The 119439-nt window shown below is 38.1% G+C and overlaps 2 protein-coding genes and 1 long non-coding RNA gene across 4 annotated transcripts; 1 reads left to right on the top strand and 2 right to left on the bottom strand.

Annotated features, from left to right (window-relative positions):
* Nucleotides 1-22856: 22856 nt before the first annotated feature.
* LOC120535755 lies at nt 22857-24272 on the bottom strand. 2 transcript variants are annotated; one of them, XR_005634967.1, is made up of 3 exons: nt 23983-24272; nt 23730-23814; nt 22857-23405 (listed from the first exon to the last, which is right to left on the bottom strand). It is a non-coding gene; the product is annotated as an uncharacterized LOC120535755 (long non-coding RNA). The 2 variants fall into 2 exon arrangements; XR_005634968.1 differs by lacking the exon at nt 22857-23405 and adding an exon at nt 23439-23635.
* Nucleotides 24273-24289: 17 nt separating this feature from the next.
* On the top strand, nt 24290-82221 carry cops7a (COP9 constitutive photomorphogenic homolog subunit 7A). The gene is made up of 8 exons (XM_039763797.1): nt 24290-24436; nt 24881-25069; nt 25152-25227; nt 26408-26496; nt 26614-26816; nt 27515-27620; nt 52501-52673; nt 81903-82221. The coding sequence occupies exons 2-8, from the start codon at nt 24905-24907 to the stop codon at nt 81940-81942; spliced, it is 852 nt and encodes a 283-aa protein (XP_039619731.1). The 5' UTR covers nt 24290-24436; nt 24881-24904; the 3' UTR covers nt 81943-82221.
* Nucleotides 82222-93034: 10813 nt separating this feature from the next.
* Nucleotides 93035-107252, bottom strand: tpi1b (triosephosphate isomerase 1b). Its single transcript, XM_039763795.1, has 7 exons — nt 107058-107252; nt 105198-105321; nt 94816-94900; nt 94568-94700; nt 94201-94286; nt 93539-93626; nt 93035-93434 (listed from the first exon to the last, which is right to left on the bottom strand). Exons 1-7 carry the CDS (start codon nt 107170-107172, stop codon nt 93316-93318), a joined length of 750 nt encoding a protein of 249 aa, XP_039619729.1. The 5' UTR covers nt 107173-107252; the 3' UTR covers nt 93035-93315.
* Nucleotides 107253-119439: the final 12187 nt, after the last annotated feature.

Raw genomic sequence — 119439 nt, 5'->3', positions numbered from 1 at the left:
CCAAAGACATGCTGGTAACTTAAAATTGACTTGATATTGTGTACTTTGTAATGACCTAGTGATTTATTGCAGATTGCCTTCTGCTTTTTGTCTACTGTTTTCACATTCTACAACCTAGTACTGACAAAGAGATTTCAGATAATAGATGAATGGGCATTAGTAACGCTCAGACTACAGTTTTAATTTATCATTCACAAACCATCCTAGTCTAACTTCCTGTCCTGAGGGCCAGAGGTTATCCCAACAGCATGGAGCACAAGGCTGAAGACAAAACTATTGGCAGGACACCAGTCCATCACAAGGATTGCTTGCAAACAAAACAACATTTGCACGGCATCAGTCAAAACTTGACAGCTAACCTGCCTTGCGTGCCTTGGGGACGAGGTAACCTCAGATATGGAGAAAATGTGCAAACTCCAATAAGACAACAACTAAATGCAGGATTTGAACTCAGAATGCTGGGTCTGTGATGCAGCACTGATAAACACTGAACCATCATGCTGCCCACTACAGATTTACTTTGCTGTTTTTTCAATTTCTAATTGCTCATTCAAAGCCTGTTTTCAGCACTATATTTAGAGTAACTGGTGGAGTGTTATCAGTGCTATTCAAGATTTTAAGTGATTCAGTCATATTCTTCCTCGCATATCTTTATAGTATACTCAGGAGATTTCATTCTTTTAGTCTGCCACTGTAACTCTTATCTTTTAGCCCCAGGGTAAGCTTAGTTGTTTCACTCTTTACTTTCTGTTGCTCGGAAATATCCATTTTTTAGATAAAAACGGACACAGTTTTTTTAATTGAGCTCTAGCATAAGGTTTATGAAAGGAATCAATTGTTTCTCTGTTTGTATTCATCTCTGTTTCTGCTCTAATCCACGCATTGGTTGATCTACTGTTTACTTTGTCTCTCTAAACAGAATATTTTTCATTACAGAACCATGGTTATCTTCAAAGCTGTGTTCATACTCTCCTCCTTCTTCTGCTGGTTTAACTTCCATTTTCCGAGGTTTGCTGAGTTAGCAGATTGCTCACCAAGTTTTTTTTTTTTCCCACTCTTGGCACTCCTTTGGGGTGAAACTGACAACCATTTCTTTCATATTATGTGATCCCACCTTCAGGAACATCTTTTTAGGCCTCCCTCTAGGTTTCAGTCCCTTCACTTCCATGTTTGTGTACTTCTCTTTCTTTCACTCTACATGTCCAAACTATCTCAGTCTGTTTCACCCCTGCACATTTTTTTACCTCTGTGCTAACTTTTCTTAAGTCGTCATTCATTTTTTCATGGCCTTGTTTTATGTTCCACCTTCATTGGCCACATCTCACTGCCTTAGAGCATAATATTTTTCACTTGCATTTTTCATTAACATTTCCTTTTAATGCCAGAGAGGCTCCTGTGACCTGGAGTTAGAGTAAGGTCACCGTCCCTTTTGCATTTCATAAAAGGTGACTCAAAGAAGGTCATTGAGCCTTAAAAATTCTGCTTCAATATCCTTATGTTGATGCACAAAGATCATACTGGAATGAATAAGCATTAGTAGTGCTCAGACAAGAGTCTGACTATAATCAAATTTAATAGGTTCATAGTGTCAATATAGTTATATGTAAAGAGCACAGTGAAATTCTTCTTATCTGCATGTGCTAATCAACGTAATCACATTATTAAATTTCTTTCACGCCACATTTAACAATTTTCTTTTATGTGGATGATATTTAATAGTTTGAGGTTGTTTTCAGAAAAATTAATTTATGAAGAGTCTGCATTAACAGGCAGTGTACTCTTAGAAGTATTTACATTTCTCAAACTTTCTCTGAGTTGGGCATCATTTGCACATTTTGCAGATGAATATTTGCCAGTCACTAATGCCACTCAAAACTCTGAAAGGTGCGTGTAACTAATTCCCTGGAAATTTAGAACCTACTTATTATTATTATGTAACGTAACATTTGCAAACCCACTTAATCCAATTCAGGGTCGCAGGAGCATGGAACTTATCCAAGCATCATTGTGCTGAAAATCTAGTCTCGGCGGGGGTGCCAGTCTAGTGCAGAGTCTAATTGCTTCTGAGCCCCTCTTTCACACTTGCACAAAGCCAGTTTCAGCTACCCAGCTAGCCTGACATCTTGTCTTTGGGATGTGGGAGGAAAACCCACACAGACACAAGGAGATCATTTTAATTTTCACATGGAGAATGACCATAGTGTGTAATTCTATCCCAAAACTCTGGATCAATGAGGCAGCAAAGCTAACCACTATACTACCATGTTCACAGATTATTATTAGTATTAGTTAAAACCTACATAATATTTTTATTTTAATAGAGTCAATAAAAGATTAATAGACTTTTATAGATTTAATGCTTATTTTTATCATGGCACTGTAGAGTGATGATATGCTGCATGTTGGTGGACATCTGTACTCTGTACACATGAAAATACTATGACTACACTGAACTTTTTTAATTGTCCTTTAAAATAATGTAATAACAGACAGAGAGGAACAATTACATTATTAAAGGGTCTTAGAGTTTTCTTTTAATTACTCCCCTTATTCAGTGCTTGAAAACTAGCTTTAACATATGAAAATACCTTTTAATATTTTGTTTTATATGGGCAGTGTACAGTTTCATAATTCCACCACAAACCCAATCGGCTTCTTAACAACATTTAGTTTGTTTGATTTGAGCAGATTCTATTCACTATATTGGTAGCAACAGCCTTAACTGGTATACCAGTCCATTACATAAACCCTCGGGCACACACTTACAATAGGGCAATTTAAAACTGGCTGTCAGCCTAACAGGATTATCCTTGGACTAAAAGGAATTAGGGATCCCAGAGGAAACCCATGTGAACAGAGGAACAAAATACTGACAGCACTCCGGCCTGGAATCAAACCAGGGAACAACAGCTATACAACCGTGATAAAGCCATCCATTTACTGGAGCTGCTTAATCCAATTTTAGGGTAGCAGAGAGCCAAAATGTATCCTGTAGCATAAGGAAAAGAGCACCAGACACATGTTCCAGGTAATAACAACACACCTTAACACTCATTCATATGGGCTCAATCTAAATACCAACCTATTCTGCACAACTTCACGACTGGGGAAGAATTCAAGTACTGTACTAGGAAAAAAGACAATACAGACTGGGAAAATTATGATCAATCTAAAAACTGAACACTGTCTTCTAGAGCTGCGACAGAGCCATGTTAACTACAGCGTCACTAAGTATTCAGGTTAATAGTACACAGACAAAAAAATTAAAAGTGGATTTTAACAAAATTCCACATACAAACTGTCCGTAATTGGACAAACATAAATCTCTGCAGTTTTGTAGGTCTAATGATCATAAAGTGTATCTTTCTGATTCACATTTTATACATTTTACAAATGAAGGCTGTATATTTCAAAGGAAATAGTCTGAATTTAACAACATGCTTTAGGAAATCGTAACTTACATCAATTTAAAGGTTATTGACATCCAGCACCGTTAAAACTGGGCTTTGTTTCATTTTTTTTTTTTTTCTTGTTTTGCTCTTAAGCCAAACTGGAACCACCCACATGATTTGCTATGTATAGAAGATAATTGGATCCTGTAAAACAATTTTATATAGAGGTCCTCACAAAAAAGGTTTCTGGAAATGCAAATGGAAACACCCACTCACAGTGTCTGTTTAGGTGAGAACAAAAAAAAAAGTTCAGCCCTGTAAAGCCTTCTGACTCTCACGAGTATGTCACTACAGCATATTATTTAGAATAGACATGCTGTTAATTTAGTCCTTATCTTTTTTTTTTTAAAATGTCATTTTACATTTTCTGCTACCTATTGCTTTTCCTCTGTGAAGTGTTTAGTCAGCTTAAAATTCATATGGTGCTTGTAAGTAAAGCTGATTGCTCTAAAAGATCAACTAATTTTCATTCTTCCTGAGAGTCAAATAAAGGATGTGGAAGAAGAAAGAAAAATCTCCTTCTGCTGAAGAATTATGTTATACACACACCTTTTTTCCTGTATGTGTGTTTCCACAAGATAATTCATTTATGAATGCAAGCATACCCAGTATATTAAGTAATGTGCAAAAGATAATAAGCTGAATCACAAAATAGCAACATATGGGAATGAGATACTTGGCTGCGTGTAAAGAATAGATTGTCAAAACGAACAGCATTGTAGGTAAAGCAAATGAAACGTGAACAATTTCTATTTTACTATACATTTTAGGCTTCTCATCATTTTTTTAAATATTTGATGGCCCAAATTTCCTTTAGACTAAGTAATGCTGGCCTAATTTTCATTCCACATGTACAACATAGAAGAACAGGGCATTCTGCATTCAGGTTTATGTTCCCCATAGTTTTAAAAGCAGATTCTCCAAAACCTAATTTTATCAGAAGGTTTTGGGTTTTTAGTGTATTTAACTTACATTTATGCATTTCTAATTGTGCATTTTTATCTCTATTTTATGTATCTGCATCTCCCTACATGTCCCATTCTATTTGATCTATAATAGTTTATTTTTTGTTAAACCTCCACTTATATCCACCATGCACTATTTTATTATTTGTGCCAAAGTTATTGTTACATCGACTACATAAGTATACCTTGGGCAGAAAAACTGCAACGTTATACATCCACACCTCTTTATTTATATGTATTCCACCTGTTCATGTGCATTTTCTCTGAGACTTTGATTTCCTTCCATTGATCAAACAGGTATAATTGTATTAATCTGATTTAGCCTAGTATTAAAATAAAAATGTGAGAGACTGGGGAATTTAATTTTCTCAAAGCGCTGATTGGAGCAAGTAGGCTCACATGATGAATGAAGTGATGAATAGCCATTAAAATGAACTCATACTTCCCTTCAGGACTGCAGAGTAACAAGACTAGCTTAGCATTCCTAATATTCAAGATAAAATATATCAGTAGTTTTAATAAACATTTCTTTACAATTTATAGCTCTGCATTATAGTAAAGATTGGAAACAAGATATACTTTTTTTTCTCCACATATCTCATGGATCAGCATGCCCAGCAGAAATGAGTATTGAGTTCACTTAATGATTAATAAAAGCAGTGACATTGTGCCTCTTTAGTTCAGCAGATGACTCCCGCATGGCAGACCAAACTAGTAATTAGAGATATCTCAAATTCCATTTCAGATCTTTTAAAATACAGTTCCGTTTTTTGGATATCTAAAACTCATTTCAATATTTGTCAAAATACATTCTCCTATTCTTTAGGATATCCCTGATGCATTTTGAGATATGCATAATGCATCTAAAGATATCTCAAGTACCTTTTCAGATATTTCAGAATGGCTTGCTGTTCATTTAAAGATACCTGAGAGAAAGTTGACATATCTCTGATTGATCACCTATATATTTTAAGATATCAGAAATTGATTTTAAGGCATCTCCAAGTCACTTCCTGCAAATTTCCTTACTTTTTTTCCCCCAACATGACTTCCCATTTATTTTAAGATATCTCAAAATAACTGCATTTACATTTTAAGATATCCTTGTTTTTTGATATTTCAAAATGAAATATGGATATCGGGCGGCACGGTGGCGCAGTGGGTAGTGCTGCTGCCTCGCAGTTAGGAGACCCAGTTTCGCTTCCTGGGTTCTCCCTGTGTCTGCGTGGGTTTCCTCCAGGTAATCTGGTTTCCTCCCACAGTCCAAAAACATGCAGGTTAGGGGCATTGGCGATTCTAATTTGTCCCTAGTGTGTGCTTGGTGTGTGGGGGTGTGTGTGCACCCTGCGGTGGGCTGGCGCTCTGCCTGGGAGGGTTTGTTTCCTGCCTTGCACCCTGTATTGGCTACAACAGACCCCCGTGACCCTGTAGTTTGGATATAGCGGGTTGGATAATGGATGGATATATGGATATCTTAAAATATATTTAAAGATATTTTAAAAAATACATTTATTTCAAATATCTTGGACTTAAATTTGAGATAAATTTGAAAAGGAGAAGAAACACATTTTAAGATATCAGAAATGAACTGGAGATATCTCAAACTGCAGTCAATAGGTAGAAATCTCAAATGCATTTTAAGATATCATGATTACATTTTAAAAACCTTGAAATAACAGCTCAAACATACTGAAATGCGGCCGGTTAAAAGCATCCCGAAACATCTTCAAATGTCATGAATGGCACAGGAAGTTCTTAAGTGTGTTTCAAGATGCACTTGACAACCTCCTGTGCCATTCATGATATGTGAAGATGTTTCAGGATGCATTTGAGTTATCTTAGTGTGGTTGAGTTGTTATTTCAAAACATCTCAAAATAATTTGCTGTAAAAGTTCCTATCACTTTAAGAGAAGTTATTTTAAGGTATTCTTGAATTTTACATTTACATGATATCTTGAAATGTATTTGAGGTATCTCGTAAATGCATTTCTGATATCTGAAAATGGACAGGATGTCATTTTAAATATTTTGAAATGCATTTAAGATGTCTGCATGTTCATATAAGACATATCGGAACAGTATAGATGTATTGTCAGATACCAATAATTAATTTTAACATATTTAAAATGCATTAAAGATGTGTCTAAATGATAATTCAACTTGTCATAAGCCTAGTCAGTGCCCTGAAAGCTCAGGCTCTTCATATTTTCACAAGCTTTGTCAGGTCCATGTTCTGGTATGGATTTAATTGCAAGCTAACACTCTGTTAGAGTTGCTCTAAAAGGCGGCAGACCCGCAGCTGTAAGCTCTAGTCTTATTATAGCATACAGATGGTGAGTCCTCTTTTCAGCTCTTCACAGAATGTGACAGACCACAATTTAGTTTTTCTTGGTAAGAGAAGCTTGCCAGAAATAAAGCTAAATAATGTTAAAACCAAAGCATTCTTCGCTGTTTAGAGTTAAGTGCAATAACTGCAGAGACAACTGAATGACAGGAATATGAAACAACTCCAATATACATTTTCAGGAGCACTAAACATTAGACTGGCTCATCAGAACTTGTGATATTTGGAAAGGTACTGATCTGATGCAGCCCAGAAAAAAAAATTCAAACACGTTTGAAAAAAAAACAATCTGCTTTTGAAAAAATGATTTCCTCCAGTTTGGTAATGTTTTACAAAGTGACACATTTTTAACCCGCTAAATTGACAGCTCAGCTGAAAAAGAAATCACTGGACAGTTGCAATTGTAGTCAGATTTAAGAAAATAAATACATTTTGAAACCCATTACAGGAAAGTAGTCAGGCCCAAATTCACACACACATAGATTTCCAACACTTGTTAATTTTATAATTAAATATGAAATATAACTGTATTGTATGTGCTGTAGCAGTGCGAGGAAATAATCCCAGGTTGAGAGGGAGGTTGCAGTGCCAGCCAGCATCAAAATGTCTTTAATTTTCACAAATTATGGCAGAAGAAATTATGAAAATCGTCACTTTCTTTGCTGCTCAAAAGGAAACAAAAGTCCTCTTCCCACAATGTAGGAGAACAAAACAGGCTTCAGTGTACTTCAGCCGAGTCCATATCAGAATATGCAGACCATCTCTGAGGTCACTCTGCTCTTGTATGCTGCGGATCGGAAGGGCCGGGGCTGCCTTCAGGCTGGATGCTCCTCAAGGAGTGGCTCCTCCAGGCTGTGAGGGGAAAAAGGAGACAAGTCTTTAAATGGCAGCACCCCCTCTTGTTCCGGGGGGTGGTATTACTTTAGGTGAGCCTGGAAGATGACCTTCTGGTGCACTTATGCGACAGTTTATAGACTTGAGTAATGAATAGTAATAAACACCCATACTGAGTTGTTGGCATACTGAGTCGTAGGTTTACCAAACATGGATGCTTTTCACATTAAACGTGCAATCCAAAGTCTATGGCGCAAACCATGCAGAGGCAGGAGAATGTGTAAATTGTACATGAAGAATGACTGGAGCAGAAGGTGAACCATGCTCCATGGATGTGCTAGGTAATATTTCTAACAACTGTGCTACCACGCCTCCAACTTTACTAAAATTCAATTAATGCATTGGTTCCCGTCATCATTTTAAGGTCACAAAAATCTAAGGTCTATTTGGCAACACCACATGCAAGTCAAAAATGGTACATTCAAGCACACACTCACACTAACTAACGTCAGGCATATTTAAAGCTGAAAATGAACATGCATATATTAGGAGAATGTGAGGAATCTGGAGTAACGCCATCAAGATATATTATGACTGGATGTATCCATTTAAAAGCACCTGGAATGTTAGGTTGAGTTAGATAGTATCTTAAACTGTATGATTTCCATATGTAGTTTAAGACAGGTTAACGTGATCTAGTATGTGGCCATCTTCACATAAGTATGCCAAAGGAGGAAATATAACAAGTTCAGCAATATGAATCATTTGTGGAAGGTTATTTAAATAAAACAACTGAACAGCAACATGCAGTGTTTAATGCTAAACATCATCGTTATCACCTCATGTTTAATAGCCATTTTCCAGGTTTACCCAGGTAAACCATTAGCCCTCCCAAATCTTTTCCTCCACAGTCCTGGGAATGCGTTGGGGGTGAGAGTTACTTTTCTCATTTCATAAACCTACACCTCCATCCACATCTTTTTTTGGCTTTATCCTGTACACAACTCCATCTTGGTGGAAATCTTCACCCAATCATCCATTGTCGTTAGGTCCACATGTTACAATCATATTAGTCGGTGTCTCCTCTGCACCACGTCTATGGTCTCAACATCAAGTCTTTCTGTCAACTCAGCATTTGCTTTTCTGTCACTCTGTGACACACCATACATCCACCTGATCACTCTCATATTTCTTTTCAACACTGCTACATGTTGCTTTTTCACTGGCCACATTTCACACAGCTTTCATGAACTTTACCCTCTAATGCCAGATAAGGACTCCTTAAGAAGTCAGAATTGGAAACAGGCCCTAGAATTGCCAGCATGTATCTCTCACCCAGGCTAGCACTCTGCTTACTGGTAAAAATAAAAAAGTAAAACAGTTTCTAACTCTTTTTATATTACAAATTATATGTGCAATTCTGTAGTAGCATAACATTTAAAAAGAGAAAGATACTATTGCAGTATCAGCAGTACATCCAGTAACGCAGATGACAGTGGAGAATACTGTTAACTCTAAAAAACAACACAATGAATGTTAGGCACAACTTACCTGAACAGAAGGTACTGTAGTCTTACAAACAGGAGTGCTTATATAAATGAATTACTTAATAATCTCACTTTCTTTCTGTTAACAAAATAACCAAAAATATTCAATAGTGTAAAACAAGCATAATTAACCACAGGACTTGCAAATAGTCTTATACAAGTCACTCAATATGCCATTTGCCTTCTTTAAGTGCTTTCAAAAGTATAAGAATAGATGTTCCCTTTTTCGTAAAAAAGTTGACAAGTTATTCCTTTATACAGTGGATTCAGAAAGTATTCAGACTCCTTCACTGTTTTCACATTTTGCTGTGTTACAGCCTTGTGCCAAATATATTTAAATTCATTTTCTCTTCCTCAAGCACCACTCACTACCCCAGAATGACAAAGTGAAGACAGGAGTTTAGTCATTTTTGCAAATTAATTAAAAATGAAAAATTGCAATATCACTTTGACACAAATATTCAAACTCTTATACTCAGTACTTATTTGAAGCACCTTTTGGCAGCAATTAGAGCCTAAAGTAATTTTGGGTCTGACATGACATACTTTGCATAACTAGATTTGTGGATTTCTGCCATAACTCTCAAACTCTGTCAGGTTGGATGGTGGAGACCATGACAGGACAGTTATTTTCTGGTCTCTCCATAAATGTTCATTTGGGTTCAAGTCCAGGCTTTGGCTGGACAACTCAAGGACACTCCCGGAGTTGTCTCTATGCCACTCCTTTGTTCTCTTTGCACTGTGCCCAGCGTCCTTTGCCCTATTGTAAACCTTTGTCGTAGTCAGAATTTCAGAGCGCCCTGGAGCAGATTTTTATTAAGGATTTCACTGTACTTTGGTCTGTTCAGCTTTTTTTTTCTCAAACAGGTTTACTCTGCTGATGAAAAACAACAACAACAAAGCATGATTCTCTCACTATCATGCTTTACCACTGCCATGGTATTGCATAGATAATAAGTGGTGCCTGATTTCCTCCAGACGTGATGCTAAACTGACTTTCATCACACCAGAGAATCTTCTTAATCACAGTCTGAGAATCCTTTCAGTGACTTTTTGCAAACTCCATGTGGGTTTCCTTGTGTCTTTTACTGAGGAGAAGCTTCTGTTTGGCCACTCACAGATTGGTGGAATGTTGTAGTGTTTTCCTTCTGGAAGTTTCTCCCATCTCCACAAAGGTTCTCTGGATCTCAGCCAGATAGACCAACAGTTTCTTGGTCGTCTCTCTTACCATGATCCTTCCTCCAACAATTGCTAAGTTTGGCCAGGTCACCAGCTTCAGGAAGAGATGTGGTTGTTCCAGACTTTTTCAGAATTTAAGAATTATGGAGAACCTACAGTGCTACAATAATATTTTGTTGCCTTCTCCAGACATATGCTTCAACACAATCCTGTCACTAAGTTCTGCAGGTGACTCCTTTTACATCATGGCTTGATTTTTGCTCTGACACACATTGTCATTTACAGGGACCTACAGGTGTGTGTCTTTCCTAATCATGTCAAATCAACTGAATTAACCACAGATGGTCTCCAAACAAGGTGTAGAGACATCTCACTGGTGATCAACAGAATGGGATGCACCTAAGCCAATCTTCAAGTGTCACAAAGAGTCTGAATGGTTATATCAATGTAACATTTCAGTTTTTTTTGTTTGTTTTTTTAAATAAATTTGCGAAAATTTAAAAAACCCTGCTTTTGTTTTGACATTCTGGGTTATTGAGTGTTGCCGCATATCAGGAAAAAAATCATTTAAATGATTTTAGGTGCAACATAGCAAACTTTGAAAAAAGTGAATACTTTCTGAATCCACTGTATGTGAACACAAAACACATTAAAATGTGTGCACCAGAATAAGTTCTTTTATTCCCTTTATCTGTAGACTAAGTCTTTTCCATGATAACAGACTTGGCAGATTGAATTGCATCAACTAAAACCAATGTCATATTAGCTGACTTTTGCAGAGATTTTCAGTCAGAGCCATAATTTATAATATTTTGGCCAGTTGAAGGCCTTTGGCAGCACACTCACATTAAGACAATAGCCTAATGTGACATGCCCAATAACTGAGACCAACTGGTCTATGACTGGCTATGATAAAATCAAACAGGTTTGATTTTCTCATTGGCCACATGGGCGGGCTTGGCTCCTTAAGTGCAGTGTATAGATTGAGGAATAAGGAACACAAATGTTTTAAACCTCAAAAACAGAAGATTAGCTCTTCTATCTGATGTCTTATGTTTTGTGTACTAAACAGAATAGAAAAAAGAATAAAGGGCCAAGACTGAGACTGAATGCACCAGAGCTGTTAACCCTTCGTACAGCACTGGTATGGTACAGAACCTGCTCCGTCAGGTATAGGGCAGTGAGCTTCACGAACAGAAAAGAAGCTCATCCATCTGATATCTCACATTTTACATAACAAAACAGAATTGAAAAGAGAAATAAATAGTAGAAATTGCTGCTGAACTCGCTGTAGCTGTTAACCCTTTGAATAGAGCCGACTCCATCAGGCAACTTGCTATTGGCTTTCAGCAAAAGGGGTGACCACAGCTGCACTGAAAGATTGGCGCTTAAACAGTAAATGTGACATGAGCTGTGATTTTCAGTCATGTATTTTGACGTGGTGCAGCAACGAGACCAGCTACTGTGTTTGGCAAATCTGACACACCCCACAATGAAAAGTCTCGTAATGTGACATCAGCTTAACACAAATGACTGTAAAAGTGTTTTGGTTTAAGTAACTAACTGTAAGCTCTGTAAAAAGTGTAGAAAGAAATATTGCCTTACAAGTGCCATCACACATTGCAAGGGTGTCTCCTACAACTGTATTTGTTGATTTCCAGTTATAAGGGATAAACATCCTCCTTCATTTCCTATCAAAATAATCAAGGGTCATCCTTGTGTGTCACCAACAGAAAAATTCCCAAGTGAGTTGTTACTAAAATGACTCTTCTCTTCCTAAGTGTTGAAACTTAAAGGTCATTTTCACAGAATACATTATGTCATTGGCCTTGTTGGCTTTGTTTATGGTCAGTACGGTGAGATGTACTATATGCTAAACTGCAGGCATCAAACATGACATCAGGTATACTTTTCTGGCAACCAAAAATCTGAGCTATTTTTGATTTTAATTGTTCCAGTTCAATTGAACTAAGGGAGCCATCCTTCTGTATGACTCATGAAGGTTCCATGAAAATAGATTGAAAATTCTCTATGTAGCGTTTTTGCTGTATTCATACTGCTCACAAAAAATGACAAAATCCAGTCACACATAGCAGAAGTGATTGTGCTCTTTAAGCAAAACCTAAAAGGTAGATCTGAGGTAACAAACAACTACCAGTATGAGGTCATCTACATAGCATGTAAGTATTCCACTCAAAGTAAGTCTTCATCCAACCAGTAATAAACTTGATCTCCTTTATTATGTTATACCAGTAGCCTGATGCATCTGTAAGACCCTCACTCATTTCCAGAATCTAGAAGCTTTCCTTCACTTTTTGCCTCAGTAGTTGGACAAATGCAAATATTATATGACATTGTTGTAATCTTTAGAAATGCATATTTAATTCTGATGAAAAGAAATTTCCATTGTCTGACAGAATCACAGCCAGAAGAAGGTGAAGCGAATCTAATTCACATGTTGGAGAATCATTTTGGAAGCCCATTTCTGTACAGCTTCTCAAATTCTGTTCAGGTCCACTGTAGCAATGTAGATATATTATTAACATTTTGTTTTTTGAATGGGCTCTACCATTTTGGAGTATGTTGCTAGGAAGCAACACTTTAGAAGTTAATTCTACATGTTTTACAGAAAATCTCTTTGCTAAAAAATCTATTTGTGTTAATCTCTTGGTACGATAACATTTGCTTTCAAACTTGGACAATAGTTTTGGGATTCATTTTCTGTTTGCGATGAAAGTATAACAGAACTCCAAGTTATGAATTCGGCTAGTTTTTTGGTTACACACTTATCTTCTGGTCCTCTTATGCACCCTAGTGGCTTGCCACTGTCATTTTAACTGGTATAACACTTGCATCCAGGCATGATCCTTCAAAGTACATGCCCACTTTGTGGAAACACATTCTATCCAGTATTTTTAAACTCCTCAAAAGCATCATTACTTCTCCAGTTGTTTATTTTTTCTTGCTTTGCTAACTCACATGACTCATCCGCGATTTGAAGCACAGTATTTTCTAAAAAAAATTAGCTTCTGTTTCAACGTACAGACGATCTACATGTAAAATGTCAACAGATATTTTCGTATCTGCAATATTGCCAGGCTTCAGGATCTCCCAAGTAGTACTAATTCATGTTTTCTCCTAATGCTTTGCCAGCCCATCCTACTTTATCTGTATGTTGGATCTCCTACTACTGTCTTTCCAAATATCTCACAGTGTGACCTTTTTGTAGGTTGACACAGTGACTCATGAGGATGCTCAGTTTCAACATCCACCTTGTCTGTAGAGTCTCCCTTTTATTTTCATTGTTTTCATTATTTGGGAGTGTGTCTCATGAATGTATCTTCTTAGCTATATCATACCTGAACGCATGCCGATTCTCAGCTTTGGTGTTGACTTTATGCAGTCTAGAATGGTGCACCCCCACCCACTTCCATCACTGCTCCATCCTGCCCAATGACAGCTCCAGCTCATTTCCATTCTGAACACTCAACTCTTTTGTAGTACACTTAATCTACTGTCTCAGATTTCTTGCCTACTGTTGCCTCCTGAGTACTCTCTGTATTCTGTCTGAATGAGTATGCAGTTTCAAGAAGTGCTGTAAAAGGTTCTCCCATTGATGCAGTCCTAGTGTTGCTTTCTAGTGCAGGTGGCCTGTCTACGAGAACAAAAGGAAGATTTGGATTTTTGCTCAATAAAATCACATATGGCCCATAGCCATAAATGTTTTATATTATATTTTTTGCCATTAACATCCAATCCAATACCATTTCTCAGTCACATCTATTACTTTTAACTTTCAGCATTACTTTATTACTGTGAACATCTGAATGAGTCTTATAAATAGCTAATTGCTAAAGAGATTGTACATACCACTGTCCTTTTTTTCAGTGTTAAAATCCTGGTTGCTGTATAGGCCCTGATCTGCTCCATTTTTGTGAATCAATGGACTGTTTTCACAATTTCTGGTGGATTTCTTTGTGTTTACAATTCTTCCAGAACTGAAATGAGTGAATGCCTTGCCTAGCACAAGTTCATGTAAGTCCAAAGTCACAGCTTCATTGTTTTTGGAGGCAAGCAACTAGAAAATAGCTGGTCTGTATTTCATTTGGTTGTTTTTTTTTTCATGTCTCACAAGTGTCAAGAATCTACTGAAGGCTGGGAACACACACTCTTCCTTCTTGCTTCCAGAGTGATGGAGGAGTTTCTGTAAGATGCCCACTGAAGCATGTCCAAATTACAACTGAGGTGTCTAAATGACCTTCTCTCCTGTAATCATGTGTTCTGAAACTACCTGCATCACTTTTTCACAGTGCCACTCAATTTTGTCTAAAATGTTCACATAGTAGTGACCACATCAGGTTAAATCAATAGTCATGGGCTAGTTAAGCATCACCGGTTTAACACGTTTAATGTCCAGAACTATTCCTACTCTTTTTAGAGATACTTAACTTAAAGGTAATGGAATGTCATCTAGAACAACATCTTTTTCAATGCTACATTGAGTCTGTCCAGTCTTTGAAGGAATTTTTTCTTTCTCCAGTTTTTGCTTGATGTGTTTGTGTTCAGCATTTTTTTTTACTTCATTATAGTTCATTTCACTGCTGTAGTTTTTTAACCATTTCTCTCTTGACTGTGCATTCCACTAAAAAAGTCCCTGTTTGAATGTGATTCCTTTGGAAACAATGTACTGTAATGTTGTATTCTTCAAGGCCACACAGCTTAGTATTATCTTTGGGTATTTAAACCTGTCCATTTTTATATGGTCAATACATGGCACGGTGATAGGTTCTCTGACAAATAAAGCATTTTGATCTCCTAACATATGTGTCTACTAGATTTGTTCCTGGCAAAAGCGACCTCTTCTGGCTGTTTTGCAAATGCAACATACTACATTTTTTGTATTCTGTGAAATACGTTGTTTTTGACTGACATTACTGCCCATTGTTATCTCAGCTGTTTTTTCTCCAAAAATTCTATTTAATACAGATTTTATCAAGGTAGAGGTAAGTTCAACGTCAGTCGTCTTTCATTTGAATCTAAACACGCAATATCCAACAGCCTAAAAACCAGCATTGCATCTGGGACAGCCATGTTGTATTTACACATTTGGGTGTATTGTATCAGTGCTTAAATTAATTATATTGCCACCGAAACTGGGCAGCACAGTGGTGCAGTGATAGCGCTGCTGCCTCACAGTAAAGAGCCCAGCTCCCAAAACCTCTACTGTGATTACCTTCCCTCTCCCTATAAGTGACACTCCAACTGCCACTGCATGATTTTTGTTCTCAAGCTCCATAACCCAAACCCACTTTAAAACTGCATTTTCCCAGCTCTTTTATTGCTTAATCCTATTAAATGAAGACATGATTCTACAATTGGAAATTATCTTCTGCTACCAATATTAACTCTAAAAAAGACACAATGACTGTTAGTTACTTGCGTTTAATTGTGTGATTGTGCCTTGTGATGGACATCCACCTGCCTTGGTCTCAGCTACCTGCATTTCTGTTTTAGACTAGGTGGGGATTTGAAAATGAACAGAAGGATATTACAATGCCCCTCGCTTGTGCACTATTTAATTTGTCCAGTGAAATTGTAGGGTCACATTATGTTGGTCAGTTTAGTCAATTTTCAGAAAATTCTCCATATCAAGTTATAAATATATGTTTACCTTAAACAGGACTATTGTGTGCACCTTAAATGCAAAGCCACCGCTTTAGCAACTTTAAAAACAAATCAAAGTATCCAATCTAAACAAAATAGCAAAAATAGTTTGCTAAAGGAAAATCTATCTATCCTTATAGATTTAGATTTTTTTAAGATTTTAGCAGAGGAAACTAAGGAATGTTTCTTTAACAACAAGTTAAGAAAAAGTCTAAGAATAGTCATATACATGAACCAGAAATCTTGGCCTTAATTCAAGAAGCAAATGGATGGGACACAGTGATTAAGTTACTCTTAGAAAACATATATAGGGCAAGGTGGCATTACCTGCTTTTCTACAGAATGGCATGTGAGACTTTACACTTGCAGCTGTCTCCTCATTGACTCTTAACAACAAAAGTCAGTTCAGTTAAAAAGCATGTTTTGCAGCTGCTGCTCTGGACCTCTCTTTACAATACACTTTCTGACTAAAATTTAGATTCTGTTTATGTGGTTTATTTGTGATTTAGACATTTGAGTTTAATTTTATTCCTGTCCTGGTTTTCTTGTTTATGTGCCACTGCCAGGGCATGTAATGCAACCACATTAGTTGTGCTTGTGACATCACAGAAATAACATTATACATTTGTGACAGATTTACTATGCTCTCTCTCTCAGTGAACACCCCTTGTATTGACTCTCTTTAGTGTAGCTAGCTTTTTACTCAAGTAGGCTCTAGCACTGTTTTCTGATTTCTGACTTCATTATATTTTTGACTTCGCTTTGATTCTTGGTTGTCTGTTCAGTTTTGATCTCCTGATTTTGACTTTGTCTAATCAAGTATCTCTTGGTCTTGCTGATTCTCACACTGATCTATAGACACTCCATGTGTCTCTTCACAATGAGCACCCAAAAATAAAACAACACCAAAATGTCCATGCTGTGCACTAGTTTAACTGCTACCTGCCCGGCTTTACCTTGTGCTCTATATGAGGACCCCTGCTGCCTAGAGTGTGGCCATAACAGAAGCTGGAAAAATCCTTCTACTCCCAAGGGTAAGCAAATGCCATGCCATAAAAGAATAGATGTCCATCCATAACGGAGCTTGATACAGCTGCTGTGCAGAGTCCAGCCTCACTAAAGGATAGTGAGGTACACAAGTAAGTAAGAACATACATAAAAACAACAATCACATGTCCAAGGGAAAAAAGCTGACTGATCACTGACTCAACAGCAGGGATAAACTTTATATGAGGAGAAGTGAAACACTGCATTCAAAACCTCATAAGCCTGTAAGTGCATTATATATAACCAGCAACCACCAAGAAAGGAGAAAATTATCTGGACTAAGATATACAAAGTACGCTGAACATCCTTCCATGTATGCCACAGAATAGCTAACCACGAATAAATTAGGACAAAGCAGAGACTACAGGAATCAAACAGACAAGCACACTTTATTATTTGATTTTGAGACTGTTATTTATACTGTAACTTCATAGTTAGGGCAAAGCTAGAAACTTAACAGAAAGCATATGAAAGAAAAGTTTTATCTTTTATAATTTTCTGGTTGTAAACTCCTTAGGAAAGCTAAACTAACCTTCCCTTAACTCACAGCAGCATCAGTCACACAGCTGTTTTAAACAGTGTGTGGCACAAACACATGCAAATCCTTGCTGAAAACCTCGATGTGGCACCATGTGCAGATGAGCTATTAAGGAAATCAATGCCACGATAAACAAGACTTTATAACAGGGCAAAAACTGATCCATCCTACCATCTAAAAGACTAGAATGCTGACAAGAACATTTACAGTAAAAGCTGGTTCTGAATGAATAAGGTTATTTGGATAAATATTAAGGAAACAGAACTTATGGACTTTGTTCCTTTTTTTATAGGAGAGAAAAAGATCAAGCAAACTGCATTAGATTTATGTTTTGTGGTGTTCAGTACTGTTCTTTGTCTGGATATACTTGCATATGTCAGTCTTCGATTATCCTTATCTTATGAAAAAATTGTATTATTTTATTTATTCCAACAAGCATGCCTGGGTTATTTGTTGAAAAATAGTCTATAACTTCCATAAGAGCCATGAATTATTTCTAACCCTGTTTATGTTAGTTTTTCACAAAAGGCACTATATAAGTCTTTTAGGTTCTTTTTGTAATTGCTGGACAGGTAGTGTCCCTAAACAATACCTTAGCCTATTAACCTTGAGTTACATGCACATCCTGCAGTACTTGCCTCTGGCAACCTCAACAGTGATATGGTGGATATGTCTGGGACTACGGCTTTGAATCAATCATTCACCTTTCCTTTGGCTTTCACCACTACAAAGGCTGCACAAAGGCATCTCTCTGCATTCCTGCAGGACCTGGATGAACTAGGAAAGTGACCCTTAATCCCTAAGTGACTGCTAATATCAGTGAACATGAAGTTCTTAGTGAGGTTAACACAAACTTCATTTCACCTTAACCTGTATGTGTTTATTTTGCATATCTAACAATCATACAATCCAATTGATTTAAAGTCCACATAGCAAATTTCATGTTAGGTGGTTTGCTCTGAGCAGTCATTGTTGCTCCTCGTTGAGATGCTGTTGTAAATGGCAAACTTAACATCAGTGTCAAAAAAATGTAGTCAAACTGTTCATGTTTTAGAATGCCTCGAAGAGATCATTCAGTTATAAAAGAACTGGTGAAACAGGATCTGCGGTGGGTTGGCACCCTGCCCAGGATTGGTTCCTGCCTTGTGCCCTGTGTTGGCTGGGATTGGCTCCAGCAGACCCCCGTGACCCTGTATTCGGATTCAGCGGGTTGGAAAATGGTTGGTTGGTTGGTTGAAACAGGATGGCACAACTAGTCACATAGTTTAAGCAAAAATTGCATCATGCTAAAATGGGAGAACTAATGACTTGATAATGGTGTTGCTACTCATTAATGAGACTACTCCTATGATTACCTCATAGCCATGAAGGTTATAGTCCGATTAACCAGAAAAGGTCCCACTTATTTTATATCTTTTTTGATCACACAATAGTTATTTCATCTGAGCATAAAACTCACACATTCCATAATCATGGCACTATAAAAACATTTGCTTTTTCATCTGCATAAATCCCATCAGCCCTCAGGCTGCTCCTTATTTGTAATATGCACACTACTAACATCCTACATACTGGCGATTCTAAATTGGCCCTAGTGTGTGCGTGTGTGGGTGTGTTTGTGTGTGTCCTGCGGTGGGTTGGCACCCTGCCCAGGATTGGTTCCTGCCTTGTGCCCTGTGTTGGCTGGGATTGGCTCCAGCAGACCCCCGTGACCTTGTATTTGGATTCAGCGGGTTAGAAAATGGTTGGTTGGTTGGTTGGTTAACATCCTACATAAAAAACTTACCCAACCCAGTCATGTCAAACTCCTGCCAAATGCAACATCAGTCACAATGTTACTCTTTCCATTATGAGCACTACTTTATTTTCATACTTTATTCAATTAAAAACGGCATCTCATCTAAATAATCTGCAATTCCTATATTAAAACACCATGCAAATTTACATTATTTTCCCACATAACTTAAAAATCATTATTTTAACCTCTTTACAACAATGTCTGATCCACAATTTGAAAAAATGAAGAAAGATTTGCATAGATATTCACCAATTTATAAACACTGATCATATCTTTGTTCAGAAATTGAAGCAAATGTCTTCATAATTCTGGCATACTGACTGTAGCATGAAACAGAGATATCGTACACATCCGTCCATTATCAAACCTATTTAATCTAATTTAGGGTTGTGGGAGCCAGGATATATTTAGCCCCCCACACAACCATGAATCCCCCCGTTTGGGTTTTGCTACTTAATCAATGCGTCAGAAAATGTAGATAATGCATTTCACAAAATCAAATGAAAAAAGTAAATAGAAAATTCAATGAAATTAGAATTTACTGTACATATTGGAGTATTTTAGCAGAACGATTTACTGTATATTCTGTCCTAGGAGAATGCATGTTGAAAGGCGTATGACACATAAATATATCCCTACTGTAAATTATATTCAATTAAAAACAGAACAGGGATATGAAGGGAGAGCAACTTTAAGCCTCACCCTGAAAGCGGTACTCAACATTGTTGATTTTGTAAATGGCCAAATATTAGTTCCTGATTTCTAAAATATGTGAATTCCAAGTTCCTAGCGTTTCCGGTTCACAGTGTGTGTTTCTTTTCGTACAACCAAGTCAACTCAATTCCATATTTTAATGGTCCATAACAGTTTGTCTGATGCGTACGGAATTAATTTTATAACATTACCCAATGTAGTAGGTTCTTTAAACGTGCTCACTAGGTGGTCTACGTTAGTACGCAACTTTGATCCCCTTCTCCGACTCCAAGTAGCACACTGCACCTATACTTACTGTAGTCTTAGCCTTGACCCATGACTACAGCACTGCACCCCTCTGGTTACCGTAAATACGTACTATGAACAACACTGGAACATCTTCCACTAATACCATCCTGTAACTGACGCAGCATTATTATTTACTTTTTAAAACTGGGTTGCACGGTGACGCAATGGTGGCGCTGCTACCTCGCAGCAAGAAAACCAGAGATTTGCGTCCCGTTTCCTCCCTGCCTAAAGTTTGCATGTACTTCCTGTGTCTGTGTGGCTTTACTCCGGTTTCCTCCCATTGTCCAAAGACATGCTGGTTAGGTGAACTGGCGACACTAATTTTTCCCCTTGTCTGTGGTTGGTGTGTGTGGGTTTTCACCCTGCGATGAACTGGCACCCTGCTGTCCTGCTGTTCGGGATTTCTTTTCCTGCCTTGCGCACTGTGCTAACTAGGATAGACTTAAGCCGCACCTGCGAACCTGGTCTGGGTTAAGCGAGTTACTGAATTACATTACTTTTTAAAACTAGTATTCTGTTTATAAAGTGAACCTGCCATTAGGCTATTAAACGATTTATTATTGTGTTATATGTGTAGATTATTATAGTTGTGTTTACACATTTTGTAAATAAAATACTCACTTTTAAAATGCCAAGTCAAATGTATATTGATTAAAATATCTATAGTAAACTGGTAGTTTTCTTTTTTCAGTTACTAAGAACTGTAAACATTCCTTAAAACATATGTATCAATAGTCTACATAAACATATCTATTCATTCGCCCATCTTCCAAACCCGACCATGGTCGCGGGGCAGCTGGTGATAAACCAGAAAGCATCGGGAGCAAGCCTGGAACAACCTCTGGACAAGGCACCGGAACATTACAGAGTCAATGCACACACTTCCATGCACACATGAATGTGAATATGTAAACCATTTAAAGTACCAGATTACAAACAAACTGTTATTTATCAAAGGGTAAAATAGCAGTAACCCCACATATACAGTGCATCTGGAAAGTATTCACAGCACATCACTTTTTCCACATTTTGTTATGTTACAGCCTTATTCCAAAATGGATTAAATTCATTTTTTTCCTCAGAATTCTAGAAAAGAAAAGAAAGCACATGTACATAAGTATTCACAGCCTTTGCCATGAAGCTCAAAATTGAGCTCAGGTGCATCCTGTTTCCCCTGATCATCCTTGAGATGTTTCTTCAGCTTAACTGGACTCCTCCTGTGGTAAATTCAGTTGATTGGACATGATTTGGAAAGGCACACACCTGTCTATATAAGGTCCCACAGTTGACAGTTCATGTCAGAGCACAAATCAAGCATGAAGTCAAAGGAATTGTCTTTAGACCTCCGAGACAGGATTGTCTCCAGGCACAAATCTGGGGAAGGTTACAGAAAAATTTCTTCTGCTTTGAAGGTCCCAATGAGCACAGTGGCCTCCATCAACCGTACATGGAAGAAGTTTGAAACCACCAGGACTCTTCCTAGAGCTGGCCGGCCATCTAACCTGAGCGATCAGGGTGGTGACCAAGAACCTGATGGTCACTCTGTCAGAGCTCCAAAGGTCCTCTGTGGAGAGAGGAGAACCTTCCAGGACAACCATCTCTGCAGCAATCCACCAATCAGGCCTGTATGGTAGAGTGGCCAGACGGAAGCCGCTCCTTAGTAAAAGGCACATGGCAGCCACCTGGAGTTTGCCAAAAGGCACCTGAAGGACTCTCAGACCATGAGAAACAAAATTCTCTGGTCTGATGAGACAAAGATTGAACTCTTTGGTGTGAATGCCAGGCATCACATTTGGAGGAAACCAGGCACCGATCATCACCAGGCCAATACCATCCCTACAGTGAAGCATGGTGGTGGCAGCATCATGCTGTGGGGATCTTTTTCAGTGGCAGGAACTGGGAGACTAGTCAGGATGAAGGGAGAGATGACTGCAGCAATGTACAGAGACATCCTGGATGAAAACCTGCTCCAGAGCGCTCTTGACCTCACACTGGGGCGACGGTTCATCTTTCAGCAGGACAACGACCCTAAGCACACAGCCAAGATATCAAAGGAGTGACTTCAGGACAACTCTGTGAATGTCCTTGAGTGGCCCAGTCAGAGCCCAGACTTGAATCCGATTGAACATCTCTGGACAGATCTTAAAATGGCTGTGCAACGACGCTTCCCATCCAACCTGATGGAGCTTGAGAGGTGCTGCAAAGAGAAATGGGCGAAACTGGCCAAGGATAGGTGTGCCAAGCTTGTGGCATCAAATTCAAAAAGACTTGAGGCTGTAATTGCTGCCAAAGGTGCATCAACAAAGTATTGCGCAAAGGCTGTGAATACTTATGTACATGTGATTTCTCAGTTTTTTTATTTTAATAAATTTGCAAAAACCTGAAGTAAACTTTTTTCACGTTGTCATTATGGGGTGTTGTGTGTAGAATTCTGAGGGAAAAAAATGAACTTAATCCATTTTGGAATAAGGCTGTAACATAACAAAATGTGGAAAAAGTGATGTGCTGTGAATACTTTCCAGATGCACTGCATGAAACTCGTGTAAAAGAAAGAGGCATATTAAGTGGCAAAGTGTCTTCACAGGGATTATGTTGAAAAAAAAAAGTGTGATTTTACCGGGGTTTCTATTAAAAGGTTCAAACCTTTCTGATCACCACTCATACTTCTAGAATTTGCTGTCTGACCCCAGCAAGAACAGGTATCCGCATTCAAAGTCAAGGAAACGGATCATATTTGTATCTAATCAGGTCAGCCTTGTGACCTGAAAATCAGTTTTGCTTATTGTTTATACTGCATGCATGCATATGCATGTACTTGCTCAGTGTGATGCTTCTCAAGTTTATACAGAGAGATGATTCTGTTGACAGTGCAGTGATCCATGCTTCTGCCGAGAACATTCTGCTCCTGCTGGACTGTGGTGTTAATGAAGCTATACAACACCTTCCTCAGCTCGCTGCACTCACTTTCTCTCCTTTTGCCCTTCACCCATTAATTATAAACTCTTGAGTTATGAGATGACTTCAGAATCCAACCCCTGAAAAAAACAGGACAGTTACATGTTATATTTGCATCACAGGATTCTCAGACTGGTATGTTTGCTTTTTGTTTCTGTTGTTCTCCCTTCGACTCTGAAACATTTGTGCCTGGATGATGTATTTTCATCACAAACAGGTGTCTTTTCCAGAAATATATTTATTCTCAATCTTTACTCCTCCTCGTTTTCCTGTGTTCCATTTCTTTTTAAATGTGCCTCCTACTTCACAGCTGCAATTAAACAGATGGAATTTTGCTTTTGTTTCGTGCTGTTTGTGGGCGTCTAATGAAATGGGGGAAGAATGAAAGGAAAGGAAAATCTCACCGGTTCCTTTACACACGCAAACTCTGCAACGCGCCTTCTTAACGCTGCTGCTTACAATCAATCACACGTTCTCTGGCTCACCCCTCTGCAATAGCGGAACACAGAGCACCAATTAATACCCTCAAGCATGATATGACGGCGCCCCTTCCATCGAATACTGTTACTGCACTTTACTAATAAAGGGCAATAAATTAACATTTTTCTTAACATCTTCCACTCCAATCAGAAATGAAAAAATAACGGCGTTAATTACCACGTCATATCCAATGGCTGGAAAGAAAGTAACAAAAACACAATCCACATGTTACCCTTAAGCCGTTGTGATTTGCCTGGCTGTTAAAATTCTACTGTTTCATTGATGTCAAGGCCAACAAATAGACCACCCATCGAATCAGAGACGAGAATGTACCCTAAACCCCACCCCATTGATTGTCCATCAGGAGTCCTTCGCCAATCCTAAGCAAACTTCCCCAACTTCTGCGCAGCTTCTTCTTGTTCAATGCGAGAGTATCACCATCAATCAACCCGTTTCATACGCCCTCTAAACATTTTTGACCAATCACGAATTGAAGAAGCTCCCTCCTCCACCCGTCCCCAGATTCTGTCTGCCAATCAGGAAAGAAGCTGCGCAACACGGCTCTGACGCGAATGACTGTGGGGCTTCTGCAGAGAAAAGTGAAAATAAATCGTCCAGATCTCGGGGACAGGTAGGCATTTTGACAAGAAAAGAAGATGTACCCGTTTGTGCCGGGAGAGGCTAGTCTGTTTGGAGTACTTTTTGGTGGCTGTCTTATGCTTGTGCGCCTCCTTGGCCTGTGGTCCCTTGGGAACCGCGGTCTTGACTGTCAAGACGCGGTGTTTCAGTAGCTGGCATTCGTTCACTTACTACCGTAGTAACAGAATTGAGAATGCGAGTTAAAAGCATGCGAGGAAGTGGTGTAGTACGCTAGTCTCTTTCGCCTTTAACAGTGTTTATTAAAACTATATTAAACGTGTTTGTTTTTTTTATCTCTAAGCTTAAAGTCGAGCGTTGTGGTGACATATCCAAGCACCTAAGTTAATAAACATTACATGGAAAGTAAAACGAGCCACTTCCCGTAAATGATCCAGTAGCGGAGTCACGTGGTTTCATGTTGTTTCTGTGTTGGTAGGTTGCGTGTCTCCTGTCGGTGACAATGTCCGCTGCCGAGGTCAAGGCGGGCTCACAGAATCTGGAGCAGTTCCTGCTGTTGGCCAAGTCTACGCGTGGTGCCGCCCTGGTAGCACTCATTCATCAGCTGCTGGAGTGCCCAGGGGTGTATTTGTTTGGGGAGGTGTTGGACATGCCCAATGTCCGGGAGGTGAGCAGCAAACCGTGCATGGGTGATTTGTCAGAGAAGGGTCCCCTTGAAAGCAGCTTTAATATTTGTTGTGATTTTTCAGCTGGAGTCTGGACCACATGCCCCTGTCTACCAACTTCTTAACTTGTTTGCCTATGGCACATACTGTGACTACCGTGGTAAGTGTATTTCAGTCTTTTTGCATTGCTGTTGAAGTTACTTGCCCAATGTTTGTATAATGCATTTCATGGAGAACTGGGCTGAAAAGTTATTCGCAGCACATGAAAGTGCAAATTTAATAAAGTACATGGTTGGTCAGCTGCAGCAACAAAATCAAGAAGAAGATGGATGGTTAAAATACTGTTTGAACCCAGTAAAGAAAAACTTTAACGTTTTAAAAGACAGTTTTAAAGTCAAAATTTAAATGCCAGGCCAGAAAGAGCTTCACAAACAGATACCAAGAGAAAGTTCCATGAAGTTCCAACAGTAGGGTACTATGTAAATTCAGAAATGTAATCTGGAGAATCCTTGCTACAAAGAAGATGTTTGCATAGTAGTAACATGTTGTTGACACTTGTAGGATTTATGTATTTCAGGAGAATTAGATGAAGCTCACAGTCCTCTGGTAGGACTATTATTCTTTTTTACATTTATTTGCTTAGCCGACACTTCTATCCAAATTAACTTACAAGAGATATCAACATAATTTGGTAAACATAAGTGGTTGGAGGGTAGTTGGTAGGTTGGGTTTATGTGGGAACAAGTGTTAAGGGGCTGGGTTACAAAATTGATTATTTCAAGTGAAGAACTTGGAACAAAATACAAGCTAGTTACAATTTCTAGATTATAAGAACTTTTAAGTTAGACGAACATTCACCAAGCAAGTGAGGATTTTGAATGGAGATGGGCAGCTTGTTCCACCAGCTAGGAGCTACACATGAAAAGAATCTGGATTGAGACTTGATGCCATGCTGAGGTGGTATCAGCAGACCTGAGTGGTCAAAAAAGAGCATAGGACCTCACCAGTGTCTTCATATATATACGTACTGATTTTTGATTACTCTGTAGGAAAGCTTTAAGAATTTGAACCTAATACATGCCGCAGAAGGAAGCCAATGTAATGATCAGAAAAGAAGAGTGACATGTGTCCGCCTTGGCTGGTTGAACACCAGCCATACTGCTGCATTTTGAATCATCTGCAGTGGCATGATGACATTTGGCGATACTCCTGCCAGCAGAGAGTTTCCGTAGTCCAGATGTGACATGACCAAAGGCCTGAACCTACTAGAGTAAGTCTTTTAGAGTGGGCAGCAGTAAACCCTTTTTACACCCATTGTATTATTTCTTTCTACTCAATAGAGAATGCTTCCTCACTTCCGGAACTTAGTGAAGCTCAGAAGAACAAACTTCGCCATTTATCTATTGTCAGCCTGGCTGCCAACTTGAAGGTAAGGCTATTGAAATATCTGAGAAGACATGCTTCTACATTTTGGTGGGTTTAGATCAGGTGTCGATAAAGGCTTGACAACTTCATGAAGGGAAACTTTTTCTTTCTTTTTCCTTAGTGCCTCCCTTATTCACTGCTTCTTAAGGAGCTGGAAATGAAGAATGTACGACAACTAGAAGACCTCCTCATTGAGGCTGTCTATGCAGACATAATACAAGGCAAGCTGGACCAACGCAACCAGCAGGTGGAGGTTGACTGTAGCATGGGAAGGGATTTGCGAAGAAGTGAACTAGCTGGCATCTCTCAAACTCTGCAAGAGTGGTATGTTTACTGTGAAAGAGTATCTCATTGGTGAATTTTTTTTTTTTGGGTTTTGTTTTCGTGAGGCTTTTTAGGCTCCCTTATGTGGCTGGACAAACAAAATACCTTTATTAGCAAGCACCGTGCCAAACATTACAAGTTCAGATATGCAGCCTAGCTATTCACAAACATTTTTTCATAGCTGGGCAGAGGCAGGTGAAGTGACTTGGTCAGTTGTGTAGGTAACAAATGGACTGTGTTAACCTTGTAGTTTTGGAATATAATTTCTTAACCACTACACTACACTTTGGCTTTCCTAGTAAATACATAATATTTTCTGAAGCAATTCCAATTTTGTGTTTCACAAAAATGTGTTTGAGACTGTAACGCTTTTTGTTTATGAACTGACAGACTTTTTTTGGCTATGTAACGATTAATCAATTTTTCTAAACATTTTGATCAGCATGACAAATACACCTAGTTAGGTGCATCTCCTACATTAATCCCAGGCACTTCTGCTTGCTGAAAAAGCTCTTGTCTGTCTTCATACAGTGTCTTATATATTTACTGAGTGGCTTACTGCGCCTCAGTTTTTTACTTAAACCAACCAGTTTGCAAGCCTGGCTTTCTAATGCGTTTACCATTATGTTTTTCAGGCTGGTATTATACAAGACACCTAGCTGGAAAAAAATAATTTAGATTAATTTTGCATATTCCAGGTGCTCAGGGTGTGAAGCAGTGCTTGCAGGGATTGAGGAACAAGTTACAAGAGCAAACCAATACAGAGAGCAACAGCTGAAAGTGAAACAGCAGGTTGAAACAGAGGTAAATCATTTTAAAGTAAATAACATAGTCTACTTTGTTCACTATTGTTTTAATCCTTTGTAATATATGCCATCACACTGTGAAGATATTTTGAAAGTTTTAGTAATTTACATTTGAAGTCTGTGCAGGTTCTATTGGTATTTTACAGTATGGCACAAATTGCAGCTTCATCTTCACAATACATAGAGTGAGCATGGGTTGATATACATTAAAGGTAAGTCTGATTCACCTCAACTAATTATTGAGTTTAGGTGTTTCAACCTGCCTGTTTTTAGCCAGTGCATAAAATCAAACCTACAGCCATGCAATCCCCACTGATGAACATTGTCAGTCTAATGAGTAGAATAACCTGGTGACTTTTAAATGTGGCACTGTCATTAGATGTGATCTTTGTCATAAGTCACTATGTGACATTTCTGCTCTGCTAAGTCTGTCCTGGTCAACTGTAAATGCTATTAATGTGCAGCTGAAACATCTATAAGCAACTGTAGTACAGCAATGAAGTGATATACCATGCAAACTTGCAGAGTGGGATTGTCAAGTGCTGAATGGCATAGCATGTAAAAATCACCTGTCCTCTGTTACATTGCCCATCAAAGAGTTCCAAACTGCCTCTGGAAGCAACATCAGCAGCTTCATGAAATGGTTTTCTATGGCTTAGCAGCTGTATACAAGCCTAAGATCACTATGCACAATGTTAGGTGTCAGCTGAAGTGGTTGTAAGGCACATCACCATTGGACTCTGGAGCAGTGCAAACATGTTCTCTGGAGTGATGAATCACACTTTCCTGTCTGGCAGCCTGATGGATGAATCTGAATTTCGTGGATACCAGGAGAATGCTACTTTCTGGACTACACACTCCCTACTGCAAAGTTTGGTGGAGGAGGAATAGTCGTCTGAGGCTGTTTTTAAGAGTTTGGGCAAGGCGCTTTGGTTCCAGTGAAGGGTTCTCATAAAGCTACATCACACAAAGACATTTTAGGCAATTTTTCCACAAAGTTGGAAGCACACAAGTTTGGTCAGGACCCTTTTCTGCTCCAGAATAACTGCTCCGGTGCACAAAGCCAAGTCCATAAAGACATGGTATGACGAGTTTGGTGTGGAAGAACGTGAGTGGCCTACACAGAGCCGTGGCATCAACCCTGTTGAACACCTTTGGGATGAATTGCAATGCAGCTTATACACTAGGCCTTTGCATCCAACATCAATACTTACAAATCCTCTTTTGGCTAAATGGGCACAGATTTCCACAGATGCGCTATAAAATCTTGTGGAAAGTCTTTCCAGGAGACTGGAGGCTGTTCTGTTTTTATTTCTTTTGGATGTAATTCCATATTAATGTCCATAGTTTTGGAGCTCATATAGGTCTGATGGTCGGGCATCAACAAAAGTTTGGCCCAGTAGTGTGTTATGCCTCACAATATCTAACACCTTCTTAATTATTTGTTTCTACATTAGGCGATCTCTTTAAGATGATGACTTTATAGTAATAGTGTGCATATTATTATTTATTTATTTTTTTTTTTTTACTATTATTGGCTGTGTTACTTCACACCAACTTTTGTTGTTACCACTTGGTGCAGTATCCAAAACCAGTAGTGGCGTGTATCATTGCAGAATTTCTGAGATTCTATGTTTGTGATAAAAATTGGCAAAAAGAACCAGTTGCAATATATCAAAAATTGTTTGTTTTAGCATTATGTCAGGGCAAGACTATGTAGTAAAGTACTAGCAGGATACTCAGGACTTGTTGCAGTGAACAGCAGAATGAGATCATGGCTTAGTTTAATTAGTTCACATCTAGTTTGGTTGTGGACTGGTGTTTGTCATCTGTCCATCAGCTCAGATTGACAACCTTGTGACCCATACCTGGATGAACTGTAGGATTATTGTAAATATTATTTATACCAGGACTTAAAATATTGAATCAGGAATTTAATGATGTACAGTGTATTAGTGCATGCAGTCTTTATGATGAGTTGTGCTAACCAGTAAAACCCAAGGTAAATTCACTGAGCGAGGCACTTTTATCAACAAATCATACCTTAAGTGCATGATTAAAAAATACAAAAAATAAATATATGGAGAGTCTTAATTTGATGAGAATTTAGCATCTAATTAGAAGTGCATCATAAATCTTATTTCCCCCCTTAATTTGACTGTTTCTCAAACTTTGTAGATAACACAGAAAGGCTGGTGAAATAACTGTTTGCCAAGTCCCTGGTAATGTCGATTCTTTTCAGGTATTGTGCCCACAGCAATATAATGAGGTAGCTCTTCATAAAGAATGTTTAATCACAACATAAATTGCACACAAGAACACAATTCAGTGCATATTCAGTTCATATTGTGGAATATTGTATTATCAGTTTGTAAGATACCCACAGGTACACTTCCACAGTGTTAAAAGAAAGATGATTTTCACATTATCTTTCTATGTGCAGTTTACTAAAAGCCTCACCAATATTGAAGAACAAATAACAGTTAAGTGGCATTCCTGTAGTTTTTTTTTTTTCCACAGTGCAATCTGAATTGATCAGTATTGCTTTCTGTGACACTGAGTTAAGTATGATTGATTCATTACTGTGCTCTACATTCATCTGAATCAGAATGAGTGGTGCTGGATATATATGTTTTGTGATTTACTTCTTTTGTAATAGTTCCAATTTATGTTGTTGAATATACATGCTTTTTCATGAACTGAACAATCTGTATGATGTAGTAAAAGGTGAAATGATCACTCAGTCAATTAAAGTTTTTGTCTTTGACAATGCTAGTATTTAAAAAAAATATAATTTGGTAAGGTACCCACTTGATTTTCATTTGTCTCTGTAAGAGTGTGTCTCCAACTTTTAGACTTAATATCAAAGTGGCTGAAGCATGCTCATTTTAAAAAAACAGAATTATACAATTGATGTATGTACGGTATGTATGTGTGTGTGTGTGTGTGTGTGTGTGTGTATATATATATATATATATATATATATATATACTTGCATACATACACACACATATATACTGTATATGTTCCAATAAACACTGAGTCTCTTATTGTCACCGGTCTCTAACAAGCACCGGGCTTCAGAGGGGATGCGGCCAAATAGTAGCCGGTCTCTAACAGTAGCCGGGTCTTTGATATTTGACAACTGACGTACATTGTAAGCGTCTGTATCTTTGCATGTGTAATACATGTGCATGTCAGCAATTTGCATATATAAGAAATACGGATATACCGGTTTCTAAAACTGCTTCATTTACGTGCCGGGTTGACTAAAATACGGAAAACCTGGAAGAAGAGGAAGACGATAGTGAACTGGACAACAACAAAGCAACAACAAAGCCATCATTGCGGATTCGGATGACAAATAGCAGCGAAAGGTATAGAAAGACATTGCCATTTATTTTTAACAGTCTTATGCAGCATGTGAAATTCAAATAAAGTTTTGTGTACCTATATGTACCGATACGCGCAAAAAAAAAAAAATGCTTTGTGAAGGTTTTTGGTAATAATGGCCGGTTTCTAATAGCATCCGGTCTCTATTAAGTGCTGGGAGTCGAGGCTAGTTTTGCAAATAAACGCCAGGGGCCACTATTGGAGCATATACGGTATATCTTTTTTAGTTTTTAAGGATGATGGCCAATGTTGTGTGACGTTGCTTGCTGTTGTTGCTCCTGGATCAAGTGGAGAATTTTTCTTGCATTGTAGTCCACTCTTTATCTTGTCTGTGTGGTGCTTTGTGGTGTGCTATGGTGCTTCTTTTCTCGGGTCCCTTTAGGCTCTTTGATATGCCCTCTGCAACTTCATAGAGAAAATAATTACTATTTCTAGAACAAAAGTTTACTCTCTAAAGTTATCTTTGTGCAGTAATGGCTAATTCTCTGTCTTTTCAAACTGGGCTCAGTCACTGGTACAGAGCTTGGCAGAGTGGATTTTAGATCTAGTTCGGAGTGTCCAGCTCCAAGAGAATGTGCCTTGTCTGCTTTTGGCTCCACAAAGAGACACTTGTCAGCTTACAGAGAGAGAGCTGCTCATCAGCCTTCAAACAGTAAGAAGAGATGAGTGCAGCTAGATTTGGAAGAAAGGTGTAACCCCCCGGTGATTTGGTCAAGTTCACATCCAGTTACAGAAACAGTGCATAGTTATAGGAGCATTATTTTTTCCAAACATACAGAAACTGTTCAGCTTTCCGTTGCAAGCCTAAGCTGAATGTCTAGTTAGCCACTTTCATGTCTGAGGTAGCCTCTGCATAGGCTTCTTTGTTATCAGATGAAGTCCAGGGCTAAGCAGGTGTTGTACGAGATGCAGTTCAGCCTTTCATTCTGGAATGTAAGTTGGGTGAGGTGAATGTGCAGATGAATTTCTACATCCCTGTTAAATCTGCTGGTTTAACAAGTCTTGTATAGCACTAAATGCCTAACAAAATGGAAGTACCCACTTTACAATACAAAAATGTGTGTGTGTTTGGGTATTAATTTTATAACTTTCATCACTCTATTCAGTTGGTTAGACCTGCTTATGAGGTCATTTTAAATATGCTAGATCAAAGATGCACGCCATAATAGCACTTCTTATTAGTGCTTAGCTAATCTTGATCTGCAGTTATTATGCAGCACAAGTGTACCCCGTTACGATGCTAAACCTGACAGAGAGGCTTATTACCATACATACAAACCGGATTCCAAAAAAGTTGGGACACTAAACAAATTGTGAATAAAAACTGAATGCAATGATGTGGAGATGGCAAATGTCAATATTTTATTTGTAATAGAACGTAGATGACAGATCAAACGTTTAATCCGAGAAAATGTATCATTTTAAAGGAAAAATATGTTGATTCAAAATTTCATGGTGTCAACAAATCCCAAAAAAGTTGGGACAAGTAGCAATAAGAGGCTGGAAAAAGTAAATTTGAGCATAACGAAGAGCTGGAAGACCAATTAACACTAATTAGGTCAATTGGCAACATGATTGGGTATAAAAAGAGCTTCTCAGAGTGGCAGTGTCTCTCAGAAGCCAAGATGGGTAGAGGATCACCAATTCCCACAATATTGCGCAGAAAGATAGTGGAGCAATATCAGAAAGGTATTGCAAAGACTTTGCATCTATCATCATCAACTGTGCATAACATCATCCGAAGATTCAGAGAATCTGGAACACTCTGTGCGTAAGGGTCAAGGCCGTAAAACCATACTGGATGCCCGTGATCTCCGGGCCCTTAAATGACACTGCACCACAAACAGGAATGCTACTGTAAAGGAAATCACAGAATGGGCTCAGGAATACTTCCAGAAACCATTGTCAGTGAACACAATCCACCGTGCCATCCGCCATTGCCAGCTGAAACTCTACAGTGCAAAGAAGAAGCCATTTCTAAGCAAGATCCACAAGCTCAGGCATTTTCACTGGGCCAGGGATCATTTAAAATGGAGTGTGGCAAAATGGAAGACTGTTCTGTGGTCAGACGAGTCACGATTCAAGTTCTTTTGGAAATCTGGGATGCCATGTCATCCGGACCAAAGAGGACAAGGACAACCCAAGTTGTTATCAACGCTCAGTTCAGAAGCCTGCATCTCTGATGGTATGGGGTTGCATGAGTGCGTGTGGCATGGGCAGCTTGCATGTCTGGAAAGGCACCATCAATGCAGAAAAATATATTCAGGTTCTAGAACAACATATGCTCCCATCCAGACGTCATCTCTTTCAGGGAAGACCCTGCATTTTTCAACAAGATAATGCCAGCGCACATTCTGCATCAATCACAACATCATGGCTGCGTAGGAGAAGGATCCGGGTACTGAAATGGCCAGTCTGCAGTCCAGATCTTTCACCTATAGAGAACATTTGGTGCATCATAAAGAGGAAGGTGCGACAAAGAAGGCCCAAGACGATTGAACAGTTAGAGGCCTGTATTAGACAAGAATGGGAGAGCATTCCTATTTCTAAACTTGAGAAACTGGTCTCCTCGGTACCCAGACGTCTGTTGAGTGTTGTAAGAAGAAGGGGAGATGCCACACAGTGGTGAAAATGGCCTTGTCCCAACTTTTTTGGGATTTGTTGACAGCATGAAATTCTGAATCAACATTTTTCCCTTAAAATGATATATTTTCTCAGTTTAAACTTTTGTTCCGTGATTTATGTTCTATTCTGAATAAAATATTAGAAGTTGGCACCTCCACATCATTGCATTCAGTTTTTATTCACGATTTGTATAGTGTTCCAACTTTTTTGGAATCCGGTTTGTACATACTTGGATGATCCTGTGCTGAATCTGCACTGCAACTGACCCTATATAGAGATAGATATAGATATAGATATATATAAATAAAATATTGTATGTAAATTTATTTATTAATTTTTTGCTATAAATAACAGAATGTTACACTTAGGGAGATATAAAATGTTGGTATCCAAAAAACATTTATGTTTGCTTATTGATTATAGCACTGGAGAGTATTAAGTCTTGAAAGTAGTAATTTCACCGTCATCTGTACATGTGACGGACTAAACTAAATTATAAATGGGACAGACATCTGTAGCCTTAAATCATGAGCTGCTAACGCTCCTCTATCTAGTCTTGTGTACTGATTTTTTTTATTTTTTTATTATTTTTATTAATTTTATTGCACTCCATACAAAGCAATCAAGTTTTTACAAAAAGTAAAATAGAGTTAAGAACAGATCGATCCCCACCCTTGAGAGAGAGAGCAAGCCAAACGGCATAAAAATTTTACAGTTTTTAAACATACCTAAATTAATAAATTCTCTATGCTTCATGAACTTATTTTAAAATATTACTGATTAGATCCTGCCATGTTTTGAAAAAGTCTGTACGGATCCTCTAACTGAGTATTTGATTTTTTCCAATTTCAAATAGTATAACACATCAGTTTCCCACTGACTTAAAAGAGGAGAGTTTGGGTTCTTCCAGTTTATCAGAATAAGTCTGCGTGCCAACAGTGTAGTGAATGCAATCACAATTTGTTTGTCTTTCTCCACTTTAAGCCCCTCTGGAAGAACCCCAAACACAGCTGTTAATGGGTTAGGAGGGATTGTGAGTCCAAGGCTATCTGAAAGGTAATTAAAAATTTTTGTCCAGAATAATGTTAATTTGGTGCAGGCCCAGAACATGTGACCTAGTGAGGCTGGAACTAGTTTGCAGCGTTCACAGGTTGGATCATGCCCTGGATACATTTTGGAGAGTTTTAGTCGAGACAGATGTGCTCGATAAATAATTTTAAGTTGTATAATTGTATGCTTTGCGCATATGGAGCTCGAGTGAATTCTCTGCATTGCTACTTTCCACTCCACTTCTGATATATTAATTGAGAGATCTTTTTCCCAGTGTCCTCTTGGATCTTTGAAAGGAAGGGATTGTAAAATGATTTTATATATTGCAGAGATGGAGTCTAAGTCCTTGAGATTGGGCAATATTTTTTCCAGCATGGATGAGGGTGCAAGATGAGGAAAATCTAGAAGGTTCTGTTTAACAAAGTTCCTGATTTGAAGATAGTGAAAGAAATGTGTAGCTGGAATGTTAAATTTGGAATGTAATTGTTCATAGGAAGCAAAGACGTTGTCTATATAAAGATCTCTAAGCAAGTTAATTCCAAATTTTTCCAGATATTAAAAACTGCATATGTTTGTGAAGGTTGAAAGAGATGGTTCTCTTGCAGAGGTGCCACAAATAGAAGCTTCTCCGTCTTAAAATGCTTTCTACATTGGTTCCAGATTCTAAGTGAGTGGAGCACAATTGGGTTATTTGTATATTGCCGATAGCGTGTGTTTATTGGAGCGCATAGCAGGGAATACAAAGAAGTACTGCAGGATTTTACTTCTATTGTGGTCCAAGCCTGTGTATTATGTTCTATTTGTGTCCAGGTTCTTATCGCCTGTATATTTGCTGCCCAGTAATAAAACTGGAAGTTAGGTAGAGCCATGCCACCTTCTGCCTTTTGTCTTTGTAAGGTCGCTCTTTTGATGCGTGGATGTTTTGAATTCCAAATAAATTAGGTTATTGTTGAATCTAATTGCCTAAAGAATGATTTATTAATGTATATTGGGATGTTTTGAAATAAAAAAAGGAGTTTAGGAAGAATATTCATCTTAACAGTGTTAATTCTTCCAGCTAGTGTGAGATGAAGGGTTGACCATCTATGCAAGTCTTGTTTAATTTTTTCCATGCAGACGGCGAAATTTTGTTGATAAAGAGCTTTATGTTTACTTGTGATGTTTACCCGAGGTATTTAAACTGTTCTGCAACTTTAAACTGTGTACTGATGTTGACAGTGAATGATCATCAGTCTTGTATTTGAGTAACTGTCAAGAACAGCAGGTTACCACAGTAACAAATGTCTGCTTATACAATAGCTACATGTATATTAATATATAAAATGCAGTACAAAAAGAGACAAACCAAACTGCAAATGCACCTTGTAGGCAAGGCTGAGATAGAGAAAATACCTCTTTTCATTTCATCCTTATGATTTTTAGCCAAAAAAAAAAAAAGGCCTGTGCTGTTGACTTTTTAAAACTGGTTAGCCACACTTTACCTGGCTATTCAGATGGCTGTTTGAGTCAGACTTTGCCTAAAAGAGACTGTTGTAAATCATGCATATCAAATCATAATGGGCTTATTCTGTGGTTGATTTGTAGTGAGTGCCCCTTACTGCTGCAGAACAAGAATCCTTCCTATTGCATGTGCAGTTGGCCCTAAGATTGGCATGATGTGGGGATGTATATTTTAAACAGCATACTGTTGTTCATATTTTTTATGTCAGAAAGGGATTCAGTAATAAACATTAACTGCTGTTGATTAAAACCGTGTTAGTTGTTGAGCCTCACAAATGAAACATTATGAGAAAGGACATTACTCATTTCTCTGGCTGGCCAACAAATGCAGTAACTCTGACTTTGCTTTAACATGGTATCTAATGGAAGCATGAACAACTTTATTAAAGCTTTACAATATTAAAATGTTTGTGGATTTTAGGTTCCACAAAGCTCGCACTTTGATCAAAAAGTGTGCAGAGAGAGGTATGTTCAGATGTTCTCTCTATCTATTATGGATTGCAACTGTGGATATGATGAAACTTTGAACTGAACAACAAATGACTCTCAATTAAATGGCATCAATCAGCTTCTTGGAAGAAGCTGTATAAGGTTACCCCTTTAGCAGAAAAGGTCACGGCCACTGTTATTTGAAATGCAGAAGAAATGCTTTTGGTAGGCATTGTGTCTTTGATCAATTTGTATGTAGATCTGTATTTTTATTTGTTTGTTTTATTTATTTATCTATTTACTAGCAAAATACCCGCACTTCGCAGCGGAGAAGTAGTGTGTTAAAGAAGTTATGAAAATGAAAAGCAAACATTTTAAAAATAACGTAAGATGATTGTTAATGTAATTGTTTTGTCATTGATATTGAGTGTTGTTGTCATATCTATCTATTTATATATATATATATATATATCTATATATATATATATCTATATATATATATATCTATATATATATATATCTATATATATATCTATATCTATCTATATCTATATATATCTATATATATATATATATATCTGTATATATCTATATATATATATATATATATATACAAAATACCTATTACATAAAAGAAAAGGAAACATTTTAATAATAACGTGAACACAACATACGTATATATATATTAGGGGTGGGACTAGATTAAAAAAATTAATCCAATTAATTAGAGGCTGTGTAAGAATTAATCTTGATTAATCGTATGTAATCGCACACGTAAATTTGCCCCAAATCGCAAATGTTTTTTTTTTATTTAAAAGTGTTTTAGTGGGCTTACAGAATCAAATAATAGACATGTACATGAATATTGTAAACTGAAGCTGTTTTAATTTCTGAAAAAAAGCCTTTAAACTGCATTTGAATTCAAAACAGAAACAAAAATATCATCCCTGGTTAAAATTGGGCAGACTTAAAAATAAAGTGGTAGTTTAAGTACTTTAAGTAGATTTTCAGAATAGTATTGTCTTTAAATAATAATAACCAAAATTTCAACATAAAGTGCAGTTTTTCTTCTTAAAAAAATAAGTCAGAAACATAAAAGGTAATTTGACCAACTTAATCTTTAAACTCTGAGTAACCTTAGCCAAAATTATTTTGTACATTAGGCTAAAACAGTGTGATCATTGAACATTTTGTAATTAGATGTAATTAGAATTACTAACGGTCACGGAAGTCCAATGATCCCCAGTAAGAGCCACAAAGTCTGCTTTCTGTAATGCATCTAATTTTGCTTGCTTTTCAGTGTGCACAAAACCATGCTTTTATCAAGGCTTTGCTCGGGAAGTCGAAATGATCAGTCGTAGGAACGCTTTATTCCGACTCTAACATTTTTGTAGCTGTGATGTGTGCATCAGTGTAATGGATGTACCAGGAAATCATGCATTGACAAAAGTTCCGTTTGCTTGGAATTGAAAGTGTGATTAAATGCGTTATTTTTAACGCGTTATGGAGTACATGCATCGAAGCTTCTCAGCTGTGCTTGTGCTAATAAAGGGAAACATTTTAAAAATAACGTAACATGATTCTGCGTTAACCTAATATTTTTCATACGTGCCAAACCAAGGAGATGCGAAGGTAAAATGAATCAGTAGCGCGACATACTCAGTGCATCCCTCTCGAATCGAACCTAATGTCGGCATTAGAGGCTTAAGACTCTACAATTGCCCACAGCATGTGGCTTGTCTATCTGAGTATGTACTGTAGATCGGGTATATATATACATTTACATATATACCCGCGTATCGCAGTGGAGAAGTAGAAGTTATGAAAAAGAAAAGGGAACATTTTAAAAATAACGTAACATGATTGTCAATATACAGTAATTGTTTTGTGAGTGTTATTGAATGTTGCTGTCATCAAGGATTTGATTATCATTATTTGTTTCAATCAGGGTCGTATTTGTACGATGTGTTGTGTTCAAGTTCCGTGTTTGTCAATCGTTGTAAAGATGACAGGTTTCATTCATCGATTCGTTTCTTACTGCATCAATAAACAGCTCATCTTCTTCTTTATCTGAGACCTGACACACTGCATGCACGGGTTTTTTACACTGTCTTCCTTTAGCGGGACATTGACTTTTTCCACCGTGTGCTTTGTTTCCACAGTAGCTGCATTTATGAATATGCTTATCAGGCGCTTCATATTTTTTTGCTGCCTTTTCAATTGTGTAATTCGGTTTTGTTCAGCTCTTTGGAACTGTTGCTTTTATCTGTGCACTGCGTCAGTTCACGTGAGCCACTCGGTGTACTTGCATCGAAGGTTCCCAGCTGTGCTGGTGCCATCTCGTGCTATGTCCATAGCTTTATTTAATGTTACCTTAGTCCTGGCACTTAAAACTTTCTCTCGCAGTTTCGCTGAGTTTGTGTCAAACACCACCCTGACCATCTCATCTTCCTCTCCATAAGCACAGTCCTTCACCCGTGAATATTTACCCGTGGCAGTTTGCTATTGGATTGCCGCTGACGGACGGCCTTATATGGGCAGGCACTAAATTGCAAACGCCAGCGGCAGCCTGTCTATGAACTTAATTTAAAGTGTAGGTTTACATCGTGCTTTGTTTCCGAAGTAGCAGAACTCGCTTATTGTTTCGCTGCCTTCTCAATTATATAATGCATGTTTTCTTGAGCGCTTTTTTGAGGTCTTCCTGGTTTTCTATGTACTGCGTGATTACGTGGGAGGCGTGATGATGTCACACGAAACTCCGCCCCCACGGCTTTGAAGCTCATCTCCATTACAGTAAATGGAGAAAAACTGCTTCCAGTTATGACCATTACGCGTAGAATTTCGATATAAAACCTGCCCAACCTTTGTAAGGAAGCTGTAAGCAATGAACCTGCCAAATTTCAGCCTTCCACCCACACGGGAAGTTGGAGAATTAGTGATGAGTCAGTGAGTGAGTGAGTGAGGGCTTTGCCTTTTATTAGTATAGATCAGACAATTTTATCCAAGGCAACTTAAGAAGGTGCAAGCATCAAAGCAACAGTGAACAATATTAGAATTCCTAAAACATTTCAGAATTATTAAGGGTGAGTTGTACCTGACATAAATGCTTTTGAAATTCTCCATCAACATGATAACAGAACACCACACACAAAGAAAATATATGAAGTAATTACTAATCTTGGATGGTTTGTTCGTCCCCTTCCACTCTACGGCTCAGCTCTTGCTTCCTCACGATTCCTCCTCTTTCGAGCCTTTATAGATCCTATGCAAAAGGATAAAAAAAAAAAAGATTGGAATTGATGACCAGCTAATTGAAGAAGTGAAGTACAGCTGTTACGATTTAAGTATGAATGCTGCTGTTTTGAATTAGGCCTAACCAAAACACCTGAATACTTCTAAAGAGCCCTAAACCGTGTAATCATTTAAAACAGAGAGATGGAACAGTGAAATTAACTCCCAAAGTAATAAAGCCTTGAACTTTATTTTAATTCTCTGTTAATAAACTTCAAAAGGATTCACAATATAAAAATTCAGAATCTCAAAATACCCTAAAAAGCAGAACAAAAAGGCAACTCTACTGCAGTCTATGGGGGGAAAAATGAATGCCTTAGCAATATGTCTGAAGCATGGTGGGTCCTTACATAGGCCTTAGCAAGCCACAATATTAAGAGTTCTCCACCTTGCTTATAACATCGTTAATAATTGCATATTGATTGAAAATAATCAAAGAAATAGTAAATGCAAAATAAATGTTGAAAGAAAATAACAAACATTAACTTAGAGGAACAATACAAAATAATCAACAGAAAAATAAAATAAGTATAAGTGACAGATCATGGCGGAGGGGAAGTTAAAACCATGACAGTATGATTCAGACTTTGTCAAGAAAGCAGTACATGCTCTTAATTCTCACTAGTGCAAGTGAAATTGACTGTGATTCTGTAGAAAAATTAGGAGAGCTGGTGGCGTAGTAAATACATTTTAATTATGAGTATAAACAAACGTGTAAGTAAAATTTAAGAGGTAAACCTCTTATTCAAAATGAAAAATAACTGCACTATTGTACACAGTCTCCAGTTACTACTTTGTTCTATGAAAAGCCTACCACTTTTTTTTTCAGACATACATTAAATTGGACAAGTGCATGTTTATAATTTACTGAGCAATTATTTGTTAGTGTAGTTCTTTTAGTGCATGCATCTTAAAAATGAAACATAGTTTAAGGTATGAGCAAAATCAATAATGCAGCAGTACTGAATGTTTTAGTTACTGATTTGTAGCATCTGATGGCATAATGGTGTAGTGGAAGCGCTGCTGGATGGCAATATATAGACTGAAGTTTGCATCCAAGATGCTTCTTGTGTTAATTTATTTATGGTGAATTTGTTTTTCCCTTATCTCCTCTGGTTTCCTCCCACAGTTCAAAGACATATCCTAATGTGTGTGTGTTCTTTCATATTGCATTGGAATGGTACCATGTCCAGCTGTTGTATTCAGTACTCCTTTCCAGTTGAGCACTGGGATAGACTCTAGCTGCCCGTAAATGTGCTTTGTAAAGTTTTGGGTATCAAATGACAAATGCTTTTTTGTTTTTTTAATGATGTTCACAGTAGTATTTAGTAGTTCACAATTTAAAAAAATCTTTCACTAGTAATGATTGATCTTTTTTGTAATTTTTAAAATGGTTTTTCCAGTGAGTGTACTTAGTTATTAATTTACATTCCTTGTCTACTGCTATATTTAAAACATAATTCCATGGAAATCTCTATAGTTAGACCCATAAAGCATAGCAATGAATTCAAGCTAGGATATCCTGACATCACTGCCATATTGTGCTAGTAGTATTTTCAGTGACACAATGGGGATGTGTTTGAATCCCTACTGATTGTTGTTTGTATGGAGTTGGCACAGTGTCCCCTATCTGTCTTTGCTTTCCTTTGGGTAGTGTGATGACTTCCTAGAGCTTCAAAAACATTTGGCTTAGGTGAATTGGTGATTCTGTTTTAACCCAAGTGTGAGTGAGTGTTCGTTTGCACGCGTGTGTGAGCCTTGCGATAAACTTTGTTTCCTGTCTTGCCCCTGGTATTTCTGGGATTGGCTGTGTCAACCCAGAATTGGTTTAAACAGGTTTGAGAATGTATATGTGATTAAATAAATTTGATTTGTACTTGAACAGAACTAATATAAAGGTTTACTTAGAAGATAAACACAGCTCCATTAGATCAATTTGAAAGTTTAACGGTTACATGTTTTATAAAAAAAAAAAAAAAAAAATATTTTCAGTATTTAAAATTAAGGTAACTGTAGTTTGCTTTCTTAGTAGTGATTATGCATCTATAGGCTGCAAATTCTTCCACAGTTATGTAGTCTTTGTGCGTATTTAGTCAGTAAGGGAAATTTTATTAGAGGGTCATTTTTGGCTATATTGTGCTTTTTTTTTTTTCATAAAGAAACCCTGCTATATGAAATACAGTTATTATTGTCACTAAAGTGCTGATTTAAAATAATTTAGTTCACATTTTATTTTTATTCTTCTGCTTATTTTACTAGTCAAAAGTAAATATGAACTTATTCTTTTTCTAAATTTATCTCTGATGTTCAGTGGAAATGAATTGAAGCTTTGACCTGTTGTTCTCTGTTAGAACGTCACCCATGTCTTCTCATATTCTTTTATTTTGAATCTGCCATTCCTGGCGAGTTTCATTGTGGCAGGTAATTGAGTTGGTTATACCAGACCTTCCTAACAGACCAACAATTTTACTGTTATGGTGGAGTTGATGATGTACACTATATGAAAAAAACTCTTGGTCTGGTGCTTACTTTCTGCATATGCACAAGGACAGCTTTAAATGTAAATGTTTAAAATCATTTGTAAAATGTATGTACATACATACATGCATGCACATACTAATATATAATCTTTTTTTTGCTGAACTTTGAAATCATTAGAAAGAAAATGTAAAATGTGACAAAATGTGAAAAATTCTTGCTTGCAATAGAGGGATTTTTGAAGTATTAAAGAAAATTTCCTTAAAATCCAAGGCTAGACCCTACTTCTTCATAAATATATCCATCCATCCATTATCCAACCCGCTATGTCCTAACTACAGGGTCATGGGGGTCTGCTGGAGCCAATCCCAGCCAACACAGGGTGCAAGGCAGGAACCAAACCCCAGGCAGGGCACTAGCCCACTGCAGTCATAAATATATATATATATATATATATATATATTTATATATTCAGAAATTTTGATAAAGCACTCGGTGAAAGGAATTGTGATGTTGATCAGTGCAAGCAGCCCTCATTGTTATAATTGTGAGTTGTGTTTTGGAGCAGATGGAATTCTAAAAATGGATATTCTTAGTGCCTATGATCACATTATTTTAAAACTAAAAAGTTTTGCAAAAGTGTTTGCCAAAGTTAATTTATTTGAAATTGTGTCTTTCTTTAACTGTACACTTTGTTAGTGCAGAAACAGCATACATTCATATGCAGGGTGTCTCTAACGTAATAGCTGCAAACAATAAAAATTTCTGTACAAGATGCAGCATAAAAATATTTTTTGAGTTGCACTGCGATATTAATCAGTTATTCATCATTTGCCATGATACACTGCTTAGTACTTTTTAGTTTTTGTAGGTAGGTTGAATAATTTTTTTTAGTTTATTAATGTTACAGGAATTGAATTAATGGATAAGATGTTGAGCTTTCTGTTGTTTGGTTTATCATTGTATATTCGGTAAAATTGGCTTTCCTATTGTATTTCAATTCTAAAGGTTGTTTTTTTTTGTCTTATGTGTCTACTTACTCTTGCATTAAAATGGTGAAAGCAAAATTGGATTTTGCATTATGAGTCAAGCTTAACAGAGAATTTGTCTAATATGCTTTTCAGATTTACTTTTAACAGTATTAATTACAGTATTCTTAAATGTACTTAGTTTTTGAAGTATGTTATGTCATGTAAAACAAAAACTAACTGTTCTAGAATAGTGCAGTTATTATCTAGACTAAATTACTTCATATGTGATTGAACATGGACACAGCAAATTAATTATCTCCCAGCTGGTTGATTTTTCAAAGGTGCAGTAAATGTTTGAGGAAGTTAATATGATGGATATGATTGCTCCAAAGCAGAAAATTGCTCCTGCATTGACATTTAAAACTGCTTACCTTCTTTTTTTGTGTTTATTTATGTGAGTATTTTTTAATAATATAAATTGTCATTAACTGATCTGGCTTTTTTCTTTTTTTTTTTTAACTAATCTGGCAGCAGTACGACAGTAATGACAGTCAAGCAGTGGAAGATAATAAAAGGCATTTTAATTTTTGCAGTGAGTTGAAAGAATCGGGAGTCCTTTGCCTGTAGATTATATTGGAACGTTTTTAAAGAATGTGAAAGACAATATTAAAGGGTCTAAGGGATGTACTGTAGCTCATCATGAGCCTGCTTCTCTGAGGTATTCTATGTAAAATAATTTTTTGCTAAGAAAATAATTGAAATGTTTAGTTCAAATGTAGATGAAAAAAGTTGGACAATCGCCAAAAGTAATTTGTCTTTTATTACTTATTAAAGGCACATTAACTACAGTCGACCCTTGACATACGACTGGCCTGACATGCGAACAACTTGATTTACGACCAAAATTTTTGTTTTGATTTACGACCAACATCTTGCGTTACGACCCGAATGCGGTCACGTGTATCAACTTGTGCGATTGTAAACAAACAGCCGAGAGCGTTTGTAAGCGTCAGTCAGAGACCAGATACATGTGTTTGTGGATGTAATTTCCGTCAGTGCAGTGATTTATCAATATATACAAACCGGATTCCAAAAAAGTTGGGACACTATACAAATCGTGAATAAAAACTGAATGCAATGATGTTGAGGTGCCAACTTCTAATATTTTATTCAGAATAGAACATAAATCACGGAACAAAAGTTTAAACTGAGAAAATATATCATTTTAAGGGAAAAATATGTTGATTCAGAATTTCATGGTGTCAACAAATCCCAAAAAAGTTGGGACAAGGCCATTTTCACCACTGTGTGGCATCTCCCCTTCTTACAACACTCAACAGACGTCTGGGTACCAAGGAGACCAGTTTCTCAAGTTTAGAAATAGGAATGCTCTCCCATTCTTGTCTAATACAGGCCTCTAACTGTTCAATCGTCTTGGGCCTTCTTTGTCGCACCTTCCTCTTTATGATGCCAAATGTTCTCTATAGGTGGAAAGATCTGGACTGCAGACTGGCCATTTCAGTACCCGGATCCTTTTCCTACGCAGCCATGATGTTGTGATTGATGCAGAATGTGGTCTGGCATTATCTTGTTGAAAAATGCAGGGTCTTCCCTGAAAGAGATGACATCTGGATGGGAGCATATGTTGTTCTAGAACCTGAATATATTTTTCTGCATTGATGGTGCCTTTCCAGACATGCAAGCTGCCCATGCCACACGCACTCATGCAACCCCATACCATCAGAGATGCAGGCTTCTGAACTGAGCGTTGATAACAACTTGGGTTGTCCTTGTCCTCTTTGGTCCGGATGACATGGCGTCCCAGATTTCCAAAAGAACTTCAAATCGTGACTCGTCTGACCACAGAACAGTCTTCCATTTTGCCACACTCCATTTTAAATGATCCCTGGCCCAGTGACAATGCCTGAGCTTGTGGATCTTGCTTAGAAATGGCTTCTTCTTTGCACTGTAGAGTTTCAGCTGGCAACGGCGGATGGCACGGTGGATTGTGTTCACTGACAATGGTTTCTGGAAGTATTCCTGAGCCCATTCTGTGATTTCCTTTACAGTAGCATTCCTGTTTGTGGTGCAGTGTCGTTTAAGGGCCCGGAGATCACGGGCATCCAGTATGGTTTTACGGCCTTGACCCTTACGCACAGAGATTGTTCCAGATTCTCTGAATCTTCGGATGATGTTATGCACAGTTGATGATGATAGATGCAAAGTCTTTGCAATTTTTCGCTGGGTAACACCTTTCTGATATTGCTCCACTATCTTTCTGCGCAACATTGTGGGAATTGGTGATCCTCTACCCATCTTGGCTTCTGAGAGACACTGCCACTCTGAGAAGCTCTTTTTATACCCAATCATGTTGCCAATTGACCTAATTAGTGTTTATTGGTCTTCCAGCTCTTCATTATGCTCAAATTTACTTTTTTGCTACTTGTCCCAACTTTTTTGGGATTTGTTGACACTGTGAAATTTTGAATCAACATATTTTTCCTTTAAAATGATACATTTACTCGGATTAAACGTTTGATCTGTCATCTACGTTCTATTACAAATAAAATATTGACATTTGCCATCTCCACATCATTGCATTCAGTTTTTATTCACAATTTGTTTAGTGTCCCAACTTATTTGGAATCCGGTTTGTATAATTCACTAAGACCATGGCAAGCAAGACGCATAATTGCTAAGGAAGGAAGAGAAGGTAAAGAAAGTGATTGTTAAGGGATGTTAGCTAGCAGGCTGGCGCAGCACATGATGATGTCATCAGGCTGAGTCAGCACCGGCTTGCTTTGGAGTGTATTATTACAGCAGTTCACAACATGGCCAGCTTTGAACTGAGTGCTCGACTACTGTCATTAACTTGAGAAATGGCGATCACAATCGAAACGAAGAACGAAATTGTGCGGAAATATGAGAGTGGTGATCGTGACCAATCTCGCTAATATGTACAGCATGTCGAAATCCAGCATCTCGACAATTTTACAAAGAAAAGATTTGCATAAGGAGGCTTCTTCTAAACAATAATCACCTTCCGTTTCATTCTCCTCCTCCTCCCTTCCTGCAGCCCAAACCTATCAAATTAAATGGTGAATACAGTATGAAATTGTTGTTTCTGGTAGGCTAGGCACTTTTTATAACTTTTTGGTTAGTACATTAGAAAATTATTGGTGTTTTGGTAAATTATGCGCATTATACAGCCCTTTATTATGAAAAGGTTAAGTAAGTGCTGCTGTGGGAGATTCATTGCGCATTATGGGTATTTCCATTATTTCTTATGGGAAAAATAGTCTTGACTTACAACCAACTTGAGTTACAACCAGCCCTCGCGAACGAATTGAATTCGTAAGTCAAGGGTCCACTGTATGTAGAAGGGCATTTTAAGTGAATTATTCTTATACATATTTCAGATATTTGCCTAAATAATAACTTGCATGTTTATATGCAGTATGTTCAAAATGTGCTAAAATTTGTAAATAACATTTGTGTGAGTCAGGGTCTTGTTTAAAATCATCTCTTTGTAATTACACACACAGGAGAAATTTGAGCAGCACAGTTTTTGTGCCTCTTTTTTTTTTTTTTCTTGCATATGTTCAGTTATAGAATAGCTGTATATTCAAGTGCAATAGCAGAGGTTGCACACAAACTTCAAGTACAGCATGTTGTAAAAAATATGTCACAGTGAAAAACTGGCAACATGTTATGGCACTGTATATAACAATAGCTACTAACAGCAGTGACAGTGGCAAAAGGTGATTATATTTTAATAGTGTGATGGTCATTTTATGTTGCCTTGACTAATGAGTTCATTTAGCTCCAGGGATGGAGAATGAGAGTGGGTGGTAATGGAAAGAACTCTAAGAAAGTATTTGTTTGGCTCCAATAATAGGAATTCTAATTTGTAATATATATTTTTATTTATGCACATTACCAGTCAGTTTTAGAACACCTTATTTTTTCCAGTTTTTCTTCAAATCGAATCAATTGAAATGCAATAAATGCTCTAAAATGGTGAAAAGGTAAGCAGTACACTGCCAGAGGCTTAAATTTCAAAGTTTAGGTTAAAAAAACTGAAAAAAGGAAATTTTAGAATATTACAAATGGGACTTCTTCAAGGAACAACTAATAGGTTACAACCTACAGATGTTCTGCAGCAATTAAAGTAAATTTAAGCCTTGCAAGTTGAAGCAAACAGTTTACACTGGTGTCCCAACATATGTTGATTACTTACAAACCCTCTGTCTTAAAGCAGAGTTGTAACATATACTGTGTTATTACACCCTCTAAAGTACTTCTTGGACAATATTGCACTATAAAAAGTTGTAAATTCCAGTGATAATGGCAGGAAAGCTGCAATTTACAAATTAAATTAGTCAAAGCATTATTACCCTTAGAAGTGTAGTGGGCTTTTCATTTAGAGAAATTGCAAAAAAAAAAAAATCCAAAGTTTCAGTGAGTACGGTGTCCTACACACAAGGCAATTGGAAACTGGCAGAAACTCTGATATGAAGAGATCTGGCAGACCCAAAGTCACAACCCAATCAGAAGACAAGTTTCTGAGGGTTGCGTTATAGGCACCTCACAGTACAACAGCTTCAAGCACAGCTTAACAGTGAAAAAAGCAACTATCTGGTTTTACTGTGAAGAGGAGACTTTGTGCTGCAGTTTTGACAAGGCATGTGACAATAAGAAAGCCATTCCTTAAAGGACAAAATAGGGCCTTGAAATACCGCCTCTGAATTACTGCAGATAGATTGAAAGTCTAATGGACAGATGTATTTGTACAGATGTTGTTCATCACACAATGTTGCCTGTATGTCATTGAGTTTGTGAAAGGGTGGTTCCTCAGTCTGCTGAACATGTAGGTGGAAGTGTGATTGTCTGGGGTTCTTTTGCTGAAGGCAGAGTTGGTGACTTGCATGGAGTGAAAGTCATTCCGAATCAAAAGGGTTATCAGTTTGGCAATTATATCGGCAAAAGGTGGCTACTTTAATGAGTCAAAAATTTGAATGAAATTTTGTATGCTTAGTGATTCCTTGACTTTTTTTTTTTGCTAATGTTTATTTGTTCTACGTCTTGATTTCATGATACATGACATTAAACCAAGTGCATTTACCTAAAAACTGACAAAACTGAGGTGTTCTAAAACTTTGACCAGTAGTGTATGTGTATATGTGTGTTTGTTTATATAAAAGTGTATTTGTGTGCCCTTCTGGTTGCTGTGTCTCTATTATTCCAATAGATCATGTAGCACAAACATTTGCAGTAATAAAATACGTTTAACATTCCAACACATAACACACATTTGTAGTAGTTCATTTTATTACAACATGCGTTACAAAATACATTCCAGTAGATGGTGCACTACAATGTTAACACTGAGGTCTTTGTTGATTACTTAAATTTCAATGATTCTTAGATGGGTAGCACAGGTATAGCTTGTGTGTCTGTACATGTATATGTATGTATGTTTATTTATATTTATTTGTTTGGCTGATGCCTTTATCCAAGATAGGTTATGGTAATTGAAATGCAGTTGGTTACGTTTTTTCAGTTGTTTCCATTTGAATACAGGCAATTTAAGGAACTTGCTCAGGGTCACGTAGAATCAGAAGTGTGGTTTGATCTCAGTATCTCAGGGTTTCATCTCCAAAGACTTTACCACACAGATGCCACACTGTCTGTTAAATACTAACTAATATAACTACTGCTATTGCTAGAACACTGCCATTTTCAAGAGAGAGACAAAAAAACACTGACCTCTTTGTTACACACACTTGAGCCTGTCAGTTCTGTGGCCTCTTCCAGCTATCCCTGTAGAGTATTGTATAAATACAGTACAAGAATATATTGTATTGTGGTTTTGTTATATTTGCATTGTTACATATGCTACTAATTTGAGCTACTGTAAACAAGTGCAGTAATTTAACTGAAAACAGTTTTTTGTTAAGGACATTTTATATGTATATAATTTGTTATTTATTGATAATAAATCATATTTTATACTATAATGAATATCTTGTTTATTCAGTCTGTATTATTAAGATAGATGCTCAATAAAAAACTAAAACAGTAGTAAGAAGTTCTATATTGTGCTAAATATTGATTGATCAGTACAGACCTAATTATGTCATATCATCTACTCCTCAAATCCTGAGTTTTGTGTTTCTCTTTGCTTATGGAGTTTCAGGAAGCACTGGCCATCTAATACCAATTTGTTTAGGGCTAGTACCTTGTCCCTTCCCTGTGTTTATCTATTGGTTTTATATGTATCATCCTGCCTGGTGCTCTCCATCCAAGTAAGTCCTATTCTATTTTTCTGACTGCGTTCTATCCTTGGTTTTCCTATTTGTTTCTCATTTTGTTCTATCAGAAGGTTTTTAGCTTGTACAGTGTTATGGCTCCAGCGGATGTTCTGCCTTCATGGGCTCGAGACTATTAAGTAATTGTTAAATCGACCTAGATACTATTAGAAGAAAAAAGTTAGAATTGATAAACACAAGTTCAGATGAAAGACTAAAAGAGATAGAGTAGGTTAAACAAAGCAGAAGGTGAAGGAGGAGATGGCACAAAAGGGAATTGGACCAAGGATAAGTTCCAGGCCGATCCAGGCAGGACGTCCTCAGGTGCCACAGCCCAGTGCAAAATCCGAATTGACCTGATGCAGGTTGGACAATGAGGAAAAACTGTAATTCTAAAATTTTTATTATTATGCTGTCTTAAGGAATTGTTCTGTTGTGTATATTGTATTGTATTGACCCCCTACTTTTGACACCCACTGCACGCCCAACCTACCTGGAAAGGGGTCTCTCTTTGAACTGCCTTTCCAGAGGTTTCTTCCATTTTTCCTACAAGGTTTTATTGGGAGTTTTCCTTGTCTTCTCAGAGAGTCAAGGCTGGGGCTGTCAAAGGCAGGGCCTGTTAAAGCCCATTGCGGCACTTCCTGTGTGATTTTGGGCTATACAAAAATAAACTGTATTGTATTGTACAGTAAAAATAATCATGATGACATTTTTGGCTAAATGGCGCAGCTCGTAATTGGAAAACACTGACGGCTTTAGGATTTCGTGCTTGAAATAATATGGGAACTATTAAGAAAGGAGCAGTTCAGTCTCTGTGAGAAGTATGCACGTTACATAGATTTTTTTCTCTTAAGTATTTCAGTGTTTCTCCCAGAATCCAAAGATGTACAGTATATGTTAAATTAATTAGTAAGTTGAAATTGGACTGGTATAAGTGAGTTTGGGTACTTAAACGAGTTTTTATCACTCTTTTACCCCCACTGATATCAATACAGACAGTGCTTACCTGGATGAAAGGGTTAAAAAATGTAAGAGTCTTATTTTGCCATAAGACTGTACTGAAGTGTGGAAAAATGTATTCCTTGAGTTTGTTTTAGTTTTATTATATTTTGGTTATCTTATACATCCCAAAATGATGTTTGTTTTAGGTTGGTTGTTGTTAGCCTCGTGAGAATTTGTAAGTGCTTATGTGGGCCTTGTGGTGGAATGGTGCCCAGTCTGCCCAGCTCTGCTGATTGCTGCCCTGGCAGAATGCTCTCCAACTTCCCTGACCAAAAATTGAATTAAACAGACTTGTCAGTATTCTGTTTTGCCTTTTTTGTGAAAAAGTAAGCCTGGTTGATAACTTTCTAATTTAAATTATTTTATACTTCAATGCCTGACACTAATTATGTTCTGCCTGATCAAAAACCCCTTCTGGTTTAATACATTATTATTCATTTGCATTTATGAACTTAAGATCACTTTGCTTTCGTGCACATGCCAAAGCTGTAACAAATATTCCAGTACTTCGGTCTTTTTTGGCTTGTTTCAATTTACTCTATTTTGAAGTAAACATAACATCTGTTATGACTTATTTTAAGTACATCATTGTGTAATGAAAATGGGCCACACAGTTCCCACAAGCAGAACTGCATCCCAATGTATCATAATGCAATTTTTTTTTCTATGGGTATCTTGCTGTATTTATGAGTGAGATAAAAATATTAAATCTGTCTTCCTGTGGTAAAATGAAGACTACGGCTGTTTGCCATTTTAAATAAATAATAATAAGGAGGGGGCATAGTAGTGTGGCCGGAGCAGTTCCCAGGCATGATACGGGCATGAGCATTACAAAAGTTTTAAAACTTTGATACAATACTAAGAAAAGTATTGATTTTCAATACCAAATATATAGTTGAATTTTGATGCAACTCAATAAAAAAAAAAAAAAATTTCAGTTCTGCATGCATAAAAATCTTCACATTGGTGAAAACAAATAGAAGTGTTACTCAATAAATGTAAGTATTTCAAGTAGTACAATCCTTTGTAAAAGGTAAGAATAAAGTTCTTATAGTAAATAGTAAAGATGTTTTTTTTCCCATTGGTGAAAACGCATACTATTGGTACATTGAAATATTACAATTGTTATTAAGTGTTAATTGAATAAGTATTGCAGTTTTTTTTTTTAAACTATATACATATTTTTATAACAGACATTACTTAAACATTCAAGTAAAAAGAATGAAAATGTGGTCTTTTGTGTTCAGAAAGTAATACACAGACTACTGACACATTTAAAGTCTTTGCATAAATGCAAACAATGCACATTGCATTTTTGCGTAAATAAACTACAATGTCTTTATAACTTCCAAATTTTTTGCAAAAAGGCTAGAAGGTCACCATGTTCTTTCATGCTTTTGTTATTACAAATTAGCCCTAACATACTGGTTACAAAGACTGTTGCCTCCTGAAAGAACAACATAGAATAAAACTGGCCCGCAGTTAAAAATAATTGCAGAACCTTGTCTTAAGCTGGAAGCATAAGCTTCTCATGGCATTCATTAATGTCATGGACTTACAAATATACAGTAATTATTGTCATAATTGACCCTATTGATATATCTCTACCAGTTTTGATGCAAAGGAGTCCACTTCTTCTGAGTGTAGCATGTTTCTTTATTTCTGGATCCAAAGTAAAACCTATAATGCATTAATATTAGAAAATAAATAAAGGTGATTAAATAAAGAGCTTGGTGATTTGAAATACAATGTTGGAGTGGAAATAAGCAGAAAAAATCACAGTCCCATGAAAATATTTATTTTTTACCTTTCATTTTCCTTTTATCAGGTATCAAATCTTCAGAAGACACTGAAGGCCACAGCCACGCCTTCCACATCAGGCCCGTCCTGCACAGCGGGTACTCCCAGTCAAGATCCAGACCAACATGCAAGTGAGCTCCGAGATTCTGCCCCTTCCCAAGATGCCAGGCAGTCGGGCAAGAAAAGCTCCAAAGTGAAAGGGTAAGAATTTTTGTGTTGAGTTGTGTTCAGCCTGCCTTTATATTGCTGTTATACTAAAACTGTATAATTCAATGAAATATGAAACAATAAAGCACTCAAACGTAGGCATTTTCACTTTACTTTTATCAAAGGGCATCTACAAATCTGATATAAACGTATTTGTACTTGCGGAATTCTAGCAGATTTAGATAGAGACTTATTTTACCACCTTGTTGTTTGTAACCAAATAACACTATGATGAACATTCATTCATATGCTTTCCTTCTCATTTTAGCATTTTACACACATTTAATATTTTTGCATGAATGATTACTGGAATATGTTTCAGTCCTGACACCACATCTACACAATAATTCCTGTTGCTGCTGCCAGGATAGACTTTAGTTTCTTGTGGCCATAACCAGCAAAAAGTATGAAAGGGTATTAGTTAATTAATTCTTCTATATAAAAGCGGTCGGGATTGTCCTTCCGTCCGTGGAGTGCTACGCAGGCGCGGAGTTTCACACACACCCTGTCCATTTTGCAGTGCACGATGGGATTTGTAGTTTTGTTTTTCCAGGTAAAAGATGATTTTCTACTCCAGACTGTGCGATATCTTCTTCTTTCTTACTATATAAAAGCGGTCGGGATTGTCCTTCCATCCCGTGAGTGGAAAGCGTAGCGGTATTCCGCTTATCACAGACTTACTACTTGCAGCTTGCGGTAGGTACGAAGCGACATGATGTGAGCAGAGTTCTGGTGCTCCCATCATTCCCTTGCTTTTGTGTGCGATGCACTGGAAAAATAGACAAAATTATGTCTCTGGAAATAATTAATGTTGATGGAGTACAAATGCCACACCGCGTAGTAAATATCAAGGGGGTTCAAAAGGGCGACCTCAATATAGAAAAAATGTTTAAATTTCATCACAAAAATAAGGGAAACTATGAGTATTAAAGTAATACCGCTCAAATGCAATATAACCAAATTAATGAGTTTGTATAAAATACCAAATTGATCTACATATTGAATTGCCTTAAGAAGTGGTCAACTTAAAAGTTGGTCGCCTTAAAAGGCGGGTCAGCCTAGTTTATAATAATCTGTGTGTTTCATCATACTGTAAGTGACCTTGTTAATTAGCAAGATATTTTAAAAATGCCTTCCAAATCGTAATTGCTAAAGAAATGTTCTTGCAATGTCTATTTTTGTGTTGAAAGTAATAACTACCCAAAACCTAAGCATGTCTCAGATTTTAGAAGTGTTTCTGGCTGCCTGAATTTTTTGCCTGCTGACACATTTACCAAAGCTGCAGCTGTATGCTTTGTTGGTTATCGATTATGCTATCTGTATTTGAGAGTATATTTCCTTTCTTCTCATTTAAGAGGGTCAATTTATTCCCAAAGGAAACAAAAAAACCTAAGGGAGAATATGACTTCATTGAATAAACTGAACATGTCATTATTCAAGGGTCTAAAGGATATCTGGTATTTTTCAAGTCAAAGTTCTTTATGTACAATCATATTATTTGCCACATAAATGTGTGTTCTAAAGTAAAGTATTTTTTATAAATTTAAAAAATACGTTTGTCTGGTATAGCAGCATACAATGTAACTCTATTGAACCTCACATCCATAAGTGATAGAAAAATCTCAGAACTTCCCAAATATATCAATTTTCCAAGCCAAAAGTGCTTTTGAGTATTTATCAGCATTTAGACATTCATCTGTGCATGAACTAGTTCAAAAGAGCACAATTATTGAACAAGCTAATTTTTCTAAGGACAGTGAACTTAACGTATTTCCAAGGGGAGGAGCCAAATACTTTGGGGTCTTTTTCGCAAGTGAAGAGAGAGAGGTTGGTAGTATGCACTGATACAGTGCGTTGCTGCACCCACCATACGACAAACCAGTTCAATATCCCAAATTAGGACCCAAGCATAGTCGTGTTATGGGTGACACCTCAGCAGCACACTACTTCGAATGAACCAGTGTGAGTTTTTTTATAGTGGCTGAATGACATGATGCTAAGGTGTTGTAAGTAGAACCCCTGATTCTCTGAATTGAGAGGAGTCAGTTGAGGTGGTTGAGTTTGTAGAAATAAAATCCCTTGGTTACAGTGGTCTTTGCCAGATACAAAGTAAGTATATTCAGTTTGCTTTTGTTGTAAGTAGTAAAAACATTTGGTAAGAGCTATTGGGGTTTGCCTAACTATAAAAATTATGTCTTCTTACTATAAATATTATTTGGGAATTATAATGTGACTTTAGAAGTGACATGAATGATGTAGCCACAGCATGCGTTAAACAGTGTAAAAGGGATTAACCGCATCACCTTCAATGTTACGGAGGTGGAGAATTACTTTAATTTCCTAATCATTTGTTTTTTTAATGTCACTGTTCATAGTCCAGTAAAATGGTTCTTTTCTATGCACAGATTATTAAATTATAGAATTAAAACAAAAAATAGAACAGAACATTGAAATTCAAAATTATATAAAGAAGTGCAACTTTAAATGGTCATGTCCTTGTAGGGTGGCAATGTTTTGCAGGTTGGTCATGCGTGCAAGTAAGAATTTCTGTGGACTTTGCACAAATGACAAATTTGAGCTCTCCCTGTCCATTTAATTGCCATTTGTCTAGGCTGCTCCCCCAAATCTTGTTGTTCTGAAACAGAATTTTTCAGAGCCAAATGCTAATCCTGACATTAACATCTTTAGCCACATTTTTACAAAACACAAAAAGGACAATGACCTTATTCAGACTCCAGGTTATAAGAGGGAAGTGACAAACTTGAATATGAACTTGTATTAAAAAAACACATACAGTACAGGTGCTGGTCATAAAATTAGAATATCATGACAAAGTTGATTTATTTCAGTAATTCCATTCAAAAAGTTCAACTTGTATATTAGATTCATTCTTTACACACAGACTGATGTATTTCAAATGTTTATTTATTTTAATTTTGATGATTATATCTGACAACTAATGAATGAATATGCAATACCTAACTGTGGGCAAAAGAGGGATGGAAAGTAAAAACTCCAGTATGATGTATGTTTTGGGGAAGTTAAAGAAGCTGTGGCACACCTAGGTCAGCATGCCGTTAGGCCTTTTTGCTAAATAGTACAGTAATACTCCTTCTTAATGCTGTATTATATCATCCAAACCTGAAATGTCAGCATGTGATGGTTTTTATGTGGAGTTCCAGTTTTGCCACAAGTTTGAAGCACTGCACGTACAGTAATGCAGATGACTGGCTGTGGTCTTTATCAGCTTGTCAAAGAAGCAGTCAGTTTGAGAGAATTCAGTATTGCTAATGGAGAATTGTGCCAGCCAAATAAATTATAAAATACAAGAGTCAACTGTTATGGAAGACAAATCTGCTTTGCCTTATAAGTTAATTATTGTTTAATATGTGTAAAGTTCAACTGTGAATTTCTCATCTCTCAGTCACACATTTTATGAATATTTAAAAAAAAAAAAAGTACCCATGTTTTTTGTTCAGTATAAACTAACTGTGAAACTGTATAAACTAATAAATTAATGAACAGAAAGTGGGGCAGATTAGGTTTAATTAGTTTTTAACAGACAGGAAAAAAATCATTTAACTCATCATATCACATGACCTGAAAATAAAGATTTAGATAAACACATTTTATATAATGTATTGAGTGTGAGCTGTTCTGTTTATAGTGTTACAGTTCAGTGGTGTCAAGTAAAGAAAAATTGACAAATCAGATCAACATTATTGCACTGCTTTTACAAATCAAAGGAAATGAAAAAAGTGAGCCACTCGGGAACTCCAAGTTTCAACCTTCAGTGACTTTGGGACATGTGGTTAAATACAATTCCATTCCACTTCACTTGCCCAGTACTGCCTGAAGAGTGAGGTTTTTTTATTTTAATGTTGGTAGTCTAAGTAGAAAGATGCCAGCAAAACCGAGCACCATGTATATGAAGGATGATCAAAAGATTTGAGACTGAACCTAAAAATACATATTCTAAGCTGTAGGGCTGGGCGATATGGACTTAAATTGATACTGCAATTATTTTGAACAAAAAATCAATATTCAGTATATCTTAAAATGTTGTCAAAACAGTTTAATGAGTAAAGATCAGCACTATTTATACCGTAAACCTGTTATTTTCTCACATTAATAATATGAAATAATAGCAAAGGAAACTTATTTCCATAAATGTAACATTTTAATGAATCAGCCATGCCTCAAAGAAATATCTCAGGTATGTTTTCCCAAAACATTTTTGTTTTATGTCTGCTCAACTTATTTTTGAAATTATATTGTATGTATTGCATTCAAAACCTTGCCTGCCTTGCAGTGCCTGTCAATCAGTAAACATGGCTATCTTGTATCTGTCTCTCTTCTGCTCTCTTTCTCTTTCTCTCTCTCCATTTAACTGTTTTTTATAACGAAAGACAAAGCTCTCAATTATTACCTTGCAAATCACAAATCATTAGTGACGAAAAGTTATCAAACCGTTCTTGAAAAAGAATTACAAAACAAATCTAACAATTAACAGAACCTGTAGTAAAATAATTTGCATTAATCTACAAAGGCACGTGATGAAACACTGTATCCCAGGTGCTGCCACATGCCATATTTAAAGATATGAATAAGCACTTGCTAGAAAGGTCATATACAATTAAAGACAAACATGTTCAATATTGTGTAGACATTAGCTATTCTTTTAGGACAACTGTGTGGGTTTTTTTTAACTATACAGTTGTGTTCAAAATAATAGCAGTATATTTAAAAAAGTGAATTAGGCACAAAATCTAGTTTTTATTTCCATACATGGGAATGCATTGGGAACATTGCACATTCTATTGCAAATCAAAACATGAAGAAAAAATGTATCAAATTTGTGTTATTCCTTTACAGAAAGTGGAGAAAAGGGAGTATTAGGCTGCTCAAAAAAGTGTGATGTGAATTACTGGCTAATGTAGTTATTTGGTACAAGTGTTTTCTAAATGCAAGTAGGTAAAAATGTGTTTTGCAAAACAGCAGTCACTGCAGCTCTCATCATCCCCCAAACCTCCACTGCTGCCACAGCTTGTCTGCTCATATGCTATGCAACAGAACAGCAAAAATTTCATGGAACTTTGCTTAACAGGGATTTGTTTTTCCAGGAAAGCAGAAGAGCACATTGTAGGCACTGCATGTGTTGGGATGGCTTTTTCATTTGAAGGAACATGTTTTATCTTTAGATGCTGTACTGCTTGAACTGTCATACTGGAGTAAACTGTGAGGTGGAGTACACTTACAGTATGCATGTGTGAAAGTTCTGGGCATTCGTGATGCAAATTGGACAGGTAGTACAGATTGGGTAGTAACATTTCCATTGAACATGGCTGCTACTCTGCTCTCTGTCGTGCTATCCTTGCAAAGTGTCATGAGGCATGGGGGGAGAAAGGCTACTTGCACATCCAGCAAATTCACATGCAAAAAATGCTTTGGCTAAATGTTTCTTATTTCAGAACAAAGTCAACTTGGATCCTGAAAGCCACAGTATTTAGTATTGTATCTATCATTGAATTTTTAATGATAGAGAACAATACATGCTTTAAAGATTGTTTCCTAGTCCATTTGTTTCAGGATGAATCACTTTGATATGCCACAGTCAGGAGACGGTTTGCAGTATTCTTCTGTTTCAGGATGTCTTTTGAAGAGAACCAAAAGCTGAGTGGCCTTCAACATTAGTAACAGAAGAATTTTTATCACTGTGGACTAACTTGTAATGGGTAATTGAAGGTTGACAGTGCGTGTGAGATACCAAATGCTATAGGGAATAGATATGGGTCAAACACATTATTTATAAAAAAAAAAAAAATATCATGAACAAGATGTGTGCATGTTGATTGCCCAGGGTATATAAAAATAAATGCTCGTTACATCCAATATTTCAAACAGAATATCAAACTAGTGGTTCAGGCTTGGAGAAATGTATGAGATATATCATGATTGAGTTATAGTGATTTATCCAAAATTTCCTGCACAAAGCTCAAAGGACATTCAGAATACTAGGAGTAATATTCCATCACCAAATAAAATTCAAGGTCTAAGGCAGTACCTGTGCATAGTTTGTTTTTATTAATTTTTGAGAGTGTAGTCCGGGTTGATTATATGCCTTAAAAGGCTCACGTGACCAGTCAATATTACTCTGGTTTCTTTGCAACAGTCAAATCAGGGAAAAGGGACAAGAAGTTCTGTTAACCATCTCTTGTGTACTTAGCAGTGCCTGCACTTAAACAGCATGGTTTGCAGCAGGCGCTCTCTGAAATGTGCATTCAAAGAGATGCCACACACAACCCTGTTCTCTATATGTTGGCTACTACCTGTTTGCCTGTCTGAAGAGGCTTCCTTCATGGAATGCACTATGCCAGTGATGTATGAGATAAATTAGTTTTCAGTTGAATGATACTGTAAAGTAAAAGCAGGGTATGCTTAAAACATTTTGCTCACCCGTTGTACAGTATATCATAATTAGCAGTAACTGTCCTGGGCAGTACAAGTGTTAAAGTATATAGTGCTCTCACCCAAGTTTTGTAGATACCTGGCCAACACTTTGTTGGCTTGTGGTTTGAGTGGACTGTTCTCTGTGTACGCCATTTTCACAGGCATCCTGGGTACGTTCACTAACCACTCTAAATATAGTCTAAATGTCTCCTTTGATGGGCTGGTATACTCTCCAGGGTTGTCCTCTGATTTGATTTTTTTTGGCCTCGTTTCTGCAACCCTGTATTGGAATAACTGTGTTTGAGACAATGGCTGGATTACATGGATTTAGGGAGCCTTCTTACTGTTACTTTATTTGCTGTCATGCTGCTGCATTTTCCCTATTTGTACTTCTAAGGCATATACTGTACACTCACCTAAAGGATTATTAGGAACACCTGTTCAATTTCTCACTAATGCAATTATCTAATCAACCAATCACATGGCAGTTGCTTCAATGCATTTAGTGGTGTGGTCCTGGTCAAGACAATCTCCTGAACTCCAAACTGAATGTCAGAATGGGAAAGAAAGGTGATTTTAAGCAATTTTGAGCGTGGCATGGTTGTTGGTGCCAGACGGGCCGGTCTGGGTATTTCACAATCTGCTCAGTTACTGGAATTTTCACGCACAACCATTTCTAGGGTTTACAAAGAACGGTGTGAAAAGGGAAAAACATCCAGTATGCGGCAGTCCTGTGGGCGAAAATGCCTTGTTGATGCTAGAGGTCAGAGGAGAAAGGGCCGACTGATTCAAGCTGATAGAAGAGCAACTTTGACTGAAATAACCACTCGTTACAACCGAGGTATGCAGCAAAGCATTTGTGAAGCCACAACACGCACAACCTTGAGGCGGATCAGCTACAACAGCAGAAGACCCCACCAGGTACTACTCATCTCCACTACAAATAGGAAAAAGAGGCTACAATTTGCACAAGCTCACCAAAATTGGACAGTTGAAGACTGGAAAAATGTTGCCTGGTCTGATGAGTCTCGATTTCTGTTGAGACATTCAAATGGTAGAGTCAGACTTTGGCGTAAACAGAATGAGAACATGGATCCATCATGCCTTGTTACCACTGTGCAGACTGGTGGTGGTGGTGTAATGGTGTGGGGGATGTTTTGTTGGCACACTTTAGGCCCCTTAGTGCCAATTAGGCATCGTTTAAATGCCACGAGCTACCTGAGCATTGTTTCTGACCATGTCCATCCCTTCATGACCACCATGTACCCATCCTCTGATGGTTACTTCCAGCAGGATAATGCACCATGTCACAAAGCTTGAATCATTTCAAATTGGTTTCTTGAACATGACAATGAGTTCACTGTACTAGAATGGTCCACACAGTCACCAGATCTCAACCCAATAGAGCATCTTTGGGATGTGGTGGAACGGGAGCGTCGTGCCCTGGATGTGCATCCCACAAATCTCCATCAACTGCAAGATGCTATCCTATCAATATGGGCCAACATATCTAAAGAATGCTTTCAGCACCTTGTTGAATCAATGCCACGTAGAATTAAGGCAGTTCTGAATGCGAAAGGGGGTCAAACACCGTATTAGTATGGTGTTCCTAATAATCCTTTAGGTGAGTGTACTTCTGGGCTAGCAACACATTTTTTTTTCTTTTGGTAAAAATGTTGATTTCCTTACTTATGATCTTGCCTTAATTTGTTTACTGTGCTTCAGATAGATTAGAAAGACTCCATCTCTGCAATGTAGCCAGTGAGTTGTACTGGCAAATACACAGAATGGTTCCCTAGTTCAGTTTTTACCTGTTGTTCACAGATCACTTAACCTGCAAGTGCATCAAATATTAAAAATAATAGTTCTGTAATAAGACAGTTTCTACGTCCTGTACCTAACCTTCAATCACATGAGTTAGGTAGGTAATTTCTTTTTACTTTCTTTTAGTAAATTAACACAATATTAATTTCTGTTTCTCTAATATATTTGAATTCTTTATCTAACAGAGTTCCCACTCTTTTGTTAGCTTATGTCATTAACACTACTGGTTTTCTCAAAAAGTGTTACAAAGTGTCTTCAGCATAATGATTTAAAACCGTAAGAATGAAACATTGTATTCTGGTAGGTTACTGTACATTTTTAGATAACTCAAGAAAAGATGATGCAAAAACCCATAGAGATCTGAACATTGCTTCAGGGAAGACCCTTCACCTACAGCAATTTGATTGAAGAGTACTGTAGGAGGAAGGAAAATCAATGTTCATCCCTGCAGTCATTGGTGTTAATGTGGAGGAGCTGTGTCTGGGAAAGTTTGTTGAAGATAAAGACGAGATGTGCACTCAGTTCAGCCGTCGCATTGTGACAGGATTCTTCTGATATGCTTTTAGGCTGTCAGGCTATGTTCATATATTTAGAGCACCAAACTAGCACTTCTATTAGTGCAAACAGCAGGAAAATTAATGTATTTTCCTACCATGACAACATAAAAAGTGGGTGCAGACGACTGATTTTACTTAAAATTAAGTATTTTACATGCAGGACTCAATCAGTTGTATTCAAGTTTTAGGTCTGTTTTCTTAGGCTTATTGTATTTTATAGCAGCCACTCGATGAGCAGGACATGATGTTGCAGCAACATTTTAATGGTCAGTTTGATTAAAATTTCAAAATTAAGAGGTAAAGATTTTTTTTTTTTTTTATCTACCAAGTAGATTAAAGTGATCATACAGTGCATCCGGAAAGTATTCACAGCGCATGTCTTTTTCCACATTTTGTTATGTTACAGCCTTACTCCAAAATGGATTAAATTAATTTTTTCCTCAGAATTCTACACACAACACCCCATAATGACAACATGAAAAAAGTTTACTTGAGATTTTTGCAAATTTATTAAAAATAAAAAAAATTGGGAAGGCACATGTACATAAGTATTCACAGCCTTTGCCATGAAGTTCAAAATTGAGCTCAGGTGCATCCTGTTTCCTCTGATCATCCTTGAGATGTTTCTGCAGCTTAATTGGAGTCCACCTTTGGTAAATTCAGTTGATTGGACATGATTTGAAAAGGCACACACCTCTCTGTGTAAGGTCCCACAGTTGACAGTTCATGTCAGAGCGCAAACCAAGCATGAAGTCAAAAGAATTGTCTGTAGACCTCTGAGACAGGATTGTCTTGAGGCACAAATCTGGGCAAGGTTACAGAAAAATGTCTGCCTCTTTGAAGGTCCCAATGAGCACAGTGGCGTCCATCATCCGTAAGTGGAAGAGGTTTGAAACCACCTGGACTCTTCCTAGAGCTGACTGGCCATCTAAACTGAGCGATCGGGGGAGAAGGGCCTTAGTCAGGGAGGTGACCAAGAACCTGATGGTCACTCTTTCCGAGCTCCAGAGGTCCTCTGTGGAGAGAGGAGAACCTTCCAGAAGGACAACCATCACTGCAGCAATCCACCAATCAGGCCTGTATGGTAGAGTGGCCAGAAGGAAGCTACTCCTTAGTAAAAGGCACATGGCAGCCTGCCTAGAGTTTGCCAAAAGGCACCTGAAGGACTCTCAGACCATGAGAAACAAAATTCTCTGGTCTGATGAGACAAAGATTGAACTCTTTGGTGTGAATGCCAGGTGTCACGTTTGGAGGAAACCAGGCACTGCTCATCACCAGGTCAATACCATCCCTACAGTGAAGCATGGTGGTGGCAGCATCATGCTGTGGGGATGTTTTTCAGCGGCAGGAACTGGGAGACTAGTCTGATAAAGGGAAAGATGACTGCAGCAATGTACAGAGACATCCTGGATGAAAACCTGCTCCAGAGCGCTCTTGACCTCAGACTGGGGCGACGGTTCATTTTTCAGCAGGAGAACACACAGCACACAGCCAAGATATCAAAGGAGTGGCTTCAGGACAACTCTGTGAATGTCCTTGAATCGCCAAGCCAGAGCCCAGACTTGAATCCGATTGAATATCTCTGGAGAGATCATAAAATGGCTGTGCACTGACGCTTCCCATCCAACCTGATGGAGCTTGAGAGGTGCTGCAAAAAGGAATGGGCGAAACTAGCCAAGGATAGGTGTGCCAAGCTTGTGGCATCCTATTCAAAAAGACTTGAGGCTGTAATTGCTGCTAAAGGTGCATCGACAAAGTATGGAGCAAAGGCTGTGAATACTTATGTACATGTGCTTTCTCAGTTTTTTTATTTTTAATAAATTTGCAAAAACCTCAAGTAAACTTTTTTCATATTGTCATTATGGGGTGTTGTGTGTAGAATTCTGAGGAAAAAAATGAATTTAATCCATTTTGGAATAAGGCTATAACATAACAAAATGTGGAAATAGTGATGCGCTGTGAATACTTTCCGGATGCACTGTAAAAGGTTAATTGTTTCTGTCTCAAGATGGAAGTAGGTGGTTAAAGACGAGTGTATCTCTTAAATAATCATAACATTGTCCTGAGTAAAACAAACTGCAGCAACAACTGAGCCTGTAAACACCTACTTGGCAAATGAGAAATAATGTCTATAATAAGGGGTTTCTTTTAATAAATAAATGCATTGAATTGTTACACAAATATTTTAAATTTAGTAGGCAACCAGATGGTGAATAAGTTGCATATTGTAATGACATCTGCAAAACCACTACAAAAAAAGAAAATTGGGTCATTTTTAAACATTTTATACAATAACTGTTTGTAGTTTTCACCTGAGTGCATTATTTTGTAGTGCTGATGTTTCATTTTACTAATTTTTTCAAATTTACTGTTTTTTGTTTTAAATATATTCAATTGAAACTTTCTTCCCTGGTGACCCCATTATGGAGGTTTTTTACAAACGACTAAAGCAAAAATGTTGTTGGATTTAACGCACTTGTACAACTAGGAAATGTTAGCTAAATTCAGCATTGCTCAGAATTTGCATATGTTTCGGGGGAGATCAAAATTTTTGAGCCTGACCTACTAAGAGAACACCAGTTAAAGCACACATTTTATTTTTCAGCATAATTCTTGTGAGCATTAATACACTTGTTGTTAACATATCTTGTCAATGCCACTGAAATAAATGTTTGTCTTGCTTTTACAAACAGTCTTTGAGCTAACTTAACATCTCCATGACTGGCATGACATGTCCCATGGAAGTAAGCCATCAGATTGGGAACAAGTGGTAGTCCTGAGGAACCAGGTCTAAAGAATATGGTTAGTGGCATATCTCTGAAACCACAATTTTACAGAACAGGCTTTGAAATAGCCCATTGACTATGAGTGAAAGCATTGCACAATTTTTTTTTTTTTTTTAGAGTAGCAAGAAAATATTTCAACCATCCTTCTGGCTCGGTCATCTTGCTGGCGCTAGTTTTGACCTTGAAAATCTTTGGTATTGGAGAATCACCGTGTTTACATATTTTAATTGTTGTTTGGACTATGAAAGCTGCTGTTTTTATTTCTGCAACATTGAGAAATGTAGTGAACTTGTGTGATTCTGCTGGGCTGAATAAACGCAATTTGTTATGTGAAAGTGTTCAAAAATCCCTTCTTCCAAACCTAAGTCTCAGTTCTGCTGAGTTTGATAACCCCCCCTATAGTGTCTGCTATCTCAAACACCCTCAGTCTTTGATTCTCTATTAAGATTTGCTCCATAACATCAAACGTTTCTTAACCCATTGATGTCAAAGTCCAGCAAACCCTCGGGTCAACTTCAAGAGACATTCTGCATCAATATGGTTCTGCCATATGATGAAGACAGGTCCTGGAATATGATGACTGGGTATATTGTTCTCTACCATTAGACATGATAGTATAATACTTCATTTTGCATTTTTCTTACGAATATTAACTTGCATCTGAAGCAGGAAACTTCACTATAAATCACATTCACTATAAATTTGTAATTATCATATGTTAGTGTACAGGAGCCGATATTTGGCCACTGTAGAATACCCTTTCATTTTCAGGTTCTGATCACCCCTTATAAATGTCAGCATTTTAAACAAGAACGTTTTTAAACACGTGTTTTAATTAATGACAGAAAGCAGCCTGATATGGAGCCAGTTTCACAACAAAGCTGATTTGAGTTCCCCACAATGATATGAGCCATGCGGAGTTGCCTCATAATACTCTAAGGGGAAACAAATTAACACAAGTTTTTCTTTTTGTGTTTTTAAACTATAATTATAGTTGATCTGTAGATGACTAAGAGATCAAAATAATTACACAGACTTGTAGACAAATACCTAAAGATTTGATCTTGGACCAGATGTCATCGTCATCTTTCTCTCTCGCCTTTTTGTGAATGCCCATTTTAAAATTGCTGACCATTTTAATAGGACACTTGGTGGGAGTTGGCAGCCGTCCTCCTTGCAGACTGCCAGGGCTATTTATCCGCTCTGTTTCTCCCTGTGACACTTTTACATGTCTCATTGGGCCTGCACCTCCTGCAACCTGTTCCCACAATTAATAACCTCCAATTTACTTCTTTGTCAGTTTAGAAAAATGTGCAATTCTGGTTTGCTTCCAATTTAAAAACCAAAAAATTATCATGGCGAGTTGTTGTTTCTCAGTTACACAATTGCACACTGATTATCCCTGCAGTTGATTTCAAATCTACCCCAGTTTTTGTCTATCAGGCACATCCCAAACAAGAGCCATTTAGCCTAATTGTTTATTTTAAATATATGTGTCTATATTTATGTGTGTGTATGTATATATGTTTGTGTATATATATATATATATATATATATATATATATATATATATATATATATATATAATATATATATATATATATATATATATATATATATATATATATATATATATATATATATATATATATATATATATATATATATATATATATATATATATATATATATATATATATATATATATATATATATATATATATATATATATATATATGTATATATATATATATATATATGTATATATATATATATGTATATATATATATGTATATATATATATATATATATATATATATATATATATATATGTATATATATATATATATGTATATATATGTATATGTATATATATGTATATGTATATATATATATATATATGTATATATATATATATATATATATATATATATACTAATAAAAGGCAAAGCCCTCACTCACTCAAATTCAAGGGCTCACCTGACAAGAAGAAGAGCAGGCCAGTGTGTGATATAAAGGAAGCCTGTGAGAAGGAGCTCATTAATTTATTGTTTGTTAGTACATGTGTTCCAATCTTACAGTTGTGCTTGAAAGTTTGTGAACCCTTTAGAATTTTCTATATTTAACTGCATAAATATGACCTAAAACATCATCAGATTTTCACTCAAGTCCTAAAAGTAGATAAAGAGAAGCTGGTTAAACAAATGAGACAAAAATATTATACTTGGTCATTTATTTATTGAGGAAAATGATCGAATCTATACTAATAAAAGGCAAAGCCCTCACTGACTCACTCACTCACTGACTCACTCACTCACTGGCTCATTCACTCACTCACTCATTCACTCACTCACTCACTCATCACTAATTCTCCAACTTCCCGTGTAGGTAGAAGGCTGAAATTTGGCAGGCTCATTCCTTACAGCTTACTTACAAAAGTTGGACAGGTTTCATTTCGAAATTCTACGCCTAATGGTCATAACTGGAAGGTATTTTTCTCCATTAACTGTAATGGAGTAGAGCTGCAAAGACGTAGGGGCGGAGTTTCGTGTGACATCATCACGCCTCCCACGTAATCACGTGAACTGACTCAACGCAGTACGTAGAAAACCAGGAAGACCTACAAAAAGCGCTTAAGAAAACATGCATTATATAATTGAGAAGGCAGCGAAACAATAAGAAGCGAGCGAGTGGCATATACTACCATATTCATGAGTGCTGCTACCTCGGAAAGAAAGCAAGGTGTAAACCTAAACTTTAAATTAAGTTCATAGACAGGCTACTGCTGGCGTTTCACATGCGGGATACAAGTTTAATGAGAGGACGCAGGATATAAACGAGAGTTTTGATCACTTTGTAACTAAGTTAAAATTGTAGGTGAAGGGGTGTGCTTATGCAAATTCCGAGAGACTGTGTTTGTGGGGGATTGACAGTTAAGGGGTGGGGAGTCACGTCATCATCTCCCTCCCATTTACCTCAAGTTAATACACACGCTGTCTCTAGAGTTTCAACACACTGAATCCTCCAGGCACTACTTACAAAAGGTCACATTGACAAGCGTGTTACGCTATTTTTAAAATCTTTCCTTTTCTTAGCACAAGCACAGCTGAGAAGCTTCGATGCATGTGCTCCATAACGCGTTAAAAATAATGCATTTAATCACACTTTGCATTACAAGCAAAGGGGAGCTTTTGTCAATGCATGATTTCCTGGTACACCGATTACATTGATCAGCGCATCCCGATTCATTTTACCCTCGCACCACCTTAGTTTGAGAAGAAGTATGAAGAAAATATGAGGTTAACACAGAAAAACAGATCACCAATTCAAGCTTTATGAATAATCGATTAAGCCATCAATAATTGTTTTGGTAAAGCCATCCTCCTTCCATTTTATAATTTTTCCGCCACTAGCCATGATTAAATGAACGGTAAAAAGTAAGAGCGCGAGGTGACTTATTTAGGCAGGAATATATATGATAGCAACATTCATGACAATGTCAATCATGTTACGTTATTATTAAAATGTTTCCTTTTCTTTTTCATTACTTCTTTAACACACTACTTCTCCGCTGCGAGGCGTGGGTATTTTGCTATATATATAATATATGAATTACCTCCAAAGAGCGCTGAGACTTTTGATATCATGAACGTGTGTACAAAAGGGGTCTCCTGCCCAGCAAAAGTCGAGCAGCCAGCGCTGCGTGCATAGCTGTGCCGGCCTTTGTGACGCTGACTGCGCTTCTGCCTTAAGTCAAAGTGAGCACTTTTAATTTTTTTCATCCGCCCCCTGAGCTATAGCCCAGACAAGTGCAAATACGGGACCCCTTTTCTACACCACAGCAAAATAATATTAAGGCGATTCACACTTTCTTTTGCACGTATACGATTATCAGGTCCTCAGCTCGGATTATGAACACACGCATACGAGTGGAGGACTCCCAGTGCCATCACAGCCGATTAATGGCGGGGCGCCTCACCAGTCTACACAAGACCCACCGCGACTGTCGCCAAAAGGCGATCATAACGTCAGCGAACACATCTCTCTATCTATACTAATAAAAGGCAAAGCCCTCACTCACTGACTCACTCACTCACTCACTCACTCATCACTAATTCTCCAACTTCCCGTGTGGGTGGAAGGCTGAAATTTGGCAGGTTGATTCCTTACAGCTTGGAGGTCATTTTGTAAGGCTCTGGCAGTGCTCATCCTGTTCCTCCTTGCCCAAAGGAGCAGATACTGGTCCTGCTGATGGGTTATGGACCTTCTATGGCCCTCTCCAGCTCTCCTAGAGTAACTGCTTGTCTCCTAGAATCACAGCAAACCTTCTGGCAATGACACATAATGATGTGCCATCCTGGAGAAGTTGGACTACCTGTGCAACCTCTGTAGGGTCCAGGTATAACCTCATGCTACCAGTAGTGACACTGACTGTAGCCAAATGTAAAACTAGTGAAGAAACAGTCAGAAAAGATGAGGAGGGAAAAATGTCAGTGGCCTCCACCTGTTAAACCATTCCTGTTTTGGGGTCATCTCATTGTTGCCCCTCTAGTGCATCTGTTGTTAATTTCATTAACACCACAGCAGCTGAAACTGATTAACAACCCCCTCTGCTACTTAACTGACCAGATTAATATCCCATAAGTTTCATTGACTATACTCTGATTACTCTATGCTATACTCTGATTAAAAAGTGTTCCTTTAAATCTTTTGAGCAGTGTATGTGCTTAACCTTTTGTCTTCACCCATCAAGAATGTCTCTGAAACACAAATCTGATGCAAGTGCTGGTGATAGAGTAAAGCAGAGAAAAAGCATCACCATTGAAAATAAAGTAGAAATAAAAAGGTCAGAGAGAGGTGAAACTCTATCATTCATTGGCAGAGCACTTGGTTACAGTTGGTCAACAATAGCATTTATTAAAATAATGTACCTGTTCCGACTTACATACAAATTCAACTTAAGCACAAACCTTCAGTCCCTATCTCATACATAACCCGGGGACTGCCTATATAAATATACACTGTGTGCACAATTATTAGGCAAGTGAGTATTTTGACCATATCATAATTTTTAATGCGTATATTCCAACTCCAAGCTGTATTAACTTGAATGCTTATTGGATTTAAGCACGTCAGGTGATGTGTATTTGTGTAATGAGGGAGGGTGTGGCCTAAGGAGATCAACACCCTATATCAAGGTGTGCAGAATTATTAGGCAGCTAGTTTTCCTCGGGCAAAACGGGCCAAAAAGAGATTTAACTGACTCTGAAAAGTCAAAAATTGTAAAAAGTCTTTCAGAGGGATGCAGCACTTTTGGAATTGCTAAGATATTGGTGTGTGATCACAGAACCATCAAACATTTTGTTGCAAATAGTCAACAGGGTCGCAAGAAACATGTTGAGAACAAAAGATGCAAATTAGCTGCCAAAGATTTGAGAAGAATCAAACGTGAAGCTACCAGGAACCCATTATCCTCCAGTACTTTCATATTCCAGAGCTGCAACCTACCTGGAGTGCCCAGAAGTACAAGGTGTTCAGTGCTCAAAGACATGGCCAAGGTAAGGAGGGCTGAAACCCAACCACCACTGAACAAGAAACATAAGTTGAAACGTCAAAACTGGGCCAAGAAATATCTGAAGACAGATTTTTTCAAAGGTTTTATGGACCGATGAGATGAGAGTGACTCTTGATGGACCAGATGGATGGACCTGTGGATCAGTAATGGGCACAGAGCTCCACTCCAACGTGGAGGTAGGGTACTGGTATGAGCTGGTATTTTTAAAGATGAGCTAGTTGGACCTTTTTGCATTGAAGATGAACTCAAAATCAACTCCCAAACCTACTGCCAGTTTTTCGAAGACACTTTCTTCAAACAGTGATACAGGAAAAAGACCAGGATTTTTATGCAGGCCAATGCTCCATCACTTGCATCGAAGTTCTCCACTGCGTGGCCAGCCAGTAAAGGCCTTAAAGATGAAGGAATAATGACATGGCCCCCCTTCCTCATCTGACCTAAACCCTATCAAGAACTTGTGGGCACTTCTTAAACGCTAGATTTACGGGGGAGAAAAACAATACACCTCTCTGAAGAGTGTCTGGGAGGCTGTAGTCACTGCTCCACAAAAAGCTGATCGTCAACAGATCAAGAAACTGACAGACTCCATGAATGGAAAGGCTTATGACTGTTATTGGAAAGAAGGGTGGCTATATTGGTCATTGATTGATTGATTTATTTTTTTTTTGAAATGTCAGAGATGTTTATTTGTAAATTTTGAGGTGTTTGTTTATTATTCTCACTATAACAGATGAAAATAAACAAGTGAGATGGGAAAATTTTCATTTTTCCTTTAGTTGCATAATAAATCTGCACACTAATAGTTGCCTAATAATTGTGCGCACATATGTATTCCCCTGATGATGTTCACACTCACATTTCCGTTGTGAAACATTCAGGTTTCAGGTTTATTAACATTTTGGATTGACTGATAGCACTGTGTTTGTTCCATATTAAAATTAATCCTCAAAAATACAACTTGCCTAATAATTGTGCACACAGTGTATATATACTAGCAAAATACCCGCGCTTCGCAGTGGAGAAGTAGTGTGTTAAAGAAGTAATGAAAAAGAAAAGGAAACATTTTGATAATAACGTAACATGATTGACAGTGTAATTGTTTTGTCATTGTCATGAGTGTTGCTGTATATATATATATATCCTTATCTACACTCACCTAAAGGATTATTAGGAACACCATACTAATATGGTGTTTGACCCCCTTTTGCCTTCAGAACTGCCTTAATTCTACGTGGCATTGATTCAACAAGGTGCTGAAAGCATTCTTTAGAAATGTTGGCCCATATTGATAGGATAGCATCTTGCAGTTGATGGAGATTTGTGTGATGCACATCCAGGGCACGAAGCTCCTGTTCTACCACATCCCAAAGATGCTCTATTGGGTTGAGATCTGGTGACTGTGGGGGCCATTTTAGTACAGTGAACTCATTGTCATGTTCAAGAAACCAATTTGAAATGATTCGAGCTTTGTGACATGGTGCATTATCGTGCTGGAAGTAGCCATCAGAGGATGGGTACATGGTTGTCATGAAGGGATGGACATGGTCAGAAACAATGCTCAGATAGCCCGTAGCATTTAAACGATGCCCAATTGGCACTAAGGGGCCTAAAGTGTGCCAAGAAAACATTCCCCACACCATTACACCACCACCACCAGCCTGCACAGTGGTAACAAGGCATGATGGATCCATGTTCTCATTCTGTTTACGCCAAATTCTGACTCTACCATTTGAATGTCTCAACAGAAATCGAGACTCCTCAGACCAGGCAACATTTTTCCAGTCTTCAACTGTCCAATTTTGGTGAGCTTGTGCAAATTGTAGCCTCTTTTTCCTATTTGTAGTGGAGATGAGTGGTACCCGGTGGGGTCTTCTGCTGTTGTAGCCCATCCGCCTCAAGGTTGTGCGTGTTGTGGTTTCACAAATGCTTTGCTGCATACCTTGATTGTAACGAGTGGTTATTTCAGTCAAAGTTTCTATCAGCTTGAATCAGTCGGCCCATTCTCCTCTAGCATCAACAAGGCATTTTCGCCCACAGGACTGCCGCATACTGGATGTTTTTCCCTTTTCACACCATTCTTTGTAAACCCTAGAAATGGTTGTGCGTGAAAATCCCAGTAACTAAGCAGATTGTGAAATACTCAGACCGGTCCGTCTGGCACCGACAACCATGCAACGCTCAAAATTGCTTAAATCACCTTTCTTTCCCATTCTGACATTCAATTTGGAGTTCAGGAGATTGTCTTGACCAGGACCACACCCCTAAATGCATTGAAGCAACTGCCGTGTGATTGGTTGATTAGATAATTGCATTAATGAGAAATTGAACAGGTGTTCCTAATAATCCTTTAGGTGAGTGTATATATCTATCTATATCTAGCAAAATACCCGTGCTTTGCAGCGGAGAAGTAGTGTGTTAAAGACGTTATGAAAAAGAAAAGGAAAAATTTTAAAAATAACGTAACATGATTGTTAATGTAATTGTTTTATCATTGATATGAGTGTTGTTCTCATATCTATCTATATATACACTGTGTGCACAATTATTAGGCAAGTGAGTATTTTGACCATATCATCATTTTTAATGCGTATATTCCAACTCCAAGCTGTATTAACTTGAATGCTTATTGGATTTAAGCACGTCAGGTGATGTGTATTTGTGTAATGAGGGAGGGTGTGGCCTAAGGAGATCAACACCCTATATCAAGGTGTGCAGAATTATTAGGCAGCTAGTTTTCCTCGGGCAAAATGGGCCAAAAAAAGAGATTTAACTGACTCTGAAAAGTCAAAAATTGTAAAAAGTCTTTCAGAGGGATGCAGCACTTTTGGAATTGCTAAGATATTGGTGTGTGATCACAGAACCATCAAACATTTTGTTGCAAATAGTCAACAGGGTCGCAAGAAACGTGTTGAGAACAAAAGACGCAAATTAGCTGCCAAAGATTTGAGAAGAATCAAACGTGAAGCTACCAGGAACCCATGATTTTTATGCAGGCCAATGCTCCATCACTTGCATCGAAGTTCTCCACTGCGTGGCCAGCCAGTAAAGGCCTTAAAGATGAAGGAATAATGACATGGCCCCCCTTCCTCATCTGACCTAAACCCTATCGAGAACTTGTGGGCACTTCTTAAACGCTAGATTTACGGGGGAGAAAAACAATACACCTCTCTGAAGAGTGTCTGGGAGGCTGTAGTCACTGCTCCACAAAAAGCTGATCGTCAACAGATCAAGAAACTGACAGACTCCATGAATGGAAAGGCTTATGACTGTTATTGGAAAGAAGGGTGGCTATATTGGTCATTGATTGATTGATTGATTTTTTAAATGTCAGAGATGTTTATTTGTAAATTTTGTGGTGTTTGTTTATTATTCTCACTATAACAGATGAAAATAAACAAGTGAGATGGGAAAATTTTCATTTTTCCTTTAGTTGCATAATAAATCTGCACACTAATAGTTGCCTAATAATTGTGCGCACATATGTATTCCCCTGATGATGTTCACACTCACATTTCCGTTGTGAAACATTCAGGTTTCAGGTTTACTAACATTTTGGATTGACTGATAGCACTGTGTTTGTTCCATATTAAAATTAATCCTCAAAAATACAACTTGCCTAATAATTCTGCACTCCCTGTATATATATTTTTATATATATATACACAAACCGGATTCCAAAAAAGTTGGGACACTATACAAATCGTGAATAAAAACTGAATGCAATGATGTGGAGGTGCCAACTTCTAATATTTTATTCAAAATAGAACATAAATCACGCAACAAAAGTTTAAACTGAGAAAATGTATCATTTTAAGGGAAAAATATGTTGATTCAGAATTTCATGGTGTCAACAAATCCCAAAAAGTTGGGACAAGGCCATTTTCACCACTGTGTGGCATCTCCCCTTCTTCTTACAACACTCAACAGATGTCTGGGGACCGAGAAGACCAGTTTCTCAAGTTTAGAAATAGAAATGCTCTCCAATTCTTGTCTAATACAGGCCTCTAACTGTTCAATCATCTTGGGCCTTCTTTGTCGCACCTTCCTCTTTATGATGCGCCAAATGTTCTCTATAGGTGAAAGATCTGGACTGCAGACTGGCCATTTCAGTACCCGGATCCTTCTCCTACACAGCCATGATGTTGTGATTGATGCAGAATGTGGTCTGGCATTATCTTGTTGAAAAATGCAGGGTCTTCCCTGAAAGAGATGACGTCTGGATGGGAGCATATGTTGTTCTAGAACCTGAATATATTTTTCTGCATTGATGGTGCCTTTCCAGACATGCAAGCTGCCCATGCCACACGCACTCATGCAACCCCATACCATCAGAGACGCAGGCTTGAACTGAGCGTTGATAACAACTTGGTTGTCCTTGTCCTCTTTGGTCCGGATGACATGGCGCCCCAGATTTCCAAAAAGAACTTCAATCGTGACTCGTCTGACCACAGAACAGTCTTCCATTTTGCCACACTCCATTTTAAATGATCCCTGGCCCAGTGACAACGCCTGAGCTTTTGGATCTTGCTTAGAAATGGCTTCTTCTTTGCACTGTAGAGTTTCAGCTGGCAACGGCGGATGGCACGGTGGATTGTGTTCACTTTGATTGTGTAACCTTTTGCAAGTATTGCCTGGAGGATTCAGTGTGGAGAAACTGTAGAGACAGCGTGTGTATTAACTTTTTCTGTGAGTATTTGGTGGCAGCGTCACAAAGTCGCTTCCGTAACACTGCGTGCGGTAGCTGCGGAGCTCAGCTCAGAGTGAAATTTTTCCAAAGTAGCAGCACTCATGAATATGGTTGTAAATGTCAGTCGCTCGCTTCTTATTGTTTCGCTGCCTTCTCAATTATATAATGCATGTTTTCTTTAGCGCTTTTTGGAGCTCTTCCTGGTTTTCTACGTACTGTGTTGATAGTTCACATGATTACGTGGGAGGCGTGATGATGTCACACGAAACTCCGCCCCCCCACGGCCATCCAGGTCAACTCCATTACAGTAAATGCTAGCAGAATACCAGCCTTGGCGGAGAAGTAGTGTGTTAAAGAAGTTATGAAAAGAAAAGCAAACATTTTAAAAATAGCGTAAGATGATTGTTAATGTAATTGTTTTGTCATTGATATGAGTGTTGTTGTCATATATATATATATATATATATATATATATATATATATATATATATATATATATATATATATATATATATATATATATATATATATATATATATATATATATATACCCATGATTGGCAGCGGAAAAAAGAAAAGGAAACATTTTAATAATAGCGTAACATGATTGACAATGTAATTGTTTTGTCATTGTCATGAGTGTTGCTGGCATATATATATATATATATATATATATATATATATATATATATATATATATATATACACACACACATATATAAACATATATATACATATACATATATACACATACTGTATATATACACACACATATATACATACTGTATATACAACATATACATATCTACATATATACTGTATATACACATATATATACAAATCTACATATATATATCTACATATATATATATATTAGGGTTGGACTCGATTAAAAAAATTAATCCAATTAATTAGAGGCTGTGTAAGAATTAATCTTGATTAATGTATGTAATCGCACACGTAAATTTGCCCCAAATCGCAAATGTTTTTTTTTTTAATTTAAAAGCGGTTTTAGTGGGCGACAGAATCAAATAATAGACATGGACATGAATATTGTAAACTGAAGCTGTTTTAATTTCTGAAAAAAAGCTTTTAAACTGCATTTGAATTCAAAACAGAAACAAAAATATCATCCCTGGTTAAAATTGGGCAGACTTAAAAATAAAGTGGTAGTTTAAGTACTTTAAGTACATTTTCAGAATAGTATTGTCTTTAAATAATAATAACCAAAATTTCAACATAAAGTGCAGTTTTCTTCTTAAAAAAATAAGTCAGAAACATACAAGGTAATTTGACCAGCTTACTCTTTAAACTCTGAGTAACATTAGCCAAAATTATTTTGTACATTAGGCTAAAACAGTGTGATCATTGAACATTTTGTAATTAGATGTATTTAGAATTACTAACGGTCACGGAAGTCCAATGATCCCCAGTAAGAGCCACAAAGTCCGCTTTCTGTAATGCATCTAATTTTGCTTGCTTTTCAGTGTGCACAAAACCATGCTTTTATCAAGGCTTACGGGGTAGTCGAAATGATCAGTCGTAGGAGCGCTTTATTCCGACTCTAACATTTTTGTAGCTGTGATGTGTGCATCAGTGTAATGGATGTACCAGGAAATCATGCATTGACAAAAGTTCCGTTTGCTTGGAATTGAAAGTGTGATTAAATCGTTATTTTTAGCAGCGTTATGGAGTACATGCATCGAAGCTTCTCAGCTGTGCTTGTGCTAAGAAAGGGAAAATTTTAAAAATAGCGTAACATGATTCTGCGTTAACCTAATATTTTTCATCGTCCCAAACCAAGGAGATCGAAGGTAAAATGAATCGGGTAGCGCGTACATAGTCAGTACATCCCTCTCGGGAATCGAACCTCGAATGTCGGCGTTAGGGAGAAGACTCTACAATTGCGCCACAGCGTGTGGCTTGTCTATGCTAAAGTATGTATTGTAGATCGGGGGATATATATACATTTATATATATACCCGTGTACGCAGTGGAGAAGTAGAAGTTATGAAAAGAAAAGGGAACATTTTAAAAATAGCGTAACATGATTGTCAATATACAGTAATTGTTTTGTGAGTGTTATTGAATGTTGCTGTCATCAAGGATTTGATTATCATTATTTCTTTCAATCAGGCTCGTATTTGTAGGATGTGTTCAAGTTACATTCCGTGTTTGTCAATCGTTGTAAAGATAAGAGGTTTCATTCATCGATTAGTTCCTTACTGCATCAATAAACAGCTCGTCTTCCTTTTTATCTGTGATGTGACAAACTGCATGCACGGTTTTTTTTACACTGTCTTCCTTTAGCAGGACATTCACTTTTTCCACCGTGTGCTTTGTTTCGCAGTAGCTGCACTTATGAATATGATTGTATGTATAAGGCGCTTCATATTTTTTGCTGCCTTCTCAATTGTGTAATTCGGTTTTGTTCAGCACTCTTTGGAACTGTTGCTTTTGTCTGTGCACTGCGTCAGTTCCGTGAGCAGCTTGGTGTTCTTGCATCGAAGGTTCCCAGCTGTACTGGTGCCATCTCGTGTAATGTCAGCTAAGACCCGGCACTTAAAAGTTTCTCTCGCAGTTTCAATGAGTTTGTGCCAAACACCACCCTGACCATCTCATCTTCCTCTGCATAAGCACAGTCCTTCACCCGTGAATATTTACCGGCAGTGTTTGTATTGGATTGCGCTGATGGGCGGCCTTATATGGGCAGGCACTAAATTACAAGCGCTAGTGGCAGCCTGTCTATGAACTTAATTTAATATAAACTTACGGTTCACGCCGTGCTTTGTTTCCAGTAGCTGTACTTATGAATATGCTTGTATGCATCATTTGCTTCATAATGTTTTCTGCCTTCTCAATTGTGAAATGGCGTTTTGTGCTCATCGCTGTTTGGAGTTCTTCCTTGTTCTCTACGTACTTACGTGAGGCGTGATGATGTCACACGAAACTCCGCCCCACGGCCATCTCAACTCAAGACTCCATTACATTATATGGGAAAAATAGCTTCCAGTTATGACCCTTATCGTAGAATTTGAAATGAAACCTGCCCAACTTTTGTAAGTAAGCTGTAAGGAATAAGCCTGCCAAATTTCAGCCTTCTACCTACGGGAAGTTGGAGAATTAGTGATGAGTCAGTGAGTGAGTCAGTGAGGGCTTTGCCTTTTATTAGTATAGACACTAACCAAAACCAATGTACATACTTATTTCGGTGGTATGACGCCACTGTTGGCCGCCATATTGAATTTTCCAAACGTCAATAATTCTCCAACTTCCCGTGTAGGTAGAAGGCTGAAATTTGGCAGGCTCATTCCTTACAGCTTATTTACAAAAGTTCAGCAGGTTTCATATCGAAATTCTACGCGTAACGGTCGACAATGTTCGGCACGTTGAACTTTCTTATTCATGGCCCCATCTTCACGAAATTTGGTAGGCGGCTTCCCTACGCTAACCGAAACCAATGTACATACTTATTTTGGTGATAGGACGCCACTGTCGGCCGCCATGTTGAACTTTCCAACGTCACTTATTCTCCAACTTCCCATGTAGGTAGAAGGCTGAAATTTGGTACTTATTTCGGTGGTATGATGCCACTGTCTGCCGCCATATTGAACTTTTCAACAGTCTTTGTTACTTATGGGCCCATCTTCAAGAAGTTTGGTACGCGGGTTCCCAACGCTAACTGAATCCTACTTACGTACATATATACGTCCATAGCCTGCAGCTCGGTCACTGTGTGAGGCGGCGTTGGGTCCCCACTAGAAGAGTGAAATGCTTAAGGACTTCACCTATGCATCTGCATGTGGGTTGATGGCTGCCGCTGAATTGTTCGGTTGTCACTTTCAAGTGTACCAAAATGGCCAAATATTTTACACCTTTGGACAACCGCTAATGCCTCTTAAACATCTTAGATTGACAGGTGACGATTTCAGTAGTGGACGCTTTGATGTTTATGAATGTTTAAACTCTCAAAAGCTGGATGTGATTTTGTCGATGAAACCGGTTGTGTGCTTACAACGCTTGACAGATGCCGAATGTCTCTTCAACACAAGTCCTGCAAATACTGTTGTAATTGAAACAAACCATGAAACTCAAACCAATTATGACGGCAGCAATCCAAGCTGTGAGATTTGAGACAATATTACTGTTCACATGGCCAACTGTAAGTTACATGCTCATGTAAAGAGCTGAAGAAAGTTCAACATGGTGGATGTTGTTGACCGTTATGACCATTACGCGTAGAATCAGTGCACAGCTTGGTCATGTTACAACCGGAGGGCCGAACTGACTACATGGTATACAAAGAGATCCTTAACAAATAATTATTGGCATATTTTCTCTCAGTTTAAAAAGGTTTAATTTTCTTGTAATAAAAAATTTTAATGCAGTACTTCGCCACTGCGAAGCACGGGTATTTTGCTAGTACACTAATAAAAGGCAAAGCCCTCCCTCACTTACTGACTGACTCACTCACTCACTCACTCATTACTAATTCTCCAACTTCCCGTGTAGGTAGAAGGCTGAAATTTGGCAGGCTCATTCCTTACTGCTTACTTACAAAAGTTGGGCAGGTTTCATTTTGAAATTCTACGCGTAATGGTCATAACTGGAACCTATTTTTTCCGTCCATATACTATAATAGACTTCTGCTTGATGCCCGTGGGAGGCGGAGTTACGCCTCCCACGTAATTTAGTGCCTGCCCATATAAGGCCGTCCATCAGCAGCAATCCAATAGAAACACTGCCGCTAAATATTCACGGGTGAAGGACTGTGCTTATGCAGAGGAAAATGAGATGGTCAGGGTGGTGTTTGGCACAAACTCAGCGAAACTGTGAGAGAAACTTTTAAGTGCCGGGTCTTAGCTAACATTAAATACAGCCGTGGACATCGTGCGAGATGGCACCAGCACAGCTGGGAACCTTCGATGCATGTACACCGAGCGGCGCACGTGAACTGACGCAGTGCACAGACAAAAATCAACAGTTCCAAAGAGTGCTGAACAAAAACCGAATTACACAACTGCGGAAACAAAGCACGGTGTGAACCGTAAGTTTAAATTAAGTTTATAGACACACTCCCGCTGCCGTTTGTCATGCCTACGACGAGTATGGTATTTGCAAGATACAAGTTTAATGAGAAGACACGAGGTATAAACAAGACTTTGGATCACTTTGTTGCGGAGTTAAAATTGCTGTAGCAAGAAACTTTGAAGTGCCGGGTCTTAGCTAACATTAAATAAAGTCATGGAAATCGTGAGATCGCACGAGCACAGCTGAGAAGCTTCGATGCATGTACTCAGAGCGCGTTTCTAGGACTGATCGGAGGGAAATTTCATTTCAAAAGACTACCCGACGGAAGCCATGATAAAAGCGTGGTTTTGTGCACACTGTCCAAATATGAACCTGATTGAAAGAAATAATAATAATGAAATCCTTGATGCCAGCAACAGTCATAATTGTCACAAAACTATTACATTGACAATCATGTTACGTTATTTTTAAAATGTTTCCTTTTCTTAGCCCAAGCACAGCTGAGAAGCTTCGATGCATGTACTCCATAACGCGTTAAAAAAATAACGCATTTAATCACACTTTGAATTCCAAGCAAAGGGTAACTATTGTCAGTGCATGATTTCCTGGTACATCGATTACATTGATGCACACATCAGAGCTACAACAATATAAGAGTCGGAAGAAAGCACGTTAATAGCACTGATCGGAGGCAAATTTCATTTCAAAAGGCTACCCAACGAAAGCCTTAATAAAAACGTGGTTTGGTGCAAACTGTGCAAAAATGAGTTTGCATACCACCGAGGCACTTCAACCTTACGGTTCCATCTAAATGCAAAACATGTTACAGCGAGCATAGAAACTGCACCTATGGCATTGTGTATTAAACAAGAAAATGAACACCGGTGCTACATATTGGCATGTTGCGTATTGTTGTGAACGGTGTAGTAAGAAATTTTAGACCGTTTTAAATTAAAAATTTATTTCATAAAATTTTTAAAGGTTGTATATAAATACGGTAACTGGATATCTATGTAATTCTATAGATACATACATACTTTTTTGTGTTTATTGTTTTGTAATGTTGCGGAAAAAAACATTTACATGAAAATGCTGCCCCACCAAAGCATAGCCTGAGCCGTTTGCCTCGTTGTTGGATGCAACAATATTTTTTAATGCTTCAAACAGGCCACATTAATCGTAAAGTTTAATATGTTAACTTTCCCAGGCCTTTATATGTGTAGTACACAAACACACACACAAATACAACTATATGCTGACTTACAGTTCCATTTTGGGTGCAGTGATTTGGCTGTGTGGCATTTTGGCCATATGTAAGTGACAAGGTTTACAGGTCATAGCAATTGATGCTCTTTTGGTCATTGGTATACATACTTTAACTGATAGTGTGGAGTATGGAGTCCAAGCCTTACATCTTAGCGGCTGCAGGCTGGGTCTGTATAAGGCATAGTTTCTCAACCACTGGATCGCACTGATCACAAGTTGCCATCATTGGTTTGTGAGAGACTCATGAGGGTTGCCTAAGTTAGTTACACAACCACTGGGCCATTACCTAAGTTTCTACTTGTTGGTCCAGGGTTGCCATCATTGGTTTGCAAGTGAATGACCTAAGCAATGAGCCACACTACACATTACATTTCCCTGCTCCTACGTAACACCTGATCATGCTCAATTCTCCAAGGTAGCAGTTTGCCATTGCTGCTAGTGTGGTCATCAATGAATGTCGTGTAGGACCATAAAGGCTGAAAAACATTTGAGTAAGGAAGGCAGTGTGAACTGAATGCTTAAGAATTAGCCTCATGAAACAACATAATTAAAACAAACATTAAAGGGCCCTCCAAATATGAGCGCCTGTGAAGAATTAATAATAATGAAAGATTTATTACTTCAGCTGGTTTTCTCAATCTCTAAAACATTTTCATCCTATTGTTTTCCTGTGGCCTTTAGCCGTAACTATGAAACTCTTCAACTTGGTCTGCTGTAAATCAGTGCATGAGTGTGTGTGTGTGTGTGTGTGTGTGTGTGTGTGTGTGATTATAACATCACAGTCGTTATGTTCAGCTGAGATCATCAAGTGACGTCACATAAAATTGAACACGCTGTTAATGGCCAACACAGATTAACTTGGCACATACCAAGCAGTGCAGAAAGGAGCACACTGAATGTGATTGTTGCAGGATACAGTACCTGCCCTGTTACTGACTTTAGCTGCCATGTTTAAGTTTATGTAGCACAAGTATCTCCAATCCACTCATTTATTTAGTTCAAACGGCACTTTGCCAAGTGTGACTGTCTCTTTTATCTGTCCACCAGGTTGCGAGGCAGTGGCAAGATTTGGTCCAAGTCCAACTGAAGATGAAGAAGGTTGGGAAAACAGGAAGATGTTAGTCATATGGAAGGTCTGGAGCCTGCAATCTCATTTCATCATGTTAAAGAGAGGAGCTTTGTGCTTCTTCCGCTTCTTATTGTGAGAGGAGCATTCACAAAAGGGACAGGATTACATTATTTAACACAGTAGCACAGACGCACAGTGTGCTGTGTTGTGGGCTTGGGTGCAACCTGAAGAACTTTAGTGTTAAGCTGCTTTCTGTCATCAATAAAATGCTAATAAAAGCCCTTTCTTCTCTTCTAATATACATCTGCAGAGTTAAAATTGAAAATTAAAGATAATTTATTTGTTTTATTTTAGTGGCTTATTTTGTTAAGCATGCAGACTATATGAATTGTCGGTTTTAAACCCTTATTTTAGAAGTAGGGTTTTTGGCACTTGGAGTGGACATCCGTCCGCTTTAAGCCATTTTGGTGTTTGTGAGCCCTTTAATGAACACCAGGGCCTGCCAACATGGTTGTCCAACTGAAGTCGCGGGAGGGCTCTGTGCTTTTAAGCCTTGGCTCAGGTCTCTTTCAGCAGGCTTCACTTTTACTGTTGTGCTTTGCTTTGGTTTCAGTTTGTTTGTGGTTTTATTTATATTGCCTATAGCAGTATTCACCACCCCCTTGATTTCACATTTTCTGTCCCTCTAAATCTAGACCAGGGAGCAGGGGGGCAATTGTGTTTCCAATTCACCTAGCCTTCATGTGTTTGGGAGGACACTGGAAACCCACGTAGACAGGGGGAGAACATGCAGAGTCCATGATGGGAGGACCTGAACCACAAACCCTGGACTGTGCTGCCCCATCCCCATTGAGAGAGTTCACACTTTATTATAATACAGCAATTCATTTAGATGACTTTGCAGAGACCAGTTTTCACTCTGATATATCAAAGGGTCTTTTTATGTTGGTCACTGATTTTAAAAATAAAAAAAAAATCCACATTTTTTTAATATCGTATAATAATAAAACGTGAGCTCCCAAGGGAGGTGAATGCTTTTTTAATAGACACTGCAGTTTAGTCTTCAGCAAAGTAACAATGGGCATGCATGGGTGCAATAACAGGTCGACTTCCAGCAGAGCCCCCCAGTCATAAGCATTTTTAGTGGTTTAGCATGATGGTAGGTGACGGGCCAGCTGCTTGAAACAACCTGAGCGCCATAAGGGACAGTTTGACAGTTTTTCATGTTTAAATCGCTTATTGTCTTGAGATCTTTAGACCATAAATCCTTTAAAGTAGAAGTACAGGAGTTCATTTAAAAGCTAAACTTACGTTCGTCGTCACGCATTGTTTGTATGCCTACTCTTACGTTTGTAGCCAGACAGCGAGCGGGCTGGCACTGTGGGTAGTGTTGCTGTCCCCCCACATCCGTCATCCTGTATGTGGTTTTCATTGGTGTGGACTTTGCAGTTCTCTTTGTGGATTTTTCTTTCACAACCCCACCCATAGTTGTGGTGGTCGGGTTGAGTGGAAGATACAAACTGGGCTGTGTGTGCACAAGTGAGACCTCATCTGATTCCTGCCTTGTGCCCAGTGCTGACAGGGTGGGCTGCTGCCCCCTGAGACCCCCGAAGTGGGCTTCAGAGTGTTGTGCTAATGTGCAGTTTGACTTCCCAATCCAGACATTTTTGTACTTATCGATGAGGTGTTTCTTTAGCCTTTGTTAGAAAGATTTTCAGTAAAGCAGCTGACTTTTATTTTTGTAAAGTTAGGATAAAAGTTCCTTTATTCTAAAAAAAGAGGCCTCAAAAATGGCTCACTTACTTTGTCTTTTAGCAAAGACGATATTTTTACTCCAGAGATCTCCAACTCCACCACACTACCTCGGCCAAACTTGCTTAGCAATTTTTTGTTGAACTGCACAGCTTTCAAAACCTCACTGACTTGAGAGGTTTATGGGGCAGCCAGCAGACATTTAGGAAAGCAAACTGCAACCATGAAGGTGGCTACGCTAATACGGACACCAGTCTGCTGCTAACACAAAACACACGGCACGTTTTTGAGAAACGTTATGCCAACTAAGTGTCAAAGATGGACAATAATCCAGAAAGTATTCCAAATTAAACCTATTGGCCAATAAAGCTCCCCAGATTTAAGTGTAACAGACTGCAATTTAGGCCTTTTTTTGTAGTTTGAGTCTTTGCCTTCTCAACTGTCATTTTCTGTGCCGGTGTTGATCTACTTGAATATGTAAGGCGATAGCTGAGTCTGCTGTGGACCACCATAGGTGGCCCACTCACGACCGTCACAGTCCTGGAGGTCCACCATGGCTGCAGGTTGTCGCTTTAACCAATTTCTTAATTATACCCGTTTATTTACTACTAAAGCCATGTGTCGTCAGCTTAGTTTTAGTTAACTCGTTTGTTACAACTCCAGAGACCTCGATTGTCTGTTTTAGTTTTAAACTGCTGCATTAAGGTTTTAATTGTTGCCGCTTTCTTAACCAGCCATCAGTTCATAATGAGGTGCAAATGACAAAGGAGCCTGCAGCTCTTCAGTTGTTAAACCTGTGCGTGTGCATCATGGAGTATCTGTGTCCGGAAATACATGAGACAGAAGGGAAGGACAAAAAAAAAATATGGATAAAGTCATCAGAAAACAAAAATATATATATATTATTTTTTTTTGACTTGCAAGAAATGAAAGGACTAACAAGCCATAAAATTAAATGTCAAGATGATCTGCCAAGCCCGGCTTCTAATTATGAAACTGGTTGAGAGGAAAATCTGCAGAGACTGTGGACCCCCAGGACCATAACGGAGCAGCCCTGGTCTACAGGTAGGATCGAGTTTGATATACAACTGTGAGTTACACATTGTGTGTGTGTGTGTGCGCGCTCAACAGGGATCGGACACCTAAAGAGGCTCAAAGCCATAACTAGAATTAATTAGAAATTAATTTTTCTAATTGTGACACCAGAGCCATGAAACTGCAGGGCAGTTTTGAGTGAACGATGTCACCTCGGTGGTCTCCAGTGCCAGTTCTGGTTAATCTCTGTGGCTGGAGGTTTTTTGGCCCAATCACTGAGTCACTTTACTTGGAAGTGTTCTCCTTGTTTATTTTGCTGCTTTTTCCCTCTCATTCTACATTTATTAAAGATTAGTGGAGTGAGATTTATTTCATAAGAAATTTCAAGCAATTCCTATTTTTGCCATAGTTTTAAATTCTTTTAGAATTTTATTTTTCTTTTTCTGTGTGGTTTGCTCCCTTAGTTGCATCCTAATAATGACAATAAACTGCAAGCTCAGCAGACACCCACCCAAATAAATGAAAAGGCAGAAGCTAAGTCAGCGGCAGACCCACTGGCCCCCCATCTCTATGAATAATGATGATGATGATGAAAAACACCAACACACAGAAGTAGGCTGTGTGCTGTAGTGCTTAAGGCTTTGGTCCTCAAATCCCACTACTGCCACTGTGCCCCAACAGGGAAAACCAAAAGAAAAAGAATTGTATCTTAAATGTTGTAAGACGACGGGCAAATAAGTAAAATCCACTAAGCAAGTACATAAACACATTCCAGTAAAATGTAGTGGATTCAGTTTTGAAATTTCTGGAGTGGAGCCATTTATCATTCAGTGTCAGTTACTTTTCTGTCTGGCCTGCTTATCATGAACTAATCGTAATTAGGATATGGTTAAAGGAGCAAAATTCCACAGGAAAAAAGGGAATTAATAGGAAAAGCTCCGAGTTTCTGATGATTGTAAATCTTGCACTGCTGCTCTTTTCTACATGCAGAAGAAGCAAAGAAAAAAAAAAACAGCAAATGAAACAACGAGATCAACTACAAGCTGCGGTAAACGGGTTGGAAGCCCCCCTGAGACCCTCCTTGTATGAAGAAAACAGGTTTGGGGAAAATATACACAGATGTATGGATTTTATTTTTTTCACTTTCACAAAATCTGTTAGTTTTGTATCAGGGAAAGATGCACTTTGAAGAATTCTGTTAAAATATTTCGTGAGACAAGAAGGGGCCCGAGTTGCCTCGAAAGCTTGCATATTGTAATCTTTCTATTAAGCCAATAAAAGGGGTCATTATGCTTAACTTGAGATGTCTAGAAAATAAAATGATTTACTTCCATCAGTATCATAATCTCAAGAAGTACTTTTTAATGCCAAGAATTCTGATCAAGTTGCACCTCCCATTGAAGTGGTCAGAGCCTCCTATTCTGCAGCTCTCTGGTGCACAAGGAGGACATCAACAGCCCGTCCTGAAGGTCCAGAGGACTGAACATCACACACTCCCTTAATCAAAGCCATGTTGTGTGGGACCCCTCGCTTCATCCCACTTCTGTCTGCCTGGTTTGTGTAGACCCCACGCTAGTTTAAAAGGAACAAACTGAAGGCCCGTGATGCACGAAGACCACTTTTTATTTGAAGATCTACTATATTTGCTTTGTTGGTTGCACAGACTGTACATACGGATTTCTAAAAGACTGATGTGCCCATCTTTCAAACTGTGGCTTATTGAACAGAAATGAATCCACGCTTAGTGATAGTTGTGGTAGTTCAGTACAAAAGCCATGTACAGAATATACAAAAAGTCCAAAAAATAAATTCTTGCAGCAAAAATGTGTCGATCTTTGGTAAATTCCACAGTGTTATTAATCAAGCAAGAAGTGCAAAAAGGGAAAAATGATGAGGTCCATCCATGTGAAGTAGGATGAGAGTAGTAAGCAAGAAGTTGTAAATGAGGGACTGGCCTGTAGCCTTTCATGACCTTAACTTGACACCGCCGACTTCATAAATGGTGAGGGATGGCCACATATGTATTAGGGTGGTCCACAAACCAATGCAAAGCGTTGAGGTTTGTAGAATTGTTTCTCCACAAGGCTTATTTTTTGCCCATTATTGATGACTTGCTTACCTGGGATATTTTGTGTTAATTGTGAGGTCGCTCCATTCTGAAGATTTTATTTGTATTGTTACTACGTACTCTTGCATGGAGATTTTAACTGATTAAGTGATTAATAAAACAACAACAAAAAAATGACACAGAATGTTCTAGTACTAAGGTGGCGTTCCCTTTACATTCTAGTAGGACCTATGGAGGTGTTTTCTATTTCAGAGGAGATAACAGAAAAGATGGCGCAAAGCCAGCGGCAGCCACCGTTCGTTACTAGACATTCCTCAGCGTCTTCAGCTGGCAAATAAATTTGAACAGATGAAGTCTCTTTCTGGTAAGGGAAAGAACAAGATGCTTCTTAGATGTCCTTATGGAGAAAGGCAGAGAAAAATCTTGTTCGTTTCCCAAGACACCAATAGAACAGTGGACAGATAATCCAATCTTTAAATATGTGAACTGTTGGGACACATGACTGGTGATGCTTGACGAAGATAACGACTCATCGAAAATTACAACGACAAAACAAAGGACGAGGGACAGAAACAGTTTATTCTTTGATTGGTCGTAAACCTTCATAAGTGGGGAACAGACAGCTGCTGTTCAGTTTAGGTGGTATAAAACTCGCCACCAAATGGTTTTCATTAGAATTGGATGTTTCTTATAAATATGATAAAGAATAAATCTAGTCTTGTGGGAAACTTTATTTTTTGGACCACCCTAATATATCTCTGTATTATAAAAAAAAAAAAAAAAAAATCCTAGGAGAGAGACTAGGGAGACGAGACGTGATCTTCTCAGAAGACAATTTGACATCCCGTGAGACAATATTTAAAACAAGTTCACAGACATCTAACCAAGCAGGTGTTGGAATGCTTTTGGCATGTGCTCCCAGCTCTTAAAACAACGACAAGCGAGCAGATGATCCGACCACTTCTCCTTAGCGTGTGTTCGGCCCCTTCACCCCCTTCAACACAATGCAAGCAGCAGAGACGCAAATAGGCAAAAGGAGAGCGGCTGTACAGGCTTTGAAATGATCGACACACAGCGCGACAAAAAGAATAGGCAGCTCGCCAGCAGCAGCAAGTCAGCAGATGATCCGACTGCAATTCCTTAGCGTGCATTCAGCCGACCCCCCTTCACAATGCTAGCAGCGTTATACATCCTGCAAGAAAGAGAGACCCCTAGTATTCCATTAAAAAAGAAAGCACACTCCACACACAAACTCACAGCTTCAACCAGCATACAGGAGTGTCAGTCGGCCCTGCAGGGGTCCTTCCATATGTTGTGTTGTATTACAGCTCTAACACTTCTGGACAATTCTGCCTACCTGGCAGAGGACAAGAGGGCCTCACAGCCCCTGGAAGAGTAGAGAGGTGGTGGGCTACAGGTCTCCTCCTACTTCAGGTGATTCCTACAGGCAAAATGGAAAAGAGGAAGCGTCCTGAAAAAGTTGCACCTCACTTTGTAGGGAGAAGACAGAAGAAAATGTCAATAAATGGAAGAAGATAAATGTGGGCTGCGTCATTTGGGAAGAAACAATTAACACAGAATGAAAAGAGGACTTTGCTGTCAAATCCTAGGGATGTTTGGGGTGCAACCCAGACAAGCAGCCTTTATTTTTGTTTTCCAAAATAAGGAAGGTTTTGAAGTTGTTTCTATCGATAAACTCGGAATGATGATATTAAAATGTGGTTAGAGAAGAATTGTGAGGCATAGAATGAGATGAAAAGGGATTTAAAAAGGTTATTTAAATTAATGATATAAACGTCTGTCTACCACACCTTCCTCAAAACTGGCAGACATGAAGGAGAAGAATTATTTTCAACACTGGACAACCACAAATGTGTAGGAGATGTGACCAAAGTGGACATGTGACAGCAGACTGGGAGAAAGTGAAATACAGCAATCATAATGAGACGCCCCATTTAGAGTTTGAAATGTAATCTGTGCAGGGGGAACGAGAATGGCTAAGGATGGTCTCAAATCCTACGCCACTATTACTAAAATGAAAGCAGAAAGAAAAAAAGATAAAAAGAAACCTTAACCTCATTGCCAGGAAAAGAAAAAGAATACTTTTTTAATATACAGCAAATAAAATATGAAATAAGGAAAACTGATGTCCAAGGGAAAAACAAAAAAGAAAAAATGTACACAATCTATATGTAGAGAGATATATCCAGTCATATGAAAAAGTTTGGGAACCCCTCTTAATTCTTTAGATTTTTGTTTATCATTGGCTGAGCTTTCAAAGTAGCAACTTCCTTTTAATATATGACATGACTTATAGAAACAGTAGCCAGTAGTGACATTAAGTTTACTGGATTAACAGAAAATATGCATCATAACAAAATTACAGGTGCATAAATTTGGGCACCAAAACAGAGATATTACAGTACATCAATACTTAGTTGAGCCTCCTTTTGCAAATATTACAGTCTCTAGACGCCTCCTATAGTTTCTGGATGGAGGTATTTATGACCATTCTTCCATACAAAATCTCTCCAGTTCAGTTAAATTTGAAGGCTGCCGAGCATGGACAGCCTGCTTCAAATCCCATAGATTTTCAATGATATTCAAGTCGGGGGACTGTAACGGCCATTCCAGAACATTGTACTTCACCCTCTGCATGAATGCCTTTATAGATTTCAAACTGTGTTTTGGGTCATTGTCTTGTTGGAATATCCAACCCCTGTGCAACTTCAACTTTGTGAATGCTGCTTGAACATTATTCTGAGGAATTTGTTGATATTCAGTTGAATTCATCCGACAATCGACTTTAACAAGGCCCCCAGTCCCTGAACTAGCCACACAGCATGATGGAACCGCCACCAAATTTGACAGTGGGTAGCAGGTGCTTTTCTTTGAATGTGGTGTTCTTCTTCCGCCATGCAAAGCACTTTTTGTTATGACCAAATGAGCGTTTGCATACAACAAGCGAGTCTGTTTGTGGCGTGAGTGCAGAAAGGATTTCTTTCTCATCACCCTGCCATACGGATGTTATTTGTGCAATTTGCTCTGAATTGTAGTATGATGTACAGATACACCATCTGCAGCAAGATGTTCTTGCAGGTCTTTGGAGGTGATCGGTGGGTTGTCTAACTATTCTCACAATCCTGCACATATGCCGCTCCTGTATTTTTCTTGGTCTGCCAGACCTGCTGGGTTTAACAGCAACTGTGCCTGTGGCCTTCCATTTCCTGATTACATTCCTTACAGTTGAAACTGACAGTTTAAACCTCTGAGATAGCCTTTTGTAGCCTTCCCCTAAACCATGATACTGAACAATCTTTGTTTTGAGATATTTTGAGAGTTGCTTTGAGGATCCCATACTGTCACTCTTCAGAGGAGAGTCACAGGGAAGCACAACTTGCAATTGAACACCTTAACTACCTTTTCTCATGATTGGACACAACTGTCTATGAATTGGAAGGCTTAACAAGCTAATCCAACCAATTTGGTGTTGCAGGTAATCGGTATTGAGCAGTTACATGTATTCAAATCAGCAAAATTACAAGGGGACCCACATTTGTGCACAGCCAGTTTTTCACATTTGATTGATTTAATTTCATACGACTAAATACTGCTTCACTAAAAATCTTTGTTTGGAAAACACCCCAGTACTCAGATGTTCCTAGAAAATGAAAGACATATTGAAAGTAGAAAGTATTATGCAGGCTGAGAGGGGTGCCCAAACTTTTTCATATGACTGTGTATAATTAAGTATGTGGGGGGGGAAAAATGGTCATTAATAAGACAGACACAAAGCCTAGTCTTTAAAAGAAAAAGAGTTCAGAGAACACAAATATTTGTATTAAGTCTTTCCAAGGCTAATGTGACTTTATAAAAAGGTAACAAAAGAATAAACTCTTAAGAAAAATCAGGAAATGTAAAATGTTGATAATGGGGCAAATGCAAAAAACAGGAGAATAGCTTCTATATACTTAAAAAGTATTTTAAACAAGAGCAGACGAGATGGAATTTATATATCAGGATGGATATGGTGGTACTTCCAAAATGTAGTGCTTTTGAGCAAGGATACCACATTAGAAGGAGGTTAGGGGTTTAGATTTACCCAAATAAGATAGTGGGGAAAATGTTCACGATTATAAAAAGATTTTGTCAAAACCTTTTGATTATTAATCTCCTTGGCGTTCACCTAAGCATTTCTAGAGCTTCTCTCAGGTTCGACTGTTAGAGCTTTTTGAGCTTAATTCTGCACAAATCCTAGGTGATGGCATTCTGTTGCCATCTAGTGGATGAAACACCATGCTGCAAAAAAAGTATGTTTAACCAAAAACTACAATGGACATTCAAATCAGAAGCCATAAAGCCCATTTTAGAACAAAAATTAAACTGAACCATTAGTAGAATCCAGCAATAGTGATGAGAAGGTCAACTGGTCTCTGGCAGCAGACATGGATAGCGAAACTGATACATACAGCGGAGTCCTAACAGCGGTGTGCCTGGTGAATTGGGTCATGTGCAGGTTCAACATGGTGCAGAGGTGCATGGCAAAATGAAAGAAATCAAGCAGAAGGACAAGAAAGATGTTAGAGCGCCCAACACACACAGAGTTCACAATCACAATGCAGCAAAACGTCAAATGTTTGTGTCAGGGGAAATGTGGAAAGTCACCAAGCCTTGCACAGACAGATATTCTACCATCTTATGTCCAAAGAAACACTTCTACTGACCTAATAACAGTGGGCTGTGCACTGGGGACTCTTGCATCACAGGAAAGGATACGTGTTAAATCTGCAGCAGTGGACACTAGATATACCTTTCCTAATTGAATTATGTTTTGGTATTTATAGGTTTCTGATATACAATTAAACAAAAAAAAAAAAGTTGTTTTTTTTTCTGGGGTACACAACACTAAGAAGGCCTTTGGAAACCTCATTCAGCATTATATCATCAATTTTAAGAAAAAAAAGCAGCAAAAAAATAAATAAAAATGGCATATATCTTGGGAAATACAGAATGCAAGTAAGTAAAGACAGCAATAAAGAATACATTATGGGAATTGATACAGTAAATTATCAGCAGTAGTAATCCATCCATCATCCAACCCGCTATATCCTAACTGCAGGGTCACAGGGGTCTGCTGGAGCCAATCCCAGCCAACACAGGGCGCAAGGCAGGAAACAAACCCCGGGCAGGGCGCCAGTCCACCGCAGGACACACACACGGGGCAGTTTAGAATCGCCAATGCACCGAACCTGCAGGTCTTTGGACTGTGGGAGGAAACCCACGCAGAAACAGAGAGAACATGCAAACTCCACACAGGGAGGACCCGGGAACTGAACCCGAGTCCCCTAAGTGAGGCAGCAACAGCAGTAGTAATACAAAAAAAAATGTCCTATTGCCCAATATTTTGACAGCAGAGCATATCTTGAGGGAATGTCATTTTGCAAGATGACTATGGTTCAATGTCAAAGTAGGCAAGAATGTTTCTTAAAATAAAAGTATAAGAAAAACAAATTTGTGTAATAATTGCATAAAAGAAACAAACTATATGGGAAAGTTTGTTGACAAGTAAACTTTAGTAATCTTTTAGAATGTGGGGAGAAAAAAAAACACTTCACAAACATGATATATATTTGCATTTGCCTTGCAGAGTGGTGTTCCAAAGTTTAGTGTTTTCTATAACCTAAAAAAAAAAAAAAATAAATAATAAATAAATGTACTTTTCCCCCCACACTGGCACTTTACAATGGAGGGCAATAGGGCACAAAGATCCATCAGAAAATTAAAAAAGCCTAAAATAAAAACTTACTGAATACTTTTATTTTTCAAGCCAGGTCAGTTGAGCGTTGATCCACATCTTTCCAGGTCTCTTTTGATGTCACAAACATGCCTCAGAAATTCTGGGCAAGTTTTTCAGATTTTATATTCCGGCAGCGTTTCCTCCACGTAAAGTGCCAGTGCAGGCAAGACAGTTTTTGAAGTTTCCTGAAAACACTAAACTTTCTAACACAGCTTTACATGTCAAATGCATATACAGTATATCATGTTGGTTTAGAAATAACTTCAACTTAAAAAAATCCTAATTTTTCCTTTAAAAAAATAAAAATGAATACAAAAACACCACAAGTTGCATAATACAGACTTAACAGAACGCACACCCAACAGAGTGTTAAATGGTCGACGTCTCACCAAAACAGTTCCCAACCTTTAGCACACATCCAGCACCCCCAACACCAAGTATTCAAATCCAAACTTAAATGAAATCAGATTTAACCGTTTTTATTTGTAACATTTATACATATGGAGGATTCAAAAAGAAGCACAGCAAAATGGGGAAATTCTACTCTGAAGGTTAGTGCAGCGGACTCAATTACTTATGTGGCCTCATTTCCCTGATGAAAATCATCTGTTGTTGCCTCACACAGAGCTTTTAGGTGGGATGACACAGAGTTTAGGCCTCCTGCCTGCTTTGCGACCAGTTTCTTATATGCGAGTCACGTGGTGAAGCATATCCCCTGCAATGAGGACATGTCCAGCTTTCACTCCCGGGCATTGATGATATCTATGAACTCAGGCTTCAATGAAGCTCCTCCAACCAGGAAACCATCTACATCAGCCTGTGACGCAAGCTCTTTGCAAGTGCCTCCTGTGACAGAACCTGCATACAGAAAAGAGATTTTATCAAAAACAGATACTGGGAAGAGAGAGTCAGCTACACAAAAAAAGTCAGTACAGTAAATTTAGGTAGACAGAAAGACATACCCCCATAGATAATGCGAATTGACTTTGCCACATCCTCGGATATGTTGGTCTTAAACCACTTGCGCAATTTTTCATGGACTTCTTGGGCCTATGTTCAAAAAGAGGTACAGCGATTTAGATTTGAAGCACCATATGCCTACCCAACCAGCAGCATGTCCAGCGTCATAAATTAAAAACGTCATAGCCAAAATGACAACAATGGCTATAATGCTGAGCAGCTCTAGGAGACTTGATATATGCATCCTGTCCTCATTATCATTTGTGTTAGTTTTCTCCAATAATCCAAAGAAGTATAAATTAGGTTAACCAGCACAATGACTGGTACAATTTATCCAAGGACATTGGAGACTGAAGATCTAACAGTCATTTCATACTGTGGTCCTGCTGCACAACCAACTACCTCTTAAAATAGTACAGCATACCAAAATGGAAATCTGGAGGGTTTTCTTAATGTGCAAGCCAAAGTGTAAAACATTTTCTGTAATACAATCCTCACCTCTGTATATCAAAATGGCAGAATGATACATGACTAAATACAAAAAGAAAAAAAAAACTACACTAGAAGTATTACAAGGTTTTTAATGATTATTTTAAAATCACAAATTGTGGCCCATGAATTTTAAAAAAAAGAGAAGGCATTATGAAAATACAGCAATACATACCTGCTGAGGTGTGGCAGTCTTGCCAGTTCCTATAGCCCAGACAGGTTCATATGCTATAACCACCTTGCTCCAGTCCTTCACATTGTCTAAAAGAGAATTATATACACATTTGTAACCTCCAAGACACAGCCTTTACATACAAAGGGAAAACTCTAGAGCTCTAGATGAAATCCTGCATGACTGTCCAAAGTGACCTATTAGTTAGCTAACCAAATGCAAAGATTGACAGAATATCTGATTTACTTACAACACAATTTTCACAGAATACAAGCCCAATAATGTTTGTTTTTATTGTAAATTGTTTCAGATGAAGACTTCTGCTACATAACAAATGTAATACTCACTTCTGTTGGGAAGGTCGACTTACCTGCAATAACTTTGGTCTGTTCAAAGACAACTTTTTCAGTGATTCCTGCCTCCCTTTCATCCAGCTTCTCCCCAATGCAGGCAATGACCCCAAGCCCTTCTGCTAATGCATGTGCGACCTTCTGGCCAATCAGCTGAACTCACCACATATACACACAAAAAACAGCAATGAGTACTGCCCATATCAACAATTTGTACAGAACAGAACCATGCCAGCTCCAGATCTGACAAGAGATTAAATTACCATACCTCATCAGACTCCCCAAAGACATGGCGCCGCTCAGAGTGTCCAAGGATGACCCATCCAACACCACAGTCCTTGATCATAGCTGGGCTGTAACAAGGGTCAAGCAAAAGAGAAATATTAGGATACAGGATTCATGGCACAAAAACCCTAAAGGCATGCTACTAAACCATCATATGCAAAGAGGTAAGATGGACACCCCTTTTATTAAATGAGTACCATAGTCATATTTGTGGGATTAGAAGTTCTTTAACTCATTGAAACAAACATTGGACGGCACAGTGCTACAGGATGCTGGTTCCCGAGTGTGAATCCTGCTCTAAGGCATTACCTTTGTAGAGTTTGCATGTTCTCACCATGTCCAAGTCGATTTTTCTCTATATACTCTAAATTTTACAGCCACATCCCCCAAAAAATATGCACATTAGTAATAATTCCAAGATGACCTCTAATTTGTGGGCATGTGCGTGTCTGGGCCATGTGATGGAGTATTCAAGGGTGTTTACTTTGTATGCCTTGTTGCCAGGTTAGGCTAAAGACCCCACAACACAAAAATGGATAAAGTGGGTTTGAGAATGCTGCGTTATGCTAAGCAAGTGTTAAACAAAAACACACCTTTATTTTATATAGCGTCCCTTTAGGTATTCACAACAAGGTTGGGGCATTTCACTTCGTACTGAATCAGCAGTTTAACTTTCCTTGGCATGCTACCATCAAGTGCTACCTTTTTTCAAATCTTGAATTGTTAAGCAGTGAACTCTTAAACTCTTATCAGATAAATCTAGAGATGATAGTTCTTTAACCCCCCCATACAATTTTTGCATTCATTTAACAAGGTATTACAGATAGTATTTACAATTGGTGTATGTGTACTCCGATTTTTCTAATCTACATTTTTTTTTTTTTTTTTTAAAGTTGTATTTTAAGAATTATTACTTTTAAATTCACAAAAAAAAGATACACGGTTTTGAGCTTTAAATTCATATGTGGCCGAGAGGGGAGGGGAAAAAAAAAAAATCAAATGGATGGGAGGATTTTATTGTCTTTGGAGATTTTTTCAGTCTAGAGAGTTTATAAAGAATGAAACAATCATGGACTCCCGAAGTTACCTTACCTTGTGCACATATTACATTTGTTTGCTTAGTTTTATTCTTTTAACTGAAAAATAAACAATGCTCAAAACCAATGCTAAAAAAATTCATGCCATGCAAATCAGTCGATATAAAGATTTTGAATATTTCCATTTATACAAACAGTTTAAAGCTTATTTTAACAGCACACTTTTCATTTAGGTTTGTCAGAAAATCATTTTGTCAGGTTTGTGGATGTAACTGTTGTGAAAATTGTTTATTTCAAAGATATTCATTGGATGATAACAGAAGAATTTTTACTGGACAACTCAAATTAACTTAGATTTTAAAATCTGACTGACTCCTGGTGATCTAATTTACCATCACTCTCCATCTTTTTTTACCATTTGTGGTAAAAATGTATGGCTACATTTGTGAACAGAACATAAAACCCTTAACAGTTATGTGAGGCAGCTTGAAAACAATTTAAGACTTGGAGATTACTCATCCTCACATACTGCTCCAGAATTTGACATTGAATTGGAAAACAATAATAACTCCTAACTAGAGGATGCATCCTATTTGATCCCATACCATACAAAAGTGCAAAGTGTCATCTATGCCTCCTCCAGATTTGGCACATTTTAGTTATACAAAGGAACATTAGCTTGATTTCAAAAACATAATTAATGACAAAATGTGGTCTTTGCCAATTCATTTTCAAAACCTTTTTTTTTTTTTTAGTAGTCCTACTAACTGTGCATCCCCGATAGTACGCTTCTGTTAATATATTACATGTCATATTGTTAGACGTTTGCTTTCAAAGCTTCTGGACAATTTAAAAGTTCTGTAGAACTAACTAAAATTTGACCTTTAAAATGAACCTACTGAGCAGCTCATTGTGTTATAGTGGTTCAGTGTTGTAGACGGACACGTGCGAGGGTAGCACTCCATCCAACACAGCCTGCTTCATGTCTAGTGGAGCTAAGAGAGGCACCTGTTCCTCACCAATCCCCAAATGGTGAAGTTGGTTACACAAAAGGATGGATGACTGGACACACAACTGTAGCTCTTTTCATTACAAGAGGATGAACACAAAGCCTCCATTCACTTACCCACATTATGTACTGGTGCTGTATTAAAAGGTAATTAGCGTGGCCATCATAACTACCATATCCTCACACATTATTACACTTCAAGTTAAAATAACTCCTCTCAAAAGGAGCACATATCAAGTTTGTTTTTTCCCCTTTCTGAACCAATTCCATAAACGGGTTGCTTCTTGAAGTGCGTCTACAACTGGGGGCAGTTTCTCTCTCTCTCTCTCTCTCTCTCTGTGGAATTCTTTCATTTTCTCATGTTTGCTGTCTCCAGATTCTGTGTTCCCTCACATACCAACCCATAACTCGCAAGTTGAGAACCATACCACTAAACATTTCTTGTAATCGCATGAATGCAGTAAGTCATTATGATGATCTTTAATTCAGTATCTGTGTACTAGAATAGCAACTGAGCACTGAATCTGCAATCAGAATTTTAAAGTCATATTAAGTACAATGTACCCATCCTTTTAATTTTACAATCTACAATTCTTCAAATAATTTTATTCAAGAACTGCATGTCCAGATGCTGCATGCCCCCCCCCCAAAAAAAATAACACACAGCATTTCATTAGTGCTACAGTTCTCAAAGCAAACCAGAAACTAACTCAAATTGGTTATTTACAATAACACTTAAGCAGATATTACTTGTCTACAACTGTGCTCCATTAAAAAAAAGATAAAATATGCATGCAAGTATGCACTAAAGCACTGCCAATACAAAAAAAGTTATTAAAGCAAATTTCTAGGTCTTTCTAAGCAAATGTTTCTCCACCATGTATTTTTGAAAAACAGGCAACATGTCACATTTAGAGCTGCTTGGTGCGCTAGGAATTTTATCAAGCCAAGAGTCTTGGGGATTGCTTAACTAATTCCGCTGCAACTCCAACATTCAAAATTAATGAATTTATGTTTCGTTTGACAAGCACTTTACTACGTTAATTTAAGATGCATCTAATTAAATAATCTAATCTAATATATAGCTACTGCTTGATATGAGTGCAGACATGGTCAAGAAATTTAGTAGTCCGACAAAACATTAGAATGGGCAAGATCCAGTTGACTTTGACCATGGGGTTATTGATGATGCCATTTATGATTGTTCTCTCATTCCAGAATTTTTGTAATACTGTGTATAAATTTCAGTCCTTAGAGTTTACAGAATATTTTGTGAAGAGAAAAAAAATATATACTAATATATATATATACACATATACAATATTATATTATATTATAATATATATATATTATATATATATATATATATCTCTCTCTCTATCACAATATATATCTCACACAATTGAGCGGTAGTTCTTTGGACAAAAACAATGTTGTTAATGTTGTATGGTTACAGTAGAACAGGCAGACTCATACAAGCAAACAGGAATGGCTCTTTATAGCCAGTAAGCACAGGAGGACACCTCTGAATGAATAATGCATTAAACCTTAATGCAGACCAAGTGCAGGCGCAGAAGACCACACCAGCTACTACGTCTGTAAACAAAAGAGACAAAAATGGGCAAATGATCCTGAAAACCAGACAAGTGAAGAATGGAAAAACGTTACAGCAAAAATGAAACTTTCTCGGTCTATGTGACATGCAGATGGGCACAGTCAGATGATCACAAGGGACCCTGAATTCCAAGATCCACACCTGTGTCAATGTTACTGGCTTCTGCTGGTAGTGTAATGCTGCGGAACAATGTTTTCTTGGCAGACAATAGTTCACTTAATATCAGCAGGGTGTCATTTGATTGCCACAACACACCTTAACATTGTTGCTAACCATGTATATTCCCTTTATGACCATAGCCTACCTTTTTCAAAAGGAAACTTCCAAGAGGATAATGTCACAAAGCACAATCATAATAGTCACTTTAGTTTACTCTAGTAGCCTGCAAAGACTCCAGATAAAGCACCTCTGGCATGAGGTGGAAGGTAATGATCACTGAGCAAAAATCTATAAGAACTGTGCAATGCTATTGAATCAACATGGATCAAAATCATCAAGGAATGTTTCCTGCACTTTGCTGAATCCAAGCTATAAAGAATCCAGCCTGCTTTGAAAGTAAATGTGGGGACCCTTCACAGTACTAAACAGCTGTACATAAAATGACCACCGAGTACATAGTGAGCTGCGGTCACATTACTGGCTGTTTGGAGGAGTATTCTATTTGTGTGAAGAGTATCTGATGTGTGTCTGAGGAGTTTGAGCTTATGGGCCAATTACAGTGCAAATCAGTCTCCTTTTAGCAAACATTATAGGCTTCAGTCGCTGATGGACATTTAGAGAAGCTAAATGTAGATGTCTGAAGATTAGGAGTAAGTCCGCATTTATAGGAAATGGACTAAGTGAGACATGACCTGACCACACTATCCTATAGCTAATCTCCTGGAATTTATATAAAAAAAAAAAAAAAAAAAAAAGGAAATGGTGAGCTGTCTTTGTTCATTTTATTAGAACCAAATGATTCAGCTTCATACACTGTGCTCAAACAACCTTAAATTAATGGCACAGAATTACATTTTATGAAAAAAAGATTTTGCCCACACATCTGCATGAGATTCACAAGATTTACAAAAAAATCTAATGGGATTTGCCACCTTACTTATCTACTTATACGAGGCGTGTCTATTAAATTATGAGACCGATTAAATAACTCACCTTTATTTATATATATTACAAATTTAATGCTTGTCCCCTTCAATATACTCCCCGTTTGCACTAATACATTGCTGCAGTCTTGTTTTCCACTGGTCAAAGGCATGGAGTAAATCAGTTTCTGTCAGGTGTTTTAACACATCCGCCGTTTTCTTCTTTACAGCATCAACCGACTCAAAAACATGTCCCTTTAAGCACAAATTTAACTTTTGGGAAAAGATAAAGTTGCACGGTGCTAAATCGGGCGAATATGGAGGATGTTCAAGTGTAGTAATGTGCTTGTTGGTCAAAAGCTGCTTTACAGAAAGTGCTGTGTTAGCAGGCGCATTGTCCTGGTGAAGAATGAAACAATTTTCCCATCTTGGAACTGTTTTATGTTCTTATGATCTTGTAAATTACCTGCTCTTTTGCCTACTTTTATTTTCTTACTTTTCTTATTATTTTTTTTTACTGTGTACAGTGTCCTTGAGTGTTTTGAAAGGCGCTTTCAAATAAAATGTATTATTAGAGTTGCGGCCGTTTTTTTTTCCTGACTTCTTCTCTCCGCTTTATCAAAACTTCCTTATAATAATGCTGGTTAACTGTTGTGCCTTTTGGAACCCATTCTTCCAAAATCACACCCTTGATATTGAAAAACACAACGAGCATGGCTTTGAATTTTGACTTGCTTTGACGAGCTTTCTTCATTCTTGGTCCAGGGCATTCATCTTCGACATTCTCATGTCCTTCGCTGAATCTTTTGTGCCACTCAAACACATGCGCACAAGACAGGCAGTCATTCCCATAAGCTGTAGTTTGAAAAACATTCTCTTGGCGTTTTGTGCAATTTTACTAAAAATTTCAAACTGACACGTTGTTCAACTTTTAAAAATTTAGCATTTTTTTCGGCACACTACAGACAACACAACCAAACTAAATGGCGCCTCACAAACAACTGAACGTCATGTTCAAGGTCACCACGCATGCAGTTATAACCGGTTCGGACTGCTTTGTTTACTAGGTGGAATCACAGTCTCATTTAATAGATATACCTCGGAAATATTAATTTAGTCTCCCTTCTCATGTTCTTTATGAGAGCCTTAGCAACAAGTCATCAAAACCAAACAGTGAATGTCAGCAACCACAGTTAAGATGGATAATTTAGCAATTTATACATAGATTAGTGTTACGATTTTGACAGATGGGTAATTATTCATTACCAAGTACCAAAAATATACATGTATACACATTTGGCAAATCTAAATTCAAGAATTAAGATTTGGAACACCAGTGCAGATGCTATACTGCTTGAACCCTTCCCCCTTAAAAAAGAAGATCTGTAATGAAATGAAAGCAACACACGCAGAGAGATGGGGATGCTGGCTATCAAAGAAGCAAAATCTCTAAAGCGGCTATCAGGCAGTCTTATTTGTATGGTCATGTTTAGAAGTGTACAAATTCTTGCTTCTGTATAATAATGGTAGTTGTATACACAGCATCACATTGTGACAGTCTGATGCATGCTGGGGTCAACAAGCAGAAAGAGAGGATTTTGATTGCTACCATTTATCTATAATTGTCAACTAACCAAGTAACCAGATATGTGGGCTTGGGGAGGTTGGGTTCATTCTTGTGCCTACATTTAGAGACAAACATACAGAGGTAGTACTCCTGAAATTTTCTTATACAAATCTTTTGATTATTTAAAAAGGAAAAAAAATGATATGCTGACACCTTTGAAAAACTCAGACAACTTACTCTAAACTAATGCATAAATAAATCACTCAAATAGGTTAAATGGGTTCAGATAGGAAGGGAGAGATGACTGTTGCTTCAATAAAACTTGCTTAAATCATACGGTTTACATGACATATGCTATACTGAAATTAATTTGTGCTAATCCAGCCACTCAAAACCCTTCTTTATATACCTCTCCATCACTGGGGCCTATTTATTCCCGAAATATTAAACCACTACTTAGTTGACTTTATATAAAACCTCAACCAGAAATGTAATTTATCTTAATTGTTCCCTTTCAATTAAACCACTTGCTTAGCTTTTCTTGGTCAGTCATTGATAGCTAGTGGATATCTAGGCAGCAACAAGCACAAGGCAGGAGTCACCTCTAGACAAGCTCCCATCAAAGTGCACTTGAGGTTAGGAGCCAAGTACTTTAGTCAGGAAATCTCCCTTCTAAGCCATTAATTTACATCAAGCAAGATCCTTGATCATGCATTTTAAAAAGGGACCATGTTTGGATTGGCATATACATATTATTAGAATTCAATTTTCCAAATTATATTGGGTTGTGCATCATGTAAATGACTCAGTGGGAAAAAGCGAGTATGTAGGACCTAAAATCTGAAATAGCCTGCCAATAGGACTTCGCCAGGCTGATACAGTGGAGCACTTTAAAACACTGCTGAAAACACATTACTTTAACATGGCCTTCTCATAACTTCACTGTAATTAAAATCCTGATACTCTGTATATCTAACTCATTATAATAACTATTCATGGTGGCTCTAAAATCTGTGCTAACCCCTACTCTCTCTTCTGTTTCCTTTTCCGGTGTCCCATCTACTCAAAGCACCGTGATGTTCCAACAATGATGGATGGATTAAAAGTCAGAAGTCTGTATGACCATCAACATCAAGCGACTCCGTGAGAACCCTAACTACAAAGAGGACTATTTCATTTATGTTAGGTAGAATGCCCAGTGGGGACTGGGTGGTCCTGTGGCCTGGAACCCCTGCAGATTTTATTTTTTTTCTCCAGCCATCTGGAGTTTTTTTTGTTTTTTCTGTCCACCCTGGCCATTGAACCTTACTCCTTTTCTATGTTAACTAATGTTGTCTTCATTTCTTATTTTGTCTTTTACCTTTTTTCCCCCCTTCATTATGTAAAGTAAAGCACTTTGAGCTACTTTTTGTATGTAAATGTGCTATATAAATAAATGTTGTTGTTCACTGTGGACTGTATTATAGAGTTTTCCAGACAGTCACTTTTACCATTAAATAATCAATTCATAATACATTAAAAATTATAGTTACAAGGGTTAGGTTAAAAAGGTATATTTAAAAATATCAGGGGCCTTTATAAAAATGTCCACATTTGTTTAAATTGTATGCCTTAATCTTTAGGTGGCAGGCCCTCTGTAATACAAACAGCAGTAATTAGTGTTTTTAAAGGCTACACATATCCAGTACCTTACAAGTTATCTAGCTTTTGGTTTATTTTTTCCTCAGCCCAAAATGCCTTAATGAACATAAACCTGGAAGTGCCTGCTAATGAACAGGCGTTGTTAGGTAAACTAGAATGGAAATGTTACACAAGATAACTGTGTGACAAACCTGCTGAAAAACCTAAAATACATTTTTGTACAAATAAAGTCCTCCTCAAATAATCTTAAGGGATGTGCTAGAAATTCATGAGATGGTCATTTGTAAAAACCTACCAGCAGTCCACAGCTGTCACTTAGTAAAGCTTGTGCAACAAAAGCAGGCTAATAAATGCACAGTTAAAAAACAAAAACGCACACACAAAAAGCACACTGGAAAAATGTGCACACCTAGCGAGATACTCTTTCTATCAAACAGCCATTGTGGGCAAAACAAATGAGTTAATACGTAGGACATATGGATGACTGCTGTTTTAAGGCTTTTTAAGAGGTCACACAATGTGGTTGTATAAACTGCCCAGTACAATTGCCCTTTTACTTACACGGTTTCGGGTTTTCTCTCCATTTCTGTATAGTACTTCTCCTCATACTATTTTTTTTGTTTTGCCACATTTCCAGTGGTTAAAGCACAGGTTCAAAGACAGACATACTGTACTGCATATATAGGGTGGTCCAGATCTAATTATGAATCTTTTAATGCAATGCAGGAAAACAATCCAGGACAAAAAGAATTGTTCAAAATATCTTGAAATAAACAAAGATAGACTTACATTGAATTAATTCACCGATTTTCCATGCAATGTCCCACTTGTCCTCCATTCAGTTGGATACAGGCTATATAATAAACTTAAGAAGTTACAACATAATGTTGCAGAATTAGATCTGGACCACCCTGTACTAGTAACATACACAAATAGTAGATAACAGCATTCAAAAGCGAGTGTAAACTTTTATGAATGCTAGTGTATATATGGAAATTATGAGAGTACCAAGGGGGGGGGTCACTTGCCAAGCACATTTGTCATGTCATACATTAGCCAAGACACAGTCTACACTAGTATGACTGCTTAAGTGAGATTTCTGAAGAACCCAAATGTGCCATAAACTCTGCTCTGCCCACTCTATAAAAACTTAACACAAAGGGAATCAACCAAAACTACAGGACCTTGTCAAAACTCTGACTATCTAATAAGATCATTCTTGCAGTATATTACATTTTCAGTGACAGCTTCTCCACTTTATAAACTAAACTGTAACCAGACCACAGAGGCAATGAAATTTTACTCATTGGCTCACCTTAACATTTGCCCATGAGGTGTATCGTGTTTCAACTATTTAATATCTGGATAGGTGTCGCATAAAAATAGACATCAAATACTTTTAAGAACCACTTTCTACATCTACCCATTCACAAGCCAACTTGGTCGGGTCCCGTGGTGGTTCATCATGTGGCGAATGCAGCAAAGTGCTGTATCAGTGCCTGCTCACAATCACAGTCTTTCTTTCAGTCCAATTCAGAGCCCAGCATGGTATACATGTATTCCAATTTACCTGCTAATCCATTTTCAGTATCTGGTTAATTCAAACTACAGAGTTTCAGGAATCTATTGTAGCAGCATTGGGAACAACATACAAATCAATCTTGGAGACACAATTCCAGCAAGCAACCAATGATTTAGAGTCAATTTATCCAACTGTAGGAAATTTACAGTACATATAATCTATCATATTAAAACATGACTGTCACCTTCTGACATACTTTAAAAGGCCTTTAAAAATGACTTGTCAATCTCAGTGATGCCACATTGCTAATTACTAAAACCACAGAGTTCTAAAAACATACCAAAAAAATCAAATGCATTATGTGACGCTGACATTTTTATTGTTGGGAATTCCGATTGTTAAAAAAAATAAACCCTCAAACAAATTTGAAATTTTGAATTGAAGAAAGGAGAAGTGGGTCCTGAATCCAAAAAAGCTCTCAATCATGCTTGAACGTGGTTCACTTTTATGAACTACTCCAGTTTTCAACATGTGTTTAAACAATATTTTATATGTTTTGGACATCATGAGCTACAACTGGATAACTGACGTGTGGATTATGTGACAAAAGCAAGTTGAGATTTTTTCCATGGATGTCTCATTATTGTACTTTGTTTGACATTGGTCCCCATTTGCCCCATTAAAAAGTCCTTGTATAAGAATGCAAAATTGAAACATTTTTCTCAGCTATCCCTACAAACACAGGGTAAGTAACTTATAAAAATGATGTATACAATTTTTGGGTGGAGTATTCCCTTAAATGTGGGTAAAACAAAAAGGACTGCCAACATGAATTTTCTGTCGGCCTGGCACCAGTGATGTAATGGGGGCATCTTACCAAGGCCATACTAACCTGATCTCACCGGTGAATGCACCTTTGGCCACTTTGTAGCAATTCTGTGCTGCCACACCAAACTTTGCGTCCAACTTCTGGCGGGTAAAGTCGAGATAAATGGTTGGAGCACCACAAACCACATCTGGAGATACAAGTAGATCAAATAATCAGCAAAAAGTGAAAGCCCATGGCAGTTCGAGGCAACATTGTGCTTCCCTTTACAGTTGGGCGACTGCCCTTTCCTTACTGTAACTCAAACCCCAGCTGTCCAGCACAGCTCTATTTTTACCCTGACACAGAGTGTCATTTTTCAGCGCAGAACTATAAAGGAAAGATTAAAGTTCATTCATAAAGGTCAAAGGGATGCCTAAATTCTGTAGGGGTCAGAACTAAAATGATGGCAGGCTTCTGAAACGGAGGACGTTTCAAACCTTCCAGTGAGCTGCGCTTCAAACGCGAAATAGAAAAAGAATATCTTAAGTAGAGCGAAGTCAAACGATTTCTCATTTTCTGGCACAAAGCCTCTCGGTTCAAAGTTTCCAAAAGTCACAAAGGAACGAGAGGTACTGCCGGCGAAGTTCACTCCGCGTTGACGTGCACGCCGGCACACACGCGCGCCGGGCTGCCGTTCCCGAATGTGACGTCACACAGGAGCCGGGCTGCCGGTCCCGAATGTGACGTCACACAGGAGCCGTGGCTGCGGCTCGGTGCCACGCGTGCCGTGGACCTTCTCGCATGAACAGCACGGATTGCTACGGTAGGCAAAGTTGAACACTTCAGACGCATCACCTATCTATCCAGCTGGCCATCAGATAACCTGCCCTCATTACCGGCGTGGCCTTGTCATATTCTAGAGGTGTCAGCGGATCGGGCGGAGTGCTGGGGGGTTTGGGGGCGACGAGGTGTAGGAAGGTCAACTTAGGACAACTGTCGGCAGCATCAAATAATCCCCTCCCCTTTCCACCTCCCACCCCCTGATGAGCTTTGAACTTGAATTCACTTTGAAGGGGAAAAAAAATCATTACATTTAGTTTAAATTTTGAGGAGAAATAACAGTCCGACCTGCTCGACCTCCTCCAATACCATCGTTTGCAACCACGTAAGAAATCTTCGGCCTGAAAAATCTACCTTCTTTCGACTACAGTGTTCGCAACGGCTTTTTAATTGCAATTCCCGTTTCTTAACTTGATTTATAATCGTAGTTAGCAGACTGCGATGGGCGTTAGTTGAAGCATGGGGGCAATTTTCATCATCCGAGGCAGTGATGAAGGTCATTCGGCCTGCCAAGGGCATCTAAAGAGTGGGCATGCGAGATACCCACCAGCATACAAATATGCCAACTAACGTGATTAAGATTTATGGACAATCGAATTTTTGCTATACTCTCCTACCGCTCCGTTTCATTTATCAAATCATCAAGCCAATAATTCAATCTTAATATACACAGATAAAAGGCCATCTTATTAGTCATGCATGCGCTTGCAACAGCTTCTTAAGCAGGAAACCGAAGGGCGGTAGTGTATTAGACCAAAGCAAATTTCAGCTGACTATTATCAAGTGAATACGAGCCCAGAATAATTTACGTGACCTGTCGGGTTTTACTCTACGATGTGACCCAGCAAAATACACGACTCATTCAAAAACGGGAAGTTTAGTGTTATCCTTTTGGGTAAGGAAACACCGCCACGCCACGATCGTGCACAGGCAACAAATGCAAGCTGTCTTTTTAAATATTATTTTTATTTTATTCACGTGTCACTAATATAAAACATCCTTGCAGTTAATATACCCTTTACGTGACGTGGTCCTCTTATTCTAAGAAACAAGATACAACATCGACAGTACTGAAAACATAATAAATTATATTTTTTCAGCGACCTGTGTTGGCGTTGATCTTGCCGCTGTTTAGGGTGTTGATGAGATCCCCCAGGCTCTTCTTATCTCCATTCATCTTCCAGTTTCCTCCAACAAAGAATTTCCTATTGGGACTCATAGTGCCTGATTTAAAAGCTTAGAAAACAACAGACAAACAACCAGGTGAGTACACTTGCACTAGCGACGTGCACATTGACGCGTAAGGCTTTTATAGAGAACAGTACTGCTCACCTTCCCTGCGGCCGCCTATTGGCTGTACAGAAAGAAAGCACCGCCCGGCGATCGCTAATTGGAGCGCTCCTCTACCCATCACGAGCAGGAAGCAGGAATTTTTGATTGGACGGTACTGGAGTCTGTGCTTGAGGGGATTTCTGAATTGAGGGGAAATTACTGAAGCCCCAGATTGATTTATCGCTCCGTGTTATACAGCAATTACATGGTTCTGTTCTACATGTTTAATACCATTTCTGATGTACTGTAATTGCATAGGATAGGTAATTATTAGTCTTCATCACAGATGGATCTTCTACTGCATTTGTGGTTAATTTCATCCAATAGATCAGCCCAGCAGTGGAGTGGAAAAATAAAAATTGAAAAAACGATCGTTTTGGGAACCTTGAACTTGGAAAATAACGGTAATGACACTCCAGCACTCAAGATGACAGGATTATTCCTTACACCTTACACTACTGTAGAAGTTACGGATGGGGCAGTGTTGAGTACAGCTAGATAGCATGCTGTGTGGGGGATGCATGCTCTCTCTAGAAGAGTTTGTTTTGTGTACGTTTTGCAAAATAATTTAAACTTCTTAAAGATGCAGCTTAGGTTAATTGGTGGCTCTTAGTGTGCCACGGTAATGGACTGGCTTTCCACTCAGGCATGCCCATGAAGAAAGATCAGGTGAGGCATGGGCTGTTTGACATTGTGTGGCCCATTAATCATTTAGGAATAGCGGTAAAACCTAGTTTACAGTAAATAATTACTTATGAATGATTTGAAATTGCTTCAGTTTTTTTTTGTCTGGTGCCTCCTGACTCACCAGTACAAGAGAACCCCCACATATAATATACCATTCAACTTGGCTTGATGTTTAGTTATGCAAGATGTCAAGTTTTTTAGGATTCGGCCCTCTAGGCCTGAAAACCCATCATTTTTAGGTCATTTTTGGACCGTATTTTTTGCAGGGAATTACGCCCTTATGATAAAGAGTAAACCAAAAATGATCAGAAGGACTTGAAGTTGTGCATGCCACATCAACTGACCCCAGGTGTATTAACCCCTAACAAGGGGTTAAAGTTAATTCTTTTAACAAAATTTTGAATAAATAGGAATTGGTAATACTGTATACGAATGTGTAGTGTTGTTTTATGCTATTTTGAGGTTGTTGATCACGAATATGACAATATTTTTGATATTTGATGCTTTATGGTTGCTCCTAGTCCTCTAAGAGACACAAGAAGTGGGTTAAAAATAAAAATTTCAAACATAACCAAGTTGGGTATCATTTTAGACTATTTCTTTGTAAATGATTAGGAAAATATTACAGTATTTTTGATTTTTAATCCTTTAGTAGGGATCTAGCCCTCCATGGACATCTATCAGGAGGTGGAAAATGATACATTTCAATTACAATAGAGAATATTTAGACTTTAAACAGTTATATTGAACCACACATTTTAATATTTTTAAATATCTGGCACAACTATTCTTCTTTATTACTGGTATGTACTTCTACCTCATGAAGTAAATCATTACATTTCCTATGATCACCCCAAATTAGGACAGCTTACACTTATTCAGACTTTTCTTTCTTTATATGTACAATGCATAAAGTATAATTTTGTTTAGCTTTAGGCACTGTGGATTAACTTGTTTGCATATTATATGTTTATGGGGTCATTGTTGCCACATGTATGGTCTGTAGGGAAAATCTTACTTGCATATGTTAATCAATATGCAACATGTCACCACTCACTGGCAACATGACTGGTCAGTAAAAACACCCGATCTCAAATAGTGTAGATAGATAGATAGATAGATAGATAGATAGATAGATAGATAGATAGATAGATAGATACTTTATTAATCCCAAGGGGAAATTCACATAATCCAGCAGCAGTATACTGATACAAAATGCCACACCATTCAAAAAATAATCAAATTGGAAACACCTGGACCTCCAGTCCTCCTAAGATCAAGGTTTCGATATCCAGTAGTTCTCGAGTACCAGCAGGTCAATGCACAGCATATGCTTGATACTTACCGGATGCTACATTTGTCACTGTTCCATCTATCATGTATTTGGCTGCTGCAATTTGCTTCATGTTCAGCAGATGATGCGTCTCCCATTTTCTTTTTTTCTTTTCCCATGGTACCTTTTTGAAATGTTTTCTTATGCAGTTTGCCATATATATATATACACCCTTGGGTTTGGTGGACTGGATATATACAATTTTAGTGATTATTTTCATTTCATTCATTTCTTATTTCTTGATATTTGCCAGTAATAAAGCTGTGTGCTGCGTGATCTGCATGTTGTGCTGTGCGTCGATCATTTAAAAGCCTGTACAGCAGCTGTCCTTTTGTCTCACTTCTTTGTCTTGCGGGACGTTAAAGCGTCTCCAAGAAATTGTTCGTAAGTAGGGCGTGATGTGAAAAAAATCACTGTCTCACGGGTCTTGCTTCGTAAGGTTGCAATCTCTAGTCTCGCATGACGTCAGAGTGTCTCTCCGAGATCATCACGTCTCAACCCAAAATTTTTTAGATAATAGATAGATACTGTATATATGATACAGTATCTGCCAAATAATACAAAGAGTACACAACACATGTTTTGCCCTTATTGGGGCTCATCAGGTGTATGCACTTTTGCATCCCAGAGGTAGGATCAAACCTAGGACATCAGCATCACAGGTAAAGCCTCTGACTTTGCGTCACAGCATCTTGTTCACTTATCTGACAAGGTGGAGATTGGAGTTCAGTGTTACAATTCTAGTTCTGAATCGCAATCTGATTAGTTAGGTGGTTACCTACCAGATACTGTATCACATATCTATGAGCTGCTTCTCATAACTGAAATGATGTGGTGGATGTTTGCCGACTGGCTGACCAACCACAAGCGTTACCTGGTATGTGTGTATATTAACCACAAGGGGAGCCACTGAGCTCCAAACAGCAGACAGTATTGTGCAACATGATTCTGGATTCATATAAAAGATATTTATTCATCAAAAGCACCCTTCCAATAATCACCCTTGAAAGATCAACATGCAATACACAATTCAATCAATTTCTTCCTCTTTCCTTCCTCTAAAAGTGTCACCTGCTGCCTCCTCGATGAGAACACTTCCAGGTCACATTTAAACCAGTATTGCCCTTCTCCGACAGCGGCCCCTGGCAGTACCCAAGGACCCTGACAGAGCTACACTTCTGCACTCCAATTCCCATGCAACCCTGCTGGTGTCCTAATTGGGATTAGCCTTGAGGAACGCGGTCACCTTCTGTTTGGGAGTATGAACTGTTCCTGGAATCCACATTCAGTCAGTCTATTCATTATAGACTGATCTCAGCCGGGATGAGGATTACAGTGTGATCTGGGTGAGTTGTGTCTCTAATCCTGTCATTTTTCCTTTATGGCATCCAATCCGGATAAGAACACTGTCCAGATCCTGTTTGGGACATCCATCTTTCCTATATGGCATTTACAACATTGACGTTGATTTTCTTTTAAAGAGGTCAGGAAGACTCCTCTTTAGTTTATGTAAAGTTCTCTGTATATGCCATCAGGCATTATTTTTGTTTGAATTTATTCACATTTTGATTAAAAGAGCTGACCTGGCTGCCACCCCAATACTTCCTCGATGTTTTAAGTGTCCTTCCAATCATCCCCAATGTACAGTGCATCCAGAAAGTATTCACAGCGCATCACTTTTTCCACATTTTGTTATATTACAGCCTAATTCCAAAATGGATTAAATTCTTTTTTTTCTCAGAATTCTACACACAACACCCCATAATGACAATTGGAAAAAAGTTTACTTAAAGTTTCTGCAAATTTATTAAAAATAAAAAAAATGAAAAAAGCACATGTACATAAGTATTCACAACCTTTACCATGAAGCTCAAAATTGAGCTCAGGTGCATCCTGTTTCCCCTGATCATCCTTGAGATGTTTCTGCAGCTTAGTTGGAGTCCACTTGTGGTAAATTCAGTTGATTGGACATGATTTGGAAAGGCACACACCTGTCTATAGAAGGTCCCACAGATGACAGTTCATGTCAGAGCGCAAACCAAGCATGAAGTCAAAGGAATTGTCTGTAGTCCTCCGAGACAGGATTGTCTTGAGGCACAAATCTGGGGAAGGTTACAGAAAAATTTCTGCTGCTTTGAAGGTCCCAATGAGCACAGTGGCTTCCATCATCCGTAAGTGGAAGAAGTTTGAAACCACCAGGACTTTTCCTAGAGCTGACCGGCCATCTAAACTGAGCGATTGGGGGAGAAGGGCCTTAGTCAGGGAGGTGACCAAGAACCCGATGGTCACTCTGTCAGAGCTCCAGAGGTCCTCTGTGGAGAGAGGAGAACCTTCCAGAACGACAACCATCACTGCAGCAATCCACCAATCAGGCCTGTATGGTAGAGTGGCCAGACCAAAGCCAATCCTTAGTCCCGCCTGGAGTTTGCCAAAAGGCACCTGAAGGACTCTCAGACCATGAGAAACAAAATTCTCTGGTCTGATGAGACAAAGATTGAACTCTTTGGTGTGAATGCCAGGCGTCACATTTGGAGGAAACCAGGCACCGCTCATCACCAGGTCAATACCATCCCTTCAGTGAAGCCAGTGGTGTAGTATAGTGGGGGAGGCCCGCACTGGGCGGCAAAGAATTACTGTATGTTTTAGTCTTTTAAATTGAAATACCTAAATAAGGGGGCGGTGAAATTTTCCTCCGCCCCAGGCGGCTGACACACACGCTACGCCACTGAGTGAAGCATGGTAGTGGCAGCATCATGCTATGGGGATATTTTTTAGTGGCAGGAACTGGGAGACTAGTCAGGATAAAGGGAAAGATGACTGCAGCAATGTACAGAGACATCCTGGATGAAAACCTGCTCCAGAGCGCTCTTGACCTCACACTGGGGCGACGGTTCATCTTTCAGCAGGACAACAACCCTAAGCACACAGCCAAGATATCAAAAGAGTGACTTCAGGACAACTCTGTGACTGTCCTTGAGTGACCCAGCCAGTATTGAGCAAAGGCTGTGAATACTTATGTACATGTGATTTCTCAGTTTATTTTTAATAAATTTGCAAAAACCTTAAGAAAACTTTTTTCACGTTGTCATTATGGGTTGTTGTGTGTAGAATATGAGGAAAAAAATTAATTTAATCCATTTTGGAATAAGACACTAACATAACAAAATGTGAAAAAAAGTGATGCGCAGTGAATACGTAACGGATGCACTGTATATTATGAGCTTATGTAAAAGTTTCATTTGCCCTTGGGGATAAATAAACATCTATCTACCTAAGACTACGTTGGGTGGGGGTTGATTTGATCTGAACTTAGTTTTGTACAATTTGATTTGCTTGTATGGAATGCTATTTGCTTTTAAAAAATCGAATACGCAAATTATCTGTTTTCTTTAAGATATGTGGACTTTCAGCATTCACAAATTAAATATCAGGAAAATCCTTCATCAACTTGAATGAAATTTACATTTTTATGGTTAAATTCGCAGACTGTTTCCTGTCACATCCCACCTTGAATATAATTTCGGTTTATAGCTCGCCATCCAATATTACATACTAGCTGGGGATAATCAGGGCATCTTTCGAAAGTCCGGCAGTCACATAGTTGAGCAGCATGTGGCGTGAGGTCCGAACCGTGCACGCCTGGGACGGGATGTCAGTCAAAACAGAGGAGAACACACTGATGTGCACATTGTCACCTCCTACCAGAATGTGCCGTCATGATGGAGGACCTGACAGCCTGTTTTTAGAGATCAGTTTGCCAAGAATAAATCATACTTTAAACACCAGAGTTGTTCATCTTCATTTATTATATGCCATAAATATTTACATTCTTACTGCCGCCCGGGTGTTTAATTAAGAGTGTTAGGTGCTTTCCGACAGATGTGCCTTCCACCGCTCCACATCTGGGAGTATCAGTCATGCCGTACAAATACGACTGCAGAACTCCACCCTCGTCACAAATCCTGGCGGAAGGGAGGTCTGCGTCTATCCCAGAATGCCACTCGCTTCTATTTCAGAGCAACTAAACGAACTCCTCCAGTCGTTGGTCTGCGCAGAGCAAGAAAAGGGGCGTGTCAATTCAGCAGTATTCGGACTCGGAGACATGCTTTAAGATCTACTACGACCATTTTTGAAGGTACCGATGTTGACAGAGGACAGTCTTGTTCTCCTCAAAAGACAGCATTATCAACAAATGAAATTCCATCCATTCAGGGTTTCTTAAGTGTAGTCCTGGGGTTCCACTGTGGCTAAGGTTGCCACCCGTCCTTTAAAATACGGAATCGTCCAGTATTTGAGAATGAAATTGCGCTTGGCACCCAAGGGATGTGGCCACCGCTGCAGTATGCGTCCCTTATTTTTTTGTATTAAAAGTGGTAACCCTAACTGTGGCTGTATGGTTTTCAGTCCAACCAGCCTCACAAATCCATGTTTCAGTCTTAATTCTAAATGATCTAATTATGAAGTTTTTTTCTTCTCTTGTTTTGCATTTATAAGTATGCACCAGTAAATCTACATGTAAACAAAATTCAGAATTTTGCCTTTTAGATAGATAGATACTTTATTAATCCCATGGGTATATTCACAAGTCATATATCTTCACATGTTAACTTTCTCTAACCCTGGTTCATGCAACAAAAAGGTACATTTTGTTACCCAGTGTATTTAGTAAAATTAAAGATAGGTTGGAATACTTTTGCAGGGTACTGTATTTTGGACTTTAATGCAGCGGACAATACTGCAGGCACAACTGTCTGATCTGAGTTTACATGGATCCTGGGATTTGGCAAATCAACCCCGACATTCTGGAATGGAAAATAAATAAATTAGGATAGGCAACTATTTTATTTTCCCTTCAAGTGTAAAACACCTAACAGGTCTGCCTAGTTGGCAATTATGAAAGCATTCACAATATACAATTTTAGGTTTTTCTGGTGTAATATTTTGCAGACTCACTTTAACAAAATGCAAACAGCACACATCATTCTGAAGAAACATGACTAGCATCTAACCCATAAATATTCTCTAATGTCTTTTTTGCTGCTAATTATATGACAAATTGATTATAATCTGTATTATTATTTAGCAGATGTATTTTCCACTGCAACTTAAATTATGAGGCATGTAATATGTATATAATATGGTATATCCACCGTTCAGCCATAGACTCGTACTATACATAATTTCACACCATTTTGTTGTGTCTGAATAGTGTGCCCCGATCGGCCATCTCATATCGAGTGTATATGTATTTGATAAATTTGTAATTGCTTAATATTAAAAAATGTAACACATTTACACAATTATATGGATTTATGGTGAGCACAATTTGCTGCACCAAATCATTCTGCCTTTACTGATTTACAGTGGTGCTACAAAGTTTGTGCACACTTCAGCATTTTCTGTATTTCTGCATAAATATGACTAAAACATGATCAGATTTTAACATAAGTCCTAACACAAGATAAATACAATTCAGTTAAACAAGTGGCACAAAAACATTATAGTTGTTCATTTATTTATGAGGAAAATGATCCAAAGGTACATATTTGCGTGTGAAAAAGTATTTGAAACTTTAGGAGTATCAGTTCATTTGAAAGGGAAACTAATGGTAGGTGTTTCAGTCAATGGGATGACAATCGGGTGTGTGCGTGAGGGAGGCCCTGCCTGGTTTAAAGAAGATAAATCTGGATCTTCTCAGTGAGAGTCTGATCTTCACTTTGTGGAAATGTGTCATGTGTCGATCAAAGGAGATTTCTTGGAAACTCAGAAAAAAACGTTTTTGATACTCACCGAAAAGGAAATGTTACAAAACTATTTCAAAAGAGTTTGGACTTCACCTGTCCACTGTCAGGCAGACTGTGTACACATGGAGGAAATTCAGCACCATTGTTACTCTCCTCAGGAGTCAGGAGTGGGCCACCAATAAAGATCACTCTAAGAAGAAGATGTACTTTTTGAAGGAGGTCACAAAGAACTCCAGGGTAATATCTAAGGATCCAAAGACCTTTCTTGCATTAGTTAATGTCATTGTTTGGGATTTCACAGGGAAGATTATTCCTTCGATGTGATGCATAGCATGGGGCTCCAGGGAGGTGGCTATGGAGTGATGCTGTGCGAAGGGCAACACTCCGTCTTCACAGATAACTCTCCAAAGTCCAAACTACTAACAGATTTGTAAGAAATAGCCAGTGCTTGTGGTCAACCAATCAGCACATTTCATTACATGAGCCGCACCCACAATAGTTTCTGGTTGAAGAAAAAGTACTTACTCTATAGAGTACAAACTAAAAACGCCAGAGTTCCTGCAGCGTGAATGCTGCAAAAGTTCCTAAATTCAAAAAAAGTCACTGGTTTCTGAAAAAAGTTCCTGCAGTGGGAAAGCAGTTGTTTAGTCTATAATCTATAAACAGATGATAACAAATACTAGACTGAGAAAACTACCGTGTGATAAAGCACAAGCTACAAATCTGAGGACTGATAGACTAGAGACTATGAAAAGTCACCAAAATTATAAGTGTATAGTTTGATTTGTGGCGTCACTTTTGTCACAAGGCAATTATATGAGAAAACAATGGTAAGCAATTGAAAGAAGTTTATTGAAATAGAAAGAGCCTTATAACTGGGTTTTTCAGGAGGTGATATTATGGTGCTAGAGGTAGAAGGGTGTAACTGAAGGAAATATTCAGTTGAATCAAAGCCATATACTATAATGCATCACAATCACAAGTCAGATGTGCAAATGGAGCTCTTGGCTCAGTTCCATACTCTCATAACGGTGTTGGAGGTCACTTGCCAAGTGTAAGGAAAGACCTCCCTTAGGACATAAAGTACACATATGACACCATAACTGCAGCGGTTTGAGGCAGAACTTCACTTGAGAACTGTACAGTGGCAGAATTATTGAGATGTAAAGGTTTGAAGGTAGAGTAAATGCTACTAAAACTGAAGTAATGGTGTTTGCTAAAACTACAGAATAAACTAAGATCAATGGCAGAAGAATAACAGAACTAAAACACAGCAGTAGCTTCAGTTATACCATGGGTCAGAGATGGAGGAAAATGATGGGTATGGAATAGATGTAGAAGAAAGAGTGGTATGGAAAAAAATGAAAAGAAGTCAACCCAAAATCTGCATTTTAATAAGACCAAATCTGCTGCATTGCTTGGAAACATGAACAATGACAAAGTGAGAAGGGATCACCTGGACAGGACTGAAATGAGAGTGCTAAGGAGGGCTAAAGCTAAAGAGAAGATGGGGAGAATCAACACAAGTCCTGATGTTAAGGAGTGCCCATCTTTAAAACGGTGATGGAATGTCATCTTTAGCTTAGCTACTCTTGTAAAGTCACACTTACAGTTTGAGTGTAACTACACCCTTGTCTTATCCCATTTGTGATACTTTCTTAAAATCGACAGCTGGAACATACTACAATTTCTTGCAATGAAACTAATTTAATACTTACTTGGTTATCACCAAACAAACAGCAGCAAGCCAAATTAGTCCGTCTCTGGGATTCCTGCTGAATGTATTGTTTCCTTCACCCTCTCTCATATAATGCTCAATATTTACATCTGAATAAACAAATATACAGTTTATTCATGTTCTAAAAAATTGTATTTTTATGTTTACATTTATGGTTTCTCTGTTTATGTTTAGTTCCTGTCTTTACATGACAATTTTGTTAAATTTAGTAAACTGGTAACATCCTAAATATGCATCATTAACACTGCACAGGTTCTGGACCTTTTTATGGGAAATACATTTATATGTCAGTTCACAATAAACCATAATTGAGAAAGAATTCTGGTGATTTAAGGACCTACAAAAAGACTTTTACCAGTAAGATGAAACTCCAGTACACCCCGACTGAACTCACATTCACACAAACTGGGAGGAAAGAGAAGAATCTTTCTTCAATGTTTAAAAACGTAGACAAATATGCTTTATTCCTTTCTACACTGCAACAGCCTGTTGTACTAAAACAGCTTGTTACTTGGCTACTGAAAAGTGTACACTGTCTGCTAATGCTTTTGTGTTTGCTTAAGAATTAACGTGAATATTCTGACAGCTTAAGCAAAAAGTGTGATAAGCTCTGCTATATTGTAAGTCTAAGGCATTGCTCAGCTATGTATGCTTCTGTTGATAAAACACAAGAACTGTATAATGCAGAACTGCTACCATAATGCACACATGGTCTCATAAGTTGACTCTAAGTTAGAGACAGCCTGGCATGCTTGTGTACGTTATGCAAAAATGCTGTGCTTACGCCTCCATTTATGATGTCAGAATCATGAGCTACAGCAGCCGATTTTGGAATTGTGATTTTAGTTTTAATAACTTTGGAAAATGGCAAACACTTTATAAGGTCAATAAAAGAGCTGATTAGAATATAAACAGAGGTGAGGATTAGACAAAAGGAAGGAGAAAGAATGAGAGAAGAAAGGGAAAGGAGGATGCGTGAATCCAAGAATACTCTGAATTACTGTTAATACTTCAAGCAATGCAAGAAATGGGACTAAATATCTAGCAGTACCAAGTTGTAAGGTGTTCCCACTATTGTTTTGCTCTTCTTTATGGCACTATCAATTTTAATGATGCTTAAAGTTTAAAAATTATTAAAGCCTGCTTTCCTGCCTGCATATTTGCTCTATTTTACCACTGGGGGCTGAAAACCAAGTTTCTTTATCAGCTTGGTCAACCGGGGTGAGGGAGACGGCACACATCCCAATGGGAAGGATACGGTTACAGTCATACCCAGGTGAAGTCCAAAGGTAGTGGCCCGTAGTTCTGGATGGAAGTGTAAGCAACTGTGAACTGTACTCCCCCAAAGGTTGGTAAGTCTTGGAAATAGTCAGAGTTGTGACAGAAAATTAAATGTTACACTGTGGGCCTCCACTAAAAAAATATCTCTGCAATTGGTAAAAGGAATTTATGTTATGAGGAGAGTTGTGCCCAAAAACCTTTCCATGATAAAAACTCACATTCATGTTTAAATGAAAACTTAATTCTCTTATACAGTTTGACATGCTGATCAGGGATACTTTTCAGCTCCATTTACCTGAAACACAAGCCAGCAGCATGGTAGTGCAGCAATGAGCATAGATGCACTGGTTTTGGACTGGATTCAATGCCATTTAAAGCTGTTGTTGGTGTGGAGTCTGCATGCATGCTCCAGGTATTTATGGTTTCCCTTCAATAGGGCAATTGTGGGCTCCGACACATGTATGAGTCCTTCAGCTGCAACTGACTGAAGCCTGTCATAGGTTGGTTCTAGCTTTCCACCAGATGTTTCTGGGATCTGCCCATCTCCACTCTAAAATGGATTAAGCATAATTTTTAGAGCTACCGATTAATCATTGTTAATGCATGTGATTAATGCATTCTGCAATTAATTTTTTTAATGCAACTCCTAAATGCATTAATATAATCTAGTTGATTTGACCACACTTTACATGATGCTAATGAGGCAGTGGCTAAGTCCAAGTCTATTAATAGTAGTAGAGAGTCACCAGCCCTTGATCATCACCTTCATCCACGCACAAGTAGGGCTGCCCCCTGTACAAAGGCTGCATACCATACTGATCTAATAAAGGACACAATTTGACTCACTTTTTTGTACACATTGTTTCATCTAAACACTAGTTCTTCAAAGTGCAGAGAATAAGATAAGATCAATTAAAATCAAAACAGTTATACAAATGGAATGAATGAGTTTCATTTTCGTGATGCACTAAGCACTGTGTGCTGAGTGAAATTGAGTGTGGCATCATCCTTGCCATTATGATGCATTTCGCACATTAATGGTTTAAAAAAGAAAAAAAACAAAAACAAATAGTAACATCAAGCAGTATAGGCGGGACATCCAGAACAAGATGCTATGTGCAGTGACGTCTGCTCAAGCAACACCGCCTGTGAAAATGTAAGAGGCCATTGTGGATAGGTGTGGGAGACAGAATGTCAGTGGGTCACCCTGTCCCTGGCAATGAATACACTTGCCATCAAGATTTTTCGGTTACCCATGGAAAGATATCTGACCTGAAACAGCACAGTGCAGCTGCTACCCATCTCGGAGCAGATGACGCAGAGTGCAATCAATTGATTCCTTATACCGCACTCACACTTCTCCCAAAGCAG

This window comes from Polypterus senegalus, chromosome 9, assembly GCF_016835505.1.
Source record: "Polypterus senegalus isolate Bchr_013 chromosome 9, ASM1683550v1, whole genome shotgun sequence".
Classification (NCBI taxonomy): Eukaryota; Metazoa; Chordata; class Cladistia; order Polypteriformes; family Polypteridae; genus Polypterus; species Polypterus senegalus.
This window is presented reverse-complemented; position numbering and strand designations above follow the sequence as displayed.

Excerpts from the sequence above, each read along its gene's own strand:
- cops7a (XM_039763797.1), top strand. The coding sequence starts at position 24,905 with ATGTCCGCTGCCGAGGTCAAGGCGGGCTCACAGAATCTGGAGCAGTTC. Across the intron at positions 25,070-25,151 it reads ACATGCCCAATGTCCGGGAG|CTGGAGTCTGGACCACATGC; the intron begins GTGAGCAGCAAA and ends GTGATTTTTCAG. Across the intron at positions 27,621-52,500 it reads AACAGCAGGTTGAAACAGAG|GTATCAAATCTTCAGAAGAC; the intron begins GTAAATCATTTT and ends TCCTTTTATCAG.
- tpi1b (XM_039763795.1), bottom strand. The coding sequence starts at position 107,172 with ATGAGTCCCAATAGGAAATTCTTTGTTGGAGGAAACTGGAAGATGAAT. Across the intron at positions 105,322-107,057 it reads CAAGATCAACGCCAACACAG|ATGTGGTTTGTGGTGCTCCA; the intron begins GTCGCTGAAAAA and ends TTGTATCTCCAG. Across the intron at positions 93,435-93,538 it reads AATTCGCATTATCTATGGGG|GTTCTGTCACAGGAGGCACT; the intron begins GTATGTCTTTCT and ends TTCTGTATGCAG.